General features: G+C 40.2%; 2 protein-coding genes and 1 long non-coding RNA gene across 4 annotated transcripts; 1 reads left to right on the top strand and 2 right to left on the bottom strand.

Moving 5' to 3' along the window:
* Positions 1 to 22167: 22167 nt before the first annotated feature.
* On the bottom strand, positions 22168 to 31986 carry POU2AF3 (POU class 2 homeobox associating factor 3). 2 transcript variants are annotated; one of them, XM_074335512.1, is made up of 5 exons: positions 31965 to 31986; positions 29923 to 30017; positions 25873 to 25927; positions 24239 to 24468; positions 22168 to 22834 (listed from the first exon to the last, which is right to left on the bottom strand). In XM_074335512.1, the coding sequence occupies exons 1-5, from the start codon at positions 31969 to 31971 to the stop codon at positions 22460 to 22462; spliced, it is 762 nt and encodes a 253-aa protein (XP_074191613.1). In that variant the 5' UTR covers positions 31972 to 31986; the 3' UTR covers positions 22168 to 22459. The 2 variants fall into 2 exon arrangements, with proteins under 2 accessions (XP_074191613.1, XP_019570861.2); XM_019715302.2 differs by lacking the exon at positions 31965 to 31986 and having other exon boundaries at positions 29923 to 30720.
* LOC141572187 (uncharacterized) lies at positions 24562 to 28211 on the top strand. Its single transcript, XR_012497398.1, has 3 exons — positions 24562 to 26029; positions 26826 to 27104; positions 28061 to 28211. It is a non-coding gene; the product is annotated as an uncharacterized LOC141572187 (long non-coding RNA).
* An 8857-nt stretch (positions 31987 to 40843) lies between the features above and the next one.
* Positions 40844 to 82168, bottom strand: POU2AF2 (POU class 2 homeobox associating factor 2). Its single transcript, XM_074337067.1, has 5 exons — positions 82096 to 82168; positions 67130 to 67239; positions 45757 to 45799; positions 42930 to 43225; positions 40844 to 41654 (listed from the first exon to the last, which is right to left on the bottom strand). Exons 1-5 carry the CDS (start codon positions 82166 to 82168, stop codon positions 41253 to 41255), a joined length of 924 nt encoding a protein of 307 aa, XP_074193168.1. The 3' UTR covers positions 40844 to 41252.
* Between the last annotated feature and the right edge of the window lie 62011 nt (positions 82169 to 144179).

The raw sequence follows: 144179 nt of genomic DNA on the forward strand, positions 1-144179 counted from the left end.
CGTTCTGAAACATTTGAAAACAGCCGACAGCTAGGCCTCAGGATATTGTACTCAGCGGAAGCCACGTGACATGTTCGACTTCCGAGTTGTGTTCGAAAACCGAAGCATTTACTTATGGGTTTACGGTGTTCATAAACCAAAATGTTCATCAACGGAGACGTTTGAAAACCGAGGTACCACTGTATATCTCTGCTAGCTCCATGGTATAAATCGCAGTTCCTCAGAGGTCTTTAGGAGCAATAGAAGTTGCCAACAATTATTGATCATAATTTAGGTTCTAGGCACAGGGGTAAGTGCTTTATCCATTGTCTCATTTAATTGATCATTACACCTTCTGAGCTAAGTATTATTATCAAGTTCATTTTATAGATAAGGCTAAGAGACACAGAGAGGTCAAGCAACTTACTTAAAGTCACACATCTCTAGAGTGGTCAAGCCAGGATGAAAGCCAAGATATATAGGGGTCCACCTTTACAACCACATGCTACCATTTCTCTAATGTAAATGATTGAATCAACTCCAGTTTAAATATACTATAATCGCACAAGTAACACATAAATACATTATTCTTGTGAAAAAGTTAAAACTGCTCAAATAAGGCTGGAATCCCCTTTGATCAATATACCCTATTTTCTGCACTTTTCCCCACTTAACGGGTAATTATTCTCAGTTTGGTTAATATCATTTCAGAGCTTTTCCTATAGATTTACATACACGTAAATATATGCATAGAAAACATCAGCATACAGTGCCGCAAACCCTTGCGAAGGGCGCTCAGCACCAGGGTGGCGGGCCAGGAGGCCATGGTAGTGATGTGTGGTCCCACGCCATTCCATCCTGTAGATGGGTATGGATATTTCCTGGTACAGGTGAAACAAAACACGAGTATCACTGTAAATGAGCACAAAGGGGCTGAGTGTTGGGAAACATGAAGACACAAACATAGAGCAGTCCATCAGCCACTGGCCTAGAATAACAAATGGAGTTATCGAAATAGACAAAAGAGAAGACAATGAGTAAAAGGAGGAGAAGGAGCTGAAGATGACACACGTGGCTTTGGCCTCAGGAGATCTGTGTTTGCTGCGAATATGTTGGACTAGCTGCTAGTGCCTCTGTAGGAAAAGGACCATGGAGCCACTAGCACAGACCATGAGGCCCAAACACGTAAGGTCAGTTGTGGAGAACATGAATGACTACAACTACAAACCCGGTAAATCTGTCTGGATCGAGTGTGGAATAGTATCCATACTTTATTTTCACACTAAAGTTTTCGTTAAGCATTGGACCAGTCATTTTGGTAGGAACAAAGATATTCACTAAGAGATGCATCATCTAGCAGAGGAAACAGAGAAACCAATGGACTTTGGGGACCTCATTCTGAGCTCCACCTACCTAGAGAGATGGGGGCAAGGCCCAATGGCTTGAGAGCCACTGAGGAGGGAGGTAGTGCTGAAGCGACACCCTCTGGCCACTCTCTGGAAATAAAAGAGAAGTTTATATCCAGTGTCATTCAGGATTTTTTTTTGATTCAAAGGCTGCCATTACATGAGGGATCCTTCTGGATAAAAGCACCAAGAAGCTGGCTAAGACCAGTTGGTTGAGAATTATGTCAGTGGGTCTTAATTTGTTTCTAATTAACAAAGTGAAATTATCAAGACAAAGCAGGAGGAGTGTCCAAGGATTCCCATTCCCATCAGAGTGGCTAGGATGAGCCCCATTCCCACTTGACAGAAACCATCGCATCAATCTCAATGGGAGAGTGACCTTGAGGGAGCCATATGAAGGGCAGTTAAACAAACTAAAAGAAATATGTTATCTTCACCATCATGCCTAATATCCTCCAGTGCTAAGCCTAACACATACTTTCTCCATTTAAATGGGCCTTAAGTAGGTGTGCTTATGGGTGCAGAAGCTGTTCGTGGAAACACTTTAAATGTCTCTGGGAAGTGGCTAAATGCATCATGGCCCATCTGTACAGCAGTTTTCCACACCTGTGAATTGAGTGAGGAGGACTCCTACCCTCTGATCTACAGAACTGGATACATTCTGAAGTGAAAAGCCAGGTATAAAACCATGTGTAGAGTACACTAAAGTGTTCCCAAGTACACAGTGGAATGAAAATAGAGAGACAGAACATACATAGGGTGGGGCAGAATTTAAAGCTAGACTTTTAAGGAAAAAAATCTTGTCATAGTGTTTTATTGTACAAATAGATATATTTCACATAATTAAAGAATATTAAGCAAAAAAGAAAACATCAGCGTCATTTGCTATTCATTAATACATGGTATCATGCTTATCAGCATCATTGTGGAGCTGCTTTAACTTCACAATTTGTGTTGCACTCTTTCCACATAACCATAAGGAGATTCATCGGTTCTTTCTACTGTTGCCTAGAATTTAAAATTATGGGTATACGAGATCTGACAATTAAGTTCATGAACTTGTTGCAACTCTGCTGCTAACCTTTTTTGATATCAGAGGGATTATTCATTATGAATTTGTACCAACTGGACAGTTAACCAGGTTTACTATTTGGAAGTGCTGAAAAGGTTGTGTGAAAAAGTTAGACGACCTGAACTTTTCGCCAACAATTCATGGCTCTTGCATCACGACAATGCACCAGCTCACATGGCACTGTCTGTGAGGGAGTTTTTAGCCAGTCAACAAATAACTGTATTGGAATACCCTCCCTACTCACCTGATCTGGCCCCCAATGATTTCTTTCTTTACCTGAAGATAAAGGAAATATTGAAAGGTAAACATTTTGATGACATTCAGGACATCAAGGGTAATATAATGACAGCTCTGATGGCCATTCCAGAAAAAGAGTTCCAAAATTGCTTTGAAGGGTGGACTAGGCACTGGCGTCAGTGCATAGCTTCCCAAGGGGAGTACTTCAAAGGTGACTGTAGTGATATTCAGCAGTGAGATATGTAGCACTTTTTCTAGAATGAGTTTGCCAATTTAATTATCAAACTATGTATACCATAGTTTACTATTTCCTATTTTTTTTGGTCACTTTCAAGTTGGTGAACATTTGATTACCAAATTTCCGTTACCACGATGTTTCAACCAAGACCCTTGAACATAGACCCTGTGCAATTTTGGGAGTATTTTTCTAGAGCAGAAGAAGTAGATTTTTTATGTGATAAACTATGCAAATTTTAAATGTTAATAGATACTGATAAATGATCCTCCCAAGTGGCTGCCCAATAAACAACCTTTCAACAATTGCTACACACATGTTGCAGAAAAGTACCATTTCTCCAGGGAGGACAGCACAAGAGACAATGGGCTTACATGGCAAAAGCACACTCATTCAGACAGCGGGCAGTGAGTGTTGTGAGCTGTGTCTTCATGGCCTTCCAGTTGGGCAGGGGACAACCTCTTTGACCCTCAGTGTTCACATCTGCAAAAATCTCACTAACTCAGAGGGCTGTTGAAAGGCTTAATTAAAATGATACATGAAAAGACCAAGTATATACAAAGCACTTGCTGACAGTTATTATTAGCTACATGGGAAGGAAATGAGGAGAGGGAATGTTCCGGGCTGTCTTTCCTGGAATATCCTTGAGGGATGGCAAGTCCACACCTGGGCTGGACCCACCTGCCATCCCTTGGTGGCAAAAGACTGGATAATATGGCATTGATGTCCAGCCAATTTAAAAGCAGAGCTATAAGCCACAAAAGCCATGACCTTGAGCTTGACAGGCCAGCCTAGGAGAGGTAGAAGACTATACAGCATAGACATTCATTACCTTTTTATGAAAATTACAAACTCACAAGAAATTCTCTTGATGTTTTTGCCTTTGAAATATCCTAACTTCTAAACCTTAATTCCTTTAACATTTTGTGTGGCTAATGTGCAGGGTTTTAGACAATCAAGGCAATGCCAGTAAAGTAGTAATGCTTCATTTCATTGGTTTCATTTCCTTATCAGCATGGCATAGTCCTCTTGGCTCTGACCTTCACTTAATGAGTAACCTTGAAAACTGGGGAACCGCTTTAAGTCCCAATCCTTTATAAAAATTAGATACTATTGTCTGTAAGAAAAACTAATGTTTATGGAACACTTAAAATATACCAGACATTGTGCTGATTAATCATTGTATGTGTGTTGTTATCTAATTTAGTGCTCACAATAAGTAGAAGTAGGTGGTGGTTCTGGGGGCAAATGTGGTTCAAATCCATTAGCAGTGTGATCTTGGGCAAGTGACTTAGTGTCTCCATGTCTCAAAAAGTTTTGTTGGGAGGGGTAACAGATTGATCTACAAGACTCCAGAAACACCCTCAGAGTGAGAGGGCCTGTCCTGACCCTGATGGGAGGAAGGAAGGGAACAGGTGCAGAACTCACCAGTGGAGGAAGCCCCCCACTGGGTACCATAGTAGTTATGGGACTGAGATGGGCCTGGAAGCCAGGGGAAGTGGCAAAGGCATTTGTGACAACCTGGGTAAATATAACCATGAGAGCAATAACTGACCTCCAAGTGCCAGGCTGGACCCAGCTCTCCTTAGAAGTGGCCTTCTCTTAGGCCTGGTAGGTAAGGACCAACGTTGGCAATCCTTGGCTCAGGAGAAAGCAAAGTGGGCATGCATATCAGACCTGCTTCTTGGAGGCCTTCATGGTGATCTGAAATTTGCATGGCAGATTGGTACTGAAACCAGAGCTCCTGAACCCTTATGAGCTTCTTAAAACTATCATCTCCCCCTTCCATCCTTCCTTATGCCCAACTCCATTGTACCAAAGGATTGCCCAGGCCTAGTCCCTCTTTCTCTAGCTTCTAAATGCTGCTGAAACCCAAGGTGAAAATTCCACAGGAGGAGAAGCACATTAGCATCTTGGCACCTTGGAGCTCATCAGAGCTGGTTTTCTGTCAGATGGAAATGCTGAGACAGGGCAGTGAGAGAACAGCACACCAGAGAGGTCAGCTTTGATGGTGGGGAGATTTAGACACCTGCCCTGGGAGAGCAGGCCTAAGTATGGAGAGAGAGAGAGAGAGAGAGAGAGAGAGAGAGAGAAGGGGGTGGGGGAGAGAGGAGGAGGAGTAGGGAAGAGAGGAGACAGGAGGGGAGTAGGGAAGAGAGGAGAGAGAAGGGGGCATGGGGAAAGAGGAGAGAGGAGAGAAGAAGGAGCTTTAAATAAACCCTTCTGCTTGGGACCATCCTTGTTTGGTGACTCAGTTGTGTCCCCCTTCACCTCCGGTACTTTAATGTTAGTTCTCACTTCTTCAGAAGTCACACTCCCTTCACAGTGTGACAACAGTCACACTGTGCACACTGAGAAGCCTGAAAACTCCTGTTTCCAGGGAGGGAAAGACATGGGTGAGCTGGAAACAGGAAGGTGGATCTGTCTGGGCATCAGGGGCTTTTTATTTGCAGGAAACTGCTCACCCCAGGGCCTGTCGAGTCATGCTCAGCAGCACTTGGCCTACCCATCACCATATTTAAGGGAAAACCATTTCTTGTGGGGTTTGCCTGTATCTGAACTGCCCTCTCCAAAACAAAGATAAATGGTATTCTAGCCCAGGGTGTGGCTGACGGAGAACAGGACTGGGAGCCCCGAGACCAGGACTAAGGAGTTGGGTAACCTTGGGCAATTCTCTTTGGCGCTGAGCTTTGGTTTTCTTGTCTGTGGAGTGAGAGGCTTGGGAGATTGTCAGCTCTCAGTGCATACAGTTGAACAGAGCCCAATAGTTTTGGCAGAGGAGGCTTGTCTCTTCCTTAGTGAAATTAGCAAATAGTCTCTTTACATTAACAGAGTTTCTAAGAAATCCTAAAGCAAAACTAGTGAGTCCGAGGGTCTCATGAGTATGAAGAGCTTCTGAGTTTCCAGATCTCTGCTTTTCCAGGAACATTGTTCCTGGGGTGACCAACCATTCCAGTTTGCCCAAGACTAAAGGAGTTTCAGGGATATGTGACTTTGAGTGGTAACACTGGAAGAGTCTTGGGTAAACTAGGACAAGTTGCTTTGTATCCCAAACTCTCTTCCCCAAGGCTTAGGGCAAGACCCTTCTGCCCTTGGTCTTGTGCTGAGTGTTAACCCAGATGCCCCTGGCTCTGACCCACTGGAGTTCAGCACGGGATCTGGGCACCTTACTTTTCTTACCCATGGGTTTGGTGTCATTGTCTTCTTTGTATCTCAGCAATTAGCAATCCCAATCCCCTCACCCAGCCTGAAAGTCAGACAGTCCTGGATTTCAACTCTTAGCTATGTTATTTCACCAATTGTTCTCATCAGTACAGCATAAAGTGACACACATTGTCATTTTATCAGGTGCCAGGCAATGTGCTAAGAACTGTACCTATCTTAATTCATTATTTCTCACAGGAAACCCATGAACCCATGAAGTGCTATCATTATCTGTATTATCAGGTATTATTATCTGTATCTCCAGAGAAATAGAACTAATAGGATGTGTGTAGATAGATAGATAGATAGCTCTAGAGAGAGAAAGAGAGATTTGTCTTAAGAAATTGGCTCATGTCATTAAGGAGGCTGGTAAATTCAAAATCTGCAGTGTGGGCTAGCAGGCTGGAGGCCAGGAAAGAACCAATGAGTATGCTCTTTGCTCAGTGACTGGCAAAGAGGATTAGCATCTATACATGCTAATTCCCTTTTCCCAGCTCTCTTCTGCTGTTAAAAATGAGGCACGTGGCCACAGACAGTCTGGTTACTATTTCTGTTAGACTCAGATCCCTCAGCACCCCTGAGGAATGGATTTTTAGCCAGGGAAGCATGTGCTGTGTGTTTGTGATATTGGATGGATGGTGGTGGTGGGGATGCTGGGTTGGCCGCCTGCATTCCTCTGTGTGTTTCGTGTTTCCAAGCCAGATTGGGGCCAAGGCCTCAACAAGCCTGGAGCCTGGAGAGAGATAACAGGGCCCAGGGCTGGCCTGTAAAGTGTAGGACTCTGAAGCCAGTAAGGAGATATGGGGCTGGCTGGCTTCAGGGGCCTTTCAGAAACTAACCTTTGTACTGGGCTGGGGCCTTGTACATCCCCAGCCACTGTCTCTGTTGCCAGACACCAAGCCCTGCCGCCAGGACATGGAAACAGTCAAATGGTGATCCCTGAGGCACCTCATCTGACCCTTTATCCCAGTTATCATTCCATCTGACCTGAGACCCAGGCTGAAGCAGTTGAGCTGCCTGGCTGTGGTATGTGCAGGCAATGCGCCGGCCCACGCCTGTGAGCTCCTTGTGCTGGTGCTGTTGGCTCTCAGGGGGAAAGTGACCAAGGGCAACAAGGTGAACTCTGGGGCCAGCAGGCCTGAGCTTGAATCCTGATTCCATTTCCTAACTTTGCCTTTCTAAGCCTTCGTTTTTTCCTCTATAAAACGGGGGTAATATTCCTGATCTCTGAGCTGTGGTTCGTTCAGTTAAAGGTGCTCACATATTTCCAAGGGCTTGGCATAGAACAGGAGCTCCTTTCTTCTTGTCTCTCTTTGGAATCACTCCTGGTCTGATTAACACGTTGGTCCTGAGGCCACCTTCTCTCATAATCTGCTCTGTCTTCCTTGAGTCCAGAAGCATCCACGAAGGCCCAGAGCAACTTGGGTTGGGCCCCATGCTTGGAGCCAGGGCTTAGAGTAACTGACAAAGCCAGGCCAGGCTCCCAGTCCAGCCGCCTGGAGAGGGGAGGCCAGACTCGGCTGAGACCCAGACAGCGGTGACAGTCTCCCTGCAGGGAAAGCACACAAAATCACTGGGGTGGGTTCTTGGACATTTCAGTTATATATCCTGGGAACGAGTCCTGGCTGGCTCTGATTGATTTTTTTGGCTTTCAAGTTATGAATTTCTAAATTTCAAAGCCCTCTAGCCAATATGCAAATGGTTTTAATTTGAGGTGTAACAGACAGGTGGAATCAACGCTCATAGGCCAGCACTTTGTTGGTAGATCCTGTCGCAAAGGTAATCGCTAAAAAGCAAGATTATTTTTTCCTGTAGAAATGGTTTGGGTTTCTTCCACCCTGGGGTCCTTTTAGGTTGTGGTGTTCAAGAGGAAAATATTTAAGGAGGAAATTCTAAAAAGAAGGATTTTTTTCCCATGCTTTTGGATATGAAACATTGTTTTCTGTGTATAAGTTTAGCAAGAGTGGGGTGGGGGCTGATTTTTGGACAATGACAGGGGGGTCAATCTTGCATCAGAGAGGAAGATACTAGCCAACTCTGGGCACCCCCTCTGCCAGGGATTGTTTTGATCTTTCCTTGTCTATTTTTGCTTTTTTCTTTAAGTACTGGTGAGCATTTTTTTTCTTCTTTTTGTGGGACACTGTGGTTCAACAGGAGAATAGCTCCTGACTCAGCAACTGGGATTAAGATAGTAGTTGAAAACACGAGCTTTAGAGTTGGACAGATGTGAATTCAAATCCTGATTTTTCCTTGTGACTATGGTTACTTCATTTAAGCATGCTGACTTGGTTACATGTAAACTGGAAATACAAACAACGGTTCATTTTGCCAAGATGAAATACATAATTATGTAAATCACACAGTATAGCACATGATGCTTAAAAACTCTCACAGAATGTTTCATTCTCTGTTTAATGTATTCTCAACATACTTAGGTGCTCCAACCCAGCAGCAACTGATGGGTCATACTGTAGTTCCAACTGTGCCCAGTACTCCATGGGGTGACAAGAGAAAGATGGGCCATATTCCTTAGCTCTAAGGAGCTTTGGGAGAGACAAGACTTACACGTTACTAGAAAAAGATGAGCTAAACAGACCTAAGCCTGTGTTTAATAAACTGGTAACTTGAATGAAGAAGGTGATAAGAGGAATTGAAATGCAAGGGTAGAGAGGCCACTATGAGAGGCGAGGGGGTACCTAGCATTTACTGAGCACTTATCATGTGCCAGGCTTCACAGGACTGGACACCTTAATTTTTACCATAACCCTGGGAGGTGGACATTTGTCATGCGGGAGACCCTGCTCACTGCGCCATGTGTTGTGCAGGGCGGCATGCAGGGACTCAGCTCCCGCTCCCCACATAAGAACACAGGCTATGGTGAGGCCAAAAAGGAACACCCACGGAGCCATAGGTAGGGGAGTCATACCACTATATTCTCTCTGGCGGCCAGGCTAGACACATGCAGTAATAGCCACACGATCTGCAGTCCGCCATTCACTTCCCTGCCTGCCAACCAACCAACCAATCAATGCAGCCCCGCAGTTACCTCAGTAACCAATCAGCCAATCAGTTACAGCTGACGGCCAACCAATCACAGTTGATGGTCATTCACTACCCTAGCCAGCACCTCCCCAGGCAAGGCCTCCAGCCTGGAAACTGCTCTCTGGGACTCTGTCTGCACAACATTTTTACTGTCATTTTATTCACAAAATGGCACTGAAGCTCAGAGACATGATATAAGCCACCCAAGGCCGTACAGCTGGAGTTGGCTAGAGCTGGCATTGGAGTCTGTATAATGGAGGGTGGCCTGAGTTGTCCCTGAAAGAAGGGTAGTGTTGGGGAATGCAGAGGTCTAAAAGAAGCTCTGTTCCTTGGTTTCCTGCCTCATGGGGCTTCCCACCAGGAAGACATTAGGTGAGCTGCCTAGGGCAAGAGGAGGCCCCCTTGAGGCACACTGCTTGTCATGCCTGGCGGGCTGTAGGCATCAATGCCAGCTAGTCCTAGCAGGTGGAGACCACATACAGCTTCTGCCTGGCCACAGCCCAGCAGTGAAACCTGACACATGTCCTGGCTGCACAAGGTGGCAGACATTTGCCTTCTTATCAGTAGGGCACATTCCACGGCCAACTGGCCACCTGGTTTGCTTTTGTCAGGGTAGATCCACTTTGGACTGGGTGCATATTTGCACTGCTACCTGTCCTGCACATTTTGCATTTTTGAGAGTCTGGCTTGGCTGCAGGGGGTTGGGTGTGCTGGGTGTACTGCCCTTGCTGCCACTGGCTCTTCAGCAGCAATGAGAGATATGCAGGGCATCCTGGGACAAGCCTGGTTCTGGTATAAGAATCTGGTATCGAATCCTGCCCACCTTTCTTGGTTGTATGACCTTGAGCAGGTCATCTCACCTCTCCACACCTCATCTTCCTTTACCGTAAAATGGGAATGGTGAAAAATACCTTCAGTTTCATTTTGAATATCAAATATTACAAAAGCCTGACCTACCTTGCTAGGTGCTCCTTAAAATGAATAATCATTATTTTTAGTGGTATTAGCTGCTTTTGAAACATTGAGAGCTCTGAGCTCTAGAATATGCTCAGAGGGGAGTGGACACGGATAGGTACAAGAATGTGTTGTGAGGCTGCCATGATATCTCGCTTGTTCTGACTTGGAGGAGCCCCAGCTGCAGAGAGTCAGCTGTGAGAGGGAGTTTACTCTGAGTTTGAACAGGTAGGAATGCTGGGCTTCACCAGGTTGCTGAGAAAGGGCTGTGTGATTGTGACAGAACTTTGCACCTAAAAAGTCTCTGCTGGCCTGAAATGGCTTGAGGGGTTTAGCTCAGCTATACTCCCCAGTTGGAAACTATAGCAGTCACAATGTGCAAATGCATGTTTCTTGTCCATCGTATCCAGGGCTTAGTGGAAAGAGAACACAGTATATGTCAGACACACCTGGGTTTAAACCACAGCTTGCCACTAATTGACCTCAGGCAAGTTCCTTCATTTCTCTCTGCCCCTTTCTCATGTCAGGAGGGCTGTATTCCTTGGCCCCAGTCTTCCCCTTGGCATTTACAAGAGCCCTGTGAGGTTGGCAGTATTACGATTATTATTATGGTGAGCAAACCAAGCTCTGATCACTTAAGCAACATGCCCAAGATCATTTGTCTAAGAAACCCAGAGTGAGAACAAGGTGTCACACCAGGATGTGGCCTCCGATGTTGACAACCTCTGCCAGGTCCCCCTGAAACCCTCTCAAAGACGTTCTGGACCAGTGGTCCAGTTTGAGACCCCGAGTCCTTGCTCTGGCTTCTTAGTCACTGTGATTTTCCAAGCTAAATTCTTGTTCTCTGGCGATATCAACTGGATATTTGCATAGTGTATCTCTGAGAACAATCTCAGGACAAAACTCTGATGTTTTATGAGAACTTGGCTAATTTTACGAAGTATCGTTGGTTTGCTGCCATGGAGCAGACAGGGCAGATTGACTGTTTCAGGGGCTTGTAAAAATTCTCTGCACAGCCTTTGCCAAAAAAGGCTCTACGATGGACTGCAAGGTGTTTCTGCAGAGACATTTTTTGGGAGGGTGGGTCTGGCCTTATGGAAAGTCATAAAAGAATTGTCTAGATTGGCCAGGGATCTTGATTTTGATCAACTTAGCCTGAAATTAACTTTATTCTCAAAAACCTGGTCAACCAGCCTACAACTCTGAAGCCCCAGTCAGGTGAATACAGTGCAGATTTGGGTGAGAGGGTGGAGGGCAGTTCTGGTTCACTCAGAGTTCTCCTCTGAGTTTCCAAAAAGTGGAATGACCCCTTAGAGGTGGCAGACTTGTGACTCAAACAAGACAATTTTATTCTCCTCCAACAAATGAAGGAAAAAGTCACAGTAGCTGGAGAAGCTGTGGTCTTTGTGGATACAACTTTACCACTGTTTTCTCCACTTGGCCTTACCCTTGCTAGCAATGGAAGCTCATTGCTGTGAGGTACCAGGGTGAAGAGGAGCTTCACTAGGCCAGGAGGAGCAGATTTCTGCAAATCACATTGCGGGTGAGTCTGAGACCTCCGCTTAATCTTGGCTCACCTAGCTCCCTGCTTGGAGAGTCAGGTATAATCCCCACTCCACTTGGGGAGATGAGATTGGAGAAAGAGAGGCAGGTAATGGTTGCATGAGTCAGGCCCAAATTGAAGACACGGCAGTTTGATAGACAGTTTTGGAGACATCTGACTGGAGCTCGGGAGCTGGCTGATGTCTTCTTAGTTTCAGCCCTCTATCCCCTCGGTGGGTGCCATTCCCCCAGCTTTACAAGCTATAAGTGAAAGGAATAGAGGACAAAGAGTGCTACTTCTCAGTCTTCCTTGAAGAAAAGGTAACCCAGTTCTGCTCTTCCCAGTATGACAGGCTGCCAAAACCCACCAGTTTTCTCTTTGAGTGTATATCTCTTCTTTTTGGCTCAGGGGGAGAATTTCCTTTTCCTGGAGAAGTCAGGAGCCATCCCCCAGTGAATATTCTAGAATCCTCACCTTTGTTCTCTTTCTTTGCAATCAACATTTGTGACATATTCTTGGAATAGAGTCCTTACTTTTTTCCTTCTTTCTTTCTTTTAACCTCCTCTGCTCCTTGGTTTTCCTCTTCTTTCCTATCTTTCCCAAACCTTTTAAAAAATACATTGATTTTGGTCTCAACCCTTGACAACTGTGACTCCTTCACAGAGCTGTGGGCTCCCTGAACTTGCAAGCCTCCTGGCATATGCAGGGACTTCCTAGAAACCTTTGTCAGCATGGTTCTCAGTGAGGCTTATCCTGGCGGGCCTGTGACTACACTGCAGAGACCAGAGCAGAATCACTATCTTCCCTCCCCAAGCCCTCCTGGGTCGCTGTCTTTGGCTGTGGTTCTGGCTGCTACTCGGGCAGCTTTGGTAGCTGATGGATGCTTGTTTCTGCCCTGGATGGCTCGTCCTGTTCTCAGCACAGTGTCACCCCCACAGCTGCTTGTTTTCATGCATAGACCCTTTTTCAGCAGAAGAAAGTTCTTGGATACCAACTAGGCAAGTGTAGAGTTCCCCCTTCTCTGCATTTCTTTATTCCTCTGCTGGCAACAAAAATTCTTAGTGGCTGGAAAAACTAAAAAATATCTGAGCCTTAAGTTTCTGACTCAGCCTGTCTGAAAAACGAACACAAAGAAAATAAAAAACGAATTTGCCTAATTCTACTCATAGGATTATCATTTCAGATGAACATATATCATTATCCAGACTTCAAAGGAGAAAACTTGGTTTTCCGTTGCAACATGCTGTGACCACAATGCCGAGATGCATGAGAGGAGGGGCCAAGAAGTCTCCATAGCAGGGCTTAGGGGAAACCTGAAGGTTACGTAGCTGAGGCTGATGGTGCCCTTGCTACAGGCCAGGCACCAGATTAGTTGTTTCATGTACATTCTCGAGTCCTTAAACAACCATGGGAGACAAACAAGTGCTGTCTTGATGCCCATTTTATACAGGAGAAAACTGAGGCTTAGGAAAGATTAAGTCAGTTAGCCACGCTAACATGCCTAGGAATTCAAACCTGGGATGACTCTGGTTGGTGCTCTTGTACTTAGCCCCTGTATCCTACAACCTCCAGAAGGAAAAGTAGAGTGTCAACGTTTAGCAAGTGTTTGGGAATCACGCGCTGGTGGGAGGCAATCCAATCTAGAATGAACTCTCAGATTAATAAACCATCACTAGTGGGTGATGACGTTTGCTTTTGCTTCATATGTTTGGGTCCATGAGACTAGCCCTCTCAAAGTATATTATTTACTTCTGGACACCATTACTATGATTTGTGTATGTGCCACAAGGTGAACAATCATCTTTGTCCCTTGCTCTGCAGAGTGTGGTCAAGAGACCAGTAGTGTCAGTATCAGCTGGGAGCCTGTTAGAAACGCAGGCCCTCAGGCCCCACCCCAAACCTGCCCAGTCACAATCTCCACTGTCACGAGAACCCCGGTGACACTCGAATAAGTGAGATGTGCTCACAGTCTTGGCCTGTGGCTGTGTGCCCGAGGCAGTTGGATTTTTCTCAAGAGCAGAAGGCAGAGGTAACTGATCATAATTCAGTTCATCCTTTTTTTTTTTATAGGAACGTAACTTTTTATTATTTAAAAAATATTTAACCACTCATGATGTACCTAATAACAAGACCAGCTCATAAGAACTAATTACTCAAAAACACTTCTGTTAAACAGTGAAGTTTACCGAAACCAAATTCTTGGTACACTTCACATACTTCGTCCACTGAACATCACCTGTTTTCTGAGTCACTCCACAGGCTGAGGTCTCTGAAAATAGCACAACAAAAGCATTTAGCCATCTGTGTGCACTTATGAGAGAGAAGAACAAAGATAGCAACGACTTATTAAGTACTTCTACTTAGAGTAAATAACATTTTATTTGTATTTCTATTATATTTTTGTTTAGTACTCAAATTTTTGCATTTCTTCTGATTATATATATATGAGAATTTCACATAAGATTGTGAGGTTTTGTCAACAGGGACTGTGTCTTAATCACCTTTCCACCTGCAGATTGTCTGGTGCCGCATTTTCTATACAATAGCTGCACAATAAATGTTTTTTGAATGGGGAAAAGCCTAGTGACTCCAGGCTCTTCCCAAGAATGCTTCTCAAAAGGGCCTTTCGATATATATATTTTTTAGGACATTTAAAATAATAGTTCTATCGCATCGTTTGAAACAGTTATACTGTAGCAATTTCCTCATAGAGGTCATGATAATATCTGATCAAAGTCTCTTAGTTCCTTTTCTGTTCTGCACCGTGTTTTACTGCATAGCTTTCCAATTCAGCATGTCATTGGCAGAGTCAGTGATGCTCTCATTCAGCGATGGACAATGCTGAGCATGGATGAAGAGTGGGTCAGGGGAGTGGAGTACCCACCTCAGGAGAATTCTGTTTTAGAAGCAGCTGGGTTCTTTCCCATGGGAAGAAGGACATCGATTAAGGGGTTAGACAGATTTAGATTTAAATTATGGTCCTCTAATTTATTGGTTTCATTCGGAACTGATTAATTTGAAATTCATTCATTTAAAATATGGTGTTGGAGGAGAGCTCTATGGATACCCTGGACCGCCAGAAAGATGAATAGGTGGGTCCTAGAGCAAATAAGCCTGAAACCTCACTGAAGGCAACAATGTCAAAACTGAAGCTGCCCTACTTCGGGCACATCATGAGAAGGCTGGGTTCTTTGGAAAATATAATAATTATGAGAAAAATAGAGGGCAGCAGGAAAAATGAAGGCCAAATATAAGATGATTGACTCCATACAAGAAGCTATCGCATGAATTTATAGGAGCTGAGCAGGGCTGTTGAGGACAGGACATGGTGGACATCACTCATTCATAGGGTCACCAGGAGTCATAACTGACTCAATGGCACATAACATACACGATTTATTGGCTTCGGTGTTTGACTCAATCTCTCTGCATTTCAATTTTCTCATCTATAAAATGGGATAACAACAGCTACCCCATTGGCTGGTTATAGGGGTCAAATGAGATAGAGGCAGGTAGATGGTCTAGCAGACACAAAATAACTGGGGAGCTCCATCTGCAAGGGGTAACCAGCTAAAGTTAACAAAACATGATTTTTTCCTAAAGTGTAGAGACAGCATAAAAACCAGAAAGGCAGGGAAGTCTTCCAAGGGAATGAAAATGACTCTTCTTAGACATTTGTGCCAATGATGATGCTATCACAATCCTCATTTTCTCCAAGACAAGATGGCTTCTTTTTTCAATGTCTTAGAAAATTTGTAAAGGTCTTGCATAGTCTGGCCATGTGATATGACCGGACTTCCTGGGATGACACCTGACATGATCTCTATTTATATATAGCATTCCACAAGTTGTTCCCAGGACAAAACCAATTTTGAAGACTTTTTCTGAATGAATAGGTTTTACTCCATTGATTTGTGCACTTGGGTCACTAAATTGTAGCCCAGAGAGGTTAAGGCATTTGTCCAACATCACAGAGCAAATAAATGTTAGAACCAGGAATCAAACCTAAGTCTGTCTGGCTCTAGAGCCCTTAAGTCTGGGCTGTACTGCTCTGTGTGGAAATGATGCCGATGTTTGGGAAGCTGGATTCCTCTCTTCCTGCTGCAGGAAGAAGTACAGAAGTGAATGCACCTTTCTCCTATAACACCAAGGCCCAGGCTCTGCATGACTGACCAGATCAGAAGGCTCAGTTACGTCCTGCACAGATGGCCTCCTCCAGTTAATCATTGAGTTCTTGCTCCCCAGCCAGGAAAAGGCAACGTGCCAGCACAGGGTGGGGGTGGCACAAATGGTTGCTCACCAAGCAAGGGGTCCTCCTCTATCCATTCCCACAGACGAGGAGACGAAGCCTTAGGAAAGGACAGCCAAGCCCATTGCAGTTTGATTCCTTCTTTACCTCCCATGAAATGTTGGGGACTGAGACAAAACCTCAGCCTTTGCATTTTCTTATTCATAAAGCTTGGCTGCGAGTGAATGCTTAAAAGTCTTGAAAGAGAAATTTAAAGAGGGTGCAGTGAGATTCTCCAGCAGTCTACATCTAGTTCTGCTTACTAAGCCCATGGCAGAGAGACAAGCTGCTCAGGAATAGTCTGGCTCCTCAAACCCAATTCAATTTGACTGCAGCTGGTGAACTGACGAGCAGGTCCCAGGAGAGCACTCAGAGACTCAGGGTCAAGAGCTCCAGGCTTCTAATCTGCTACAGCCGTCTTGGAGACCCTCAATTCACTGCAGCTTTCCTGGGCCCAGACTCCAGTTGAAGTTTACATGGAAGTCCTTGCTGTGTTTCTCTGTTTCAGGTAACGGGTGGTGTGCAAAAAGACAGGTGAGGCGCTGAGGCTGAGACGGGCTTAGTGTGGCGCCATCTTACTTACGCAGGGGCCATTTTCCATGCATTCTCCTGGGTGTACCGTGTTTCACAGAGAGAGCGGTTGGAGATTCACTGTGTAGAAGCAGGGTACTGTAGAAGGGAAAAAAAATGTTTCTGTGGCTTATTCGGGCCCAAAGCACATAAAATGAAGACACAAGCCCCACAGAAAGTAAGTGAGCTCACCCACCACCCTGGTTCAATGTTTCAAGTGGAGACGGGAGGAACATTCCCTGGGGAGAACACTCATATTAACGAGTCTGACCACATTTTCCCAGCCACTGAAAGTGAAGTAAGTAAAAGGAGCCACACAGAAAGCACAAGAACATGAGAATGTTTACATGATGCCAGACTTGTGGCCCATCTAGGCCCGAAATGTCTGATAATAATAATGAACACAGGAGGATGTCTATTATTGGCCAGGGCCCGTGCTTTCTGCAAATTTTAAAAAAATGTATTGCAGTGACCTATATTGGAATACAGTTTGGAAACCAAAGTCTTTTTGTGTTTGTCTCTTAAGACAACTTCAAAAATTAGGCATATAACTCTTCTACCTCTTGCTTCAACCCTTAGACAATCAGCTCGTTTTCAATAGCACATTGTTGCCCTGTAACAACTTTATGAACAATAAAAGACACTGGACTAAGACATCACTGCCTTCCCTACTGAAACATGGTGGTGTCCTGGGACAAGTCACTTTGCTACTCTGGACTCAATTTCCTCACCCGTGGAATGCAGGTTGGTGGGACTGAAACACCAGTTGTCATCTCTGGGATGAGAACATTAGGATCTTCAGGGGATTTAAAAAAAATACTCATGCTTATTTCATAGAACCCCCACACACCGATAACACATAAATGCACGCATGTAAAAAAATGGTGAAAACGGAATCAAATCTGTAGCCTAGTAGACAGCATTGTCCCAGTGTCAACTTCTGATTTTGATATTGTACTATAGTTATTTAAGATGTCAGTCACCACTGACGGAAGCTGGGTGAAGGGTACATAGGACTCTATGTATTACTTTTGCAACTTACTATAATTTCAAAATAAAGAGTTAAAAAAAATTCTAATGCCCAAATCACCCTAGAGATTGTGATTCATTGATTTGGGCTTGGACGTCGATGTTTTTTAAAACCTCCTCAGGTGATTGTAATGTGCAGCCAGGGTTTAGAACCACTGAACTAGATGATCTCTGGGTCCCTTTCCAGCCCTAAAATATTATCAGTCAAATTAATCTTAACCCTTCTTGAAACTATTTAAATGTTCTACTTGCAGGGGTAATATTTTTTTTAAGTTTATTACCCTCTGTAGAAAAACTTTCTTTTATTTGTCCTAAAGTTACCCCTTGTTTGAGTGACCTGGGCTCCAGCCTCTTTCACTTTCAAGCATTATCCTCTAGCTGTATCTTGGAGCTGCAGTTTCTCAATCAGTGCCCTTCCCCAGGATTCTCGCCTCCGCTCGGCCACCACTCACGGGCTGCAGATCACTTCCTGTTTGCCCGGGACTACAAGTCCTTGCAATAAATGCTACCAGCTCCACACATGTCTAAGCAGAGAGGGGTGAACTGGGCCAGACATGCTTCCCTTTAAAATCCCTTCATTTTAGTCTCTGTACTTCTACCCAGAGCTCTATGGGAAACCAGACTTCCTGCACAGTTACGGTTAACCAACAGAAGTTACAGTGTGGGAGGAGAAAAATTCAAACATAACACTGAATGGGACTGTGTTCGCATCCCAAAAGAAAAGCACCCCCAAATCAAACATCTCACAGGGAGCCCACTTGAGGATGTATCCCAATTCTTAGTCTAGATCTTATGTCCCCTGATGAGCCCTCCTTTCAGAGAATGTCAACTTCTTTGCACAACCATGATTCTCACCCTACCCCCCTTTACAGAAAGTGTCACCTACCCCTAAATTGATCTTACCCTAGGATTCACCCTATCCCCCCATCAGGGCTATCCTAGGATTGGAGTAACCCACAGCAGAGCTCTTCTCAAAATCTAGCTTATTCAACCAAGAAGTGTACAAAGGGGAAGGGAGATGATGGCTTCAGATCTTTGGCATGCCAGGTCCGATCTTGGCAGGCTAAAGGGCAGATGTCTCCTCTTTCCTCTGGATTATCCAGGTGGCAATGGATGGAACACACACACACACACACACACACACACACACACACTCTCTTCACATTGCCCAAGGACCAATCACATGTTCTCCATCCATATTAAGTAAGAGAAACTGTTTTCTAGACAGATTCCTGTCCTCAATTAGTTTGATGCTTTGTTATCGTGCAGAGCTGTGTCTTCTCAGATTTGTCCATCCTTCAGTCCCTACATTTTACTCAGAGGCCTATGGGAGCATAAGAAATGGGGCCAATTACGCTGCCCATTAAAGCACAGAGCCACCTGTCCCCGAATGTTCCACCCCCTCTCCCCGCCACACTATAATCCAGCCCCCAAGTCTTTGCGATGTCCCCTGACCAAACCTGATTTTTAGGGAAGACATTGTCATCCCTTTATCTGTAAGAGGAAGAGAGGCAGTGTGAGGGTTAATTATGTTCCTGGGCAACCCTGCTGGGAATTGTACTGGGGGTGACCTAGGTTTTGAGGATTGAGAAATGATGGTAAATCATGTTTATTTTAAATTACATTATTCACACTTTCATTGGCTTTGATTCTCTTTTTAGCCTTTGTCTTTCTAGGCTGAATAATGATTTTTAAAAACATTTTTTTATCAAAAGATAGCACTCCACCTCTATCTCCTTCCCATCTCCCTGCCCCCGCCCCAGCTCCATCATTTCAGCTACGCTTATCTATACCTTTCTTCTTGATGTCCACCTGCAGCCTTAGGTCAGCTGCCAAGATGGGCCATTGCTTGAGGTAATAGTTTCCAAATGTTTATTACCTTCGACTTTCTTTGATCTTATCTCTCTCAGCCTCCAAGGGTTGACCTCTAATTTAAATTTCCCAAGTGTTTGAAAATCAGTCCATGCCCATCCTAACTGAAATTCTCCAAGTTTTAATTTTTGAAATCACATCCTTTTTAAACTTTGACTGTATTTTGAAGGCATACAATTAATCTTGCATGTGGTAAGCACTTACACTATTTTGTTTTATTAATCTCTCTAATGGTTCTGAATATATATATATATTTGAACTTCCATGATAATCTTATTAAATGCCCCTGTGGTATAAGGACCTGGCTACAGATATCCATGTGACTTTTAAGGCAAAAGATCGAATTCCTGCAAGTATAACGCATAGAAAGTTTACTGAGGCTACTGGAAGTTCATTCACACTGTGGCATCAGACAGCCTGAATTGGAGAACTCTCACTCTGATTTGTAGGTTATATGATCTTGGGCAAGTTATTTTATCTCTCCAAACTTTAGTTTCATCATCAATTAAAATGAGGACAATAGTAGTATCTATTTTCTGTGGTTGTTTGAGCATTAACTGAGATAAGGCCCACAGCACTGGCCCATAGAAAGAGCTTAGTTCATGTAAGCTGTTATTATTGTGCTGCTAGGTCCTACAAGTGAACAATGTGGACATTGAATATGTCAGTGTTTTTCAAATGTAGACAGAGGACCATCTATATCAGAATCAACTTAGGTACATTTAAAAAATGCAGATGCCTGGGCGCTCCCCAGACTTACTGACGTAGGCTTTCTCACACTGAGGCACAGGCACCTATCTTTTCTATAGCTTCCCAGGTATATGTTGATGAGAGGCATTCTAGGTTGTCCCAGTGCTGCAGGCAGATGTTTTACCTGCTGCTGTAGGGGCCCTGCGCTGTTCTGTATGCGTCGTAGTGATTGAGAAACTGGGTGGGCAGCGTGCATGGACTTCAGTGTGTGCCAGGTGAGCTGTGGGTCCGAATTTAAGAAATATCGTAAAGACCAATTTCAGGTAAAGTTAATCTAGCTAACGCCCATTCCTTTGTACATCTTTCCCACACTAAGTTTAGGCAAAAACTCAGGGACATGTGAAGTAAGAACAGGAAACAAAGAGGTAGAAATGTTCTCTCTTAGAGCTACAAGATAACTGATTCAGAAGGCAGACAATACAAGTGGGGGATCAAAAAAAAAAAAGGCATCTAGGAAAGGGATATTTTGGTGCCAACCACTGGACATCTTTTTGTTGTCTGCTTTTTGCCCCTTGGGGGTGGGTGGCAGGTATGCAGGGGCTGTGTGAATGGGTATTTGTTGACAACAGGCCAGTTTCAATTTAGTTTGAAACTATTAAAAATTTAGTTTTGTTGGCATTTCCGAAAGGCAGTAATTGTTCTCTTTTCCTGGCATATCTATCCCATGAAGCAGGTTGCAACTTGTCCTGTTTGCCCAAGCCTTAGTGGAGTCCCCAAGAAGGGGACAATCAGGCAGTGTCATTTTGAAAGCATATCTGCCTCCAATAGAAAGAAGCCAACTGAAGTGGCAGTCGGTCACTGGCCTTGGTCCCCAAAGTGGGGGTCTCTGAAAGCTCTTATGCTTGGTATCTTTGTAGCCTCTGGACAGTGCAGCCCCTCTGGGGAGCTCTGACTAGTTGTGATGAGAACATAACTTTGTGTGTAAGAGGAAGTTGGGGTTTAATGGGGGATGATTTTACAGGTTCCTGAACAGTCTTTCACAAACAGTGGATCAAACTGTTCACCAGAGAGTGAGTAAAGAAGCACATCTGTGATGTACTTCAGATACAAGTTCGGGTGCTTATTGGCAAGGTGACCTTGGGCAGGTGGCTGAACTTGAGACTCCTCATTTTGCTACCAATGTTGTTGTGAAGATTAAATGAGATGACGTGTGAGAAAACCTTTAGACAATTCTTGCACAGGAAGGGCTCAGAAAATGGCAGCTCTGGCCAGTGCCAGTGGTACCAGTATTGCTATCATTGTGCTGAACCTTGGGACATGGACAATGCCTCCCAGACTTCACTGCAGGGATTAAGTCCTGTGCCTTACTCAGTGTCCTCAGCAAACAGGATTTAACAATATGGTCTAGCATAGGTAGCTTAAGTAACTCTCTTCACCTTGAAAAGTTGGGCTTGTTCAAATAGATTAATAGAGGAAGTAAATTCTGAAATTCAGTTGTAAATAACATGGCCAATCCTATAAATCAATCTGTAAATACAAGTAATGCATTTTTAAGGATCTAAAGCAGACATTCAGAAATATAAGGTAACAATGTATTCTAAAACTTCAACTGCAAAGCAGGCATCAGGAGAAAGAAGATTAAATATTTGCCCAGAAAGTATACAAAACAAGACTTTGGAAATAAAAAAGAATTATCTACAGGTTGATATTGCTGTAGGTAAGATGTGCTTTTTGGTCATATTAATATTTCATTGACTAATGTTAGATTCGAGAAACTAATGATTCATTAATGTCTTTCTGTGATGTTGCTCCAAGATATACATATGTCCTCATTTAAAGGTGAGGCTGACTTTCACTTTTCTGCCATCACAGGTGTGTGTACCCTCCATCCTCATGGGAGCCAAGGCACCTCGCCACATTAAAATAATTTTAAATTCATGAATGAGATTAAACTACTGAAAAGTAATTAGTGATTTCCAGAAGTAATTGATACTATTCAAACAAATTGGAAACCATTATTCAAAATTAAAAAAAAATAAGCCAACATTTAATAATACAAAACTATTTATTAGTAAAAAAATTAGAATTTGTTCGTTACACAGTGAAGTAAAACAATTGAATGTTCCCTATAAAAAATTTAACTGTAAGCATACAAAATAGGAATGGCACAAGGACGGGTCTGAGGACTTCATCTTAATGCCTAAGTTAGCGTCAGAAAATTGAAAACTGTGACATGTAAACTGCGCCTGGGATATTTTGTTCATAGGTTGCCTATTTTGAGTTGTCACTTGGCGCGGTAGAAACATACACGTATGCCATGTTCCACATTAATGAACTCCTATGAACTATAGCAGATGTCACAGTTTGTTTCTCTCATATAGAAATCACTGGTTGCTGCTGCTGAGGGAGCAAAGTTCACATAGTCTGTGCTGGGATAGGAAAAATACTCGGATTCTCTGATGGTGTCCAAGTGTTCTGCCTCACAGGACGCACAGTAGCAGCCAGAGGTGGTGGCTGAGGAGAAGCAGTCGTACTGGGCGTGAGAGGGCAAGTGAGGGTAGGAGAAGTCTTCTGAGGGATAGCCACAGTTTCTGATGTCCAGAGAAGGGGGAGAACTGTAATTCTCCGGAGCATACGAAGGTAGCTGAGCCGGCAAGTAACTGTAGTCTAAGGAACCAGAGAGAGTGGAGGAATCTGAAGGTGATCCTGGGGTCTAGAAAAATGAAAACCAAGGAACAAAGAGCTTAATAACTTAGATAGGATTAAGAGAACTGAATAGAGTGGATTTATTAACTCTGACTAAGAACATTAGGGGTAAAGAAAAAGAACACAACAAAACACCCAACCCAGCCCAAGTCTGCAGAAGTAATTTTATTTTATGATCGTCTGATTTCATGATACCACATTCTATATTTACGTATTTCTTTCCCAACAATTAATTGCCTTGCTTCACTGGCTTTCTTTGTTATAACCAAACTTTAGAGGATGCTTTGTCCTTAAACCACAAAATCCCATTGTGTTTCAAGTCACCTGCACACCAAATCCTGCTGTGTGCCACAATATAAGCTGCAGGTGGCACCTTGGATGTTTCTCCACACCCTTGGCTATGGAGAACAAGGTGAACATACTCAGATAGGACTAGGATCTTCAATGATCCAGTGTCTGGGAGACTCCAAGATGCGAACATACTCTTACAGTCACCAAAGTCTTGTCCCGAGGAGAAAGGTACTTTCTGTTTTCTCTTAAGTAGGTCTAAAATTGTTACTGAGAAAGCCTAACTTGCAAACTGGATTGGAATTGGATGACTGGGGGCTCTGTGTCCACATTTTGTGGTGTTAATTTCCTATTCCCTTAAAAGTAGTCTGAGACCTACAGACTTTTGACTAACCAAAAGAAAAAAGTATTTACATTAAAAACACTTATTTTAAGGTTTTAAAAAATGATATGAGTATCTAAAAGACATCTAAAACAACTAGTATCTACTAATGCAAACCTTACTCCATTTTAAATAATACATTTTCAAACATTTGAGGTCCATCAAGAACAGACCATCCAAATTCTTTCAAGAATTAGGGCTTCATTTTTACTGACCATCTCAGACTCAAATGAGTTCTTGTGTCTACTAAACCAGACCAAAACAACCAGTTAGTAGAGCCAATTGAATGTTAAAAAAAAAATAAAAAATAAAAAAGGAAAAAGAAAAAGAGCATTAAAAACCCAAAAAACAAAAGCAAAAAACCCCACTTATCAGAATGACCATTTGGTACTATGTAGATACAGCCTTAATTCCATTTTCAACAATCCCCAAATCCAAGGGCCATTGTTTAAATCAGTGATTTCCATTTAGTAGATGTCTTAACTTTACAATTTAAAAACATTAAGTATATATTGCCAGGAAACCTTTTTATTGCCCCACACCAACTTGGCATAGGACTTGGGAAATGTGTGGCTATTTTTACCTCCAGAGTTGTAAATGGTTCTCTGCTTCCTTCCTGGATGATTTCCTTGTTGATAGTGTTTGTATGATTTCTCACGAGATGATGCAGACTTTCTTACAAAGCATTATTACCCCATAGTAAGCAATAAATAGGTTTTGCTAAGAACAGAGATAAATTACCAGGCTCTGGTTAAAGCAGAGAGGGGCAGTCTGGAAGCTGTCTGGGAAACAGTGTGAAGTACTTTGCATGGAATTGAGCAAAGGGTCCAGGTGTGTCTCTGTCTGAAGGTAGGAATCCAAGATCTGGTCAAGGCAGCTTGGGTTTTCTTCACAAGAAACACAACTGGAAAACTCTCGGGGTTGAAAATAATTGGGCGTGGAAGAAATAGATTCAGGTTCAAAATACAGTCCTAGAAGAGAAAGGAAAAAGATTTTTTTGTTGTTTAAAAATTGCACTTAATTGATTTCAATGAATTTCTATTTTATAATTTGAGTATTTACTAGGGCTAAGGGAAAAGGAAGCTTAAGAAGTTCTACCAAAGTAAACAGGCAGGCAATCTGCCTGTTTTTCATTGCCTTAGCTAATTCAAGTTCCAGTGAAATGAATCTGGTTAATAATGTGGAAATTGGCTGTGAATGTGGCTAGGGCGAAAATGAAAGAATGGTGATCCAACCTGTGTCCAACAGTCACAGTCAAATAATGCTCAAGCCTCTACTTTCTTGGACCATAAAAAGCATCCACATCTAGCCCCTACGACAGTTTAAGTAAACCTCTCAGAAGTAGCTTACAGAATTGTTTGCGCCTTTAGAAAAACTTCTGATGTCATGTGAAGTAATCCTCTTAATTTAGGGTTATTACTAAACTTTTCACACTTACTTAGCAACTTAAATTTTGAGGAGTGATATAATATAAATGGCGATGCAAATTATAAAATAGAAACCAGGAATGTAGGGGACAAATTAGTACTGTTTGTTCTAAATTACAAAACGTAAAAGTGCTTTCTTAGGGAACATGTTAATATGATAATGACATTAAAATACGTTGTTAAATACCAAACAAAAACAATGCTGAAAATGTGACTCCTTTTCCTTTTTAGTATTAATAGGCCCAATTTGTGGTTATTATCCTTAAATGCTCAAAGGAGATAAGTTTAGAGTGTGTTTATCAGAGGAACGACAGAACACTGGAGTTTTGTAAATCTCAAGGTTCCTTTGAGGTTAAGTAAAAGTGGAACATTCAGTGGTGAGCTACCATAAAAGCATGTTTCCTTATATATAACCTCTTTAAACTCTTAGCTGTTGAGTGACATAGGTAGGAGTGTTTATGTAATAGAGTCATTCATATTGGGCTGAGAAAACTTACACTTGTTTGAACTGCTTTCTGGGAAGAGAGAAAAGAAGAGGAGGGAAGCCCCTGTCGGCTAGAAACTGACTGAAGAAAAGCAAAGGCATAATTCCAGGACCTCTATTCCATCTAATGGTGCACTAAAAAATGATAACAAGTTTCTAAAAACAATTCTGATCTTTGAGTCTAGTTTAGTTACTTGGAGATGAGGGACTGGAATAAATGAGAAGAACAAACTCAGGACAGACGAGACAGCAGAGAACAGACAGTTTAGAAAGAAGAAAACATTCGCACTTTGTTTCCTTGCGGGGCTTCCATCAGGAGTCACTGTGCCTATTTCACCTTCTGATTGGTTGGATTGCAATTAAATGGTGGTGCCTATCTTAACCCCTGAATCAAGCATTGAAAGACTTTCGAGATGGACTTTTGAAAGAGTTTTTGAGGGAATTATAATGCTGGCTGTACTGACCTGCAGAAGATGCTGTGACTGGATCTGGAAGGTGGATACTATTCTCTCCGGACAGCTGCCAAAACAAGAATACGACCATAAAACAAAGCGAAATCAAAGTTCTATATAGGGAAAGCTAAGACATTTTGATGTGAATTATGTTGCCTTCTGCTTTAAGGTAAGCCAGATTCTTTCTTCTAAAAACAGCTGCTGTCGTTAAATACAACCAATGTTGTATTTTATTTAGATTCAGTTTTTAGGTTTGCTTGGGGATTTTTTTTCCAGTATCAGATCCTCCCACTTCAATTTTAAAAGCTATTGATTTTGAGAAAATTTTAATTTAAACGATTTTTACATTAGAGAAATGTAACAATTAAAAAAAACCAATCCAGTAAAGAGCATATTAAACTATTTAATTTAAAATTAATAAGGACTTACATTGATTTAATCTTAACTTCTGTGACCAAGTCAATCATTTTCTTCAAAATTTTCATATAGTATCTGGCTGCTTAGTCTTAGGAATTTGTTTTCCCTGAAGGACACAATTCCTAACTTTGTTAATCGTGGATAGCTCAAAATATTCACATGTTCTTACTAGCTATGAAATATTAAAATAGAAAATATTTACTTAAAGCTCTAGTCATAGAGTTGAAGCCTATCTATATTCTAGTTAATGGTCAGGAAATATTTCAACTCTTTGTATGTTTGTTACTCATTTTTATAAAAGTTACTTTTTTTACTACTATATTTAAATACTTGAAGTTTATGAGATTGTTCCTTCTAACTATTTAAAGTAAAGCACTTGTATCTTCTAGTTAAATTGAGTTAAATTACTAACCAAGTAATTTAGATTTTTTATCATTATTATTTTCTTTAGGTTTCAGGTGGTGGCTTTAAAGTTTAAAGGGACCAGCATCAGTCTTTGATTCTGTGCTGGGAATCTGAGCTCACCACATTGCTCTCTCGGGTTACAGGGTATACTTACTCCCGTACATGGAGCCACTGGGAGATTGCACAGCCACTGCTGAAACAGGAGGTGGTGTTAATTTTGAAAATGATCCATGCTGTAATGTCATGAACCAGGAAGCTGGAATCCTTCACCAGCTCTTCATGCAAATATTTGGCTGCAGCTTGAGCTATAGGACTTGGAAGGAGTGGGTTTTAAAAACTCTGCTTCATTGTAGAGTTCTCATTAACCCCATTCCTCCCCCGGAATGGTCTGTTTGTCTGCTTCCCCACCTTATCTCCCTCAGGTATGTTTACAATATCCTACTTGATATTATCTTTCTAGTCATGGGTTCACTTTCTACTTTGCTCCACAAATACAAAGAAAGGCACCTCTCTTAGATTTCAAACAGCACAAAAATCCACAATCTACAGTTTAAAAAACACATCAAAGCTGTTAAAAAACTTAATGGTTATAAAAAGGGTCAATTATATCTTTTGATAAGTACTATCAAGTTTCCCTTTATCCTAAAGGTAAAAGAATTGTGTGTGTGTGTGTGTGTGTGTGTGTGTGTGTGTGTATGTAGGGTTGTTTGCAAATTGACCTGGCCTAAATAAGTTTTTTTGTTTTCTGTTTCTTTTTTTAAATCAAATTTAGAAATCCTGCATGTACACACGCACACATTTCTCCTGGCATTGTTTGAGACCCTGATATTTGTCTCCATCTATAACTTCCATTCACAATTGGCTTCTTAAAATTTCAAATTGTGGATACTACTTTGACTTTATAAATTAAGATAAATTTCTTCCTGCTTTGTATATTTGATAAAATTAACTCTCTCCTTGGCGTAAAGCTTCCTAGAGGTGTCTTTCAACCATTGATCAAGTTGGAGATCATCTCTGTCAAACTGGAAGAGTCTACACCAAGAAGCGGGCATACATTATCCCCTGGTGTTCCCATCCTTGCCTACTGAGCATACCTTCACAGTTTTCCTGAAATCCCAGATCCTTCTGATGGTTTCCAGGGAGGGATTTTTACATCTGGCTCTTGTAATTAAATCATCTGTGTGCTACTCCAGGCAGAGGCAGATATAATATTCAAGGAAGCGAAGTAGAGAGCAAGCTTTGCTCTGCAAGGCACTGGTTCAGCAGTACTGCTTTATTGTATTTCTCGGGGGGAATTCAGAAAAACTGAGATAAGTAAAATCTCCCCAGGGAACAGATACACAAGTGAAATATTTAACCCTTGCCTTTCTTCCTGCAGCTAGCTAACAGGAGAACAGTGGCCAAACCAACCTGTAAGAGGCCAACAGCAATAAAATCGCCATGCCCAGTGGGACTTCTACAGGTGCAGCTGAAGCAGAATTCTACCATGTACCAAAGCTCCATAATGAAAGATTACATTTTGTTATGAACATCTTGATGATTATTTTATTTTATTTTTGCTCCAGAAGCATTTCCCAGTTCCCTTGTTCCTGGTTTTATTAATTTTATAATTATCTCTGAATTGAAGGGGTTGATGGTTGAGGCTATCAGACTCCTGCTCAGCACAGCTGGATCTGCAGAAAGATGAATTTAGGGAGCCAATAGGTGGGAATTTTTTTGTATTAAGAATAAGACCTTGGTTCTACTTTTAACTCTACTGTCAATAACTGCAAGACTTTGAACTTCAGCTGTAATAGAGGCATACCATGACCTCACTTACTTCCCCTGGTTATTATAAGAACTAAATGAAATAATGAGTGTGCAAAAATGCTTTAAAAGAACCACTGTAAAATCCTCTACAAGTGGAAGTTTTATTGTTAGCTGAAATTCTGCATATAGAGGTACTAAGCTCTCCAGCAAATGTAAAATTTGTGCTGTTTGTACCATATCACAGCAAGCTCACACCTGAACTTTAAACTCTGGGCAAAGGGTGTGGATGAACATTATTGATAGCTGGCTTTCAAGCCTTGTTCGTAATTTTATTGTAGTTGCTTTTCAAAAATAATAATGATAACTAACATTAATTGAGCACTTACTACGTGGAAAGTGCTATTCTAAGTGCTTTATATGCAATAACTCATTTAACCCTCACAGAATCTTATTATCTGCAGTTTGAAGATGAGAAAACTGAGGCAAGAGACACGCAGTAACTTGCTCAGAGGATATACACCATGGAGGTGCTGAGCTTCGAATCCAGTCCACTCTAGAACCTATGATCACCACCCTTACATCATTTGCCTCTTCCCACAAAGGCCCGTTTTATGAGGTCGTGTATTGCACACAAACAGCACCAGCACAAAACCCTAAGCTGGAGATAGGACCAAAACTGACATTGGCAATGTGGGCCCCAGCTATCAGATCCTACATCCACGCCCAAACCAACCACAAGCAATTGTAGGATCAAGGGCTTTTGGTGATGAATTGCCCTCTCTTGGAGGATGACCTGACCTAGTTTATTTGATTCTGCTGTTACCCTGAGAGCTCTTAGTAGCACTATGGTTTAGGACACATATAAGTGGCAGGGAACACTTATGACAGCCCAGGTCAATCTTGTGTTAGTCTGGAACTACTTGAGGCTTCATTATAGCTTAAGGATGTGGTTTTATATTCCAAGCTGTCTCCTCTGCAGACATGGCCCCTTTCCATTGGGAACTTTTAGTAACTGGCGATTTATAGATAAATGACCTCAAAGGCATTTATTCCAGAAGAATGAGGAAGGAAGGGGTGCTGTTTCACAGAGATTCTATTTTTGAAGGGCTTCCTGAAATGAAGTGAGTTTCTGGGAGAGATTTTCTTTGCATATGTGAGGGCACAAACACTGTCTTCCTAACAGAATGACAACCTACTTACCTGCTGGCTGCTCCTCTCCCTGCACAGGATCAACAAGCCCTTCATACTCAACTAGGATCAGTGAAGGATGGGATTCCCCCAAATCCTGAGCCCCACAACATGCCGCAGCTGTTCTTTGTGGCTTCCTGTGGTGAACTGGGATGAAGCTGGGCACTGAAGTTATAGGAACACCCGAGGAAGGCCAGGTCTGGGGTTAGTGACTGGGGCCCAGGGTAGCCTCTACCCCTCCCCAGATGCAGGGTTGAATGAGGCCGTATAGGAGTTGGGAGTAAGTGAAGGGTTTATGCTTACGGTTCCCCCCGAGGCTGCCTGGTGAGCCCTTCTCTGCTGCAGCAGCTCCTTCACCGTGATCTTCACCCGGACACCTTGATACACCTTTGGTTTTTCTGGGGAAAGGCAACCGAGTGAGTCAGTGGTCAAATGTGAAGTTTGGGTGTCAGGCTGGGGTGTCAGGGGAGTCCTCTTTATAGACCATGGCATCTAAGGCCAGGTTTCTAGGTTTGGAGAACACAGAGAAAATGCTAAAAGACAAGTGGGAAAGAAATTCAAATTTATCAAACTTGAAGGCGTGAAGAGAAGCTGGGCATGTTGCAGCTACTCAGTGGGAATCAGAACATATGGAAACCTGTGTGAGCACCCACCCCAGGCTGGGTCCTATGCCTAGACCAATAGCACACGGGTTTTTCTGCTCAGGAATGTGGAGACCAGTCCAGGGGAGCTTGCCACCTTGGCTGACTAAGTTGGGGATATCTGGGCCCAGCCCGACGGCCTTGGACAGGGTATTATGGGCCTGGGGAGGGGCGGGGGTGGGGGCTTGGAGCAAGGGCACTCTCTGATCTGTAGCAGCCGACCTAGCCCACCCCACCGTGATGCTCCCACGCAAGGTCTGAGTCCCTTCCTTTTCCACCAGGCCAGGTGTAGCTTCTCGGGAGGCTCCGACCTTTACCTGCCCTTGGTCTGGAAGCCAGCCCTGGGGCAAGCTGTGGGGTTGGGCGAGCTGTATACTTGGGCCGGTGAGGGATCTGCCAGACTGACCCCAGTAAAAGGCCCAGACCCGAAGAACTCCCTCCTTCCTTCCCGTCGATCTTTTTCTTCAGACTTCCCTCCCTGGCCCCCTTCCTCCGCCTTTCCTGCTCTCTCTCTTTTCCTCCTCCCTCCGTAGGCCCCGCTCCCGTTCTCCCCTTCCTCCCGTCTCTCCCCACCCCCTCCCTTTCTGGTGCAGGCATTTCTCAGCGGCGCACAGAGGCTCCTAGGTCGGCGCGGCGCGAGTTCCGGGAAAGCCGTGTGGGTCTCCCGAGGATCGCGCACTCGGCTGGGAGGCCGCCCTCCGGAAGGGCCGCCCTCCGGGCCGGCAGGGCCGAGCCGGACAGTCCCGGCTGGCGAGGAGGGCAGCCGAGCGCTCGCCGGAGGGTCGGCGGGGAGGGAGCCTCAGCGTGCCGGGAGCGGGACAGACGCGGCCCAGTGGGCCCCGCTGAGCCGCAGTGAGTAGGTCGGGCTGTTAAGATCACACCGGGTCCCGCCCGGCGAGCTTTCGCGGTCGGGGGTGGCCGCAGGAGCCCAGTGCGACTCCAACTCTGACCTCGACCTTGGAGTGAGCGCCGGGTGAATCGCGCGGGGAGGGGCCGGGCGCCGCGCCTTGTGGCGGCCGTGCGACCAGCCTATGTGCCTGGCGACTGTGCCAGGCCGCCAGCGCCTCGCCTGGTCACTGCGGAGACCGCAGCTGGACAGCAGGGAGCCCCCAGGCCAGAACCCAGGAGCTAGGGGTCTCCCCAGGAAAGGAGGATGCTCTATTTGTCTCCCAGACGCAGGAAATCCCGTGCTCGGCCCGCAGGGCCTGGGCGCCGCGCCCTCTGCGCGGTCCATTCTCTCCCCCCGCTTTCCTCGCCGGGTTCGCGGCTCCGCGGGCTGCGGGGGCAGCTCGGGGTCGGCACCGGGACCGCCACAGCTTAGCTCTGTGCGCCCCGCGCGCCCTGCTCGCGTCCCGGGCTCACCGTGAGCCTCTAGCTCCCCCCGCCGCCGCTTCTGGGTGCGCAGAATCCGCGCTGCGAAGTCCCAGGGTCACAGCTGTGGCAAAGTGGGAGGGCGGGTGGTGGGCCGGGGTACGCGGACGTCCGCAGCGGCCAACTCCGCCACTGGACCTCTGCTCTCGGGAGCAGACGCCGAGTGGGAGCGGCCACAGTGTGGCCCGTGCCCTCTCACACGATCCCCGGCATATCCTTGCATGCTCTGACTTTGTGCCTCTCTGTTCTGTGCAGGAAAAGATGTGGAAATACACCCAGATCAAAACGCCCCTGGCCCGCGTGACCCTACCCCAGGAGAAGCAGCCGAGTTACCCGACATGGTGGTCAGCAGAAGCTGGGTCCGTGGCTGGATGCTGCAGCTGCAGGGACTCAGTGCCTAGGAGAGCTCCTGTGCAAGGAGAGAAGCAGAGATGCAACATTTTTAAAGTTTCACAAAGCATCCAGCTGCACCCAGGTTCCTGGAGCAGGAGACAAACAGAATTAATGTTTTATACCTTCGGGTATAGGTTTGAGTTTTTTCCCCCTCATGCCAAGTATTTAAAACCTCTAGAAACCCATGATTTGACAATCAATGATTGCGCGGTACTTTCAATTTGAATATTCAAAGGCTTAACAAAATGGACTATCTTCTGCAGAAATCCTGCACACAGGCACCCCACAGAGAGTCCAGAGAAACAGGGAGTGAGACCCCTTTGGGTCCTGACCCTTGCTTTTATTCTATTTTGAGCATTTTGCCCACCTTCCCACAGACAGAGCAGGAGTGCTCAAAGATGCTCTGTATTTCTGCCTCAAAAGCAGCTTCAGGAGCCCTGAGTAACTTAGGCTGCACTTCATGACCACCTGAGCCAGGCTGACTGGTCAGACTGATTCCCACATCCCCAATCTCTATTTTAAGGGGAAAATCTCAGGTTTTGGGGAGTGAACGTGGCAGCAAGTAGGTACAGCATAGCAAGGAGTTGCTCTGGGCCCAGATTGCAGGCCTGAGGCCCAGCAGAGGCCTTAGCTCTGCACCTCATCTCCTTCTGACCCTGCCTGACCAAGTGGAGGCTTTCCTCCCCTTTCGTCCACTCTCTGTCTGGTCCCCAGACACTGGGGTTTCAACACAGAATGCCTGCCTGTTAAGACCCTTTGCTCCTCCCCAAGGAGCTGGGGAGGCCCATGGGGTCTCACAGTCTGGAGATTTTCCGAGACTGGTGGTTTCTTCCCTGTGAAGTTCTCACTTCTCTCCTTTTTCACCCTCAAGAGCAATCCCTGCAGGTTTGCTGCAAGAGCTTGTGTTGAGAAATGATAATAAGCTTAGCTCCTGCTCATTTTAGCTGAAATGACATGATATGTTCAAGCCTTCACACTTTGGAGTGAGAGGTGGGAGGGATACGAGGTCAGGCTGCCCCCTTGGTCCAGGGCTGAGCCCCTCACAAATAATTAGGGACTGTGTTAGGTCATTTTCTCCAAGCACTTGTTTTGCCTCTGTGTGATTCCGAGGTTTGAGAAGACAGAAGTAGCCCAGAGAGGGAGAGAGAGCCAGGCCAAACCCTCTCCTAGCCCTCAAGGGGAGGGGGCAACACTGGAAGACAGGCAAATAAGCCAAGTCATTCCCATGAGGCCAGGTCAAGAGATGTTATAGGCCTCTGTTCTTGTTCCCAGAGTTCTCTGGAATGCAAAAATGGAGTTGAGCCCCATAGGCCACCAGAAAAATACCTGAATATCCTCAAATGTGTCTGATGCAAGGTGGAACATATGGCAGTGAGGAAACGGGACTCTCTGAGAAAGACAAGACACCAGAGTCTGATGGATAGCAATTGTTGGGCAGCTGAAGCCATATTTCTCGGGGAGGGGCTCAGGGCTGGGAAGACATGAGACGGCACCTGACAGTGGAGGGCATGATGGGGTATGCTTATCTCCAGCTCAGCTGGAATCTGTGTTTCTTGAAGCCTCTTTCTCCAAAGCCCCCTGAGTCTGTGTCCTGAGTTTCTTTGATGGAAGTCAGGCTGAGGACCAGACTCACGAGGAGGGGAAGTACATTGGAATTCAGAGGACCCCTGTTTCCTTTCTCCCTTCCCTGCCTGGGCACTTCTTCTGAAGGAACAGTACACAAAGCAGCGTGGAATTAAGGATGGTGTCTTGTCCTAATAGTTTTTTCCATTACTTCTTTTTTATCCTTTTTGTTTTATACTTATTTGTTCGTTTTCTTTAAAAAAATCTTCCTCTTTGTCCTTTGGCCTTTTTGTTTATTCCCCACCCCCATCCCCGAGTTTCCTTTTCTTTGCCTCTCTTCTTGTCACTGCTTTCCTCCATTTCTTGCCTGCATTGGGGGTTTTTCTCCCTGGCTCCTCGCATGTGTCTGTTTTCCCCTGTTCTGGGGTACTGTCTCATTTTCTAGGCTCAATCCTTTGCTAATCTTTCCTTTCCCATGGAGATGGACAGGGATGACAGGAGTTCTTAGTTCCAGTGGCAATGTCCCTGATGTAGATGCTACTGACTGGCTGCCCTGTGAAGAAGAAGGGGTGGGCTGGTGAGAGCTGAGCTCCTTGGAAATCTAGGGTCTGTAGGGATAGTGAAGAACTCTGTCCCTTGCCCAGAATCCTCTGCCTGAACTATGGCAGCAGTGCTGGGGCTTGCGTGTTGGCCCGAGATGCGGGGATGATGTTCCTGTGCTGTTGCTGGCCAGCAGCTTCAGAAAACGGTTTCCTCAGGGCTGAGCCCTATTTTGAGAAAGAAATCCCCTGTGTTTTAGTCCAACATTAAAACGTTTTGCTGTCTGCTATTTCTGTAATTGTAAGACTCTAACACAGGTATTCAAGAGCCAAACACCATGCTGTGGGGGTAAGGGAGACTCCTTTCTCAGTGCATCCTGTGGTTCCTCTTTACAGGTCTGCATGTCATGCGACCTGCAGCAACCAGGTCTGCCCCATAGAGTTGGATGTCCCTCACAGGACACTGTTTGAAATTGTCCTTTATTGAGCTTTTATTGGATAACAGGCACTGTATTGTGTAGCCTCCCTGATTCACAGATGAGGAAGCAAGCACATAGGGGTAAGCAACATGCCCACGATTATTGAGCACATAAATGGCAGGATTGTAAATCAAACTAAGTCTGATGCTAACGTCCTTACTCTTAACTATCATTGCCTTCCTGATTTTTTATAGCAGAGCCTTGCAAACTTATTCGACTTCAACCCACAGTAACAAATTCAGTTTACATGTTCGATACTGTATCTATAACAACATCTACATACTTATAACAGACTTCATGAGACAGCGTACACCTATGTATATGAAGCATTCTGAAAATTTCCATCTTTTCCATTTCATTCTATTGATGAAAAAAATCTATGTTGAGTCACTAAGATAACTTAATGGCCCACTAATGCATTGTGACTAACATTGGAAAAATACTGTCTACGAGACATACAAATATGCATCTGTGCTGTGCATGTGGGAGCATTTTGATGTGCTATCTGTTTTCCTATGAGGATGTGCAAGGAGACTAAGGCAGTGCAGCATACTGACTTGAGAATATTCTGTAAGCACTGGGGACACCAGAACCCCGAAGAAGAGGCTGGCTAGAAGGAAGTCTGAGCTGTTAATTATGCCAATTACAGTTTGTACTTCTCAGACTGGGAATTCTTCCCCTTGCTGGGGGCATTGTCACCTCTAACGTCCCGATAATCATTTGGGGGTCCTAATACAAGGCTGAAAAATGTGAGGTTTATCAGGCTTTATCAGGCTCACTTGCTTAAAAGTGTAAGATAGGATCCTGATGTTTGAATGCTGAAAGGGATCTTTGAGGTGCTGAGAGAGACTAAGTCTTTTTTCAACTTCTTGGCTGGTGGTCATCTAGCCTCAGGCTCCCTCCATTGCTTGGTTGGGCCTATAGTAGATGTGTATTGAGGAAATGGGAGCTCACTATTTGTCACACAGCCTGTTCTATTGGACTATTGGACTGCTTTAAATATAATGAACCAAATGCCAGTTAGGTATTAATTGAGTACCATCTGTGTACCAGGCATGGTATCAAATACCAGGAATACAAAGATAAGTAAGTCCTGCTTTCTGTTATCAACTGCTCTGTGAGGAACATGGAATACTGTTTCCCACTTCTACACTACTGCTTCTCCTCTATGTGTTCATTCATTCATTCATTTGTTCGTTCGTTCAACAAGCATATACTGATTATCTACTCTGACCAGGCCCAGTGCTAAATCTGAAAAAATTACCATGCCCACCCCTGCCCCAAGCCTTTTCTTTTTGAGGCTTCCCATCTGTAGTTTCTCTAGTTCTTCATACGTTACAGTTTTTCAGCTTTCAGAGACACTGAGCTTAGAAACCGTTTAGTTTGTCATTGACCCTCTTAACGTCGCTCAGCACCCAGAATAGTGGAAATAGAATACACTTCTTTTTAAAGTTTCAAATTGAATATTTTCACTGAATTTTTTGGCAGGCTTTCGTATGCAAAATGACACTGCAGAACATTATATTTTTTTCCCCAAAGTAGGAGACTTTATCGAACTTAGACACATGAATATGAAAAGACTTTTAGTATAAGGAAAAATGGGAGTTTATTCCCTCCAAATTTGACTACAACTCTAAACTCTCTTTATTAATGCAAAGTTCTTTTGTTGTTTCAACTTTAAGACACTGTTACCAAACTTTGTGGGAAATATCAAGTTCCCAAAATGTGGAGGAAACAAGTAGTTACTGAGCTCAGAGTGAATGTTTGGTCCATATGAAAATGACCAGGAAGACTGTTAGGTGGAGGTTATGTAATGATTTGTAGTAAGTCAGTCTCTTTCCATAAAACATATTCAAAGTTTTAACTTTTCCTTAAGAAGCTTCCATGGGGAGTGAACATTTAATAATTTATCATTTAAATAAAATACCATCAGACACTGCTCGCAAGGTTCATCTTTTACTTAAAACATTTTTATTATGTAATATATGTCATACAAAATCATATCCACATATGACCATGATACAAGCCTATGAATATCTTACCATGGTTAAGCAATAACACAGTTCATTGATCTTTCATTTACAACCAAATTAATTTATTAAGCATTAAACTTGGATTATTCCACTCAAGATATTTGGTTAGGGAGAAGGTTAGTAGGAACATCTATCAATTTTCCTAATACAAAAGAGTGAGTTCTTAGATATTATTTGTTTTGTCTACATTTTTTTTCCTTTTGGAACTTGTAAAATTTTTTACTGACAATGATACTACATGTTACAAACTCACATATCTTATTTATCAGAGGTTATGATTAGAGGACATTTTTATATCAAAGATGAAAAATAACATGGTGTCATCATTTGCCCACAATTATAGAAGATTTTCTCACTGTTTATTTAGCCTGATCATTGGGGATTCTAGTTCCTGATCTATTTTTCATATTTTTAAATCACATTGGAGATAATGCCAAACTTTGAATAACTTTTATTTATAAGATGTCTTGACATTATGGTATATGTAGATACTAAATGAATATATAAACATTTTTCTGTGCTACTTCAAAAGTTCAGTAATTTTCCTTCTTAGAGACATTTAAAAATACTAAATTGATCATTTAAATATATTACCACTAAAGCCCAATATCCACTATTGTCAGATTTGCAGAGTATGGCTAATGTTAAATACTAAACATGGTGAAGGTTTCCTTATATCTCAGTCTCAGAGAGTCATCACCCACAGAATCAGGGTCTAAATAGTTATTCATCTTTGTGGTCTAGTTTTAGTTCAGTTTAATAAAGATTTTACTGAGCACCTACAACATTCTGGGCACTAAGCCAGATGCTGGAGATGCATTGCTGAGCCATTCATGAGTCTTCCCCTTGACAAGTCTAGTTAGAGAGTCACTCACTAAATGTATGATTTTGCACTAAACTCTCTAGAGTCTAAATAGTTACTAAATATGGTATATAAGAGGAACAGTGGCATGTTGTTTTGAATAGAGAGGATACTTGAGACAGAACCCAATAGTTATGTTGTGTGATTGGTAGAATCATTGTAATGTAAAGTGACTTAAACCTTGGACATCAATTGTTATTTCAGTTCTTTTTTTAAATTTATTTTTTATTCAAATATAGTTGGCATACAATATTATATTAGTGTCAGGTGTACAACATAGTGATTCAACATTTATATACCTTATGATGTGATCACCACAATAAGTGTAGTAACCATCTGTCACAATACAAAGCTATTACAATATTATTATTTTCCCTAGGCTGTACATTACATCCCGTGGCTTATTTATTTTATAACTGGAAGTTTGTACTTACTCGCTTTCACCCTTTCCTTCCATCCCTCCACCCTCCTCCCCTCTGGAAACCATCAGTTTGTTCCCTGTATCTATGAGTCTCTTTTTTTTTTAATTTCAGTTTTTAAAATATTACTGATGCTTCACTTCTTATAAATGTATTATTTAGATTTACATATTGAATAGTAGATCAAAGAGATAGTAGTAATACTTTATATATGTATGTATGCATGTATGTATGTAAATATATATTTTGCTATTGGGGTTAGTAACTCTTTTCCCTTTGTGGAATTTCTTGTAGTGCTCTACTAGAGTACTACTTCCCCTGCCACAATAGTACAATTATACGCGTATTGTATTAGTAACTGAGCTGTAGAAAGTCATAATGCTCACTTAAGAGCATTTATTAAATAAATGAGATAAGATATGCCTTTCTTTTCTCATTTTAAGGGCTTGTATAACATGGTAAGAGACCCATAAACACTTTAAACTACTATTATAATGTCTGTTTCCAGTGATTTATGGAAGGATTGCTTTTGCATGACCAAATTTTGTTTTCAGCTTCTTTGTAATGTTACCATCTACTCAGCTTTAAGTAGCTTGAACTTGACATCACCATTTGTGCTTACTTTAAAGCTTAAAGGACCTGAAAGAGATGGCAGTTTGAACCCAAGCTCTCTAATTTTCTCTGGCTTTCCCCGGACAGCTGTGAGTCAGAGCACAGCAGCTTTAAGGAAGAAGAGGAAGAGAATGTGTCTTTTTTTTCTTATGCTGGCATTGTCCATTATTATGAAAAGATGTGCTTTGTCCGCGGCATGCAGCAGGAAATAGAGAGTACTCGAATGGGAAATGGGATAGGGAAATATCATTAATTTCCCTGTCATAATTTGTAGCTTGGTTTCACTATTTCACACAGTATTATAAATTCCCAGAACCAAACTGAAATATATGTAATATAGAAATACATTGTCAAGCCAAATAGAATCCTTAAAAATAATTTATCATGTGGAATTATTAGCACCACTCCCCACCCCCATCCCTTTTAGACTAGATAACTTAAATGGATTATAGATAGTGTTTGGGCCTGTGTGTGTGTCTCTTTTTTTATTTTGTCAGACGTTATGAAAGGGTTTGGATGCTTTAAGAAATAAAGAATGTAGACACCACTGGTTGCTGAGCTATATTTGTCTGAGAGCCAATGCATCCTCTGGTTGTGAAGAGATGAATATAATATATGAGAAGATAGCAAACTAGGAGAAATGAGCATACCTAACACGTGGCATTATAATCAAACACTAGTTAAAGTGATGTGGACACACACTTATGATTTACACAGCCATTATTATGTGTGTGCTGCTTAGTAACAAATGGTAAGCAGTAGATAACTGTAATTATTATAATTTTTAAACAATCAACCTAGAAAAATGACTTTGAGACATTTGCGAAGACCCCTAAATCTATAGAGAGGGCCAGACGTCATCTTTCTGACGCAAGGGTCTGCTGTCCAGGTATGAGTGAGACTGGATGACAGATGGCTCTGCCAAGGGTACCGGGAACCAGGACTGAGGTCTCAAGTCTCAGTGGATTTAAGAAAGAGCAGCTATCTCCCACAGTAGAAGTTTCCCCCAATCCATTGAAAGCAAATACAGAGCAAAGTAAAGATCAGGTGGTGAAAAGGAGAGGCAGGAGGGAAGAGGTGAGGCAGGGGACCGGCGAGAGTGCAGCCCGGCAGCTGAGGATCACCAGTGCTCCTAGGTCTGCTCCTGCAGAGATGCTCTCCCAGGAGGGAGCTGAGAAGTGTGAGGTAAAGAAGACACCCTCTCCAAGCATTCCATCATTAGGAGTGTGTTTGCTTAGCCAGGAAGTACCTTTCAAGGCCCGGAGAAGAATTATTCACTTCTATGTGTAAATTAGTGTCTTTGATTTTCTGGACTCCTATCTAGCGAGGTAGAGCATGAGACACTGTCACAGTGGATTTGATGAAGACTCTTGAAGGGCTTTGGGCAACCAGGTGGAAAAATGAAAGGACTGGGTCCTCAGGAGATAGAGGGAAAAGGCATTAGGTCACAAGGGACCAGAGGCATCAAGAAAATGTGTTACAGGAATAAAGGAAGGTGGTAGGAAGATAAGAGGAATAGTGTAAGTGTGACCTGTGGGCCTTGACTCATGCATTGCAAAGTCAAAGTGTATGCGAGGCATTTAGATGGCCTTGACTTGCAGACAGGCACGCTGCTTGGTGGGAATTACTCGTGGAACTTAATCGGCAAAGGAATCCACACCAATCAGACTTACATGAGACAGATGAATGCTTCAGATGTCAGCTTCTTCATTTATACATAGCAAGAGCTGTACAATTCTGACCAATGAGCCACCAACAAGGTCTTCCTTTAAATGGGGATGTTGTGTGTAAGGCTACTGGCCCACATCTGACAATATGTCCTTCAAAGTCCCTTTGCTTCTTGGTGTTCTGCGGTCCATTGTTTCTTGCTGATAGCCCAGTCCTGCACTCTGTATTTTCTTTACAATGCATTGGTCCTTATTTGATCACAGAATGCCCATTTTACTAATCCACTCTTATTACTGGAAGGTTTATTCCATTAGAGAGACAATGTCTAGCTTAATTGCAGCTACCATGGATCAAAGTAAGTTTTGGCCTTTCTTGTTTTTTGGATTAGCCTAACTTTTAAACATCTTGGGCTTTAGGGCAGAGTCAAAAGTATATATTTATGAAGCCATACCCTCCTGACCTTATCCTACTTTACTGACAATAAAGCATTTGTATATGGTGATATATTTCTTATTGGTCCTTTACAAGCCACTGTAAGGAGAGAAATATATATGATTCATGCTTTAAAGTCACATGATATAAATGTAGTTTGTTTTGTATGCTATAATCTGTATTACACCCTATGCATTCTCTTCACTAAAGAACACATAGTTCATAACTAAGACAAATTGAACAGAAAAATCAGTATGTTTTATGATCTGCAAAATCTTTTTAATGTAATTTAAGAAAAAAAATCAGTGCCAAAAATGATATTTCAAAGATAACAGGAAATTCAGAACGTAATGGGTTACTAAAGTTCCAAAGAGACTTCACTATCAGGTTGTCTCGTTAGAATATGGTCCCTGATAAATGCAATTAACTTTGTGTTGTTTTTCAGTGGGGTTATGGTGGGGAGGATTACAAATAAATGCCATTATCCATTAACAAAGGGTGGCATGATGGTTTATCTTGAAAATCTAGTTCTGAGTGAGCTGCCGCACCAAAAACAATCTGTGGAATACAGAACCCAAGTGAAAGAAAAGTAAATAAGTTCTTTGGTTGCCCCCCCCCCCCTTAGTAAGCTCTGCGGCATTCATATGACCCCCACGCCATGCTTCCATCTTCTTTGGTCCATGGAGAAGGGTCCTGAAGGGTAGAGGCATCTGCCCCCTCATCTGGGGAGAGGGGCACCACCTTGGGTTGTAGGTCATTGGACATTGTTGTGAAAGGGGTGAAAGTGTAGGGGGGCGGGGTGGGGTACCCTGGTGTATGGTACAGATCTTCCAGTGAATGCAGTGAGTAGGACTGAGCTCCAGCTAGGGGGGGCCCCCAGCTCGAGCTCCTGTGCTGGGTGGTGCTCCCTGATTCCAGCTGGGAGAGGCAACTTGTGCTGGGTGGCAAGGTCTGCAGGACATCGGTGGGCATAGGGTCCGGCTGGCTGAGACCATCCGTCACTGTTTGCTCCCATGAGTCCCTCTGAGGAGAATGGAAAGGTCACCAGGGTTAGTCATTAGATGATACTCTGTTGCGGACAGATTTCCTCTTCAACCTGGGGTGTTGCTGGACTTGGAGTCCTTCCTCTGCTGTGCAAAGCCTTCTTACCACACAGCCTTTCCCTCTGGTGATTGACACCAGAAGTGAAAGTTTTAGTTCCCTTCTTACTCTAGAATTAAATTCCCTGTGTGCATTAAGATTCCTTTCCCTAAAAAACAACATTAAATGAGTAAAATACGAGAATAATAAAATGAATATTTATACAGTATTTTGACATTTGCAATGCACTTATGTCAAGCATTCTTTTTGAGCGTCACAATACTTGGGGTCCTAGAATGCCCTTTCCACAGTGGGAAAGTCAAGCCAGCTGCTCCTGGAAGGAGTGGGCCTCTAAACTACGTGGTGGGCTTTTGAATGGGCTGGGAAGGCCACGGTGCACTTGGCTAAGAGGTGGGAACATCTTTGGAGCTGGAAGGATTTTGGGTTTAATCATGGCTGTGCCACTTACGGCCTTCCTGATTGAGCACCTCACTTAGTTTATCTGTAAAATGGGGCTTTAATAACTACATCGTGAGAAGTTGCAAATATTAAATGAACAAAGAAAGGCACATAAAAGTTCCCAGCTGGAGTAGGTACTCAATAATGTTAATCCCCACCCCACCCCCTTTTGTCTAACATCCCATCTTTAGAGATTCATTCCTTTGTGGTTGGAGGCTTTACAGTTTTCTGTAAGAAGGGTGTTAGTGTTCTTCAGATCTTTTAAGATCTCACCTCTTTGAAAGGATTGAGAGAGAACAAGGTTCTATAAGGTAGAAATGTTGGGGATGGGGAGGCAGGGGACTGGAAGGGCAAGAGCAGTCCAGATGTACCTGCCCTGGAAGATTAAAGCCCAGTCTTGTCTGAGGTCTAATTTCAGGGCTGTTTCCTTAGGTGCTGGGGGAATGATATGGGAACATCTGGCAAAACCAATTGAGTATGAACAAAATGGATAGAAATCCTGCCCTATCAGTTGTCCTCTCCCGATCCCTAGATAGATCCTCTTGCTGGAGTGGGTGGTACTGAGCGTTGTGGAAGGCTCCTTAGGAGTATATCCTGGCAGTACGTCCTGTTCTGGCATCTCCCGGGACTGCTGCAGAGCAGACTCACTGGTTTCCAGAGTGAGCCAGACCTGGCTTCAGCCTGGTTGCCAAGCGCGTGGGCTGCCTGCCCAGCCCTGCATGACCTTACTCCCTAACGGTGAAATATCTGCATACTCACCAGCACCAAGTGTGTGGGGTCACTGGGGAAGGGCGGCGGCAGGAGCGGCGGCAGGGGCGAGGCGCTAAACAGAGAGCCAGTGTTGGGGTTCAAGGCCGGGGTTCGGTGGTCCCCGTAGGGCTCTGGGAAGTAGGAATCCAGGAGGGTCGGGTGGCTCTGCCCTGCGGAAGCCTCGCAGGGAAAGGGCTTCCCTAGGCTGGAGGTGCAGGCGTCGTTTGCAAACTTGGTGTTGTGGAAATCGGGGTCAGATAGGAAAGATCTTCTGACACCATAGTAACCTGACATGACCGGTGAACCTGTTGGCAAATGAAAAACAAACAGGCAAAACTTTCCTCTTGGGCAAGAAAGAAGGCATCTCTGTTGGAACTCCTTTCTCCACCTGTGAGATGGTGTTACTTAAATATTCCTGACAACAAGGCCAGCATTTAAATAGATAAATGTCTTGAAAGTGTTCAATACTGCTGTATTACCTCTTTTAACTGGTCCAGCCCAAATAACTGATATGTTTAAAGTTCCTCTGCCTTTTGGGGATGAGTTCCCTTTAGATGGTCCAATAACTGTTCAATCATTCACTCCCTCAACACACATTTTCTGTGTCCTTTCTATGTGCCATGCACTGTGCTAGAGAGAGGTTGGGCTTAACAAGAGAAGAATCCCTTGGCATTTACATTTTATCGGATGAAGCATCTTTTCCACAGCTTCTGAGCTTTGTCCTCATAGACACAGGACCATTAACAAGAAGCTGCTTCTGGGCATGTTATCTGAGATTCAGTATCTCTAGATAAGGTGATACTATGGCCCCACCCCCAATCCGAGGCAGGTTGTACTCTACTTTTCTAATTCTTTGTAATCTGACTGACTTTTATCACCTGTGTCTTGCACCTACGTAGCAGACGTAGCTTGCTTGTTTTGGGATGATAATGGCTTCTGTTTAGCCAAGTTGGAGGACCACAAAAAGTGTTTCCTAGCTTTGAGGAGTCTCATGTTATTTGCTGCCCTCTTGTGGCCATACTGAGTCTCTCACACAGCTCACCTGGGCACTGTAAGTTTGGGGAGAGAATGCCTGGCACAGAGAGTTTCCCTTGGTGAAAACAGGGGAAGAAGCTGAAACTAAGAAGAGTCTTATTTAAGGAAAGGCCAGTGGACACTGAAGGGAAGAGATGTGTTTGCTAAAGACTTTCTGACTCTGTAGCTCAGTTGTAGAAAGAAACATAGTTATATTTACATGTTCAGGGGCATGGACTCAATCAAGGTCTATAAAACAGATTGTTTCCACCTGGCGGCTGAAGTGGTCTAATTAGTTAAGACCTACATCCTGAGGCCTGAGCTAGGAGGAAGGGCTGAGCTGGGAGGAAAGGCTGAGCTGGGAGGAAGATGCACATGCTTGACTTTCTGACCTTCCCCCAACAGCAGTGGACCACTTCTGAGCTTTGTCTCTGCCCACTCTGCCCTCTCTTCTGTAGGAAGTCAGATTCATCAGGATGCCTGTCCCTTGTTATCATGACTTAGTCATACATTACTCTACACAGACAGCACTCTGGCACTTGACACATGATGTGGCACTTCGTATTATGTTTCCTACTCTCTCACCTGAGTTACAACCCTCTTTCCAATCGACCTGCAGATTCCACGGGGACAGAGCTTATGTCTTAGACATTTTCTGTAAACCCAGTATTTAATACTGTGTTCAGCAATTACATGTAAATTTATTAATTCAGAAGAAGAAATCAAAAGCCCTCTTAGAAACTTACAGCACGGTTCTACTCACCCCGCTTTCATCTTAAGTTTTATAGCCCCAAACCTCTAATCTGTTCATGAATTTGAAAGCTGCAGTTAGGGTTTTATCATAAGCATTACTTTCCTCGAAAAAAAATTGGAGCAAATGAAAATTAATATCAATAAACAAGGTTCTGTTTCACACCATGAGTTTATCTCCATAGGAGTGGTTAAGGCTGAGAACAGAAGAAAGACTATGTAAATAAGGCTTTTGGGGTCTTAGTGTCTATATTTCCAACTTCTGAATAAAAACAACCGCAAAGAAAAAACCCACTGCTCTCTTAAGCATATATTTTTCTCCTTAAAAAGAGGAAGAATAATTGTAGATGGTAAGAGAAGCTGCAGAAATTTTCTTCAATAGAAGGGAGCCGATTCCAGTGACAGTAAATGTGATTGGGAAACAACGGAGAGACAGTCAAACATGTGGGATCTTCTACTACTCTTATTCTTTTCCCTTATCCATCTCTGAAAGTTATTAAAATTATTGAGAAAACCTAGGCCTCTCCTGGAAGGAATGTGTGTATCTATGTACATGTGTGAGTGTACACATGAGAGCGCCCAACACTGTTATGAAGAATGCACCCCTTTTTTATCCTCCCTGGAGTATTTAATGAAAAAGACATATTGAAATGAATACAAGATGCCTAACTCAGTGCCTGACAGAGAGCACCCAATAAATGGCAGTTCTTTTATCTGCCCACAGGTCTTTCTTTTTGCATTCTAAAGCAGGTCCTTAATCCATCGGATCATGGTACCAAAATTTTAGACATTTTAAAATTGTATCAAGGGCCTAAATGCTATTGCTTTTTCCCCATAAGCTTCTGCTAGGCAAGAGATCAAAAGGCTGCCTTCAAGACAGACTGAATTCTAAATTCAAGAATGACTGAATTAGGTCTGTCTTCATTGATTTCATATTTTAAAGACAACTATTTTAAAGAAGCCAAATTTTGAAAGTGCTGTGTACGACAGTTATAAAATAATGGAAGCTCAAACACCCCATTAAAACTCAAAGGGGGAATGAATGAATCGCTCGTTGAACTGAACTACTCACCTGGCATCTGGACAAATGCAGCTGGAGAGGAACTGACACTGCCCTGGAAGCAAAAAAGAGCAAGTGTTTCTTCTTTAATTGCAAGTTTGAATTAAAAAAAAAGATTAGAATTGTATTTTACAAGCTTTATTTTCCGATACTAAGAAATGTTATTTGAGGTGTTAAGGTGGGGGGAGTCAATTGAGAAAAAGAAAGCAAGTTCCAGAGAACCAAGTTTTACAAGGGACAGAGAGGAAAGCAAAATTTTAGATTCTGGTAAACATGCCAAAAACCACCAGCTAGATGAAATAGAATAATTTATCCTTTGTTTTTTACAGTTTGCACTAATATCCTTCATCAAATATATATTAAGTATCTATCTATCTATCTATCTATCTATCTATCTATCTATCTATCTATCTATCTACATATGCTTGACATTAGGCTTCAACATTGAATGACCACTTTTTTGCTATTTGCCTCCACATAGAACTGAAATTCCACCAAGAGTCAGGACCTTGACTGTGACTTGTCCTCAGTGCCCAGAACAGTGTGGTTCATAGTCAACATAATAAAAATATGTGGAATAAAGATACAGTCTTCAAAGAGCTACAGTCTATTGAGCATGGGAGGCTGGGAAATGTTGATTGAATTCTGTCCCTGCAAAAGATGTATTGAGGTCGTAACCCTCAGTACCTGTGAATGTGATCTTATTTGGAAACAGGATATTTGAAGATGTAACTAGTTAAATTAAGATGAGGTCATATAGGATTAGAGGGGCCCTAAGTCCAACATGACTGGTGTCCTTATAAGAAGAGAGAGACACACAGAGACATAGGCTCAGAGGAGAGAAGGCCATGTGAAGACAGAGGCAGGAATATCAGTGATGCAATCTCAAGCTAAGGAACACCAAGGATTGTCAGCAACCACCAGAAGCTAGGAAGAGGCAAGGAAGCATGGTCCCCTAGAGCCGTCAGAGAGAAGCGGGCCCCGCCAACACATTGATTTTGGATTTCTAGTCTCCAGAATTGTGAAACAATAAATATCTGTTGTTTTAAGCCACTCTTTTTGTGGTAATTTGTTACTTCAGCCTTAGGAAATTAATACAGGGAGTGATGGATGATGAAACAGACAGTTCACTACAGTGTGAGAAGTGGCATGGTTGGGGAAAGATGGAGGGGAGGAAGGCACCTAAACTGGTGTTAGGGATGGAGGAGATGATGCCTACGCTGACCTCTGAAGGAAGGGCACCCAGGTGGGTAGTCTTAAAACACACAAATGCAAATTCTGGCTTCAAGATGCTCAGGAACAAAGTTCAGTGGTAAATGTAGCTGGTATAAAAGTTAAGAGTCCTCAACATCTAGTTCTATGGATCTGAGCTCTTAGCCCTGACCCTCCCAGTCCTATAGACTCTCAAAGCATGGAAGAGATTTTACAGAGTCTCATCCAACCACCCACTCAATGATGAAATCCTCTCCACATTATTAACACTGGGTGCATTTAGCTTCTAGTGATGAAGAAATAAGCACCCCGTGAGAAAGCCCATTTCTTCTCTGGGATCCTCTGACTGTTACAAAGTAGGCTGAAAAGGGTCACTATGGAAGGAGCACTGACTCTGGGTGGTGAACACACAATGGGATCTATAGATGATGTAATACAGAATTGTACACCTGAAATCTATGTAATTTTACTAACAATTGTCACCCCAATAAATTAAAAAAAAAAACCAAACTGCAAGGGAAAAAAAATTACAATCTCTTTAGTCCATATGGAAGAAGTTTAACCTTTCTTCCATTACGGCCCTTCAAATATTTCAAGACAACCTATCATTTCCCAACTGTCTTAATCAGTTCGGGCTGCTATAACAAATGTCATAGACTGAGTGGCTTAACAACATTTTTCAACAACAACATTTCTGGAGGCTTGATATCAAGATGCCAGCATGGTCGGGTTCTTGGGGAGGTTTGCAGATGGCTGGTCTCCTCCTGTGTCTTCATGTGGCAGAGAGATCATTTTTCTCCTGTGTCCCTTATAAGCACACTGATCCCATTCATGAGGGCTCCACCCTCACGACCCAATCACCTCCCAAAGGCCCCACTTCCTAATACCCTTACATTTGGGGATTAGATTATTAACATATGAATTCTGGGGGAACACAACATTCAGTTCATAGAGCCGATGTGGAAGTCTGTCTTCTCCAGGCGACATAGCCTCCAACCACTCAGAAGCAGCATAATGTTTAAGAGTAAAGACTCTAGAACCAGAATGTCTGTGTTTGAATCCCAACTCTGCCTCTTATTAGCTGTGTGATCTTGGGCACATGCGATGAAATGAGATCATATATGCCGAGCACTGAGAACAGTGTCTGCATAGTGTAAGCAGGATATAAGTGTTAGCTATTATCTCCCAGATGCACTTTTATATCCTTCAAATCTATGATATATTCTTCTAAACATGTTCTGATTTATGTGTTTTCTCGTTTAATAAGTTAACACTTTTTAGTGGCACACGGGAACTGTTGGGCAGGTGGAGTCAGGCAGCTGTAGAGCAGGCACCTTGCATGGGAAGGAAACGAGGCAGTGATTAATTACAGAAGCACTTGTGTTTGGGCACATTTCCCCATGTTGCCAGTGCCCATGTTATCCAGTGTTTCCTTCCAATTCCCAGCTGTCTGGTTGGGTCTTTTGTTGACGGCCTATGCCAAGGCCTACACCCTCTGGTTTCTTCTGCCTCAGCATCCTTCTGTGTGTCAGTAGGGTGTGGCAGGGTGGTAGCTGTCCTGAGTGCTGTCTGGGGAGACGTCCCATTGCACATCTCCCACTTTCTCTCCCTGTCTGTTCCTCTTAAGCTGATCTGGACAAGGCTGGGGCCCGGAGGAGGCTCCTGTGAGATGCAGTACACATGCCCAATTTGATGGGCATAAGTTTCAGCACCCTATTCTCCCCTCAGCATCTGTCAGCCATTCTTTCATCAGCCTCCAGCCTCTACCCAAGGCATGGTAACATCTCAGTCTGTGCTCACACAGCCCCTTCAGCTTTTAACATCTCTGCTGTAAAAGCTTTCCTGTTTTTCTCTTCCACCACCAACAATCCCTAAGTTCTTCTTACACTCCTTCTTTTCCTTCTGCCCAGGTTTAATTATTACTGTGGAATTCCCAGCACTGTATCCTGCCCAACACAATTTGAATACCTGAAGGCTCTATAAAGGTTTCACATTTATGAGTGTAGTTGATTTTATTTATTATATGATGAAAAGAAGTCTCTTGTATTTGTTTCTTCTACAGCCTGCTACCTGCTGTGAAAATTAAACACTCTATTTCCATTCTTTATGGTTACCTAAAAAGTTTTACCTTTATATTTAACAAAGATTACAAACAATATCTTAAGCCTCCCACTGACAGACAAGATCCTTAGAACATTAATTCTTACTACTGTTCTCCTAAGTTATGTGTAGGTTATATGCTTTCATTTTAGCTTGTTTTTATTAAACTTACACAAATTAAACATCATAATTATCATCATTTTATTAAGTAAATCTGTATTAGATTTACTTACATATTCATAATTTTCTTTGCTTACTCTTCTTCCAGACTTTTTCACTTAGATTAATTTTTCCTTCTTCTAAAGTAATCCTTTAGAAAATTCCTTTTACGTACATGGTGTTGGTGGTAAATCATTTCAGCTTTATCTGAAAATATCATTTCTTTTGCCCTTGTATTTGAAAGATAATATTGCTGGATTCACAATTGTAACTTTATAGTTATTTTTCTCTCAGCACTTTCAAGTTATCACTCCATGATTGGCTGCCACGATTGTTGTTCAGAAGTTTGCTATCAACCTTATAGTTATTGTTTGTGACAATCTTTCTTCCCTTTCTGACTGATTTTAATATACTCCCTTTGTCTTTAAGGTTCCTCAAGTTCACCTCATTTTATCTAGAGGTAGATTTTAAAACATTTGTCCTGCTTGGTATAGAATGTGCTCCATGTGTCTGAGGATTTATGTTTTTCATAAATTCTGGAAAACTTGCATCTATTCTCTTTTTAAAGATTGCCTTCCCTATATTTTCCTTCTGGGACTCTGTTTAAATGTGTGTTCACCCTTTTACTTTTATCCTCTATATCCCTTAATCTCTCCTAACTTTTTATATATAAACAATCCTCTGTTCTGTATTTTGGTATAGATTGATACAGATTTCTTCAAATCTACATCCAGTTCACTTATTTTTTCTTCAACTGTAGTTAATTTGTTGTTTCACTCATACATTGAGTTTTTTTTTTAATTTATTGGGGTGACAATTGTTAGTAAAATTACATAGATTTCAGGTGTACAATTCTGTATTACATCATCTATAAATCCCATTGTGTGTTCACCACCCAGAGTCAGTTCTCCTTCCATCACCATATATTTGATCCCCCTTATCGTCATCTCCCACCCCCCACCCCCCTTACCCTCTGGTAACCACTAAACTATCATCTGTGTCTATGAGTTTATGTTTCTCATTTGTTTGTCTTGTTCTTTTTTTATTTTTGGTTTATATACCACATATCAGTGAAATCATATGGTTCTCTGCTCCATTCATCTATCGAAGGACATTTAGGTTGTTTCCATGTCTTGGCAACCGTAAACAAAGCTGCAATGAACATTGGAGCACACGTGTCTTTATGGATAAATGTTTTCAGATTTTTTTGGTAGATACCCAGGAGAGGGATTGCTGTGTCATATGGTAATTCTATTTGTAATTTTTTGAGGAACACATTGAGTTTTTAAAATTATTAATGATTATACATTTTTCATTTCTATAAATTCCATTTCATTTTCAAAAAATTAATAATGTTTGGTAATTTTTGGTAGTCTTGTTGAGTGTTCATTATTTATTAACTTATTGTATATTTTGTATCTGGTCATTCTAATATCTGAAAGTTCTGAGAATTTAAATTTATTGTTGATTGTTTATGATGACACTCATTCACAGTGGTTTGTTTCTTCATGCATTTGGTGATCTTTGATTGACACTCATATCTAGTTAACCTTAATCTGTGGAAATCTAAAGTCCTAAATTGAGGTTGCTTTTTTTCAGAAGATTTATGTGTGCATTTCATGGGAGCCAGCTCCCTCCGATGTTCCCAGCTTGATACTGGGGTCCTAGGTTCAGCAACTTTACCTTGGCAAGAACAGTTAAAAGACGAGTCTTCACACATGAAACTAATTTGGACGCCTGGCCTCAGGGACAGGTGTCCTTAGTCCTTCAGTGGATACTCTGTTTCCGGGGGGGGGGGGGGGTCAGCTTTATTGAGGTATAATTTATATATAATGAAATTCAGGTTTTAAGTGTAAAATTTGATGAAATTTTGAAAATGGTGACAAATTAGGCTTTCTTGGTGTGATCACCTTCTTATCATACAATATTTTAATTTTTGCTCAAACCTTTCCCCAATCGCCCATGTCTACCCTACACACCCCCACACTCAACTTTCCCTTACTTCCTGCCAGCTCAACAATTCAGCAAAACGTGTTTTATGCAGGATCCAGTCTTGTTGTAGTGAGATCTCCCCACCACTAGACTGTCTAGTCTGCCTGAAACAGAGTTGAATCCCTAAATATTAAAACTAGATGTAGATATCCTCCTGGTTTTTACGCAGTACAAAACCTTTTATTTTTCCATGATTTCCAACATTTCCCAGCAGAGATTTAAGTTATAATAGAAGTAATTCGTAAGCACATATTTGCAGTAATTTCATAAACATACTGTTTGGCACATGGCCAAATGTGTTATAGGCCTTATTTCATTTAATTATCACAAAAACTCCAGAAGGTAAGGTGATAGTCTGATTCTCATCTTAATGATGAGGAGACTGAAGCACAGAGAGAATAACCCAAGTTCCCCTGCAGGAGAGGTGGGTGGTGGTGATGGGTAGGATCAAATTAGGACCTTTTGCCTTCTAAGCATTTTAATAATTCAAAAGTAAAAATAAGAAATCATCATAGTTAAAAAAATTTTAGTACAAAGGAGGCTTTGTACTAATCCAGAGGGACCATATAATTATATAAAAGCTCACTAAGATGATTGAGTTAGATTTATACTTCTCTGTCTGGTATCTATCTATCTATCCATCCATCCATCTATTTATCTATCTATCATCTACCTATCTCCTTAGTCTTTCAGTGGATATTCAATTTTTCAAGTGGTCACGTTTATTGAGGTATAATTTAATATAATAAAATTCACAAATTTTAAGTGTACAGTTTGATGAATGAGAAATTTGACAAACTTCTGTAACCCACCATCAAAAGCATGATATAAAATAGTTCCATAAAATTAATTATTTTGTAGCTATAATTAGTGTTGCCCTCTCTATGATATCCTGGGAAACAGATCGATAAATATAAAAAACAATGATACTGCATCACTTCAGTTAACCTCACAGAGCATGGAAGAATTTTAGGGCCTCCATTGGGACTGGGAAGGATTTTACTGGACTGATTGAAGAGCTGGTACTTACTCCTCCATCCCATTTCCAGATTTTATAGGTTGAGAAAGAACAGTCTGAAACATGAGCCTTCATCATGAGCACTAGTTGTCATTTCTCATGTGAAGGGAAAACACATTCCTTTCTTCCTTGTGCAAAATATTATACTCACACAGTTGCCTCTCACCATATACTCTCTCCAGAAATAATATTGAAATTAATATTGAACAGCTCATAACTTTTGACCAAATGAGATGGTATATAATTATTATTTTGCATACTGCAAACAACAGGATCCTGCAATGCCAGGTAGCCAAATTTAGAGGTTTATATTTGAATGAAATTTGCCAGTCTGCAACTTCCTGTAGCTAACACAGCAGCCTCACAGCTGCCCCAAAAGCCCCTAAATGAAAATGAATTATTTTGAAGTATTAGGTCACCAAGGTGGTAAAGTGATAAAAGTTTCCTTTGAGTACATTTATAGTCATTTTTATGACCCTATAATATTTTTAGGTGCCAACCTAGTTGAAGGAATATATTGAAACATACTAAGGAAGAGATCTCTGACTAGTATAAGATTTTTCACTCGGCTGTGTAATATATTTAAAAAATTCTGACTATATAGTTTAGAAAGTGTCTCTTTAAACTTAAATATATTGCTATTACTGCTTAAATAATAATAGTAATAATCATAACCACTTGTGAATAGCTGGGGTCCCTTTTCAAAGAAGTTGCAGTATTTTATATATTTAATTTCTCACTGTCATTATATCTATGGTTGGGAGAGAAGTGGAAGTCATGATATTATACTGAACATTCTAAAACCATGTTTTAATAGCTGAATTTATACGCACTATAGGTCATATGATTTTCCTCTAGCTTTGAAATGAATGAAAAGTTAATGCTGGATGTAACACAGTTAGCCTTTATATGGGTACCCAATGTTAAGCTGAAATACCTTTTACCTCCAGAAGAAAATAGATAAAGAGAATTAGATGCCTTAGTTAATGTGACAAGTATGTAGTAGGACCAGTGGCATTCTGACTGGTGTGAAATCTTATACAGTGACTAAACTCTACCTAGCCTGTTCTAATATATCTTATTAGTTTTGCAAAGTTTGAAACAGGTTTTGATTTCTGGACCATTTATCTGAGTTACATAGTAATTTAGTCATAATTAGAAAGAATGCTCCATAATGAATAGGAACTACAGTTGGAAGCATCTACCATGTGCCAGGTGTTTTACATAATGTTATCTTATTATAAAGTAGTTATTATCATTTCAGGTTTACAAAAGAGGAGAGCACAGGGAAGTTAAGTAATAAGTCCCAAGTTACCCATCTAGTAAATTACAAAACTAGGATTTAAACCCAATTTCTCTGACTCCCAAATTTATGCTCCCTTAACCTACCACTGACATAACAAGCAGGTTCTCTGCAGTAGCCTTCTATCAGATCACAGATATTTACTGGGCACCTCTGATGTGCAAGACACAGTGCTGAAATTCACAGGTGCTCGAAAGAATGAAACCAAACATCTTAGATTAGGATCTACTCAGGGACACAAGCCATTTGTGGTTGATTAAATATGACCACAATTTTTTTTTTGCAGCTCCTGCCATTAGGAAGTAGAATCTATACCTTTACCCCTTGAATCTGGGATGGTTTTGTGACTTGCTTTGACTAATCGAATGTGGCAGAGGTGATGCTGGGTGAGTTTCAGAGTCTAGGATTCAAGAGGATTTGCAGCTTTTACCTTTGCTTGCTTTAAATGCTGCATTACAATTTCCTCTTAAGGAAGCCAGTCTAGCCTCCTGGAGGGTGAATGACTTGGGAGTGAATCCAGGCACCCATGCTGATGGCTAGCACCAACTTGCAGATGTGTGAAGGAGCTATCTTGGACTTTCCAGCATGGCTGATTCTCCAGCTACATGCAACTGTATGAGTGAGCCCTGGAGATACCAGCAGAGAAACGCCCAGTCAACACAGAGAACTGTGAGAAATCATAAACCATTATTATCAACTACTAAGGTGTGGGGGGTTCTTATGCAGCAATAGGTAACTGATACAGACATACCCAGGAAAAAGTAACTCATGGCAGAACAGCAGGTACCGAGTTTCCAGATGCGTGGTCCATGCTATACATACTCTAGAAGTCAGATAAGGGGAGATATCACTGTGCTGAGGATTTGGGTACTGAAGATGAGAGGATGCAAAGAAGAGAAAGGAAGCTCCTAGAGGTGAGGAATTTTGTGAACCAAGCACAGAGGTGGGAAAGCACATCCCCCTCTTATTCTTCAAGGAATAATAATCAAGTCGGTTTGTCAGGAGCAGCAGTTTCATTTAATGTATTAAATAAAAATGTATTGTGTGTCTATTATATATCAGGATTGTGGTAATTTCCAGAAATACAAAAAGGAGTAAGGCATGGATTTTGTTCTTAGGGAGCACACAGTTTCATAAGGAACATGATTGCATAAACGTATACATAATTGGTGCAATAATAAAGATAAAGTTGAAGAGGACTAGCATTTCATCAATACCTACTTCATGCCAGACTCAGTGTCAGGTACTTTACATATATTAGTGTGTTTTCCCATGTTCAGTAACAATTAACATTTGTGTATTTTGCACTGTGCTAAATGATTTACATGTATTATTTCATTAAATCTTCACTGTTAACCAATGACAAAGATTGTTGGAAGTTATTATCTCTAGGTTACAGATCAGAAAACTAATAGGCAGTATAAAGGACTTGTCCAAGGTCACAAAGCTAGTAAGTGACCTAGGCTGGATTCCAATTTAGATCCACTGTAACTTGTATTTAGTGTAGGTAGGCGGTGAGGGCTAAGGATGAGAGTAGGGAGTGGCTGTCTTGGGGGAAGGTGATTGGACACATCCTACTGTGGGTGATATCTGAGTCCAGTTTTGCAGCGTGAAAGGACATCAGTAAGCAGATAGGATCAGGGGTTGGGGAGCAAGGCAAGGCTTGAGTGTGTGGATAACATGTCACAGAATGTGGGAGGGAAGTGTGCAGACAGAAAAGCTGAAGAGAAGCTGGAGGAGAGTGTGGAAGCCAGGTTATGAGAAGCTTTTTTGAGCTATGTTGAGGAGCTTGGTTGTTTGTCCGGTAGCAGGCAAGGGTCCTTTAGAAGTTTCTTAGCAGTGTAGACATGGTGACAGTGGCATTCTAGGTAATTTAATCTGGTGGTGAAAATGACGGGTCAGGAATGGTTGCTGGGGTCAGTGTCTGCTATTGTAGTTGAACAGAGATTCACTGATCAGGGTCTGATGAGCTCTCATTGGGGCGGGGTTTCAGGAGGCTAGCAGGTGATGTTTACATCCACCTCTATCTGACTTTGTTTTGGAGACTGCTAAGGGCTGGTACTCGCCCTGTTGGTGCTGAGGGCTGCTGGCCACCTGTCCCAGTTGTACCAGTTCCCAGGGTTCTTTCTTTCTTTCTTTCCGTCTTTATCGCCAACCTCCCCAATAATACCTGTGTGTAAAGAGGGGACTAGCTGGTCTTTCTCATACTGCTCTATTTACAAAGAAAAAACTGACATTCTTAAATGATTTAATAGTACATTGTATAAGTCCAATCCCAAGGCCAATAAGAATTTATGAGGAAGGAATATTGAAGCATATATCCTTAAAAATGTTTCCCTTACCTCTACAGAGCCTTGATTATAGGGGATTTAGCTCACAAAGGAAGAGCTCATCTGGTTTTGCGCTTCTTGTTTGCACTATTAAGGCCTCAGCATCAGCAGGTACTATGTAATTGCTATAAAACAGGATTAAGTGATTTGTTTAAGGCCTTCAAACGTATAGAGGTAAAATGAAGACTAAAAGACATGTTTAAAGTCTCTCTGGGGGATTTACCACGAAAACATTAATTTATGCATTTTGTAATCATGAATGTAAATATCTAACATAGATTTCGTTAACTTGGTACAACAACTTAATTTCTTTCTAATTTAATATCATAGCAAAATTTTGGAAGATTGTACATGAAACTTAGTGTGGTGACTCCTGGGAAGTAGGAGGAGATGTCAGGGAGGTCAACAGACTTCTGCTTTTCACTTTATACTTTTTTATTCTGTTTGAAATTGTACCATGCATTGTTTTTGTAATTAAAACAACTAGCTAATAAAGGTTTAAAAAACAGAATTGTATATTTATTGTAAATCTCATTTAAAAAAAACAAAACACTATGATTCCAAGGGTCTTAAAAAAAAGTTTCTGTTATGTAAACTATTTTATGTCCTTTGGAAAGCTAGCATGGTTACAGAATTCCAACTTTCTGACAGTTTCTTGAAATTTTATTGTTAAAACTCTCCTGCTTGGCATAAAATTATGCCCAGGCTGTCTCTGTGAGGAAGTGATTTCTGTTTTCTGTTGCCTGTTACAAATTGAAACACATTTCTTTTTTTTTTTTTTTTTAAATTTTTACCCCTGGGTCTTGGTGTGCCTTTGGAATCCTTTTTATATTTATGTAGCTAAGTTAGAACAACAGGAGCCACTGAGATGCACATTGGTAAGTGGTCCTGCATACTTTGGCCGTCACAGAATCTGCAGAACTTCAGCCCTGCCAGATGGACTTGCCACGGCTGTTGTGCTGCAAACCTGATTATTTTTGCAAGCTGTGTGAAAAAATTCCCCACCAGGAAATATTTTAAATTTCATGACATTAAAAAAATACAAAGCGAAACGACAGGACCAATAGTACAGCTGAAAAAATAAGTTGCTTGCAAAAGGTTCACCTTTATTATTATTATTATTATTATTATTATCATTATTATTATTATTATTATTAATTTCTCCAATTGTGAAGGAGCAGGTGGTTGGGTGGGGAACATAGAAAGCCTTGGAAATGTGGTTCAGTTCTCTAAACAGGGCAGGACAGAGGGCTAATTAAAGTCAGACAATGGGACATTTTGAAAGACTTAGGTAGAACATTCATCCAAATGAATGCTAAGGATATAATGTGTACCTCTGTGTTCAAACATTGGCATTTTGAGTTTACAAGGCATTACCTGCTCAGAAAATGTTTTTTTCTTATTTAATTCTTTCTGGCCTCATGAAGAGGGTTAGTTGGCAATGCTAACAAGCAGTATGCAAAGCACTGTGCTATGAGAGTGAGCAAAAAAGTGTGTTAGGGTACACAGGTTCCCTTTATCAATAACCTGAAAATATTACCAATAAATACATCTTTCTGCTCGCAATTGCGAAAAAAGCAGGAAGGGCAAATGAGGTGTATTTATTAAAGAAAAATTATGGTTTTCCCAAGAAATTTAGTAATTGCATACAAAGATACCAGGTACTGCTAAAAAAAAAAATAAAAACAGTATAAGGGAAATAAAACAAAAGCAAAGCAGGTAGACACATACTGGGCCATCTGATGACCATTTGCTGTGCCCAAGCAAGTGTGAAAATCTTACTAAAGCTGGAACACATTGTAGGATGGGTTCAGTTTATGAGAGTAGAAGAGACAAAAAATTTTTATGGTAAATTATAAGAAATCAGAAGAGAGCTTGAACATTTCTTGTGATGGCAGTGATACAGACTTTTGCATTCATATGTCTTCAGAGCTTGGGATGTCTGTCCAAAGCCTACCCTTGCTCTAACCACATAACATATATGTGCTCTGTTCTTAGATTTGATAATACAGTGATGGCTGCGATAGCTGTGATTTTGTCCTTGAATTTATGTATGGCCAACTCAGTTAAGGCATGAATAATCAGTTTATAGCCTTATTTACGTCCTGCTTCTTTCTTCTTTTGGCCTTTTCATTGTTGTTTAGCACCATTAGAGAAGAGAAGTAGCACAATGTATAAATTGTTCAAGTTTTAGTAGGGTTTGGAGGGTATGTCTTGATTAAAATTAAATTTTGATATTAGTAAAGGCTCCCATATATGTCTTTTATATGGACTACTAAAACTTGGCTTAGTACTTAAGAATTGAGCCCATTGGTGGTCACCCTCACCCCATCTTTTCCCATACTTTAATAAGAAGATAAGAGCATAAGGAAATTACCCTCCCCTTTTCTTAGTCACTATTATATTTATTAAGAATATGCACGTGATTCTTTAAAGTATAAAATTATGAGTGAACGCTGGACACCAAGGAAGTTGGGAGAGCATCGAAGATGTGGATCACCAGAGACAGGAGATCAATGGAGCTGGTAAGGTCTATGTTTTCTTGGGCTCAGGGATCTCTTCTGGCACTCAAACGGGAGCTGATTATGGTTTCTGCCTTCTCAAGTGGGAGAAGTTGCATTCTACCTCCAGTCCCAAGAGTGAGTCATGGGATACCAGCCTCTCAGGTCAGCTTGGCAATATTCAGAAAAGAAGTCATACTTCATCAGAAGGTACAGCAGGAGAGTAAGCTTCAGGCAAGAAGAAAAGGTCAGTGAAAAATGGGTAGGGGAGGCAGGCCCTAGGGACCTTTAGGAGAACAGCAAAGAGGCTTCTGCAAGGTCAGAATGGTATGTTTTCCTCTTTTACAGAGGAGGCCAAGTACCACGAATTGCCTAAGAGACTAAGGGGTCCAGGAGTGGTGGGGAATGGCAGAGAGGAGCTATAACCTGAAAGCAGGTTCTGGTACAAAACTACAGATAGATTTTAGAAGGAAATTAAGAACTTGTATCTAGACGTCTGGGTATTGGAGGAAAGAAAGGTTTGGGTTCTGATTTGAGCTGGGTGTAGCATCATCTGAGCAGTCTACAGAATCACTGCGGAAAACAGACATGAGGTGGAGAGTGAACAAAAGTCATATCTGGGGCCCAACATCATGTATGGAGTGTGAAGGGTGAGATGAGCATTGAGCAGAAGACCTGAGCAAAGTGGTTATTCCAAAGCTAGTTCTTCCCTGGACCAGAAATATAAATTTAAGAAGTCAGTACATTGGGTAAAGTAAAGACCTTGGAGTTCAAAAAACCTGGGCATAAATCTTATCTTCACTGCTTTCTGAGTCTTAGTTTCTGCATCTGAAAAATAGATGAGTGCCACCCTCTTAAGGCTGTTGTGCTTCTTGTTGATAAATGAAATACATTTAAATGTGGATAAATGAAAATATTTGTGAAGTTCTTATTTAAGAGTTCAGAAGTAAATGGGAGCTATTATTTTCAAGAATTATTATTTATCTCAGAGAAAATTTGAGGTGATGAAAGGGGACCCAGTCCTAGAAGTCATCCCAATTGTCCCACCCATGCCAATCTTCGACCAGTTAGTGTCACAACATTGACATGTCACATAATTGTTCTGGTGTTTTATGTGATTTTTCTGTTCCCTATTTCCTTTGCAACCTCAATCTGCAAGAGTCTAGTTGAACTAGAGGAAAGGGGATTTACCATTCTCGGAAGAAAGAGGGTGTTTAGCTTGGCCTCGGAGGTTGGGGGTAGGTGTGCATGTGGATGGGACATGCTCTGAAGTCAGGTAAAGCTATGAAGTCAGGAAGAGAAAAAGCTGTACCCAGTGGGGAGAAGAGGACACATTAAAAACACTATGAGAACCAGTCTCCTCCCATCTGCACCACTCATGAGATTATATGATCCTTTGTAGTAGAGGTAATGTAGGCTTAAAAAAGTAACATGCTCATTAAGTCGGAAAATAGGTGGCAAATCCTGACTAAAATGTTAAGACTTTTCTTTCCTTCTCCTGCCTTTTGAGGCTGAAGCTTTCATATAATAGTAGCCCATGATGCATAAGTGTAATACGTGATTTGTTATCCAAGAGTGGTTAAGTCTTTGGATATTTATGACTGCAGAATGGGAGCAGTTGAATTTATCTTAATGAAACGCCCCAAGTTGGAACTTTACCTCTAGCCATGTTATCTTGCAGAATGGAGGAGGGTGACATTGCTGAGTCAGAATAAAAATAAGTTTCCTAACTGTGGCTTCTACTGTTTTATTGTTTCATTCCTCACAGTGAATCAATATTTCAAACCTACAAAAGTCACCCAGTGGCCTTTCTAATGGTTTGACTTACTTATATAATGTTAGAATCTATAGTAATAAAAACAGGAGTATCTAATGCCCAAGGCTGCTATTCAGAGTTGGCCACAGTCTTGTGGATACCTACATTTATGCAGCATACTTTTATTGTAACGCTTATTTGGCATTAAGTGCTACCATGTTCCAGGTACTATAAAAACTATAAAAGCTGCCTTTTGCCAAGCACTTACAACATACCATGTAACAGCGGTACCAGGGGCTTCATATACACTATCTAATTTCATTTTCATGCCAACTGTATGGTGGTGTCACTATCCCCATTTGCGTAGGAGGAAACTGAGGCCCAGAGCTATTAGGCCACTTTCACACAATAGAGTCAGATCCTCAGTCTGTCTGACTCATAAACGCAAGCTCTTAACCATTCTATCACCCTGCTATTTCTCCCGGACTGGAGACTCCAAAAGGAATAAACGGAAATTGAAAGACATTAATCTGTTGGGAGAGAGATTTAAGAAAACAAGCAGTTATAGGGCAACATAATAAATATTTGAGCAGATAAATATCCTGGAGGCTCTGGGAGTAAAGGAGAATATCTGAGAGATCTTAGCAGGCAAGACTAGAACTGAAGTTTGAAGGGTCATGTACCAGGCCAGAACTCTCACCCGTCTCTTTCACTTCACCCTGCAGACCAAATAGGTCCCCCCGCTGCACGTCACAACAGAGTGCCACCTCTCTGTCTAGACCACTCCATGTGTTTTGTTTGGACTCCATCCTCCTCACTGCTCACCTGAATTATCTTCTACTTTCAAATTTTAGCTCAAAACTCCTCCTCCTCCAAAAAGTCTTCTCCCACCCACCCTGTCCACGCTTTGCTCACCCTCTTCTGAACCCCCACAGTGCTCATTGAAGGCCATGATCACACGTTCAGATTGGAGCAAACCCATCTTTTTATTTTTAGTTACTTATTTCATGTGTAATTTGTTCTTCCACAGCTGGACTGTACATTTCTTCAGGTCGCATAATTTCTTACATCACTTTGAATTCAAATGTTCTTTGCATTCAGTCAGTATTTAATAGCAATAACATTGATTGAGCACATAACCGTGTGCCAAGTCCTTGACAAATATTAAATCTAACCCTTATGATAACCTTGCAAGGCGGTACTATTTTCTTCCTTTAACAACAAGATTAAGTTATTGTACAGTCGGCAAATGGTAGAGCTGGGATTCGAATTCGGGTCATCTGGATCCAGAGCCCAGACTCTTTACCGTGCTATGCTGCCAGTGTCTTAGATGATGAACTTCATGCAACCTAAGTGTAGCTACCAGATGGTAGAGTGAGCTGAAACATTAGTTCAAAGATGCTTCACCATGGGTATGAGTGAATTCTCAGAAAGTCAGATCTATTTTACAGCATAAGCAGTGAGATGGGAACATTTGAAACATGAATAACAATAATAAAGAAGATAAAGGAATGGGATAAACTTTTTAAAGTTTGGGTATTAAAATTGAATACTGACATGGGAGGGACTCAACTCTCTACTTCTACCGATAAGGAAACTGAAGCCCAGAAAGGAGAAAAAATTGCCCCAAACCACTGATAGCCAGAAGGAGGGGTTCAAACAGACTGAAGAAGGAGCAATTTCTCTTTTGGTATGGAAGAGATGTCTTGGATGCATCTTCCAAAGCTTCAGGGAAATCAAATACATTCTGAGATGTTACAATATACAGTTTCCAATTGTGGTTTTTTTTTTTTTTTTTTTTTTTTAAATTTCTCAAGAAATCCAAATGCAAATCACAGATATGGACATCACAATGTTTACACTGGGAAGTAACTGAAGAATGCCTGTGATTGGTGCCACAAAATAGCAGCTGGATATATAACTAAACAAACTTCTAACTAGCAGTCCTGATGGAAAGACAGACAGTTATTAGGGATGGAGCTAGGCAATGCACATCTGTTCTGCAGTTAGGGTTTACACCTGTCAACAAAGATCAAACATGTTCAATTACTCTGTGCCATAAACGCATGATATGGCACCTATTTACCGTCTGTTCCTCCAAATTTTCCCATTAGTATATACTATTGTCATCTTCTTTCTGTACTTACAATGGTTTCCTCCCAAAAATAATTAGGAAAGATTTTAACCAAGATGCCAAGCTGACAATATGGTCTTAACCTATGTATCCTTGAGATTTTAGCAGCTAATTTAAATGTAAGGATTCAGGAAAATATAGAAAGAGAAAATAATTGTAAGTAATTATGATTTGAGAAGCAAAGACTTGAGGTTGGCATAAAAGAATGATGCCAAGTGGAAAAAGTTAAATTTTGGTCTGTATATGTATAATAGGTATAATTCAAGTTTAATATAACCCAAATACATTTCCCACTTGGGCTATACCTCCTCAACATTTTCCTCAGTTCAGACTTTCCAAAATAACCACAAATCTTCACTTATTTTTCCTTATCTTCAGGTAGAATATTAAAATAATTTTCATAGCTATTTTCTATTGTTCCTCACTATAGCATTTTGATGAATGGGCAGAGCAGGCTAGTTATTAGCGTGTCCATAAACCAAAAAATTAGATTGAACATCAGACCCTGATTCCCAGGCCAATTTTTAATCTCCCCAAACTACTTAATTTTAATTACAAACTGATTTTTATCCTACTCAGCAAGTTAAAATTTTTCTCCCTCATGCCAGCTATTGTATATTCAGTGATTTTAAATCAGTCTTTGTAATAGCTTAAGAAAAACTTGATTAGAAAGCTCAATAGCCTGCAAATCTTTCATTGAATTTCAAAGCAAACTGAAAACTTGTGGTTGTTAGGTGTATATTGCAGCTTCTTCTTGTTATTCTCTTTTTTCTTTACTGTAGATAATTCAGAGTTCATTGAATTTTGTGATGTTATTAACATTTTTCAATGATTAGCTTTTTTTGAACTCAACTGAAATAATGTAATTGAAAAAATACAACATAAACCTACATCAAAAGTTTAATTATACATTTTTTGGTACTAGATGTTGGTGAATGGCTCGTATCTTAAATATTCTGGTAGAAGACCTAGTAGTATAGTAAAGAATAACAGAAACATGAGAAAGAAAGAGAAAAGCCATTACTTAAAAACAGATATCAATGATAATAGTGTGAAACCAAAGAGTTATGGTTACAATGTACAGAAGCGGTTTGGTTTTAAATCCAGTCTGGTGAAAGTCTTTTTTGATGCAAGGGATATCCCCCACGCCTCCTTTAATTCGTACTGAAAAGATGTGAGAAACATTTCATTGTATCAGAAACAGATGTCCTTGACAGAAATTGTGGAACAACACAGCCAGTATAAACTTATCAAAGTATTGCCACGAGGAACGGGGCAGCAATTTGGACATCGAATAGGAGCTTCCTAAAGGATACTCATTCAGGGGGTGTATTATGTGTATTAGCTTCCTAGGGCTGCTGTAACAAACTACCACAAAAAGGTGGCTTAAAAGGACCAAAATTTATTTTCCACGGACCTGGAAGCCAGAAATCCAAATCAAGGTGTTGGAAGGGCTGTGCTCCCTGTGGGACTCCGGGGGAGAACACATTCCTTTCCTCTTTCAGATTTTGGTGGCTGTCTACATTCCTTGACTTGGGGCTGCCTGACTCCAACCTCTGCCTCTGTCATCATATTGTCTCTTCCTCTTTTGTGTGTCTTCACCTCTGTATGTGTGTCTCTCAAACGATTACATTTGGGACCCACCCGGATAATCCAGGGTAAGTGTCTCCTTTCAAGATTCTTAACTTTATCACAAATTTTGCCGCATAAGGCAACATTCAGAGGGTCCAGGGATCTGACATAGGATGTTGGGAGGTTCATTTTTCTGGCCTAGCACAATATGTAAGGTGAAACTGCATGGTAGGGCTTCCAATCTCCTCACGTTAGCCTTTGACTGGTTATTGTCTATGTTGTCAGTAGCAAATTTTGAAAACATCTAAGGATAGCTTTTAAGAAATGATCTGAGATATCTGACTCATTGTCACCTAGTGCATTGGTATAAAGAATAAGAGGTAGTCTCAGTATTACCCTTGCAATTAGAGCCCCCCCAAAGTGCCTGCCAGTAATGTAAGTCTCCAGGATTCCTGCTCATTGGGTTGCATTTGCAACAGGCCCAGAAATAGGTCATTAAGAGTAGATGATTAATGAATATGCTATCCTTCTTGGAATATACAGGTATTCTAGAATAGTGGTTGAGTAGGTAAAACATAAGCAGGTAGGCAGTCAAGTCAATTCTTGGAGATACCTAAAAGTCCAAATAACCACACTTCGAGTTTATATGCATTTAATTACCCAAATTTAAAAGGTCATTGAAGTGAGGATGAGAGTAAGATACCAGCGTTTATACATTGGATAATGTATGTGAACATGAGGTTAAGGCTAAGTTCATACGGCCGACGCACCTGATGCCTGAGGATAAGTGCCATAGTCAGAGCTGGTTTGCACATTTCTAGCACTAGAAGTTCTTTCTACATAATATATTTTCTTATGTTTTGATTTTCTTTGTTTGCATGTGCTATGATCTGAATGTTTGTATCCCCCCCCCCCCCAATTCATATGTTGAAATGCTAATGCCCAACGAGATGGTATTAGGAGGTGGGGACTTTGGGAGGTGATTAGATCATGAAGGCAAAGCCCTCATGAATGGGAGTAATGCTTTTATAGAAGAGACACTAGAGAGCTCCCTAGGCCCTCCCACCATGTGAGGACGCAACAAGAAGTCTGCAGCCTGGAAGAGGGTCTTCACCAGAATATGACCATACTGCCACCCTGATCTAGACTTCCAGCCTCCAGAACTGTGAGAAGTGTAAGCTATCCAGTTCGTGGTAGTTTGTTATGGCAGCTCAAATGAAGACAGAAGCATGGATCTGAGATTTTTCCACTCTAGCCCACATTGATCTTTCCTTTTAAAAGGAATATGGAATTAGAAATCAGAAAACCTGTCACTTGCTAACTATGCAGCTCGAAAACAATCACTTCCTTTCTTTTGTTCTCAACTTTTTAATCTGTTAAATGGGAAACGCCATAAATATCAGTCTCACAGGATTAGTGTGTTTATCAAATGAGATAACACAGAAGGAAGTGCACTTTAAATTGTCCTTATGTAAATAGCATTACAGACTTCATATCATACAGACTTCATATCACACGGCCATGCTGGCTGGTCTTTTGTCTTTAGCATTCAGTCTAGTGCTTTCAGTGTCACGGGGCCAGTAGAAATACTCAATAAATTCATATCTGGGGAGCGATAAGAGCCTTGGCTGTGGTGTGTGAGGATTGGATGCTTTGCTCTTTGCTCCATGGCAAAGAATCACCTTAAAGGAGCTTGTTACCAATGGCCATTCCTTGGATCCAGCCCAAAAACTGTGTTAATAGACATGGGACAGGGACCAGGAAGCTGCATGTTAAAATTAAATCAAATAATGTGGCTTATTATTAATTATGCTTATGTTGTTGTAGCTCTTTAAAAGTAAAAACTTATCAAAAATGAAGAAAACACACTATGTGATAGTCACAGATCTTGAACAAGAAGTTATGTTAGGCAATGTTTTAAAGAAAACTATATTTATATCTACCATTTGGATATATACCTTCTTGTATTTTTATGTAACTCTGTCGGGTATAGGGCCTTATCATTTGCATACAGGCATTGATGACACTCCAAGGAGTGAGTTATATCCTCACGCACATCAGGCAGACACAGTATCTGCTCCTCGTTTATGGTGTTATCCTCATTGTGACTCGTGTCTTCCTAATTGACAGCATGCCTGGAGTTTTCACAATTTTAGTTATAGTGGCAGCCAAGCAATTCACATTACTTCCATGAAGCTGTGGTTCATTGAAAGAAGACTCTGAATTCTCTCTCTCCCTCTCTCTCTCTCTAGCTCGCGCGCTCTCTCTCTCAGCTAGATTGGTTTGGATATTTTTAACACACACTGATGATTCTGAGCAGACACTATGAGAAACACTGCACTAGGAGCAGACAAGGAGCCAATTACTTAGATTTCTCTTTATCAGCTAAGCTCCATTTGTTGCACTAGAAGAGAGGAGATGGTTTAAAAGAAAGGGAGGCAGCAAATGTACAGAAAAGGTGTTGTTGGATGGGAGGAATCGAATCTGGGGTTGTTCACTTGAAATAAATTCTACAAGTTTGATTTGAGAACAGCATTGACCGTGGTGCCAAATTTCTGAGCAGACACACTGGGAGACCCAGCACCCACTGAGCAGACACATTAGGAATTCGAGGTACTGTACATGGTTGTCTCAGATATTCCTGGCCTTCTGCTCTCAGGTCCTGCACCCAGCAGGACAGATGCCTGACATTCATGTTGTTATGTTTTACCTAATAGAATAATGATTGTTATATTTTACCTAATAGAAAACTGATTAGATACCCATCTTTGACAGACAATTGCTATTTCTATTCTAGAATCATTTTGTGCAGGTACATAAATGTTTTAGGCATAGAATGGTGCTATTGATGAAGACATGGATGGCAGATAGATGTTTTAGATTTAAGACATCTCCTACTAGGACTTTACTATCTGACTTTGCATTTTACAGAGAGGATTTTTCTAAGTTCTCTTATCAGGTTTAGAATAACGTGGATGAAGGCCAGCATTATTTCCACCAACTGAGCCTTTGTTAATTCCTGACTGGGGGAAATGAAAAAGGACACATTATTCTTTCATTGCTACTATTGCCAGCCAGTAAGTTCTTAGTAGAGATCTTGGAATGTTTGCTTGTGGCTTGACAGATGTGCCATAGTGTTAATAATAGTAATTCTATTGTTTGTGCCAGTTGAAGGAGGGCTTTGTGATCGAGAATACCAGACTCAAGAGGTGAGAAATTGGTGTGTAGATAAAGAGAGAGGGGAGAACTAACCTTAATAGAGGACTTAAAGCCCCAAAGACTACAGACTGTATTAAATTGAGACTTACATTAAATCTTGAGTTGCTTGTCTGCCTGGATCGCTTTTCTGCCAGTAGGTCTTTGACTGTGTGCTTCACTCGCACACCTTGATACACTCGTTTGCTGTAGTCTCCTGGGACTGAAGCAGATGGAATAGTAACAATCAAATGCAGATGGAGTGATTAGGGTAACCTCTGGAGGAAAGTATGCAGGGCTGACAATTATGATGCTATTTTCTCATTAGAATGATAGACTTGAATTTGAAGTGACTTCAGTAGAGGTCATTCAGTCCCATCCTGGGCCTTGGCAGAAACTCATCCAAGCTCTGCGTAAGTGAAACACTACTCCGTCTTCTACACAACAGCTCTTCAAAATGTCCTCTTTTTTTGGTACTCTGGTTTGTCAAGATTTACTTCAGGAATACTTAAAATTTATGCTTCTATCACAAGATCAGGGATTGGACACAATTGAAAATCATGCTTCTTACTACATGATGCAAAGTTAGATTTGCATGATTCAGGTTACAGAGAGACAGTATTCCTGCTGCATAGTATTTCTACCTGAAGTGGTGAGCAGGTCAATGGGACTGTTTTAAGAAGATTATGTTCCTAAGAAGAAAGTCATTTGTTTCTGTTTACTGTACTAATTTATGTATTTTTTATTTTAAAAAATACAGTGATTCAACATGAGGAGTTGCTGAGTTGAAACTAGGCAAGGATAAGGGAAGAGTCATTCATTTCTTTAACAAATATTTATTAAGCACTTACCACATATACTTATTGAACATATTATAGGGCTTGACAATTTACATGTATTATTTCATTTGATCCATTTTACAGATGAAGAAACTGATGTTGGGGGCTAAGTTATTTTGCCAAGCTCTCACAGCTACTTGTCAGGTGACTTAGTAGCTGAGATCCAGACGTAGGTCTAATTGTAGCTCTAATGACCACAAAAAATTGCCATTTTTACCCTGAGGAAATGACAGAGAGATAACAGACTATGTTTCCTCAAGGTTCTGAAATTGGCAACATTGCTTCTATGGAGAGTGAGTTCCTTGTCACTAAGGATGATCCAGCAAAGACAGGAGAACTTTTTGTTTGGATTATTATAGAAAGTATTTAAGCACTGAATTAGTAGTTGAACTAGAGAAATTATAAGATATTTTCTAACTCTGAAATTGTTGTTCTGTGGAAGGTTGGATGGTTTTAATTCATTGAAGTGTTGCTGGCGTACCAGACATTTCAGCTGGCACAGAATTCAGCATCAGTTTGTGTGGCGGAACATACTAACATATGCATATATATGCATTAAGTATATAACCAAAAATATTCTCTAGTTGAATTTGTAGATAGTCTGGGATATATTTGATTTAGGAGTCAAATCTCATTACAAAGAGAATGAAAAGAAGAAACCAAACCCAAACCACAGACAGAGTGATGCGTTGAATACAAAAGGCTGTTGGCCTGGGAGTCGGTACTACACAACCATGCATTAGTCACTGATTTTGGAAAATCACGATCCTCAGCCCCGTTTTCTTCATCTGTAAAGCAGGTATGATAATCACCTCATAGCTGACTTCAGAGTTTTATAAGATATGTACGGGAAAATGCTTTGAAAACTACCAAGTTCACACAAAATGCCTGTACAAAATGAAGGAAAAAAAATATCTAGGTTCCAAGACAATGTATTATTTAATTCAAATAAAGCCACACACAATCTGATTTCAGCAAAATAAAGTTATTTGAATGGTCCTTTGGGTCTAATTTTGACAGGATTTGGTCTATATATCTTTTAATTAAAGAGACTTGAAGTACTTCTTTCAAATCAGTCTCAGATTTGAAGCTTAATGACCTTATGTTTGTTCCAAAGGAATCAGTGTTCCTAGAATTGTGTGTGATGTCTTCTCTCTTAGGAAAGCCTAAGCTATTCACCAATTATTTACTGAGTATTTTCTGTATCAGGCATTGTGTGCTGTTGGGTGGGAGGAGAGAAATACTTACAAAATAATTATAATGCAAATGTGCTAAGTACAAGAGAAATATGACTAGGATATTCGGAAAAACACAGAAAGTGTCAATGCCTTGTGAGGGTGGGAGGGAGTTAAGGATGTCAAGGTGACACCTGAACTGAGGTAAGGGTGTGTGGTGGTGGCAAAATGGGCAAGAGCATTCAGGCATAGAGAGCAAAAGTAGAAAGAGGAGTGTGAAGGAGGTAGTGGTAGGAAGTGAGCCTGTGGAAACGAAGTGGATAGGGCTCAGTCATGAAGTTTCTTGTGTGCAAAGGCGTTTGGACTTCATGCTATCAGTACTGAGCCATTGAAGGCTTTTAAGCATGGGCATAGTGAAGTTAGACTTGCATTTTAGATAGACTTTTCCGGCTTCTGTGTGAAGGGGGTGGACTTAAGAATCACAAAACTGCAGGGATTCTAGAGTAATTCCAGCAAGAGTAGTGATAAATAGAGCGAGGAGCAGACAGATTTGGAAATTATTTAGATGTGGGAGGGAAAGGAGAGGGAAGATTCAAGGGTGATTCTCAAGTTTCCACCACGGGGTTAGTCTGGAACACATAAGGTCCAGAGCCAGGATGTTGATGGTAATGAAACCAAGAAAGAGAATGAACGAAATTTCTTGGGAACAGTTTGAAAGGTAGAGGCCCATGATGGCACACATAGAGACAATGTGTCTGGCACATTGGAATAAACAGGCCATGCTACTCCCAAGGGCTGTGAGAATCAATATCTTGAGAACTGCTACAACGCCAATTCCTGACACACTGGTTGAAAGCTCTGGACTCAATGGCTAAAGATGGAAGCCTGGGGAACATCCCCACTTGAAGAGTTGTCAGAGGAAGAGAGGACCTCTGAAGAAGAAGAAGGAAATGGTTGGAGAAGAACCAGGAAAAACCAGAGAAATAAGGCATCACAGAATTCAGGGGCAGAGATTTCAAGAAAGAAGGAAAAAGTATGAAATGCAGCAGAATGATCCAGGGAGATGAAGACAGCAAAGCATCCAATACTTTCAATTCAGTGTTGGTGTTAGACTTCAGCAGTGGCAATTTTGGACGTGTTGGGTAGCTAGCATCTTGTTCCATATGTCTGATCTCCTCTCCCAATACTCTCCCCTTACAGGTAATAATGTCAAGGGAAAAGGTGGAGACAGGGAAAGAAACTACTTCTTATTGACGTTTGAATGAGAAAGGGAAGCAGGAGGTTGGATGATAATTGGAGAGAACTCCATGGTCAAGGAGAGGTTTGCTTATGTTTTTATATCTACCTATGGGTAGATATTTGAGGGTATTTAAATTTGAGGATATTTAAATTTGAGGATATTAAAAGAGGACAGAGGAAGGGACTAAAGATTTAGCAAAGAGGGAGAAAATGGTGGAAGTATGTTTTAAAAAGGAAGCAAGAAACTGGGATCAAGGGACAAATTGGCTCTCAGCCACTGAAACTGGAATAAAGAAGACCAGGGGAGAGTGGCGACCGGGTGGAAAGCCGAGTGACTAAGACACTTCTAGTGCCCCTAGAAATAGCTTGGTGTAGGAGAGTGACTCAAGTACAAAATGTCAGAACACGGCAGGGGACAAAGCCAGATAGACAAGTCAAAGGGAGAATACACAACAGTGGTCCTTGAAATCTGATCTCTGGACCAGCAGCAGCAGCTAGAAACTTAGACATGCAGATTCTCAGGTCCTCCTCCAGATGTACTGAGTCAGAAGCTTAGGTGTGGGGGCCCAGCAATCTGTATTTTAATAAGCCCTCCAGGAGACTGATGTTCTCTGAAGTTTCAGAACAACAGGTATACAAAAGAGTAAGGACTGTATATGGTTTCTGTGGAGGTGGGGGCCAAGTCTAGCCTAGGCAACCCTGGCTGAGCAAAAAGGGGAACATCTGACTGGTTGATGCTGGCTGTGGACTTAGGAATGAGAAGGAGAAAAGGGTGGGAGTTGAAGAGGTTCATGCTGGATCTGTTGTGTGATGGCAGTCTTGGTTTCACTATTTTTCGGAAGGGCTTTTTAATTGATGATTTCAATTTGAATGCCTATTTATGCTTTATGTGTATGCCAAAAAGCCTAGAGGAAATACATCTTTTCTAAATAAGTTTAACAAATAACCACATGGTGATAAATAGAGGGATAAAGTTCATGAGATGGCAAATAACCAGATCAACACTTCTGAAGTTTTGTCATAAAACAATCAGTCTTACGTACTAGTTGGCACCAACTTAGTGCAAAGTTTGGGGCTATATATGCCACAGGGGATGCAAAATAAGTTTAGAACACATAACAGATGTACTCAAAGAGATCCTATTTTAGTGAGAGAAATAAGACATTCACATGTGAAAGAGTACAGGAGGGGAAGAGTACACTTTGAATTGTTGATGGACGTTTTGTGGGAAGGGATGGGACTTAGGTTGGACTTAGAAGGATGTGGCTGGGTTAAGAGGAGGGAGAAAGGTATTGCAGACATCAGGCATGGCATGAGCAAAAGCAGAGGCAGGAAGGAGCAAGGTACATGTAGAAAGGGTAAGGAACTAGTGTGATTGTGGTGGCTTAATTGTACATCTGCGAAATAGCTCTAAAACTATGGTAATCAAAGCTATGAAAAAATCAAGTTCTCCAAGGAAGACTTTGTATCAAAAGAAGAGTAGAAATCCAAGCACTGAGTCTCAGGAAAATGCTACAGTTCTGATGCTCAGAGGAAGGCAGGGGACAGGGAAGGTTGAGGGGGGCAAGGGGGAGGAGAGGTCAGAAATGTAGGCAGGTAACGTACCAGAGTGGTAGTATCAGGGAAATGAAAGAAAGAGGGAGTATAGAGAAAGAGGAATAACCCGTGGTGTCAAGTAGCTGACACCTAGTAGGTGTTTAATAAATACTTCTGAAGTAAATAAAATGCCTCAGAGAAGCTAAGGAAAATGAAGGCCCAGAAAACTATAAGGTTTGGAAAGGTACAAATCTTTTTTAAAAGTGGGAGAGCAATTTCACAAGAGGTGGGGATGAAACCTTTTCTCTGGTGGTGAGTAAACAGGGGCAGTGGGGATAAACCATGTTCTGAAGCTGTGGTACAAAAGAGAAAATACCAACAGTTTACATAGCACATAAGGTGAATTAAAATAAATTGTAACTAAACAATGGAACACAGTACAAATTCTTTAAATGGTCATCTATAATATTCTTCATGTTTTTGAGAATTCTGACAGTGCCTTAACCTACCCTGCCCTCCTTTTTTGGAGAGGAGTGATGTTTAGAGTTTTAAAATGTTACCAGTATTCCTTCTCCCAAACATTGTTTTCCCTGTGCATTGTGTCTATTTAAAGACTGCACACCTGCATAAACCAGGAGAGGGTGAAGAGTTTTTATTCAAATGCTCTAGATACAAACTTGCATTCAGATCAGTTGTTGAGAAAACAAAGACATGTGTTTCCGGAGAGAAAATACAAGCAAATTTATTAATAAGAATCAATTTAACCTTTAGAATTTGGAAAAAAAAAATTGTACTATAGTATTATGACTGTATATATATATATATATATATATATATATATTCAGCAAATTGTCTCAGTCACATCCTCTCCTTATTCTTCCTGTTTACTTTGCTGAATTTGGCCCCTAGTAAAGTAAATGGTGCTGTTGCTTTCATATTGTTTTTGAAAAGTAAACATTTTCTGCATCAAATCAAACTCTATGTTCTGAAATTGAATATTTAAAATACAGGTAATTCCTAAACTGCTCTTAGTTATTAAATATCAAATACATTTGTGGAATTTGAAGCACCTTCTTATTTTATTTTTTGATGACATTCTATTCTTTGGAATACGTTTTTTTTTTTTGCTTTTAAATTCTGTTTAGAGTCTCTAAACAGGTTTTTGTTACATGGAAATAAAGCGGTAGTTCAAAACAACAACAACAAAATACAGCAAAAAACCATGCTGTAAATTGAGAAAAGAACAATTCGTATTTTGAATTACATCATTAGACAATGGCAGAATTAAGATAATAGGTGATGTATCTCTGAATCGTAGACCCTCAAGGTACAGAATATAAGCACACTACTACTGAAGACAGAGCAGAATAAAAATCCCGAATGACGGCTTATTGGTGGATGGTGTCCATGCTGGTTCTATTTCTGCGGGTCAGGGAAGTGCTAAGAATGAGTTCTGAACAGCCCAGTGGCAATGCAGGGTGTTGGTGTGCCATGTGGCTCGGCTCTGTGGGTGCCCAGCTCCTCACGCCACTAACCCAGTTCAGCATGCCTTGCTGAGGATCAGAGTCCCCTCAACCAGAGGAGGCAGATACCCACTGAGGAATCTGATATAGGTCCCCCGCCTCTAGAGGCTCAGCATTTGTGGTTCCACTTCTGATTTGGGGAAATGATATCACATTAATTTTATTATGGGAAACTTCCATGAGAATACAAGGAAAGGCAAGTTCAGCTACCAATCTTGAAATGTTCAAAATATTAATTATTAAGCAGAAAACAATGTACACCACTTATGAAACCTCAACTGGAATAAAGACTGAAACTTTTAAAGGAGTGAGGCCAAATTAGTTAAGCTGTTAGGATTTTGTAGAAGTTTGGTTTGCCAATACAGCAGGCATCCACAGCGAACCTTTTCTTCCACCTTTTAAGCCTCATAGCAGGATCCCAAACCTTAGTATTTCTGTCAATAACCAATTCCATGCTGCAGAACGTAGATGCATTTATGGCTCTTGCTATCTTCTTGTTTTTTGAGATCAGACTTTGAAAAGCTGTGATGTTTTAAAAAATATTGTTTTTTCTTTTAAGGTATTTTACAACACATTTTGAAATATTTCTCCTGTCATTATTTATTCACATTTAAAATGCTAACTTTCTAATCTCAGATCTGTTCCTAAACAAATTCTATGTTGACACTAACATTTGTATCTTCAGAGTGAACAAACTGAGAAAGATCTATAGTTTGAATTCATGAAGCAGTGGCTCAAGCTCTTCCTTATCTTCTGTATGTGGAAAGTCCTTCATTTTTAGCCTAAGAGCCTAAAGCAAGATGCATGAATAAAAGCTGTTTCAGGTTCTACATAAATGTGAATTCTTCTTCTGCACTTTTCTTAAAATTGAAGGTTAACTAAAAGTTGTTACATTTAACGTAAAAGTTCACTATACTGAAAAAGAATGCTTTAATATCCAAGTCCTCACTTTATAAAAATAATGTTCAATAGAGTTGATATTTCAGAATAAGTAAATACCGAAACTCTATGCAGCAAAGTAAATCTAACAATTAGTAATTAAATGTGACTAGAATTATGAAAATGTTACCAAGAATTCTATTGTTGGTCCCTGGTCTGTGTTTTTATATTTTTATATGTCCTAGACAGAGTTAAGGATATTTCTCCTTGTCCTTTGCTTTATGTTATGATTTTGTGATATCAAAAATAAACATTAGGATTATTAAAGTTTTTTTTTTCTAATTTTAATAATTGACATTGACTCACCACTTTCCATACTGGATGGTTCTGTTGAATTTCCTTCTTAATGGCAATGTAGGGTTTCTGGTGAATGGCGTATTCTCCTTGATCTCCTGGAAAGGTCAGCCTGATACTGATGGGAAAGGCTTCTGTGCATGGCAGTGATGCTTCTGAAATGACTTGCTTTAGATTTGATTAAATGCAAATCCTTTGGTGTCTGTTTCTCTACAATTTGCATCCCCAATGTAGATTATATATGAAGGTACTTTTTTCCTGCAGAAGATTTTTATTCAGTAACAATGAGTTTCCATTAGGAACAAACTCTTTTAAAAGTTTATTATGGAAACAAAGAATTGATTCTTTTTCATGAATAACAGTGGTATTTCTATCCCTTTAATTTAGAATTAGGTTTTAAAAAATGGAATGTATGAAAAAGCCCGTATTTCCCAGTAGGAAATAAAGGTACAATGCCTGTAATATTTAGATTATGGAATGATTTTTAATAGCTAGCCAACTTTCAGATATAGATGGAATCCCAGGAAGACATTTTTATTTAGGAATAAAAATCAAAATGAATGTCATCTTAATGCAATTGGATAGCCTTTTTATTATGTAACAATACCTAAACATATGATCAGTAGCAGAGGTTCCTAAACATTGTGGAGTTGGTTAAAACTCCCTTTGTCCAGCCCCTATCCCCATTCTAATACAAAATCTTTTGAAGTAGGGCCCAGATAGCTGTATTTTAAAATAAACATTCTGAGTTTTTTTTAAAAGGACCTTTTTTGATGCACAGTCACGTGGTGAACTCCTCTAAAGCAAAATTTAAACAAACCAAATTTTAGGTACTTTCTGACATTTTCCTCATTCATCTTTATCCACAATTGCTTAATCTAACTTAACCTAATGTTGGTTCTGTCTCCTGATCCTACACAGTTACTTACTGACGTCTTCCGAGTCAGTGTGGATTTGTGTAACACTGGGTATTTCAGGGTTTCAAATGGGTGTCATCTAGTGTGTCCTCCAACCTGGCTCCCTGCATCACATGTCCTAATCACATGTCGGATCCGTGGAATTTAGAGAGCAGTTGTTCTCAGGGCGTGTTCTGGAGATCCCCAGGGGTCCTGGAGACTGGTTCAGATCCTACGAAGTCCAAACTAATTTCATAATAAAACTATAGGTTATTGCCTTTTTCTCTCTCATTCTCCCTTGAATGTACAGAGGAGCTTTCTAGAGGCTACATGACATGTGATATAGTAACAGACTGAATGGAGAAGTAGATAATGAGAATCCAGCTGTTTTCTATGAAACCAGGCATTTAGGACATTTGCAAAATTGTAAAAAATGCCACTCCTCTTGATAAAGTTTTTTGATAAGGAAAGCATACTTATTTTTTATTAAAGGCTATTTATAGCAACATGTAATAGCTTATTATTTGAAATTAATAATATTTTTAAATTCTTAGTTTTAATTTTTAATATAAATATATGTGGATATAAGTCATATTAAAAAAAAGCTCTTTGCGGTCCTCGATAATTTTTAAGAAAGGGGTCCTGAAGCCAAAGGTTTGAGACCCGCTCATCAGGAAGGATATCTGTAGTTTAAATGAGTTTCTAGGGTGCTCTAACTCACAGTCAAATTTGAGACATTTGTGTCTGTGCCTCTCTTACTGATACACTACACTTCTTAGGGTTGCTACGTTTCTAAAAGAAATCGGGTGACACATAATTTGTCTCAATTTCCCAGTTTCCAGCACCTGTTTCCTTTACTTCTTTAAGCAAAGGAGAAGAAAGAGGAAGAGCATAACTATACTGATCCTATAGCCTCCGAGATTTGTATCTTTTTTTCAAGCAGAGGTGCCCTAGCAGTCATCCCAATTCATTCCTGCTTACTCATCCAACCAATAGCTCTCTATTAAAATAAAATATTAAATCATTAGGTGAACTTACTATGTTTTTCTGTTTTTTAAATGAATTCCTTGACTTTATTTTATTTTATTTTTTCCCCTTCTTCCTCCTCCCCCTGCTCCCACTCTGGTTCAAGCCCTTGTTTCTCAGTCGAGTTGTGTAGGACACAGCTTCCTGGCCCAAGCTGGTATTATGAGCCTTGCGCTCTTCCCTGGCCGAGGCAGTCAGTCAGCTGTTTGCGGCAGCGCTCACAGGCTGCCGACCACTCATGCTGGCCACCGGCCGCTCCTGGCAGCCCACGGCAGCCCACAGCAGCCCACGGCAGCCCACGGCCTGCCACCAGTGCTAGGAGCTCGGTGCTCTAACCACCTGAGCCACTGGGCTGGCCCATGAACTTACTATTTCTCTAGTATATTCCTCCAACATGTAGATTGTTCTAGACACTGTACTTTTAAAAGAGGCTGGACTATTTTAAATATTTCAAGCAGGATAGAACCATTTTAAAACACAGATGTGACTCTCCATTGCTGGTAGAATAAAGTCCAACCTCCTCAGCATGGCATTCGAAGCTCTCTGTGATCTGGGCCCATCCCACCTTTCCTCTTGTCTACCATTTCTTCCCTCCACACAGCCTCTGTGCCAGTGCACAATGTGGTCCTGGACCACCTGCCTCAGAATCACCTGCAATGCTTAAAAAATGCCATTTATCCTAGATATACTGAATCAGAATACCTGGCGAGCATGCCAGGTAATCTACATTTTAAACAAGCTCCCTCTACCTCCCCTTCATATGATTCTTTTTTTTTTAAATTAAATTTATTGGGGTGACAAAGGTTAGTAAAATTGAATAGGTTTCAAGTGTACAATTCTATAACACATCGTCTGTATCTCACATTGTGTGTTTGCCACCCAGAGTCAGTTCTCCTTCCATCACTATATATATAGTATTCGATCCCCTTTACCCTCATCTACCACCCCCTTCCCCCTCTCTCTCTGGTAACCACTAAACTCTGGTCTGTGTCTATGAGTTTTCGTTTCTTCATTTGTTTGTCTTGTGATTCTTAATAAACATGGAAGCCCCAGTTCTAGCTCTTGCTGATAACTCAGTGGTCTTCAAGATTTAGTACAAATGCTATCTACTCCCCAGAGTTTGCTTGTATATTCACCAAGATGGAGTCACTGGCTCATTTAACAGTGCCTCTTGCTTGAATCTCTGTAATGACACTTATTTCATGTGGCTTTCCATTCTGGCCACTCGTTTGCATATCCACCCCCAACCCCCAGCCAGATTGTCCCTCTCCTTTTCTCTAAATTCCCACAGTACTTAACTGTGTTTATGGTGCTGTGCACATAGTAGGTCCCCAGTGAGTGCTGGCCATGCTGAACTCTGCAATAGAACCCATCAGAAACAATGGTTTCTGGGTATGAGCAGCAGTACATAAAAAATGAAGTATAGCATCATTTTTTATGATGAAGGAATGTTACAAATATAACCCCTTTCTCTTTCAAAAATCAGAACACAACACTGAAGAGTTTGTAACCATCACCCTGTAGGCTGGTCCTGTACCCAAAACTCAAAGTCATGATGATTTTCTAGAGGAAGTTTGATGTAGAAATGTCCCTGCAGAAGCATTGCAGATGTTAAATGTCATCGTAAGAGCTGAAATGTAGTCAAGCTGGGAAATTGATTTGCAATAGATACGTGCTCATGCTATAAAAACCCTCTCGTACACTTGCTGCATTTGCATGGAACTCCAGCATTGTTTACATAGAATTAAGTACATTTAAAAAAAATCCCAGAAAAGGTTGTATTCTTATACCAAGGAAAAGAGTCTTTGGCAGATTTGAGTGGCTAGTTGTTGCTGGAAGGATGTATGTTGGTGATGGGTATTATCTGTTTTGTTCAGTTGTTGTTGAGTTCAGAAACACTGCACATGTGAAGTCCGGTGCATTGCTGGGTCACAGTGAGGTACGATGACGGTCTGGGGCAGCCTGCGAAGGAGGGGAAAACAAGGGTAGGTTTGGATAGAGTAAACATAAATCTACAGAGCACAGACATGAATACTATTTGTGTTCTTTATCTCGTATCGGGAACACCCCTCAGATACTCCCAACCACAACGTTTCTATATCAGCTTCCTTATTCATTCCATGGCTGGGCACCTGCTGTGTGGCGTGGGTAGCTCCTGAGCTTAGACACAGTGGAGGTGAGGGTGTGGAGGGCAGGTGTGAGAGACGCAGGGCAGCCACCTCTGTTCCTCCCCACTGTATCTTTGTTCCAAGGCTTTCTAGTATTTCCAAGGCCTATGTGTGAGAAAGAGTTGAAGGAAACAGTTAAGGCTGCTTAGTGGTTTGGGGGAAATGTTCTACTCCTTTTACAGAGTGGAAAGGGACCCAGGGACACCCTTACTACAGGGTACAGGAGAAGAAGGGAACGGATTCTACTAGGACATGGAAGAGAAATGTGCTAGTAACATGTGAGATGCCTCTTAAATGGAGAAAAGAATGAGCCTCGTGACAAAAATAAGAAATATATATTTGGTTTCTACCCTTGGTTCTTGACAGAGCTCCTAATACCCTTGTATTTTCCTGAGCAATAGGGGTGCTAAGAGCGTTTTGTTTTTCTAATATTTGGTCTTTGACTCCAGTGCCTGACACAGAACTACTAAATTCCTTGGAATTTCCTGGATGACAAGCATGTCTTTGTTCTAATAAGGCAACACTTGCTGGCTCCTGGACAGCTTCAGGACGGGAGCTGGTCACCAGAAAGACAAACGCATGATTAGAGACTTGGAACTTTCTGCTCTACCACCCATCCTCCAGGGAGGGGAGAGGCGCTGGAGATTGACTTAATAATTACTCATACTAATATGAAGAAGCCTCAATAAAAATCCCTAAACTACAGGGCCCAAAAGTTTAAATGTTGGTGAACACACCTTGCTGGGAAAGTAATACCTTCATAGAGGACATGGCAGCTCTGTACCCCTTGCTTTGTGTATCTCTTCTTTTTGACTATACCTGAGTTGTATTTTTTATAATAAATTGGTTAATAGTAAGTGAACTCTTTCTCTGGGTTCGGTGAACAGTTTTAGCAAATTATTGAACCTCAGGAAGGAATCATGGGAACTCCCAATTTATAGCTGGTAACCAGAAGTACATGTGACAACCTGGGACTTGTGATTGGTGTCTGAAATGGGGAGGAAGTCTTATGGGACTGAACCCTTAACCTGTGGGGTCTGCTCTAACTCTGTGTAGTAAGTGTCAGAATTTAATTTAATTGGAGGACACTCAGTCAGCATCCACTGAGAGCTGGAGAATTGCTTCGTGTGCGAAAACCCACACATTTGGTGTCAGAAGTGTTTGAGTAGGGAACTTTCTCACTTTTTCTTTTTTCCCCCTTTCAGGCATGAACAAACACATGTCCAGTGGGCCTGGTGGAATTCTCACGTGCAGACAGATATTTCTTTCCTTCCTACACTTGGATAGGTGTGAAGATTGGTGGGGCTCAGGCACTTGAGGGGGTGGCTGCATCTGTCCCCATGGAAAGTTTCTGGGTCTGCTCCATCAGCTTCATGCTTCACTGTGCAGGAGAGGCATAGTCATCCTGAGAAGACTGAGCAGAGAGGAGGGGTTTCACCACCAGAGTTTGCCATGTAAGTGTAAAGATGGCTTGAGAATAGAGCCAATAGCTGGCCTGAGGTACAATGAAGGGCAGGGAAGATGCCAGATGTGTTACTCTAAGTCACCTGATTTGTCATTTGAAGGACCGAACCTGCCTGACATTTATAGTAGTAGGGTGACCTGGCCACTTGTCATCCCGTTCTTCTACAGGTGGCTAATTTCATGGTTGCAAGCTTTCCCTCGAATCCAAAAATAGATGTTTTGCAAATATTCTGGCATTTGGGCATGTGGGAGCTCAGTTGGAGAATAAAATATGGATAATAGACTGTTTCCACTGGAAGGGGCATTGGACCTCAGGCAGCCTATATGCCTCAGTTCGCATGGGAAAAAAATGCTATCCTAGACCTGCTGGATCAGAGCAGGTCACCACTCCTGGAAAAATGGTTAAATCCACCCTGGCATTTTGTTTGCAGGCACATTGGCCTTACAGACAAGAGGGGTCTGGAAGAGCCCCCTCCCCCGCCGGCGGGGGGCTGTTTTGGCAGCAGGGCATGCTTCAGGGGGAGACTGACCTCTCGCCCTGGGAAAGGATGAATGATATGGCCTAAAAAAGCCTTTGGGGAAGCAGTTATTTTATTTCTCAGGTTACGCTTAATATGGGACACCCATAGGCCCTTCCAGGAAGCAATGAGATTGCTCCAAGTGTCTTTCTGGGGGCAGGGGAGCTAGATGAGTTTTTTTGCTGAGCAGTGCATAGGGCCTGAGGAGGCTCTTGGACCCTGAACTTTACACTGAAGGACACCAGTCAATTCCTTGAGCTCATTCCCAGAATCCATTAGAGGGAATTTCAGGGATTTAGGAAAAATCTGAGAGAGCAGGTATAGTGGTATAGAAGGTGAATGCCTGCCCATTCCCACCCCCGACTCTCATACCTTTCTCTTTGGTGAAAGAGCCTGCCTCTGAGTCCCTTAACTATGGTGTAGGGAGGGGAATAAGCACTGACAGAAGGGATGAAAATAAACCCTCTTCCTAACCATGTTTAGCAAAAATGCCAGGATTTTACAATCATGAGGTTCCCATATATGTAGGTATCTTGAACGTGGCAATTGAAGTGGAGAGCTTGACTATATATGTCAAGAAGTGGACTCAGTAGGTTTTATTTGAATGAGGATTTTATTTCACATTTATTAAGTGCAAGAGGTAGGTAAGGCCACTCAGGGATTCTTGCTTTCTGGCAGGAGCTGGGCCTGAAGCGTGGCCTGAGCACATCTGCAGGGGGCGCTGAGGGGACTTGACAAACTGCCCCGACAAGCAGCTGGTCTGTCATGATGAGGAAGATTTTTGCATTTATCTGGACAAAGTATCATATCTCTTTGAATCTAAGGTGCTTTAATTATAAGACACAGCCTGACTTTGTGTTGTCACTGAGAAGGAAAGCAAAAGCTGCCATTTAAACTATCAGTGCCAATAGTTTTGATATATGAATTGATCACAGAGCCTCTCGTGGCTTTGAAATCTCTTACATCAAATTTGAAAGATGTGATGATTTTTCCTGCCTTTAGCTGCAATGTTTAGCATTTAAATATATTTATTAAAACATGCTTTTGCAATGTGTTTTCCATCCCAAAATGTAACACTCCTTTGTGGACTTGAGGTATCTACTTTACTTAGTTTTTGCTGTGTAAGAAAACATGGAATTGTGGTCATTTCTCCAAAAATGAGTATTTGTTTTAGTAATATAAAATGTATGTCCCATTGCTGTTTCTGTGTTTTTTGTGGACATGCAGTTTTTTAACTTTAATACTTATCACAGTGTACTCTATTAGAAGACATTTTGAATGACATTTAAATCTAACATACATGGTGCTGACAATTTGTGCCCTTAAGGTGACCCTCTGTCCATGTTTCCATGGGAATGTCCCCATTTACTCTTGTCATGGCATCCCTCCGGTTAGTGTGCTCTTTCACTTTCAGAAGAGTCTCAGTTTGGAAGATCAAATTCTGTGGTCATCTTACACATACCTCCATTGAAGTGGCAGCATGCACGGCTATCACCAAGTTGCAGTGACACAGGCAGCGATGACTGACTAGCCATAAGTACTGCTTGTATATCAGGGATCGCGTGGTGCCACGCGAATTTCAGAGATGCTGAAATGTGAAAACATATGCATCATAGAATCCATAAAATAAGAAAGAACTCATAAGATTTGTGTATCTGACTGTTCATTTTTCTAAGCTGCCAACTTTTCCTCTAGTAAGAAATACAAATTCCTTCAGTCCTTCAAGTGGATTGCTTACTGTGTGCAAGGAAACTGCAAAATCCATTCTCTTAAGGGGCTCATGGTTCAGTGGGGAAGACAGAAATAAATGAATGATAAACGTGCAGTGTGATAAGTACAGCTTGGAGATTACTGTCCCTGCCCTAAGTGTTTGCAGTGCAGTGGACTGATTCTCAACCACTTAAAAATTCATGCTTATTTTTGTTAAAACATTAAAAATCTCCTCCTAAAGATTCAGAAAGTGGCAACTTCCACCCCATTTTCTTTCCCCTTTCTCTTCCCTCCACCCCTTTTTCCCCCTCCTTCTCCTCCTCTTTCTTCTTCTCAGTGGAAAAAATAATTCTGCTCAAATTAAGGTGATTTAAAGAAGAGCATAGATTCTCTAGTATTGTCACGGATGTCTAATATTGACACAGCATGTCTCTGAATGGCCTAGCGAAGGTGTTCAGAAGGCAGAAAGGGCTCTTAGAGAAGGAGGCATTTGAACTGAGTTTTGAAAATGTGTGTCTATGTGTTGGTATATAATTACAAGTTTCTTATCAACCCAACTGTATAAATAATCATTGTTATGTGTTTCTTGTGTATTTTCCCAGGAGTTCTATATGAATTCACTGGTAAATACAAATATGAATTCTTATCTAGCTCCCAGCTTCTACAAAAACGTTAGCACACTGTACACACTCTTCTTCCACCTTCCAATTTTTGCTTCCCAACCTAATTGTCTTGGAGATTAGTCTTTTAAATTTCTGCATAGTATTCTTTTGTTTGAATGTGCCCACACTAATTCAATGTTTCCTACTAATAAACATTTGACTTGTTGTCCAATCTTCTGTTACAAACATTGCTACAATAAATCAGGGACATTCATCAATTTCATGTAGATGCAAGTATATCTGTGGAATAGATTCTCAAAGTTGAATGGCTGGAGTAAAGGTCATGTGCATTTATTCATTTATTTTAAAATTTTATTAACATTTTCCCCACTTTTATTGAGATAGAATTGACATCTAGCATTGTATAAGTTTAAGGTGTACAACATAAAGATTTGCTATATGTGTATACTGTGAAGGTTATATGCATTTCAAATCTTGAGCGCTATCACCAAATTACTCTATATAGTCCTTGCAACAATTTCCCTCCCACCAGTAATGATGGTGTGCCTGCTTCCTTCCATCTCACTGGTAGAGTGTGCAGTGGGGAGAATAATGCTTCCCCCCGCAGTATGTCCAAATCCTAGTATGTGACAATGTTAGGTAACATGGCAAAGAGGAATTAAGGTTGCTACTCAGCAGAGGTTTTTCTGGATTATCTAATTGGGCCCAGTGTAATCACAAGTGTCCTTAAAAGTAAAATAAAATAAAGAGGTTTTTCTGGATTATCTAATTGGGCCCAGTGTAATCACAAGTGTCCTTAAAAGTACAGGAAGGAGACAGGAGAAGAGTCTGTCAGAGGAAGATATGACTACAGAAGAAAGGCAATGAGAGATGTAATGTTTTTGGCTTCAAAGGTGGAGGAATGGGACCACCAGCAAAGGAATGTGGATGGCTCTAGAAGCTGGAATGAGCAAGGAACAGGTATTGCCTTAGAACCTTCAGAAAGGAATGTAGCCCTGCTGACACCTTGATTTTAGCCCAATAATTAATTTGTGTTGTTTAAGCCTTTGAATTTGTGGTAATTTGTCACAGTGGCAATAGAAAACTAATACATTATGTTATCAAATTGATAGATTATTGCCCATAAAGTGATAAATATTATCTCAGCATAGTTTTAACTTACATTTCCCTTATTATGTGTGAGATTGAGCATCTTTTTATAGATTTATTTCATTTTCTGTGATCTGTCTACTTTTACGTTGGCTTGATTGTTTTTCATTTTTATCAAAATCTAGGAGTATTTGATAAATTGAGATCAGTTTTTTCTGTGATATTAGTTGCAAATAATTTCCTCCAGTTTTTCATTTGTCTTTTGACTTTGCTATGGCTTTAATTTTTGTAGGTTTTTTTTTTTTTTTGTAGGTTTTATATTTATTCAGCAAGATTTATCAATCTTTTCTCCAAGGCTTCCAGTTTTTGAGTTAGAGTGAGAAAGTCCTTTCTCATGCCAGATTTGTAAAGGAGTTCTCCCATGTTTCCCTTTAGTATTTTATTCATTTTTAAATATTTAACTCCTGAATCCAATTGGAATTCAGATAGCAAAACAATTTTTTGAATAGTTTATCTTTCCTGCGCTGTTTTGAGGTGACTTTTTTTTTTATCATATTCTAAATTTCTGTATATATTTTAGTATATTTCTTGATGTTCTAGTCTGTTCTATTAGTCTATTTATGTACCAAAACACCATTTGAATTGTTGAGAGTTTATGTTTTAATATCTAACAGGGATAGTCAGTCCTCTTTGCTCTTCTTTTCACAGAGTTTTCTTGGTAATTCTAATTCGTTTTTTTTCCCCACATGAACTTTAGAATTAGATTGTCTAGTCACAAAAAGGAAAGAAAGAAGTGAAAGAGAAAAAAAGAAAAAAGACGAACGAAAGTTAAAAAACGAGAAAAAATACTTCGGGTATGTTTATTTATTGGGTTCATGTTACATTTACAAATTAATGCTTTTTTATTTGTTTGGTAAAATGTTTTTTTTTGTTATCTTTCTATTGTGTTTAAATTTTACTTATATATTTTCTTCATTTCTTATTACACTTGTTCATTTATTTTATCTATTTTGGAATGGAAAATGGAGTCTTTTCTTCCATTATACTCTAACTCATAATTGTATATATAAAAGCTGTTGATTTTTATATATTAATTTAGCACCTTTTTTATGTTACTGATTTCTGATTGTTTCTAGTAGTTTTACAGCCATTTATATTGTGTTTTTCAACTATACAATCATATCATCTGGTAATGGTTTAGGTAAATTACATACCCATAGAAAATTATTATTTTAACCTGGATTTTCAAATTTATTTATGTAGAGTTGAGCGAAGTAGACTATTATAATTCTTTTCATTTCTCTTTATGCGTGGTGGTTTCTCACATTTCTTTTTGTGTATATTGGTGCTTTATCTTTTTATTAACTAGGTTAGCTAGTAGTTTATTTTTGTAAAGATACACCTTTTGCATTTTTTATTAGTTCTATTTTCTAACCAATAATTTCTGCTTTATTAATTATTTACTCCAACTTGCTTTTGGTTTATTTTGTTGTTCCTTTCCTTACTTTCTATGTTCTTTTCCTAACTCACTGATTAATACATTTGTTTTTATCCTTTCCAGTTTACTCAAATACTCTCCTGAAAGTTATGATTTACACACTAAGTATCAAATTCAATGCCTTCTTCTCCAGCTGTGTCATCCTGGAGTTCTTTTTGTTTTTGACATAGTTGGTCTTCATTGAGAACTCTTTGTTTCCTCTTGCAGGACATGGCACACTTCTGATTTTTAGCTTTTCAGATAAGTTTTCCTTTTCCTGAAGATTCTTTCTTGGACTATCACTGTGTGTGGGTTTTCCTCTTGCTTTAAGTTCTTTAAGCCCTCTTCCTCGGCAATCTTGTGTTCTCTTATCCTTTTGGATCTCTTTCCCTACAGACTACTTTTAAATCGTCTCTTACGCTAGAAATAACTTTATCTTCTCAACTTCAGACTTAGATTTTGAGCTGCTTTTAGAAACCTCTCTATGAGTCAGCTAGGAATTGAAACTCAACATTTGAAACTGAACGCTTCACCCTTCCATCCTTGTCCTATCTCAGTGACACTCTGATTTCCATAGCTCAGCAGCATCACCATTCATTGAATAGCTAAACCTTGACCACTCTGAGTTACGTTTTCTCCTTTTCACTTCCAACATTCAACCAGTTGTCAAATCTTGTCAGTTCTCTCTCTAAAGGGTTTCCCTTTAGGCTCCTTTCTCTGTACCTATAAACTGATTCCAGCCAGTGTTGTCTCCTCTCTGACTGTTGTGGTGGTTTTCTATTAGTTTCCCCTTCTTCAGCCTCCCCCTGCAGTCCCCCTGTCTCAATCAACTTTAGAGCTCTGACCATTCACTCCTCAACTTGGAATCCCAAAAGATACTCCGTGGCCCACCAAATGAGGATTGGTTCCTTATCTGCCCCCTACAATGAGTCTCTCCCTTCCTCTTCCAGTCTTATTCTGCTAATACACTGCTTCCTAGATTTTCTACATTGTATTATATTCAAGCTTTGGCTCATACTGTATTTTCCATTGGTAACATTTTATTCTCTTTTTTATCTACTGAAATTTTACTTATCCTTCAAATTCCATCTCACTACAATTTCCTTTGTGCAGGTTTTCCTGTTGCCCCTGAATCGAAGGTGAGTCCTCCCTCCTTTCATCCCTACAGACCCTCTATTGTTCTTGTTTTTCTTCTCTGAACATACTTATTCACTTGCTTTGTCTTCCCATTAGATGGGGAGTTCCGAGAAGGCTGAGACTGTATCTACTGAGGAACATAATCCATCACCTTTTACATAATAAGTGCTCAAATATTTACTAAACATAGGAGAATTCTCTAAAACATGGTGAAGAGGTAAAATAGATGAGACCTTGAATGACTGTACCCAACAAACAGTTTGTTACTTTTCTGAACTATAACATGAGAGAGAGAGAAACTTTATTTTTAAGCCACTCTAATTCAAGGTCTCTTTGTTACAGCAGTTTTGCCTTTCAAATAAATACAATGGGGACCACACATAAGCAGGGGATGCCATTAACATCTTCAGAAGAAGGCTCATTCATTCATTGATACCAGGGGATGCCAATCAGCTCTGTGTGACAAACAGATGAAGATCTAGGGGTGACCCTTCCATCCTGAATGGGTTTAGGGTAAGCTCTTCAGTGGCCTGAGTCTTTGCAATAAGGAGAGATAGCGCTCTGGCAGCTGTGGCAGGAATCTGGCATACAATGGAGAGGTTCCCGACCAGGGAGACCACATGATCTCTGGTGAGACTAAGCCCTGAGCTCAGCTTAGAACAATAGGTGAAGAAGCTACACTTCACCCAAGGATATAACCAACCTTGAAAAATGAAAATAAAGGTGACCCCAAATGAGAAGACAGTATCAAGGGAGCCTGGAGCTTTAGGAACTTGGACATAGAGACTAATAAGAAGGTGGAGGAGTAGAGTGCAATGCCGGCCAGGTGTACCTGAGGGCAAGAATTCTTGAGGCTAAAATACCATCCTCTGCCTTGGTCTGAATACTGGGGGCTTGCAGGGGCCAGGGTGCCTGCAAAGTAGATGTAATAAAGCCTAAGGACAGAGAGGAACATCTGCAGGCTCATTCTTAGAAAATGTACCGATCATGGGTCCTTCAGGGTCAAGGGTTTTTCACACTTAGCATGAAGCTACCTTGAACTGATTTGGGACCATGTCTGTGTAGAATGACCAACACTCAACCTGGCATTGGTTGACACTACATTTGACTGCTTCTCAAATCTACTTTTTTTGTTTAGATGCCTCCTGTCTGATCCTTTGAACGCTTGAAATGTCTTCATCTCCCCAGGTAGGGTGGGAGGAGCCAGTCAGCGGCCTGGTTTCCTGAGGTGGATCCCTGCCACAAACCCTTCTTGCCAACCACCCTGAACTGACTTCACCAGTTCATGGTCTCATCTGCACCTGACACCAGAGCATGACCATTACTCAGAGTTCTGGAAGCTGTGCTCACATCCTGTTTCATCAGACTGCATCTCCTAACTGTCCCCCTTTCCTAAACTCTTCATTGTCACATGCCCGCTCTAGACCAGCGTTCAGTTGGGGGTGTTGACCTGACCTGCAAACGTCTCTGCTGTAGAAAAGTGTGTGACACTTTCGTCTCAGGTGCGCTGCCTTGTTCTTGCTTGGTCAGATCCCCTCGGGCTGCTCCTTAATGTGTAAGGGCCAAGGGATAAACATCCACTAACGACCCCTGAAATCAAAGGAATAAGGGGTACACCCTGTAATAGTGCATTCTGCAGCCCTTCCCTCTGTTACTGTGAGGTTTTGCATAAGCACAGCGAAATGGTTCTTTGAGAAGCAAGAACTTTCTCTTTCCCATTTTCCCTTTGTCTTCCTGTTCCTTCATTGTCAGCAACCTTTCCCGGTGAATTTTCCCCAGATGTTGAGTAAGGTGCACAGATATCCAGGATGGTTTTCAGTTCTGGAGAGAGATATAGGAGACACAATTTTTCAGTCTGTTGGAGACTAAAGGACTGGAACCTGGGATTTAGATCACAATTCTACTAGCTCTTGCTTTGTTCCTGATACGCTGGGTAAACCTTTGAATAGGCTGGCATAAAAAAAAAAAAAAGACATCTTTAAAAGATGTGTGGCTATAGGCTACGGGGAAATACAGAAAGTCTTTGAGCATGGGTAGTTTAAGCTCTGTGCTTTCTTTTCCTGTCGTGGACTGATCACTGTTTCCCTCTGCCTCTGATTTTCCAGGGACTTCCTTTGGGACTATTTTCAGTTTACGCCACTAGGTGGTGCCTCAACCCTATCAGTCGCTCACCAAAGGGCTCGCTCTGACAGCTGGGTTAAGAGCAAGAATTTTTTTTTTTTTTGGTGGGGTCGTGGGGAACTGCAGTAATATAGAAGGAATGTATTCTTTTTTTCCTGAAAATTCTGGAAGCCAATCAACCTAAATGTTCTTTCCATGGCTGCCTGCGGAGAAGGAGGTCATTTCCCCAACTTCTCTGACTATTCCTCTGACTCTTCCCTCTGCCTTTTGCTGCTAATTGAAGTAGGTAATAGCACATAGAAAAGGAGCCTCTTTCTTTGGGGGATCCTGCTGTAGAAACTCCAGTCTCTTCATGGGAGGCAGCCAAGCCAAGTGGTTAAAAGCACAGGCCCTGGATCTATGTATTGAGTCAGGTTTGAACCTGGTTTGAATGCACTTATAAACTATGTAAACATGGGCAAGTCATATGACTTCTCCATGCCTCAGTTTCCTCATCTATAAAATGGGGATAAGGAACGTGACCTGCCTCAAGATTGTTACATTGTGGTAGCCTCGCTATTATTTATTAGGCCCGTCCAGGTTAGGTACTAGATCAAACCAAGCAAAATTTAGTCCCTGGTAGGATCAATTTGTCATCTCACTGGCCCTGGTGAGAGAACATCAGTCCAAGTCTTTTCTATTCTTTTCTCCAAAAGAGTATGCCTCCTGTTCCCAGGACTGGGAAAGCTCTACCTCTGACCACAAAGCTGGTAGAAGACTGTTAGCCTGCTCTTCTGGTCTTGAATTTCTTCCAGTTGACCATATCCTTGTAAGCAGAGCCTTCAGACCATACAGCAGTGTTCCAATGCAAGGCTGGCTGCCTCCCCCTGACCCCTTTGCCCCTCCCCCAACAACAAGCCTGCTCTTGACACTTCATCCCTTTGTAACCATCGTGTATCTAACTTGGCATTCTTTTCTTTCCATTTCTGGGTCCTCTAGTAGATACAAGACCTTTGAAATCAGTTTGGTTTAAAACATTTATTCAGTTGCTCTTATGGCCAGATACTGTGTTAGCATCTGCTGGGGTATTGTTAATGGAGTGTGTATCTTCACTTTCAGCAGCCTAGGGGTAGGAACTAGGTATATTTTCATTATGAACAGTAGGGTCTGCAGAGTCATCAATTCGTTGACTATGGGGGATACAGAGCTGTGAAGGGAGAGAACACAGTCCCCTGGACACAGTAGCCCTCTATTCTCTAAATCAAGTTGTAAAATAAAATTCCCATCTCATCAGGGGTCTACTCTGAAAATCACAGAGGGAATAGCATATATTCTATTGATAACAACTCTCTTTACTTCTTAAACTTCTCTGAATTGTCTATGCTTTGTGTACTCAGATTGGTTCTTCAATTAGTGGCTATTGACTGACTTTTCGTGTTAAATGGAGACTAGACAATGAAGGGAAATTGACTCTTACATGGGCTCAGATATCAGAGGAGACACCAGAGAGTCCCGAGGCCTTCAGGGTCTGTCCCCTGTGACCAAACAGCTGTTTGGTTTCCTCAGCTAGAGAAATAGTCATTCTTTCTTGACTGGCTCACAAAAGGGATGAACTTTCCGTATAGGAGAAGCTTTTCATGTCTACACAAAAAGACACACAGCCTCACTCATCCCTAACAGAAAGATTTGTGCCGTGGATTCTGGGGTGAAAATATTGTCTTCTTCTCCTTCTCCTTCTCCTTCTTCTTCGCTTGTTCATTTTTCTGTTGAAGCCTGCTAAAGGAAGTTGAGTGATCTTTCTCCTGATATCTCACAGCTGAAAACAAGCAGAAACTAACTGCCATTGTGTAGAGAGCCACCAACTTATGGAGGCCCTGGGTCGTCACCTCCTCCAGGCTTATTAGGAAGTAATAATAAATAGTTCCACCAGCTGCTTGCTAACTGCACCCTAGCCCCCCAAGTCTATACAAGAAAACTAAAGAGGGAGTGAACAAGGAGGAGGGGGTGTGTTTGTGGGGAAAGCCACGGATGTACAGAATTTGTGTTGAGAAATGATTCGTTCTCTATCTCCTGGGAGACAAGTGAGTTATATTATGCCCAAAAGCCAAGAAGGGGAGGCTTCCAGAAAATTGCTTGTAGAAATTGGAGAAGGGGAGATGGGCATCTTGGTCTCCATGTGGATAACTTGCTGATCTACCCAGGGCAGATCCCATCTGGTCTCTTCTGAACAGAGGAAAGAGGACTAGGAGATGGTGGGGTAGAGAGAGGTGTGGCCATGTGCAGATATATGGCTCCTATGGGACCAAAGGATACAGTGGAAGGCAGCTGGGCTTTCATCACTTAAGAGAGCTTCCCACCAAGCGGGCTCCTGGGCATTAGCTGCCATGATGTGACATCGTCCTCTGAAGGTGGAATTGTGAGGAGCGGGGGTGGAAACAGTAGAACCAGAGGTAGATTTCCTGAGTCAGGGAAGAGTGCTGGGCCAAGGCCCAGTAGCGCCAACAAGAGCTCCCACACAGGCTCTTTGAAGGTCAGATATTTGAACACCAACCATAGGGGTGTCTGTAGGTAGTAAATGTTACGTTGAAGCAGAGCAGTGGATGGGGAGAGGAACCACAGGGGCCAGTTAAATAAGAAACACCTCTCTCTGCCTCCCTCCTGCCAACGTGCTGGGGAGACTAGGCCTTGAAGGGAGAGTAAGGGAAGGCAGCTCCGAGCTTCCCGTGCCCTCTTCCTGTCTCAACACCAAGAGTTTCAGGTCAAAACCATTCTAATGTGAGAAGATGTGATACATAAACCAAGTTCGAGGTTGAAGTTTCAATTGGACTCAGCTTAATCATTGAAAATAACAAAAAATATTCTGAAATCTGCCTAAGATGTCACTAAGAAATGCAAAAGACAGATTTGACTGAGTTTGATTGAAGGCAATAATCAGAGAAAAATAAAACCACATCATGTTCATATACCCCTGAGCTGAGACAGAGAAATATACTTGTTACTAGCCTTTTAAAAATAATTTGTCCCCAAAGGGACACAGACATCTTTAAATCTTTAAAATAAATGTTTATAATATAGATTGGAGATTCCTTTATTAATGGGAAGTTATAAAAGTTACTGGTATAAAACAAATTTTGCCTAACACCAATATTTTAATCAAAAGCAAATTATAAAAGCCACTTGGTGTGAGGTCTTAATAGATTTCCATGTATTTTGGGGTGAAAGAGGGGGACTAAGATTAAGGATTATTGGCCTAAGCTTTCCTTGCTAGCTTCCTTAGAGTAGATTCAAAGTTCATCAAGAATTTTAAAAATTATGTCTATTAAAAATTTCTCAGAGCAGGCTTACATATGGGAACATCTTTGGAGCTATTCTAGAAGCCACATCTGCCTTGACTGATTGAGTTCAAATACTCAGCCTCCAGGAATGCCAATTAATTCTCTTAGGACTAAGGGTTACTTCAGAGTTTAGTAACCCTTCCCCCACCTACACCTACCCCTAAGTGAGGAAAAATGCAGCTATCTTGCATGGACACCACTTTTGCCTGGACACTAGACATGGCTGCTCTCAGCCTGTGATTGCTTTCCTTGTCTTGGCCATCAATTGTGATCTTAATTCTGTCTAAGATTTCCTTCTCATTGTCCCTGACCGTGACCTCAACTTAGTCTAATTTATTAAATTCTCTTATTGGGCCATGACCTTTGCTCTGCCGATTAAACTCTGCTGTCTATCTTGGTTAAACATTTTTAAACTGTGTTGTCACTTTTTGTTTTCAAACCATTTTACTTTTAAAGAACACAACATGGGAGGTGAATAAGGATAGCAGTTTTTGCAAAGAGGAAAGGGTACTGGTTGGAAAGCATTTATGGCAGGGCTATGGCTCATAGTATTAAATCTATGAGTTTTCTGACAGATGGTCAGTATAACTTGCCCTCTCTGCTCTCTCACTGGTGCCCTGAGGGCTGTTTTCCCCTCTGTAGCCCACACAGAAGCAAAGACTTAAAGGAGCCCTTGGCCTAACTCAGGAAGAGAAGACCCTGATGCAGGCTTATGTTTAGCTAGAGTTTTCCATGCCCAAAGGTGAGGTAAGCCTGTGGGTAGGAAAAAGGGAAGAGGAAATGGAGGGATAAAGCAGACTGGAGTGTTTGAATTGGTTTTGAAGAAACCCAGGTTTCGTGAAGATTAGAGATGGACCTTGGCATCCACCAATCCACCCACTGCTTGTTCATAACCTGTTGTCTTACAGTCTTGGATCCTTGCAAGTCCCTGAACAGAGGATGAGGGATTTGGAACATCTTATATGAGGAAGGGGTTAAAAAAGCAGAGAACCATGTAGTTTCACTGATATGTGGTATATAAACCAAAAACAACAAAAGAACAAGACAAACAAATGAGAAACAGAAACTCATAGACACAGACAATGGTTTGGTGGTTGCCAGAGGGTAAGGGGGGCGGAGGTTAGGGGTGGGAGATGAGGGTAAGGGGGATCGAATATATGGTGATGGAAGGAGAACTGACTCTGGGTGATGAACACACAATGGGATTTATAGATGATGTAATACAGAATTGTACACCTGAAATCTATGTAATTTTACTGACAATTGTCACCCCAATAAATTTAATAAAAAAAAAAAGAGAAAAACTTCAAAACTTTATCCCCGCTCAAGGAGGAACTGTTCAGAAGCAGTGGGATTTTCCTTGACCCAAAGGAAACCCAAGGCATGTTCCCATTGTCATATACTTCAGTATGAACTGAGCTGGCTTGCTAGCTTGTTAGTAAAAATGACACATTTCACCTGAATTTTAAGTTCTGTGTCTCAAAATTCAGGTGAAATGTGTCATTTTAGTCTAGAGCGGCTAAACTCCCAACTAAAAATGTTGATAATTTTACAGATTCAAATGAATTATAAGGTACAAAATAATATTTTACCTGAGTGAAGTATTATGATAGTAATTTGGATGTTCGGTTTGCTCTGGATGCAACCCGGTCATTCCATTCATCTTTAGAGTTGACTGTCTAATCCGGGTCTTTCTTTGGCTGATGATAATTGAATTAACCAATGCCAGCTTTGCAAGTGGCCAACCAATGATTTAGCTGGAAACTCAGCAGTCCAAGTTCTAGCTCCAAATTATGTGTTCTGACAGCAGATCCATGCTTGCTTGCTTTTGTAGAATTAAGTATACACAGATAAATCATCAACAAGTTAGCTACCAGTATTTATTGAGTCAATTTTGGGATAGAATTTATGTTTCTGTGTGCGTGTGTGTGTTTGTGTACATTACAAAGAAGTTCAAGATACGGTTACAGCACTTGAGAAACTTATAGAGAAATAACATAAAATTAGTACGTTTATATTTAGAGTTGTGCCTTGTGGCTAAATATTTCTCAGATGCTGAATATGTGCTTATATACATTTAAAACAGGGCATTAAAATTGAAGTTCCAAGTGAGCCGTTAAGATATAAAAGTGATGTTTACCAAAATGATATGAAAGAAAAAATATCACTGGAATCATACAGTATGTAGCCTTTTCAGACTAGCTTCTTTCACTTAGCAATATTCATTTAAGATTCACCCACGTCTCTTTGTGTCTTGATAGCTCCATTTGTTTTATTATTGAATAATATTATATTGTATGAATGTTCCAAAGTTTTTTATCCATTCGCCTATTGAAGGATATCTTGGCTGCTTCCAGTTTTGGGCAATTATAAATAAAGCTGCTATTAACATTTGTGTGCAGATTTTTGTGTAGATATACAAGTTTTCACATCAGTTTGATAAATACCTAAGAGTGTATCATGAAACTGTACGTAGCTTTCTAAGAAACTGTCACAGTGTTTTCCAATGTGGATGTATGATTTTGCATTCCCATCAACAGCGAATGAGAGTTCTTACTGTTTTGCATCCTTGTTAGCATTGGTATTGTCACATTTTTGGATTTTAGCCATTCTAATAGCTGTATGGTGGGATCTGATTATTATTATTATTTTTTAATTTATTGGGGTGACAATTGTTAGTGAAATTACATAGATTTCAGGTGTACAATTCTGTATTACATCATCTATAAATACCATTGTGTGTTCACCACCCAGAGTCAGTTCTCCTTCCATCACCATATATTTGATCCCCCTTACCCTCATCTCCCACCCCCCACCTCCCACCCCCCTTACCCTCTGGTAACCACTGAACTATTGTCTGTGTCTATGAGTTTTTGTTTCTCATTTGTTTGTCTTGTTCTTTTGTTGTTTTTGGTTTATATACCACATATCAGTGAAATCATATGGTTCTCTGCTTTTTCTGTCTGACTTATTTCGCTTAGCATCATACTCTCAAGATCCATCCATGTTGTCACAAATGTTCCTATTTCATCTTTTCTTACCGCCGAATAGTATTCCATTGTGTATGTATACCACAACTTCTTTATTCATTCATTTATCGTAGGACATTTTGGTTGTTTCCATGTCTTGGCCACCATAAACAAAGCTGCAATGAACATTGGAGCACACGTGTCTTTATAGATAAATGTTTTCAGATTTTTTGGGTAGATACCCAGAAGAGGGATTGCTGGGTCATACGGCAATTCTATTCGTAATTTTTTGAGGAACCTCCACACTGCCTTCCATAGCGGCTGCACCAGTCTGCATTTCCATCAACAGTGTATGAGGGTTCCTTTTTCTCCACAGCCTCTCCAACACTTGTTACTATTTGTCTTGTTGATGATAGCCATTCTGACTGGGGTGAGGTGATATCTCATTGTGGTTTTGATTTGCATTTCTCTGATGATTAGTGATGTTGAGCATTTTTTCATATGTCTATTGGCCATTTGTATGTCCTCTTTGGAGAAATGTCTCTGCAGGTCCTCTGCCCATTTTTCAATTGGGTTGTTTGTTTTTTTGTTATTGAGTTTTATGAGTTCCTTGTATATTTTGGATATTAGCCCCATTCTCGGAGGCACTGTTTGCAAAAATCTTCTCCCATTCAGTTGGTTGCCTCTTTATTTTGTCGATGGTTTCTTTTGCTGTGCAGAAGCTTTTAAGTTTCATATAGTCCCATTCGATTATTTTAGCTTATGGTTCCATTGCCTTTGTAGTCAAATTCATAAAATGCTCTTTGAACCCAAGGTCCATAAGTTTAGTACCTGTGTTTTCTTCTATGCAGTTTATTGTGTCAGGACTTATGCTTAAGTCTTTGATCCATTTTGAATTAATTTTGGTACATGGTGACATAGCAGTCCAGTTTCATTCTTTTGCACGTGGCTATCCAATTCTCCCAGCACCATTTATTGAAGAGGCTGTCTTTCCTCCATTGTATGTTTTTTGCTTCTTTGTCAAAAATTATCTGTCCATATTTATGTGGTTTTATTTCTGGGTTCTCAATTCTATTCCATTGCTCTATGTGTCTGTTTTTCTGCCAATACCATGCTGTTTTAATTATTGTAGCCCTGTAGTACAAGCTAAAGTCGGGAAGTGTGATACCTCCAGTATTGTTCTTTTTTCTTAAGATTGCTTTGGCTATTCGGGGTCTTTTGTGGTTCCAAACAAATCTGATGATTTTTTGTTCTATTTCTTTAAAAAATGCCATTGGGATTTTGATGGAGATTGCATTAAATCTGTATATTGCTTTGGGTAATATGGCCATTTTAACTATGTTGATTCTTCCAATCCATGAGCACAGAATGTCTTTCCATTTCTTTGTGTCTTCTTCAATTTTTTTCAATAATGTCTTATAGTTTTCAGCATATAGGACCTTCACATTTTTGGTTAAGTTTATTCCTAGGTATTTTATTCTTTTTGCTGCAATTCCAAAAGGAATTGTTTTTTGTATTTCTTTTTCTGTGATTTCATTGGGGATCTGATTATTTTAATTTGTGGTTTTCTGATGACAAATGACGTTGAGTATCTTTTCATACACTTATTTGTTATCCATAGATCTTCTTTGGTGAGATATTTCTTCAGACATTTTGCCTATAATTTTATTTGGGTTGTTTGTTTTCTTGTTGTTGAGTTTTATGAGGGTTTTCCTCCTGTTCCAGGTGTACAAAGCAACATAATAGTTAGACATTTACACCCCTCACAAAGTGAGAACCCCCCTTCCCCAAGCTACTACCCCTCTGACATCTTATATAACTGTTACAATACCATTGACTATCTTCCTTATGTTCTACTCAAGCTTCTGTGACTATATATATATATATAAAATTATAGTTGACATACAATATTCTTTTACTTCAGTTGTACAGTGCATTGGTCATGCATCTATACAGTCTATGAAGTGATACCCTTGTTAGATAAGTATTTTGCAAAGATTTTTGCCCAGTTTGTGGATTGTGTTTTTCATTCTCTTCACAGTGTCTTTCATGAAACAGAATTTTTTAATTTTAGTAAATTTCCACTTACCATCAATTTTTCCTACATGGATTTTGCTTTGGTTGTTATATTTAAAAGTTCATTGCCAAATGAAATGTCACCTAGATTTTCAATTATATTTTCTTCTGGAAATTTTATGTTTTGCATTTTATATTTAGGTCTACTCTTGAGTTAATTTTTGTAAAAGGTTTGTGTCTAGGTTGATTTTTTTTCTTCTTCATATAGACATCTAATTGTTCCAGTGCCATATGTTAAAGAGACTGTTCTTTTTTCCATTGAATTGCTGCTCTATTTTCAAAGATCAGCTGACTATATTTGTTTGGGTCTATTCCTGGGCTCTCTATTCTGTTCCAGTCCTTTCCAATGTATGTTTCTATTATTTCATCAGTATCATGCCATTTGAGTATTGTAGCTTTTCAGGTTGTTTTTTAGGGAAAATACACAGAATAGTACCTGTCCTTAGGAAGTACCTGCCATGTGTAACATTGATTGGAGACTGAAGTGTGGATTAAAGTCCTGAACTGGACTCTTAATTTTTGAAATGAGACTGTATTTTATTACTTGACTGTGGCAGTGTCTGTTACCTTAAAACAAATAGAAAACTCATGAGAACTGCTGAGTTTTTATCTAGTGCAGGGGCAAATCTTCTTTCACCAAATAGTTTTTAAAGGGCATTGGGAAGACAAAACTAAAGTTGAGTTTTAATGAAATCCTACTCAATGAGCTTATTCAGCATGTGACTAACATATATTTATGTTAGAACTCATATAACATTTAAATAGTTATTTCATGGATTTGGGCTAACATAAGGCAATTCATGTGCCTTCAAACATTATAAATATATCCAGCAAGCAAATGCTCAATATGTATCACAAAATATAAGTTAAATTATAAGTTTCATAAGTATCTATTTTCTGGTATCATTTTGGAAGGAATTATATTGTATTTTCTTAATGTTATATTACTATAACCCAGATAAAATGTAAGTAGGTCCAAATAATGTTTACGTTTTGTTTTCTTAAAAAGTATAAATTTTAGGTTGCCTTAATACCATTATAATCTATTAATTACCAGCCATTTCTCAGTGTTTTTAATTTTTCCAAACTGTGGGTCTAATACATCAATTGTGCCTTACATTGTATAGCACAATTATTATTTAAGGAACTTTCTATTTCTTATCTAATTTTATGTCTGAGACAGAATTATAATGTGCACTCTCCTTTGCACTTTTGCTGCATTACTGGTACCTTATGAGGTGCTTATGTAAACTCTACTGTTGCCTATAACTGCCTTTGTCCTGTGGGAACAATGTCAACCATGAAGAACTGACCAATTATATTAAAGTCACTCTGAAACTATTAAGCATTTGTGCAGTTATCTGTCTGATTATTTTACATTTTTTCATGTTTGCATTTCAAAAAAGAAAGATATTGTTGGAATTTACTCTTTGTGGAAATAAACGTTTTCAGGTGAGAGTGACTAGTTAATTTAAATCATAACTTTTTTGATAAATATTTTAGGCTTTCTGGGCCATACATTCTATGTCTCAACCACTCAAATCTGCCATTGTAGCATGAAAGCAATCATAGATTATATGTAAACTAATGAGCTGAGTTCTAATAAAACTTTATTTATAAAAACTGCCTGCATTTGGCCTGCAGGCTGTAGTTTCAGCAAACTGGCCTAGAGAGTAGAATGTCCACTTCAAACTTTTTCTTTGTTTGAAAGTAAGTGGAATTAAATAAACGCTAGTAGGCAACTTATAAAATCTAGCATGGAATAGTAATGACAGGGATGCTTTTGCTATCTGTTTGTCAGGAGTCCTTTAAGAAAACTTCCCAAGTACCAGAATTTTACCTGAACTTTTTCAAGAGCAGCAAAGAACTAATATCAAATGTCATCCTGTCTGTTCAGAGGAGGAATCAAAAGCAGGGCAAATTCTATAACAGTGCAAATGAGTCACTGGGATCCATTCACCTCTGACTTACAGACGGTGGCTCCATGCTCACCATTTCAGAGGGAGCCTCTAGTGATTCGGTTATCTGGGGCAAGAAATAGACATACATGCAGAGCTTGAAAAATGGTTCATGTACCCAAGCTTACACACGTCCTTCACAGGAAAGACTCTAGCTTATTACTAACCCCATGTTTATTCTTTAGAATAAATCACCTGATTTTCTAGCCCCGGATGGATCATACTCAGCAAATTAGTAAGGGTGGGGTAGGAAAGCTGCTGCTGGGGGCTGACAGCCTGAGAGTAAAGGAGGACATAGGTCTAAAACAGACACAGCAATTCAAAATCCCTGTCCTTGTAGTCATTTACTGCTGTGATAAACCGTCCTTATGCACAGATTACTGCTATTGATTTTGGTGAAGACAATTATGAAACATGGACCAGATCAATCAGAAGCATTGTGGAAATAAGGGGTATTGGCATATATGTGTTTATGAAGAGATGTTACTCAAGCTTAGTGAAATTGATTGAAGCAGTTGTTTAAATGGATATGAAAAGGCAATTTTCTGGAGAAACAGTCACAAATTGCTTAGCAGCCCAAAGTATACAGGGAACTACTACTACTATATATATTTCTAGAAGACAAAGGTGAACAAGGGTCTTTTGGAATTGTAAGACAAATTGAAATTAGGAACCGAACTGGTCTTGACCCCAGGTCATTATGAAAACTTTAATCATATTCTGTCTACAGTATTAAGAAAGGGGAGAAAAACATCCAACTAGCTTTCCAAAAATGATTCCAATCCAAGTGGTTAAAATTATTAGTAAAAATGTCTTGGCACTTAAAGGCATAAAATTATTTGAAACACTTCATTTCACAATGATGTTGAATAAATAAAGCATCACTCTCCTTAAGTAAGGCCAGGTGTAGAAACAAATTACTTTTTTGTTGTTGAACCTTTTGGAGATTTGAACTTGCATAAGATTGTTTCCATATAGTACAAAGTGAAGTGTGGATTTGACTGTTATTTGGTAATTATGATCAATTTTAAATGCCCAAGAATAATTCATTCCTCACATGAATTAATTTCATGCAAATTTTAAGCTTAGATGTCTAATACTGACGTAATTAACTGAGTAGTTGCCAAACATCTTTCTTTTTTCCTATGTAAACAACATGTATATTGCTAGGAGATTATTTGAAATTCTCAGATTATCTAGGATTTCCAATCTTGTAGCCGAGAAGAATTGACTGAACATATTTTTTTCTTTTTAAATTTACCTGTTACTGAGGTTTAACTCTTTTGCCTTGTTTCATGTTTTTCTCTCTCCTTTTTAATGTAATAAATAAAATATAATAGATGCCGATGAAGACCCATTTGTACCCATCCCCAGACTCATGACCCTCTTTCTTACTCCAGAATAACCTTTATCCAAATTCATGTTTTTATTTTTGTGTATATGTATTTTAATTGCTATGTACTACTCCAGTGTATGAATAAGCTACAATTAATTGTTCATTCATTTGTTAATGGACATTTGAGTAATTATACTGGTATAAAAATAATGAAATCAACTTTGCAATGTTTATTTCTGTGTACATGTATCTAAAAGTAGTGTTTCTGGGTATGTTTGTCTCTAACCTGGCTTTTATTGCAAAATCACTCTCTACTGTGGCTATAACCAATACACAGTCCCGTGAGTGTGTGAGAATTCTCCATAGCCACATCTCCAACAAACTCAATTTATCAGGCTTATAATTTAAATTTTTTTGCCACTCTGATAACATTGAAAATAATGAGTTTTGTTTTCATTTGCATTTGCTTAATTGCTAATCACAGTCACCATCTTCCCATATAGTTTTTCTTCCTTCAGATGTTTATTAAAGACCACATGAGACAACAGATAATGGTAATGAGTTGGGGTGCCAAGTTTTCCCTGAGTAGGAGTCAAATTCTTCAAAAAACTGAGGGAAGTGATTACAAGTTGAGGAGATAGCAGCTATGAGGAGAGGTAGAAGGTGTCAAGAACTTCTCAGGACCAAGAACATGTGAACAATTATTTGGAAGCAGCACTGGGGACCCAGAAGACCCCTACCAGAGGAATGTAAGGCTGCTTCCAGAGGGCTGAGAGGGAAGGGGGCCAGAGAGCATCCACAGGAGAAAGCCGGGGGCTAACTTAAGGCACAAGAAGTAGAAGATACAAGAGAGTTTGCTAATTATAGATTGGGAAGGCCAAGGACCCAGCTGATGAACTTGTGAAGGAAGCAATAGGTCAGAATTAGGCATAGAGGTAGCAGTGTGGAGATGAGAGTTTGGGGATAATGGGATAGGGCATAATGGGATTGGCCCTGACATTCTTTCAAAGGAGGGTAGAAACCTGTAGTGTGATGGTCCTCCCTTAATGGTATGGCAGCTCCTAGGGAGAGTGGCTGGGCCTGTTGCGCTTACTCATTTGTGGGTCCCAAGCACCTAATGTGGTGCCTTCATCTGAGTGAGCAGTTTTCTATGCTTCCTGTCCCAGCTATCTACAACCAGAATCTAGGGTCAGAGGCACTTGATAATCTCTGTTTCTAGAGTAAGGTTCACAAAAAGAATTCATAAATTAGAACTAGAGCTACCCTAAAAAGTATTTTAAAAATATTTCTGTCTTAGTTGTATAAATGTGAGTTTTTATTTTTTTTGGTTTAGCCTTTATCAAAAACTCCACAGGAAAATATTTTTACTATTTAAACATGGCTTCCCACTGGGATTACATTCTCTACAAACATTGATTCTCGGTGAGTCATAGATTGTGTGGTTTCATATACTGCAAAGAGTGTGTTTACTTTATGCACATTTATTTACAATTAAAGGGATATATTTTGGGAACATTTGTTACTAGGAGTACACTTGATGCTTATAAAAATGGAATTCCATACATTTTCACTAAAATTTGGTGCTAGTGAAAACACAAGTTTTCTTTTGTGTTGCATCAGATTTGTAACAGCAAAGCATTTGCAGCACTAAAAAATACCAAAATTATAAGTCATCTGAATCAATATACTACTCATAATTTCTTGGAAATCAGTGAAAACTTTTCATATTTACCAAGTGTCAACAATAAATTTAGATGAAGGAATTAAGGCTGGAACCTATGGGGCCCAAGGCTTCATGTTCCATCAGATGATGGGAAGGCACGAACTGCTCCTAGATTTTGCCTGTCACCATGGGGTCTCTTGTCTTGAGTGTCTGCTGTCTTTGTCCAGATTGAGATAACACATTTCTTGTAACTGTATCTATTTAAATGCTTAAATGTTTATTTAAATATTAAAATTAGTAAAAACTATTGTAAGGAATTAGAGACTCATCATTCAAGAACAGTAGGTCTTACTCCAGTTTAGCTTTCATTCTGCCCTTTAATTTTCCTATATTTAAGCCATGCAACTGGTTTTTCAGCTCACAACATTTCAGAGAAATGAAATTTTCCACTGATGGAAGTATGCATCTAGCTCATACCTTTAAGTCAAGTCAGTTAGTCAGTCCTGAGCGCCTGGACAGTTAGCTGGAAACCAGGTAGCATGCTTCTAGAAGGCTTTAACTTGCTAATGCTCATTCATTCAACAAACATTCACAGAGTGTCTACTATGTGCTGTAGAAATGCTGGGGCTACAAACAGGAAATAAAACGCTCATGAATGCCTCTCTTCAAGCTTAAATTCTGCACTGAAAAGTATCTGAGCAGAAATCTGTGGTTTTCTCACAGTGTCCTAGTGTTTCCTGTTGTCTTTGCTAGTACCAAGCCTAACACTAAAGAGCAAGAAATACTTTCACCTGAGAGCCCTTGTCTTTGAAGGGATTCCTAGAGACAAACAAAGCCTGGTCAAGAGTTGCCGATGTCATGGGGGAATATGGCTGATGTAGAACACAGACTTAATTGTCAGGGACAATTTTTTCCTCCTTTAAACATGTTCCACTTTTGACAGCTTCCCCAGAAATTTCCCTGTGTCAGATGCCTCAGTGCCTGCCTCAGTTTTCCAGTTGCTTCATCATGTCTCATCCAGGTACCTCACTCGAACTCTACTTCAGTGTATATCTGGTACATGTGTGAGCTTTAGAAAGTATCCAACATGATTCTTGCCTTCTAAGAACTTAGTTTTAGTGAAGATTTAAGACATTTGAGATGTGACCATAAAGAAATGTGTCTGAATTAAAGTGTTTTCAGCAATGATAACATTATAAGAGTACACACATATATACAAATATTGTGTATATAATTTTTTTTCTTCAAACTACCTTTGGTTAGATCCATAAATTCTAATATGCTTTAAAAAAAATCAGTTACCATTGTAAATGCAATGGGTTGTAAAACTGAAGCAAGTCACTAAATTGATATATATTAATACACAAAACAAAGGATGGTATGAAGCAAGACATAACCAGGTGGGAAACAGAATGCCATGGCTCACGGTGACCCGAGTGTGGGTTCTAGTAATGGGGAAAGACTCCACAGACTCCTAAATTTGGCCTTGAAAGAAAGATAGGATCTGGATTGGGAGGAGGGTAAGAAAGAGTGGCAGCAATGTGTTATAACCTGGGTGGTGTGTCCACTGACGGCCTGGTTGGCTCTGTCCTGTCCCATTTTGGTGAAGGGCAGAGTGAGCCCTTCACACTGTATCCTAACCAAGACACCCGGGGACTGGGCTTACTTTTCGGTGTGGGAAGATTGGCACTTACAGATTACTGTCTAGAACTGGGGGGCTCCAGGTTTTCTACAGATGGGGTCAGTGGGAGGAATGCTGTCCATGAGAAGAGCCACCGGACTGTCAATGGTTGGCTGGTGGTGACAAGGAATGGGAATCATTGGTTGGTGTGAGTTAGCTTCCTATCAGCTCTTAATTAATGATGAGCAACATTGTTTTACATGTAGAAAAGATGTAATGGATGTAAAAGAATGAACTAAGAAGGAAGTTAATTGGTACAGAGAGGTGACAAGGAAGACTGTCAGTCATGGGTGGAAAAAAGTTTGTAAGAAGTGTTAATGACAAGCTTATGCGTTATGCTGGCTTGCGGTTTGCATTTATGTTATCTGCTAAAAAATTAACACAAAAAATAAAAAAAAATAATAAAAAAGAACATCTGTGAACAACTTTGTTCCAATAGATTTAAAATATGAAATAAAAAATTATCTGGAAAAATAAAATTGAATGACACTGACTTAAGAAAAAAGAGAAAACCTGAATAGATCTAAAATTACTAAAGCAATTCAGTCAGTAGTTAAAAATATAACATCCAACTCCTCCAAAAGAGAAACAACAAACAAAAATGCATGAGACCCAGAGGATTTCATAGATGACGGCTAGCAAATGTAGAACATATAATACCATTGTTATATGAACTTTTTCTGTGATTCTGAGTTTCAATTTTGGAAATCTCTTTGCTTTGTGGATGAGGTTGAGCCATGGCCATATGAACTTAGACATGGCCTATTATAAATTCCTAATTCTTCAAAAATAATATGACAGGATCTTAGAGAGACATAAATGAAATTTTGACTCTTTACAAATTTTTATAAACAAGTAATTGAGCCACAGTTTTAATGAAAATCAGTACAGGCTAAAAGGCACACATTTCTTGGTTTGAAAACAACAAATGTTTCAGATAAACGTATCTTTTGTTAGTTAACTTTACTGTCAATTCATACCACTGGCTTCAGAAGAAAAATATTTACAAACTGTATAGGAATTACTGGGAATCAGCCCTATGTGTCAGAGTAATCCCTTCCTTGGCAGTTATAATATTTTGAGAGACACAATTCAGCCCAAGTTATATCTAAATCCACATTCTAATGAGCCCTGCTATGGTAGGATTCTACTGTGTTTTCTTCTGAATTTAGATTTTGCCTATTTTATTCCATTCTTTGGTGTTTCTTCACTAGCTAACTCCACAGCTCACATAATATTGCCCTGATTAATTAGTGATTGTGGATTGTTAATGTGGTTTATTGGTCACTGCTTTCACAAAGATATTTTTTAATCTCTTGTCTGAGCTAGCATGCAGAGATTTTTGTATGAGTTTCCTTCTCTGGTTAAGACAGTCTTGGTACAATAACTCAGTCATTCAGGTGTCTGTATATTTGTTCATTTATCAACCATTTATTTTCATCGTCTGTGTGTCAGGCACTCTTAGGTGCTGGGGACACAAAGACAAATAAAGTTGAGGCTGTGGCCTTGAATACCTCACAGTTCAGAGGGAAATGTGAACACGCCCATAGGTTTATTACAATGGAGAAGAATAAATGCTGTCATCAGGTAGGAACAGAGGGCCAGGGCTGGGCAGAGGAGGGAGGAACTAATTCTGCCTCACTGGGAAGGTGAGTTTCGAGCTATGTTTTGAAGGACCATAAAGAAGGAGAATTAAATAAAAGAAATAACAAATGCAAGGGAATAAATTCCTGAAGATGTCTAAGAATTGCTTAGAAGTTCAGTACGATAGGAGTATAAAGCATAAGAAAGAGTTCTGTAAGATAAAATTAGAGAGATATTTTGGGGACCATATTAATTATCTATTGATGTATAAAAAATTACCTCAAAACTTAGTAGCATAAAAACAAGAAATTATTTCACAGTTTCTGCAGGTCAACTGGGGAGCAGCTTAGCTTTGTGGTTCTGGCTGGGGGTCTCTTATGAGGCTGCAGTGAAGATATCCACATGGTCTGTGGTCATCTGCAGGTGAGAATGGGAGAATCTGCTTCAAAGGTGGCTATTCACATGCCTGAAAATTAGTGTTGGCTTTTGGCGGAAGACTTCAGTTTTTCATGTCATGGGCCATGCCAGAGGGCTGCTTAAGTGTCCTCATGACATGTCAGCTGGCTTCCCTCAGATGTGAGAGAGTATAAGGCAGAAGCCATGTCTTCTGTAACCTGGCCTTCGAGGTTATACTCATCGTTTCTGCAATATCCTAATGGTTACACAGGTCAGCCCCACTGTGTTTCCCCGAAAATAAGACCTAACCGGAAAATAAGCCCTAGCATGATTTTTCAGGATGACATCCCCTGAACATAAGCCCTAATGTGTCTTTTGGAGCAAAAATTAATATAAGACCCAGTCTTATTTTCGGGGAAACACAGTATTCAGTAAGAGAGGGGCCTACACAAGGGCATAAAAGCTGGAAGGCAAGAATGATGAGGGTCATCTTGGAAGCTGGCTACCACGGGGCCAGTCTGTGAAGTGTCTTGTATGTATAGCCCAGGAGTTGGATTTTAAAACATAATCATGAGGGAGTTAGTGGAGTTTGCAATTTTAAATAACATTCATGAAAGTAATATGTACAGTTGTAGAAAAGTACAAAGTATATAAAAGTACAAAGAAAAAGTACTTATCATCTTACTACCAGAGAAAGTCACCGTTAACATTTTAGTTGATTTCTTTCCAGTTTTCTCCTGTTTATAAGGCTTTTGTACATTTACCCCCCTCACTTTTTTTATTGTAATGCCAGCAGCTTTTCATATAACTAAAACAATCAACAGAGGTTTTAAAATGGAGTAGTTAATTCAACTGGAAGCTAAACTGGGGCCTTGAGAAACTTGTGAGCGAGATCAATAAGGATTCTATGAGAGAGAATGAAATATTAGACAAAGCAATGGTCATAGAGTTAAAGATAAAAGAGATGGGAGAAATTTCTGAGCTGGACTCCACAAAATTAGGCGACCACTTAGATGTTTGGCACGTGGAAGGGAGATATTAAGAACAACACTAACGTTTCTGGAGCACCACAAAGACTTGTGGTTGATGGTATGTGTACATGTGGGGTAGTTAAGGGTTTGTGTTCGGAATGTATTGATGGAGGTGCCTGCCAGACACGTGGGCGCTCTTCAAGTGTCCAATAGTTAGAGAAGAAATAAGTGGTGAGAAAGAAATTGAAGATACAGAAGAAAGAGATGATAAGTGGTAGAGCGCGACCTTAGGGAAGGCATGAGGGGAGGGGATTGAGGCACTTGGTAAAGGGTTGGTCTTGGAGAAGCTAAACTCCCAACATTATTGAGTATTCACCATATGCTAGGCACTGAGTGTATGTTATCTCATTTAATTCTTACAGCAACACAGTGGAAGGTGTCACTAGCCACCTGTACCTCCCATAACAGGTGAGGAGGTTAGGCTCAGCATGGTTAAATGACTTCTTAGGGCCACCCAGCTCTAAGTTATAGATTTAGGATTCAAATTCAGTTCTTCTTGGAGAGTGTGATAAAGAGTCTGACTTCATTTTTAATGTTTGGCTGCTGGCAGTTTTTAAGCTCCACTACTCCCCATTCACTTTCTGCCCCCATCTGGGCAAGCTGATAAGAAAGTCTGGGTTCCCCCTTTTTCAGTGCTGGTGGGAAGTCCAAACCACACAAGCCCCAGCTCCTGCAGGAGAGCCCTCTTATCAGCTCCACCCTCTAATCACAATAACAGCCAAGCCAGTCTCCTCTCTCTGCTCTCTCAGGCCATTTTTGGACCTTCTTGGAAGCTTGCCCTACTCTGCCCAGGAAGTCTCATTATGTGAGTAATAAACCTTTCATACCTTTTTGGTGCATGTGTGGCAGCTTCAGACATGACATTTGGACCAACGTTTGGGTAGAATGATCCATCTCCTCTGTGGAGTAACCACAACAATTGGCACTTGGAACAGGATGTCTGGGAGATGACCCCCCCCCTCAGGGGTCTTTCTCTTCCTACAGCAGAGAGCAGAGGTGTAATGTTTCTTCCTCTGAGACAGAAGTTAACAAGGGAAGGTTGGATACATTAATACACAAGTTTAAGGAGGTGGTGAAGCAGCAAACTAGGTTTTTGGAGGGAAAAATTAGAGTGGTGATTTGCTGGGCTTCAGCAAGGTGGTGAAACTTGTATGTTTGTTGGAGGTGGTGGTTGAAGGCATAAAGGATTTCCTCAGAAGAAATAAGAGGACATCTGGTCAGCACTTCGGGCCATCCACACATTGTGGTGGCTCTAATTTGCATGGATGTATAATTTTTATCTAGCAGTGAACTGCAGCTTGGACAAACAATCTGTAATAAAATTTTTATTAGTTTCAGGTGTAAAAAACTATGTAATAATTATACATTTATACCCCTCACAAAGTGATAACCTCCTCCCCCAATCTACTACCCCTCTGACATCATGTATAGCTGTCAGTCAACTCCATTGACTCTATTCCTTATGCTGCACTCCACATCCCATGACTATATATATTTATAGTTGACTTTCATTATTATTCAGCTTCAGCTTCAGGTGTACACTGCAATCTGCATATAATTTTAAGATATTCACAGACACCCTGAAATCCATCTAGGGGGTCAAGGACTCCAAGTGAAGAGCCCCTCTGACTGAGAGGACTCCATGAAGAACAGGCTTATTTGGAAGATGACAGGGGAAAATAGGTGATTATAATTAAAGAATAAGGTTATACGTTTTGTGGACAGACCTGCCATGTCCAGGTGTAGCCATGGGAGCAGCTGCCTAACTGGAGGATGGGAAGGTCATCTGAAGGGAGGAGCTGAGATGCCCAGGACCCCAGGGCCAAGATGGTTGACCCAACTACACAAACGTTGAAGATACTCAAGGGAATGGTGAGCATTGGGATTAAAAAAAAAAGGAGGGGGACCCTATCCTCTATGATAGGTGATAATGGAGCAAGGGCATGCACCACCTAATGTCACAGGCCTCAAAAGAAGAAGATGAGTTGTCAATAAGCGCAAATGAATGGACCCAGGCAGTCTGGTACTATGAGAATGTCAATCCTTGACCATCCTTCTCTTGGGAGTTTTTCAGAGAAAATCAGTTAAAAGAAGGTGTATCAGTTTCTTAAGGCTGCCATAACAATGTACTGCAATTCAGTGGCTGAAAACAACAGAAATGTATTCTGTCCAAGTCCTGGAGGCAAAGTCTGAAATCATGGTTTGGGCAAGGACATGCTCCCTCTGATAGTTCTGAGGGAGAATCTTCCCTGCCTCTCTCAGCTTCTCGTGGTTGTTGGCAATCCTCAGTGTTCCTTGGTTTGTGATAACATAACTCCAATCTCTGTTTCCATCTTCATATGGCTTTCTTTTCAGTATCTCCTCTGTGTCTTCAAATCTCTTTCCTTATAAGGACTCCAGCCATTGGATATAGGGCCACCCTAATCCAATATGACCTCATCTTATTTTAATTACATTTACAAAGATGCTATTTCCAAATAAGGTTACATTCACATACATGGAGATTAGGATTTCATCATATCTTTTGGAGGACACAGTTCAACTCGCAAAGGAAGGGACTAGAAGAGACATTGCGAAATGAGACTGAGGGAAGACGAGTTTGTTTATAATAGAGTGAGGGCTTCATAAATAAGCAGAAAGGATTAGACACGGGGTCAGTAAGAGATTACTGGTCCGAGGGAAGGGAGTGTTGTAGTATTGATGCCCATAGAAAAGTAATCTCAAACTTAGATGGCACTGGGAAACATCAGCTACTGTCAAAGACAGGTTGGGGAGTATCGTGAATGGACTGGACAGCATGTGCTCAATTTGAAGGAGCAGTCACCGCTCAGCTCCAGCTGGCTGTTGTCACAAGAGAATGAGACCTAGTGTTGCCAAATGTTCCAATTTTCTAAAAGAAGTAGTACACCAAGGTTAGGTGGCATCTCCTGAATTTTAAATGATGGCAGCTAACTTGCAAATGTTAATGCATTGTACAGACTACAAACCCCTACGCAGGCTGGGTTTATATCACAGATGGTCGAGGATTAGGTGACTAAGAGATGCAGGGTATAGGGGACAGGCAGGCAGGACAGAAATATAATGTGCAGCTCAGGGCACCAGTTGGCATGCTGCCTCTCCCCCCGATGACGTGGTAAACTGTTAAGCTGCAGACGCTGAGCTGGGCACTGAGAATTACGTGACAGCTTCTGCTGGGCAGGCTGCTGCTGGAAATAGGCTGTCTTCTTTTGGCTGGAGACAATTGTGGCCACACCTTCAAAAAGTTTACTGTTCATTTGAGTGGACAATACTACTGTACCCAAAATGGAAGGTTTATTGTGTAAAGCTGTGTGACCAGAGCCTTAAAGGTTGAGAGGACTTAGATATACAAAAGAGGTGACATCAGGGTATTCCAGGAAGGGGAAAGAGCATGGAGACAAGAAGAGGGATGGTATGTGGTGGAAGAGCGAGGAGGAGCCCGCTGTGACTGCAGGATGCCAGGCGACAATGGGAAGATCAGCCTGTGCTCCAAATTCGATCACCCCCTTGCTCTGTGTCCCAGGAGGCTGACCTCCATGCACAGAGTCAGCTGAACTCACTTGCCCTTTGGCTTCTGGTTACATTCAGCCAACGGGAGCACTTGGTGAGTTGTAAGAGGAAAGAAAGCGAAGTTGTAGGAAACGGAGGACAGGGCATTTATTCCCTTAGGAGCACTCCTTGCCAGGCTGTAGGTTGGCAGTAGCTCAACCTGAGGTCACAGGTCCTGCTGGGCCTGGGTAGCCTTTTCTTCAGCCATTGGTCCCATTGGATTTCTGTAAATGCTTGTTGTCCTTGCTCTGTCAGGCCTAGGGGTGAGGACAGCTCCCTGCTGTTGCTACTCCAGGGTGGTTCACCGTCCCTGGTTTACTTTCACCATGACATCTTCTTTGTGAAAACTCCCTTATGGGGACAGAGTCCCAGAGAGTAGTTTCCAGGTTCTCCACCTCACGTGGAAAGGTGCTGGCTCGGGTAGTAGATGGCCATCAGCTGTGACTAGTTGGCCACCAACTGTAACCAGTTAGCCATTGGCCACTGATATAACTGCCATGGCTACTCTAGGGGGTTTGTTGGCAGAGAAGCAGATGGCGGATTGCAGCTAGCTAGTTGGGTTGTTTGGTTGGTTGGCAGAGAAGCAGATGGCAGGTTGCGGATCGTGTGGCTCCTGCTTCCTGTGTCTCCAACCCAGCCGCCAGCTAGACTATAGTGGTATGACTCCCCTATCTATGGCTCCGTGGGTCTTCCATTTTGGCCTCACCATATCCTGTGTTCTTGTGCAGGGAGCGGGAGCTGAGACCCCGCATGACATCCCGCCACAGACTGTCCTCAATTATCCTGTTTGAATGTGCCATCTGTTTCCTGCTGGGGCCCTGTTAAATAAATAAACACACATGTTCTATATATCATATATATATACACACACACACACACATATACATATTATACACATGTAAATATATTACATATACATACTATATATACATATTATACATGCTGTTCTTTGACCTTGAAATGTCTTTCAGTAGGGTTACTGTTTAGTATTGTAAGAACAGCAAAACCTCTGAGGAGTTTCCAAATGGAAAGTTCCCCAACTGATTCTTTCTGCCATCATGCAAAGCAACAGGGGAGGTGCTCTTAGAATTCTACTCCCTTGATCTGGGGCTTCACTTTTCACCCCCCTGACAGTGTGCTGCCCACAGGGGGTCTTCTTACTATATAGCTCACTCACACCCAGTCGCTAAAATGCAAAAACTAACTCTAAGAAGATCCCAGGATAAAAGAATATAAAGGTACAAAGTGTAATCATGGCCAAATCAGTGCGAGTGAATGAATACAACAATCAGATCTCTAACAGTTTCTGCAGTTTGACACCTGATTCCCGTTTATTACATTCACCAGATGAAAAACAGAGTATTCAACTTTATTACATTCACCCTGCTTTAGCCCCCAAGAAATCAAAGCTTTGCTCCCTCCTTCACTGCGGTTCCGAATCAAAGCTGTGGTCTCTGCAGCCCTCTGGGCCATCAGATGGCTGCTTGCATGAACTCCTTTCTGGTCAGAGTTCTTCTTGAATTTGTAGCTCTCACCTTGTGCCAATCCACCTCAGAGAGCAGTCTTGGTTCTCCCTGTCTGCCTCTCCTCAGTGTGTGTCTCTCTCTCTCCCCACACCCCTTGCATATTTTTGCTTTCTGATTGCTATTTCTTTAGATAGTTTCTCTACAAATCACACTTTCTTTTCTTGGAGCTTCTAAAACTGGTCTTCCTTTCATTTTCAACCAAGTCCCTGTCAGGACAAACCCACAAGCTAGAGTGACCATAACCAGCATGCCCAGGAGTTATGTCAGAATTTCTAAGTCTCGTTGCTTTCGTAGTTTAAACAGTGGCATATAAATGAACAGATCTGTAAGCCAAGTTGCATTTCCATTTCTTTGACCTCAGTTGGGTTGTTTCCTCTTGAATTATACAAGGAAACTGAGTGTTGTGAAAGGGAATTGTGCTGGCTTGTAACTAAATATGATGTGATTTCCATAAAGTCAATGATCTTATCTGGGTCTCAGTTTTTTCATCTGTAAAATGGAGGGAAAGAGAGAAGTGTTTTCAGCAGTGTACACTCCTGTGAAACAAATGTTATATTTTTCAGTTCACATTTATAACATTTACACATCATAAAGTCATTAATTGAGAAGGACAGATTCTATTTTAATAAATAGACCAATTTAAATTGGGAGATGTGGGGTGGTGGAGAGTGGGCTATGGACACAGGCTCAGATGAGCCTCATTTCTAGCGAATGTAAATCTAGGATTGCAGGTCCCACCCCACACTCCCCACAGAATCCCAGAGTTCTGAGAACACAGTTTGATAGCCACTGGGCTAGGAGATGTCTGAGATGTTGCTACCCCAGTGTGATCTCAGATGCCAACATTTGCTTCTCCTGGAAGCTTGATAGCGTCTCAGGCCCCACGTCATACCTGCTCAGTCAGACTCTGCCCTTCAACAATACCCTCCAGTAATTTGCCCATTGAGGTTTGAGAATCATAGATTTGGAATGTTCTTTTTCAACCTTGGCTACACGTTGCAATCACACAGTGTCGTTAGACCTTAAGGACCGCGTTGTTCTAAAGCACTTTCCATCTCTGAACTGCCACGATTTTAATATCTGATGAATTGGGGGTAGAATAAGATATTTTTGATAAATACATAGTTTCATCATTTAGTCCTGACTTTTTCTTTTAAATCTAGAGGTTGACAAGTGAACTAGGTAGTAAGGAAGTCAGTGTTGTAGATATGAATGCACCTCCTTTATCTTTATTATATATTTAGATAATTTCTAGGATATTATAAAATGACATCTTGGTACGTTTTTAAGAACATGTCAAAGATAAATATCCTCACTATAAAAGTGTTTTCCGTGGTGGAAGGAATAACCCTTGAGTGACCACATCTTAAACTTTTTACTTTTATTTTTACTCTTATTAGCTATCTGAAAGTAGCTACTTTATGTCAACATACTTTATGTCAACAGATCTACTTCCCCTGAAAGTAATGACTCTTTGCTTTTGGTCTAGACCACAATGTGGTGATAAGCTGGGGTTTCTATATTTTACTGTGCCTGTGAGATTTGGTCTCATGGAATGAGGGCTATCTTGTCAATCTCAGGAAGCATCTGTAATTATCAGTTTCTTTGATATGGGAAAAGTTCTTACTTTTCTTTATTTATAATTTCTACTTTAAACTGTTTTTCAATACAGATGTAGCCTATGAATTTGATACCATTTAAAGTCTTACTCCCCCACATTCTTTTCTTTTGTAAAAATTGTATGTACATAAAAGCTGAACAGGAAGTGTGATGACTGATTAAAATAGCTATTTTTACCTAAGCCAGAAAGCTATTCCCAGTAGAATTACTGTTGGCAAGAAAAATGAACTTTCTCTAGGGATGTCACTAACAGGGTTAATACGTTCTGTTGAATGTCTTCTGAGGCAGCACATAAGTTTCCACTTGAATAAAAGGAACCAAGGTCTATCTGTCAGGTTCAAGTCCAGTTGACAGTAGATTTTTCAATCTTAACTATCAAATGGACGAATAAAATATAAAGCTCTAACTGCAAAATGGAAGCTACCACATTTGATAAAATGGGAAATGCAGCAATTGGCCTTTGATTTGAAGGAAACGGTCTTGATGATTATAATATCAGATCAATCTTTATTATGATGTTCCAAACACACTGTCTGACACCAAGAAGGGAATAAATTACATCTGGTTGGTAAAGATTATGAACTGTGTATGATCTTGAATAATGAAGGCCAGAAAGTTAGGAAAAGTTAATCTATACCTTAAAACAAAACAAAACAAAAAAACACCATATATGAAAGCAAATGAAATTGGCAATAATGTTTTGGTGATATCATGGGAAGTTTGTCGGTATGAATTTGGTAAGAGTCCCAGCTCTACCAATGAACTTTTTCCTGTTCATCCAACAACATTTGTATATCCATCGACTGGTATTTAAATTTTCTGTTTCTTTTTTCTTTTTTAAATTGTACTCAGTAGCAAACACTGGGAGTTTCATTTTTTGGGGTGAATGAGGTCTATAGAGCTGTAGTCTAAGAATATGTATTTATATTTTCTAAAAAGAATCAGCCTATGATCAGAGGGAAAACATGGGTCCTCTCTAATCCTCAGGGGCTGAATGCAGACCCCTTGTCTCTGTAGGACGAGTGGGATATAAAGCCTGCCCAGGAAGGCTTGGGGCACTTCAAGGGCTGAAACAGCTGGGGGTGTTTGTCCATCAAAGGAAAGTGTAACCAAAACATAAGGGAAGAGGTATTTTTCAGGATGGGGATGACTCTGGCTGCCAATGGCCACTCATCTTCAGTTTAAACTTCTATGGATTCCTGTTGAGGGGCAGACTTTTGAATAATAAAATAACTGATCTAAACCATCTGTCTTAAAAAACTCTCTGCTTGTCTGAAGAGACCACCTTATGCTGTATTAGGAAGGTTGAATCTACAACTCTGGGGTCTCCATGAAGCAAGGATAGGGTTATAAAACCTTAAAAGTGAGGGCAGCCCTGAGGCGGTAACCTCCTGGGGGCTAATGGATCCTTACAGCAGTGATTAACACCAGAAAAATCTTATGTTAGATTCTGGGGTTACTAAATCAAGTTTTCACCAATAAGAACAGTTTCAACCTGAAATTGAGGGGTGGACCTGGGATTCAGGTAATGAAGAAACTTTCTGATAATGAAAGGGTATGATTAATAATAGCAGTAATTTTGAATATTTAGTTGGTGATTAAACATGTTTCTGAGAGTTTTATATGTACTCATTGAATCCTTATAAAATTGTGAAATACGTATTATTATAGGCCCTTCTTGCAGATGAGAAAATTGGGGCATAGAAAAGTTAAAACAAACAATTGCCTGAAGTCACAGCCCTATGAGGGGGTGCTAGGATTAGAACCCAGCACTCTGCCCCTGAGCCTGCCATCTTAAGCATCTTGTGCAGGGATGCAGGCAGGAATGAAGTCAGGAGGAAGAGTTTGGACCAGAGAAAGAACCTATGAAGCAGAGAATTTGTGACTGCTCACTTGTAACTTGCTGCAAGCATGTACACACAATATGCACACACTCACACATGTATAGTCCCCTCACACACAGTATACATGTAGCCCCACACACATAGCGATGGTACAGAGGACACCTGGGTTTTGCTTTTTGAAGACATCTTTATGTTATTTCTTGTAACAGCATCTGAATGTTATCCCAGCAAGTGAAAGTAGGAATGGTGTGTCATCACAGTGGCTTTTATATTTTGTCTCATTTATGAATAAATTTTTTAGGTTAATGCTAAATGTAGGTTAAGAATGAGAACTCAAATGCGGTAATTTTTGTCATACCTATTTATAATGCGCTTTTAAACAGATAATTAAAAGGTAACTTTAAAAGACAAAACTAATGGGAGATTTTGGTAGATAATTTGGTCTGATGATGCGAGGGTCACATCAAAGAAAGTACAGAGGCTGGCTTTTTAGCCTGAATTAGAGAGCATTATTCTTTTTATCTACTGCCCTCTGAGGCAACCTGGAACTAAATACCTTGTGCTGTTTCAATAGCAACAGCTGTTTGTGGCTACCCCTTGTCTAAGCAGTTGTTTGTGGCCACACCTTGTTTGAGGTGTTGTTTGTGGCTACTCTTTGTGTAAGGATGACATCGGAGAGGCGCTACTAACCTATTGAAACTCCTGTGGGGAGCAGTTGTCTTAGTTGGACTTGTTTGGTACTGTTATGGACTGGATGTTTGTGTCTCCCCCAAATTCATATTCTAATCCCCAAACTAATGCTGTTAGGTGGTGGGGCCTTAGGTTATGAGGGGGGTGGAGGCCTCATTAATGGGATTAGTGCCCTAATAAAAGGACCGCAGAGAGCTCTCTGGCCCCCTTTCTGCCATGTGAGGACTTAGTGAGAAGACAGCCGTTTATGAACCAGGAATTGGGCCCTCACCAGATACTGAATCTGCTAGCACCTTGATCTTGGACTTCCCAGCCTCCAGATTGTGAGAAATAAATGTTTAAACCACCCAGTCTATGAAATTTTTGTTATAGCAGCCTGAACAGACTGCTATAACAGGTGACAAGGATCAGAATGCCATTCAGGCAAGCTTAAGTACATGAGGGGACATCATTGGAAGGATACAGGAATACCTCACTGAACCAAGGCTAAGAAGTGCAGCTGGCTTCCTCTTCCCTCTCCTTCTTACAGGCTGTGTGTTCTCACATCTCTGCTCCCCTGCCTACATCACTGTTCTCTATTTGTGCAAAATGGCTCTGTCTTCTTCACACATACTTGACTAGACTCTAGCTTTATATCACTTCAGGTACATGTCATAGTCTGACCTGACTCTGAATCTCAATTCAGAATCGTGTAAGAGATCTGATGCTGTGCTAGGTGTTCACTCTTGGTTCAATGGGCTGTGGCTAAGTAGATGGGTGTGATCACCTGGCTGCCCACCCAGTAGAAATGTTGGTTCAGACTCTCTGAGAAATGGGACATGGGCAGAGAAGTGGATAGGAGGAATTAATTAACAGAGAAAATGATGTGGGCCCCTATAATACAGCAGTGATTCTTTTTTCTTACATATGTTACTTGAATGCCCCAAGTCTTGAGAGCAGGTTTGTGTAAATGGGGCCATACTAACATTAGCACTTGAATATTGAGGCATGGAAAGGTGGAAACAATGGCCTAAGTCACAGCTTTACGTGGTAGAGGCAAGATTATAACCCAGTACTGTGCCCCTGAAACTGTTTTTTTAAACATCTTGGGCTAGGGTTCCAGGCAAGAATGAAACCAAGAGGAAGAGTTTGGACCAGAGAAAGAAACTTCAAGCTGGGAGGACTTGTGACTACTCACTTGTAACTTGGTACACACACATATAACGACACACAGATGTGCACACTCATCCACATGCACACACATTCTGAGCCCTCACTGACCTTAAAACCCTTCTCTCAAGTATTTCTAAGCATCATCATGAGGTGAACTACCTGTGCCCAGGGTCCAGGTTACCCTTATTTTGAACTCTGCCACACCAGTTAGTGCCACTGTGGCTCCAGCTAGTTTTGTTCACTCTGCATGGGCCTTTGTTCCATGATCTCTGCTGGTTTATCCTGGCCACTAATACCATCAACCCTCCATGACATGGGGCAGGAAAATGCTTCCCCTTTTTGTGTTCCCTATAATTAGTTACAGAAAATAAAATAGATATCCATAGTTCATTCAAAATCAATTTTGAACAAATTTTTACTTGCTTCATACCTGTTTACTTAAGTGTAAATATAAATAATATTTTATTTTTTTATTAGTTTCAGTTATACAAAGCAACGTAATACTTAGACATTTAAACCCCTCATAAAGTGATAATCCACCCCCAAGCTACTACTCCTCTGACATCTTACGTAGCTGTTACAATACCATCGACTATCTTCTCTATGTTGTCCACCACATCCCATAACTATATATATATCTATATATTTAGTTATAGTTGACATTCAATATTATTCTACTTCAGCTCTTCAGGTGTATAGCACATTGGTCAGGCATCTACACAGTCTATGACGTGATCCCCCTGATAAGTCCAGTGTCCATCTTGTACCTTACATGATCTTTACAACATTGTTGATTATGTTCCCCATACTGTATTAACTATCAATTTGCATTTCTTAATGCCTTCACCTTTTTCACCCTGATCCCAACCCCACTCCCATCTATCACCCTGAGAGCTCTAGTACCTAACTGGCACCATACCTAGTTATTACAATATTATTGACTATATTCCTTATGCTATACCCTACATCCACATGATTACTGTGTAACAACCAACTCGTACTTCTAAATCCCTTTCCCTTTCACCCATCCTTAACCCCCCTCCCATCTTAAAAAAGTCCCTCTAAGATTCCTTGTAGTTCTGAATTGGTGGTAATGAACTCCTTCAGCTTTTTCTTGTCTGGGAAGCTCCTTACCTGTCCTTTAATTCTAAATGACAGCCTTGGTGGGTAGAGCAATCTTGGTTGTATGTTGTTGCTTTTCATCACTTGGAATATTTCCTGCCACTCCCTTCTTGCCTGCAAAGTTTCTGTTGAGAAATCAGCTGACAGCATTATGGGGGCTCCCTTGTAGGTAACTAACTGCTTTTGTCTTGCTGCTTTTAAGATTCTATCTTTGTATTTACCCTTTGGCATTTTAATTATGATGTGTCTTTTTTTTTAATTAAAGTTTATCGGGGTGACAATTGTTAGTAAAGTTACATAGATTTCAGGTGTACAATTCTGCATTGCATCATTTATAAATCCCATTGTGTGTTCACCACCCAGAGTCAGTTCTCCTTCCATCACCATATATTTGATCCCCTTTATCCTCATCTGCCACCCCCTCCTCGCTCTGGTAACCACTAAACTATTGTCTGTGTCTATGAGTTTTTGTTTCTCATTTGTTTGTCTTGTTCTTTTGTTGTTTTTGGTTTATATACCACATATCAGTGAAATCACATGGTTCTCTGCTTTTTCTGTCTGACTTATTTCGTTTAGCATTATAATCTCAAGATCTATCCATGTCACAAATGGTCCTATTTCATCTTTTCTTACCGCCAAATAGTATTCCATTGTGTATATATACTACAACTTCTTCATCCATTCATCTATCGAAGGACATTTCAGTTGTTTCCATGTCTTGGCCATCGTAAATAAAGCTGCAATGAACAATGGAGCACACGTGTCGTTACGGATAAATGTTTTCAGATTTTTTGGGTAGATACCCAGGAGAGGGATTGCTGGGTCATATGGTCATTCTATTCGTAATTTTTTGAGGAACATCCACATTGCCTTCCATAATGGCTGCACCAGTCTGCATTCCCATCAACAGTGTATGGGAGTTCCTTTTTCTCCACAACCTCTCCAACACTTGTTACTATTTGTCTTGTTGATGATAGCCATTCTGACTGGGGTGAGGTGATGTCTCATTGTGGTTCTTATTTTCATTTCTCTGATGGTTAGTGATGTTGAGCGTTTTTTCATATGTCTGTTGGCCATTTGTATGTCCTCTTTGGAGAAATGTCTCTTCAGGTCCTCTGCCCATTTTTCAATTGGGTTGTTTTTTTTTTATTGTTGAGTTGCATGAGTTCTTGTATATTTTGGATATTAGCCCCTTCTCGGAGACACTGTTTGCAAAAATCTTTTCCCGTTCAGTTGGTTTCCTCTTTATTTTGTTGATGGTTTCTTTTGCTGTGCAGAGCTTTTAATTTTGACGTAGTCCCATTCATTTATTTTAGCTTTTACTTCCCTTGCCTTTGGAGTCAAATTCATGAAATGCTCTTTGAACCCAAGGTCCATAAGTTTAGTACCTATGTTTTCTTCTATGCAGTTTATTGTGTCAGGTCTTATGTTTAAGTCTTTGATCCATTTTGAATTAATTTTGGTACATGGTGACAGACAGCAGTCCAGTTTCATTCTTTTGCACGTGGCTTTCCAATACTCCCAGCACCATTTATTGAAAAGGCTGTCTTTTCTCCATTGTATAATTTTTGCTTCTTTGTCAAAAATTATCTGTCCATATCTATGTGGTTTTATTTCTGGGTTCTCAATTCTATTCCATTGCTCTATGTGTCTGTTTTTCTGCCAATAGCATGCTGTTTTGATTATTGTTGCCCTGTAATACAAGCTAAAGTCAGGGAGTGTGACACCTCCAGCATTGTTCATTTTTCTTAAGATTGCTTTGGCTATTTGGGGTCTTTTGTGGTTCCAAACAAATCTGATGATTTTTTGTTCTATTTCTTTAAAAAATGTCATTGGGATTTTGATGGGGATTGCATTAAATCTATGTATTGCTTTGGGTAATATGGCCGTTTTAACTATGTTGACTCTTCCAATGCATCAGCATGGAATGTCTTTCCATTTCTTTGTGTCTTCTTCAATTTCTTTTAAAAATGTCTCACAGTTTTCAGCATATAGGTCTTTCACATCCTTGGTTAAGTTTATTCCTAGGTATTTTTATTCTTTTTGCTGCAATTGCAAAAGGAATTGTTTTTTTAAATTTCTTTTTCTTAGATTTCATTGTTAGTATATAGGAATGCAGTGGACTTTTGTATGTTGATTTCATAGCTGGCAACTTGACTGTATTCGTTGATTGTTTCTAATAGCTGTTTGGTGGAGTCTTTCTATATATAGCATCATGTCATCTGCAAAGAGTGACAATTTAATTTCTTCTTTCCCAATTTGGATGCCTTTTATTTCTTTCTCTTGCCTGATTGCTCTGGCAAGGACTTCCAACACTATGTTGAAAAGCAGAGGTGATGGGGACAGCCCTGTCATGTTCCTGAACGTAGAGCAAAGATTTTCAGTTTTTCACCATTAATTATGAGATGCTGAGGGTTTGTCATATGTGGCCTTTATTATGTTAAGGTATTTTCCTTCTACACCTATTTTATTAAGTGTTTTAATCATAAATGGATGCTGTATCTTGTCAAATGCTTTTTCTGCATCAATTAATATAATCATATGATTTTTGTCCTTTATTTTGTTTATGTGATGTATCACATTGATGGATGTGTATGTTGAACCATCCTTTTGCCACTGGGATGAACCCCACTTGGTCGTGATGAATAATCTTTTTAATGCATTGTTGCATTCGGTTTGCTAGAATTTTGTTTAGGATTTTTGCATCTGTATTCATCAGACATATTAGTCTGTAGTTCTCCTTTTTTGTGTTGTCCTTACCAGGTTTTGGTATCAGGGTAATGTTGGCCTCATAAAATGAGTTAGGGAGTACTGTCTCTTCAATTTTTTGAAAAATTTTGAGCAGGATAGGTATTCGATCCTCTTTGGAGGTTTGGTAGAATTCACTAGTTAAGCCATCTGGTCCGGACTTTTGCTTTTGGGAAGGTTTTGGATGACTGATTCAATTTCATTACTGGTGATCAGTCTGTTTAGATTTTTCCAGTTCTTCATGGTTCAGCCTAGGAAGCCAATATGTTTCTAAGAATTTGTCCATTTATTCTAGGTTATTGAATTTGGTGGCATATAGTCCTTCATAGTATTCTTGGATGATCCTTTGTTTTTCTGTTGCATCCGTGATAACTTCCCATTTTTCATTTTTGATTTTGTTTATTAGTGTTTTCCTTTTTATCTTAGTGAGCCTAGCCAAGGGTTTGTTAATTTTGTTAATCTTTTCAAAGAACCAGCTCTTTGTCATATTAATTTTTTCTATTGTCTTTTTGTTCTCTGTTTCATTTAGTTCTGCTCTGATTTTTATTATTTCCTTTTTCTGCTGACCTTGGGTTTCATTTGTTCTTCTTTTTCTAGTTCTTTAAGGTTTAATGTGAGGTTATTTATGGAATTTTTCTTGTTTCTGAGATAGGCTTATAATGATATAAATTTCCCTGTTAAAACTGCTTTCGCTGCATCCCAGAAATTTTGGTAGGATTTATTCTCATTCTCATTTGTTTCTATGTATCTTTTGATCTCGCCTCTAATTTCTTCTTTGACTTGGTTCGTTCTTTAAAAGTATGTTGCTTAATCTCCATGTATTTTTGGTGTTTCCTGCTTTCTTTTTGCAGTTGATATCCAATTTCAAAGCCTTGTGATCAGAGAATATGCTTGGTATGATTTCAATCTTCTTAAATTTGCTGAGGCTAGTTTTATGTCCCAATATATGGTCTATCCTTGAGAATGTTCCATGTACACTAGAAAAAAATGTATAGTCTGATGTTTTAGGATGAAGTGCTCTATAAATGTCAATTATGTCCATTTCATCTAATGTGTCATTTAGGGCTGCTATTTCATTATTTATTTTCTGTTTGGATGATCTATCCATAGCTGTCAATGATGTATTTAAGTCCCCTAGTATAATTGTGTTTTGGTCAATTTCTCCCTTTAGTTCTGTTAGTAGTTGCTTGGTATATTTCGGTGCTCCCTGATTGGGGGCATAAATATTGATGACTGTTATGTCTTCTTGTTGTATATTCCCCTTTACCATTATGAAATGTCCATCTTTGTCTCTTGTTACCTTTTTCACCCTGAAGTCTGTTTCATCTGATATCATTATGGCTACACCTGATTTTCTCTGGATACCATTTGCTTGGAGTGTCAATTTCTACCCTTTCACTTTGAGTCTATGCTTGTCCTTGTAGCTGAGATGTGTCTCTTGGAGACAGCATATGGTTGGTTTAGTTATTTGATCCAATCTGTTACTCTGTGCCTTTTATTGGTGAGTTCAGTCCATTTACATTTAGGGTGATTACTGATATGTGAAGATTTCCTGTCATTCTATCTTTAGTTTTCTGGTAAGGCTGTGTTTCCATTGTTTCTTTGCCTTTTTGTTGTCTATTATTTCTGTGTGGTAGTATTCTATGATGTTTCCTTCTGTTTCTTCTTTTATTACAGTATATATTTCAGTTCTGGATTTTTTTTGAGTGGATACCATTAAGTTTATGTAAAAGAAATTCTCATATGTAGAGTATTCCATTTTCTCAGCATACTTTGTTTCTCCATTCACGTATTCCAGTTAAGGCCTTTACTCTTCCCCCTTTTATATTTTGGTTGCCAGAAATTATCCCTTTTTATGCTTGTTGAATAGCCTCCTTCAGTTTTTTGTATAGTGCAGGTCGTGTGTTAGAAAATTCCCTCAGCTGCTGAATGTTTGGAAAGGTCTTTATTCGTCCTTCATATCTAAAGGATACCTTTGCTGGATATACTATTCTTGGCTCATTATTTCTGTCTCAGTAGTTTGAATATTTGATTGCACTCCCTCCTGGCTTGTAGAGTTTGTGCTGAAAAATCTGATGATAATCTAATGGGCTTTTCTTTGTAGGTTACCATCTTCTTTTCCCTGGCTGCTTTGAGCATTCTTTTTTTGCATTGATTTTTGACAGCTTCAATACAATGTGCCTTGGAGAAGGCTTGATGGCGTTGAGGTAGTTAAGTGTTCTATTAGCTCTTGGATTCGAGGATCCAGTTCTGTCCACAAGTTTGGGAAGTTCTCATCAACAGTTTGTTTGAATATATTCTCTGTTCCCTTCTCTGTTTCTTCTCCTTCTGGTATGCCCATTATTCTTAGATTGCTCTTTCTGATGGAGTCAGAAAGTTCTTGTAGAGTTCTTTCATTTCTTTTAAGTCTCAAGTCTCTTTCTTCTTCCATCCATGTCATTTCCAGGTTTCTATCTTTGATGTCACTGATTCTTTCCTCCATCTGGTCAACTCTACTACCTAAGCTTGCTATTTCATTCTTCATTTCTTCTATTGAGTTCTTAATCTCCAGAAATTCTATTTGGTATTTTTTAAAAATTTCAATCTCTTTTGTAAAATGCTCATAGTGTTCTTTGATTGTGTTTCTCAGTTCATTAAATTGCCTTTCTGTGTTTTCTTGCATTTTGTTGAGTTTTTTCAGAACTGCAATCTTGAATTCTCTGTCATTTAAGTCACATATTTCCATATCTTTAAGTTCCTTTTCTGGAGACTTTTCACTTTCTTTCTGAGCTGTCCTGTTGCCTTGGTTATTCATGGCAATTACTGATTCATTATTTGTCTTCCTAGACATCTACAGGTGTGGCTTCTGCAACAGGTTGATAGGAGGAGGGTTTGTTTTGTTTTCCGGTACGTATTTGTAGAATGTTTTATTTTCTCTCTGACTGCAGACTTTTTTTCTCTCTCACACTGTAGTGTTATGTTTTCTCTGCACTAGTCCAGTTTCTCATACAATGGGGGGAGTCCCTGGAAGGCGGGCTTCTTCTCTGTTAACAGTTCGCCTGGGTCATAGGGCACCGCGTCCCTTTAGGTGAATTCAGTAGTGAGACTCCTTGTCTTGCCTGTCTGCTGGGCAGGGAGTTCTTTGTGGAGTTATAATTTTTCAATTTGTTGTAAATTCCAGGGGAGATTTCCAGAGGCTCAGCTCACACCGCCATTTTGATGACATCTCAATTATGATGTGTCCTGATGTTGGCCTCTTTGGGTTTATCTTCTCTGTGTTTCCTGGGTTTATATGTTCATTTCCTTCACCAGATTAGGGAAGTTTTCTGTCATTATTTCTTCAAATAGGTTTTCAATTCCTTGTTGTCGCTCTTCTCCTTCTGGTAACCCTATAATGAGAATGTTGGTATGCTTGATATTGTCCCAGAGGACTCTTAAACTCTTCTCTAATTTTTTTGGACTGTTTTTTCTTTTTGCTGCTCTGGTTGGGTGTTTTCTGCTACCTTATCTTCTACATCACTGCTTGGATTCTCTGCTTCATCTAATCTACTGTTGATCCCCTCTAATATATTCTTTGTTTCCATTATTGTATCCTTTATTTCTGACTGGTTCTTTTTTATGGTTTCCATCTCCATGCTTCCTATCTCTGTTGAAGTTCTCCCTGAGGTCATTGAGCATTCTTATTACCAGTGTTTGGAACTCTGCGTCTGATAGATTGCTTATTTCCATTTTGCTTAGTTCTTTTTCTGGAGCTTTGTTCTGTTCTTTTATTTGGAACATGTTTCTTTGTCTGCCCATTTTGGCTGCCTCACTGTGTTTGTTTCTATGTATTGGGCAGGGCTGCTATGTCTCTGGTCTTAGTAGAGTGACCTTATGCTGTGGGGTTCAGTGGCACAGTCTTACTGGTCACCTGAGCCACTCACTCCACGTGTGTCCCTTGTGTGGGTTGTGTGTGCTCTCCTCTTGTAATTGAGTGTTGGTTGATAATTGCACATCAGTGTGAGGGACTGACCCTTTGGCTCACTGGTTGTGAGGACTGGCTTTGACTACAGTGGAAGAGTTGTTGTGCAGAGGCTGATCCTACAGAGCAGGATCTGTCTCAGCAGGACTCTGGTGCCTGCCCAGTCTGCCCCTTGTGTGTGTCATACTTGGAGGCAGCTGGGTGAAGCTCCAGCTCGTTTTGAAGCTGGCCACTGGGGGTGCCATCCCCAGGACCACCTTTGAGGGGATCCGCTGTAGGTCTACTTCAGCCACAGCCCGTGCCCCACCCGGGGCCACCCAGTGGGAGCCAGAAAGAAATCCGCAGATAGCTGCTGCCTGTGCTGTGTTTAGAAGTTCCTTGAGAGGCTAAACCATGAACAAAGGCCAGCAACCGCTAGTGCCAGCTTAGGGTTGCTCAGCCAAAGGTACAGGACACACTTAAGCCAGATGCTGCTTGTCGGGGTTCTGCAAACCTTTGAGAGAATCTAGGAAAGTCTGCAGCTTGATCCAAAGCAGGTGGTCTGCATTAAACAGCCACTGAAAGTAGCCTGCGTGTGCCAAAGTTTGGGCGGGGCCAGGTCTCAAATTGCCAGGGCAGCGAACTAACAGCGAAGACTCAGAAATGGTGTCAGCCTGTGTTTGCGCACCAGGAAGGGGGAGGGCTCAATGAAGAAACAACGGCCTCTGCCAGCTCCCCTATCCAGGAGAAAGCCACCTCTCCAGCCCCTGTTCCAAGTCAGACAACTCAGTTCCCTACTATATGTCCCTGCTGCCTTTCCAGCTGGTGCCCCAGCCCTGGAGCTCAGAGCGAGTGATTCTGTTCATGGGTAAATCTGCGCACAGTCCCTTTAAGATGAGCGCCTGTGAGTGCAGCCACACTCAGTCATTATCTTCACTGGTTTTCACAACAGAAAATTATGGGGTCTTCTCCTGGCCCTGGAACCCTGGGCTGGGCTGGGGCTGAGATCTCTCGCTTTTTTAGGGGATGAGGGGGACCCCCACAGCTGCAATAGCCCTCCCAATCTTTAATGGTCACGCGTGGGTGTGGGACCAGCCTGTTCTGCGTCTCTGACCTTCCTACCAGTCTTCTGCACATCTTCTTCTGCACGTCCTTAGTTGTAGGGCTTCAGATCAGCTTGATTTTAGGTGATTCTCAATAATGATTATTTTGTAGATTAGTTGTAATTTTGATGTGATTGTGAGAGAAGGTAAACACCACATTTACCTACTGTGCCATCTTGGTTGTCCCACCTATATATAAAAATTTTGAGAATATTTTATGTTGTTGCTTTAGAATTAGCAGTTGGAGTGCATATTAAACTATTCATAGCTTTATGTAGGTTGGATTTAAAAATGAATTACAAATTAATGAGTTTATCCTTAGAGTTTAAAAAGAAAGGGCAAAACTTATTTCAAATTAATATAGTCAATTTTCTCTGCTTTTTAATGAAATTCCTCTCTGAGGCTGATCTGTTGTGAAACCATTTGCACTCACTCCTCACTAGGCCCAGGGTGATGGGCTCTGTGGTAGTGTTAGTATGCTTGCTTCTCTAAGAAGATAGAGAGACTTGCTTGACAAAACAAGCCAACAGTAGTGAAGCCTGGAGCTAAGCAGATAGTCTCTGTCCCAAGTATGTCCTGTGGACACGTGATCTAGGATGGGAGGGAAATGTTCTCTTGATCACAGCTCGACTACCTAAAAGAGAGCAGCTGTTCTTAGTTTCTACAGCTCAGAGATTATGCTTCCCAAACTTCCCTGATGGAAATAATCAAAATTGCTTGGAAGCTAGATGGCTCACCAGGCCACTGTCCTGGAGGTTATGATTCTACAGGGTATGGGTTAGGGCTGCGGAATTTGTATTGTTAATGAGAAACTCAAGTACTTCTTTTCATCAAGTAGTTTGGGAAAACACTTTATTTTGGAACACCTCCTCTTTCTTCCTTTTTGATCCTCTTATATTCCTCTAAAATCACAACATTACCACATAATTATTGAAATTAATGATGCTCTTACTTTCTGAAGGGTTTCCTGAGTTGCTGACCCCATTCCCATCATTCATTTTACACACCATCACCAGCTTATCCTTCTGAAAATTCAGCTCTGATCATCATTTTCCTGTTCAAAGAATACCAAAGCTGCTCTGTTGCCTATAAACTTATGTGTCCAGATTCCTCAGCCTGGGACTTATGGAGCTTTATAAATTGGTCCCAACCTATCTTTTCAAGTTCTTTCTGACCAAGTTCCATTGTACATCCTATGTTTGAGCCAGGTGTGGCCATTTCATTTTCTCTATACATATTCTTCAATGTCCTGACTGTTCACCTTGGCTTATACTGTTGTCTCTGCCTGGAGTATTCTTCTTCTTATCTATGCATGTCCATATCTTATCTATCTTTCAGGGGCCAGCTGAAAAGTTACCTGTCTCTGAAGTGTGACCTCATTTTATCAGCCAGAGGATAAGAGTTTATTGACTGCTAACTATACACATATGTCAGGCATTGTGCTGAACTCTATATGTTGTCTCATTTGATTCTCAAAATAATCTCATTAGAGACCTTTCCCTCCTCTGGACCTCATCCCTATAGTACAGTAGCTCCTGATTTTTGCAGATTCCATATTTGTGAATGCATTTACTTGCAAAAATTTATTTGTAATCCCATAACCAATACTTCCGACACTTCAGAGGTCATTTTTGGACATGTATGGAGTGGTGAAAAATTCAAATTGCTCAACATACATGGTCTCAGCTTAGGTGAAACAAGGAACAAGGTGATGTTCTAACTTCTTGTTTCAGCTCTCGTACTATCAACAAGTGTCTTTTTCTCAGTCTATTTAATGCCACATATTTTGCATTTTTGTGGGTTTTTTGGGTGGCAATTTTGTTGTTTAAAATAGTCCAAAATGTAGTGCTGAAGTATTGTCTAGTGTTCCTAAGTGGAAGGATGCTCTGATGTGCCTTCCAGAGAAAACACATGTGTTAGATAAGCTCATTCAGGCATGAGTTATAGGCATGGCCATGGATTCAATGTTAATGAATCAACAATACAGTCCATCCAAAAAAGGAAGGGGAATTTCACTGATCTGTACATGAGGGTACCCTGGAAAGTGCTAAAGTAACATTTCTAGTGCTTGATGAAGTTATGGAAAAGACAGAAAAGCAGCTACACTTGTGGATTCATGTGATGATGACCCATAAGCAAAGCAGAGTGGAAGGCACTCTTGTGAGGCTGAAAGCCAGAGAGATTTATGGTTGCATTACCCATGGTCAGGAAAATGTTAAACCCCTCCTGGCTAGTGTTGTCTTGGCTGATTCACACATTCCAAAAGCAATATGGCATGTAAGATGTTAAACTTGTAGGAAATGCAGGTTCTGCAGATCAGGAGGCTGCAAAAGAATTGAGAAAAATGCATGCTAAGTATTATTCAGGAAGAAGGTACCTTGGAGGAGCAGGCTTTCGATGCTGATGAGATAGGCTTGTTTTACAAGGAAGTTACCAAACATATCTATATAATGCAAAGGGCATTTCAGTTGATGAAAATGCTGTGACCTGAGGCACCCAGAAACCTAATCCTGAATTTCCCCTAAAAGCAATAGTTTCATCTTTGCTAATTCAGCATTCATAGCAACTTTATAGAACTTAACTGCTACGTTGTTTTTAACTTCCTTTATAAAATGTATTACTTTCTACCTTGTATTATAGATATTTTTCTATATGCCACCCCTCCCCCATAGTACTATTTTATAAACTCCTTGAGGGGAGGAACCAGTCAATATTCATTCAGCAACAGTTTTGAGTGTCCTTTATGAGACTCCTAGGGGCAATGAGTAAGATTGTGTCCCTGCCCTCAGGTAGCTTGTAGTCTAGTGGAAGACACAAACAAGTAAATAGCTGGGTGTAATGACGATTCAGAAAGGCACAGAAGGTCAGATGTGATTCATTAAGGGATTACATATAATTCACAGTCTAGGCACTGAATGAATGGATCCGTCATTTAAATATCTTTTAAATGTATGCTTTGGCATTATTTGATTAAGTCTTTGCCTCTTAGTAACTCTGATTCTCTGTCTGTATCTCTATCAGTATGTGTATCTCTATCTATCTCTTTATCTTCCTGAAGACCTATGATAATTAATGTGTGGTTTTCGTAAATATCAAGACTGTGGTTTACATTTTTATTACCACCAACATGCATTGTTAAGCTTCAAGAGGAACACAGCTCATCTTAGGTCTTGTAAGAGGAAAATTGTACAGGCTCTACTTTGCCAAGTTGCCAGCTTATGATAGGAGAAGGCAGCACTGACATGGGCAGAGCCTATAAGACTGTGGCTGCACTGCCAAAAAATTGGTTGTCCAGTGTATCACAGATAGCAATGCTTGGATGTTAAATCCACATGCAGGCTCTGTGCCATGTAAGGCAAGGTGACGCACCAGCGTGACTCGCTGAGCAGCAACAGGGCTTCTCATTCCAGTGGGCCATGGCTTTACCACACCAACCCTAACTAGTAACTGTGGTTTGGATGGAGATTTTATGGTCAGATAACAAAGGAATCACTTTCTCTCCCCTTCATATTTTGGCAAGAACTGAAAATAATTAGCGATCTATTAAGCAATTCCAAATACTTCTGCTAGTCTATTTGGATGAAGACTTCAATATATTTGTTAGAAGAACTCTGGCTGGTGTCCAAGGAAGGCTGAATTTTTAATCCATTTCTTTTATCTTTTAAAGGAGGAAATTGGACAGAAACATCAATTTTAGGGGAGAAACAAGAATGAAAATGAAATGGAACCTGGGTTACCCTTCAGGATATTTCTTCTCAGCTTTCTCTCCTATGGAATTCAGACTTACCCACCCATGCTTCTGACCTGACTCTTAGACCCAGCCAGACTCTTCTCCTCTGTGGCCCTTCCATTCTCCTTCTGCTGCCCAGTTTGCTTGGCAGTGCCCCTGTGGCTGTCCCCATCCCTGTGGTCAGTGAAAAGACCACAGTAGATTAGGCTCTACTGTTAGGCCACACAAAGTTCAGTGTGGCCTGGCCCCTGACCTGGAGGGATTTATTGTCTAGCAGGGAAACGACACATAAACAAAATGATTATAATGCTCTGTTATGAGTAGAGGAATGTACAAAATATTATAAAGAACAGCAGAGTGGGTGAATGAAGGACAACAGACAGGAATGCTTCATCTGACTTGGAGGAACATTGTAGGCTACCCAGAAATACCTCCCTCCCCTTGGCTTTGGTTGTCTCTCAATAATCTCTTTCTCTCTCTTCCTGGTTCTCTCAAGCTTTGGCTCTTGGAAGGGCTCCTTCCCTTCTGTTTCCTTTTTCTCTGTCCCAAGTGGCCTCTCTGAAGTACATTCCAGAGCCGTATGTGGAAGCTGATTCTTTCCTTTCGCAAAGCTGGCGTTTTTCTCCATTGCTCCAAGCTAGGAGGCCTCCGCCTCCATAGGGCCTCATTTGTTACAAATCTGGTTGTTTCCCATGTATAATATTACCCCTCAAAGGGATTATCAGCTCCTGAGGGCGGGACTATGCCATTTATTTCCTTAATATATCTCTCATAAAAACCAACATAATTTTGAGAACATAGAAGTTACTCCACAATAATTTTTGAAATTTAGTTTTGTCAATATGGTCTCAACATGCCTAATCATACATACTGAATCTGATGAAAGCCAATAATACAGAGAGGGGTGGTCTACAGATGTTTTTCAACCAGAAATTATTTTGTGTATTTCAAGGGTGATTGTTTTTCATTTGACCCTGTGAAAATACCTGTTGAGTTTTAGAAAATAAACCATCTGATCTCACATGCCCAGTTGTTTACACACTGTCCATTTTCAGCAGACCTTCAAAAAGAATGTAGTGTTTCATCGTCTACTAACACAGAAGAAATGGAATGAAAAATTTCCCTGACTTTTAATATTCTAAGTCAGAACTCTTGAAAGATGGAGGATGGTTCAGAGTTCAAAATGCTGATCCATTTGTCTGACTTTGGTCTCTGGGAAAAGGAGGGAGGATTCACATAATCTTTAAAAAATATTTCCTTATGTTTGGTGTCTTCTATGCTCAAGGCTTGTCTTTATTCCCTTTAAGGGTTTCTGTTACCTGTCAATTATCTAAAGACATTTTTCTCCACCCTGTAGAGATTATTCATTTCTCTTATGATTCTTCCGTGTGTGTGTGTGTGTGTGTGTGTGTGTGTGTGTGTCCGTGCATGTGTGTACATCTAGATTCTAGAAAAGTGTTTTGAGTTTTCATGTATTCATCAGTACCCCATAAGGGTACGGACAGGTCAGATTAAAATTAGAGGTATTTGACAGTTTTTTTCATAGTTGTAATGAAAGGTTTGGTGAAGAAAGGAATTACAATTACTGCTTTCCATGTGGTGTTACCTGCTGGTAATTTGAAAAGCATATGAATTGTACATTTTATTCTCCTAGTAAGAGAAAAAAAAGTTTCTTTTGTATATAATCCTTAATTAATTTTCTTTCTTTGAATCAGTTCCCTTAATAGAATATAAGATGGTTCATTGCCCATGTTTTATGCATTTCTCTGTTGTTGGGTTCCTTCCGCAACTCAACCATGATTTCCTTTTCCTGTTTCTCTCCTTTAGCTAATTCACTTATGTGAAAACTGCCTAGGATCTCCTAAAACATGATATTTTCATGTATACTGCTTCGTCCCCCTACTGGGGTCACCCAAAGAGCAAAGACTAATCTTCTTAGAACCAAACCCAAAGCTTCACTGTTGTTCTATGGGCTGCATCCTCCACTTTCTCAAGGAGTTGTTTTGAAAACAAAATCAACTTTGTTACAGAGTAAGGAAGCATTTTCTAAAGTGTATGGGGTATTATAGTTTGGCAAGATGCTTCATAAAAAAGGTTCTATGGTAGTGTACGTTTGGGCACCTGTCGTGCATAATCTAATCCCCCTCTTGGAGATTTCCAGTACACATATTGGAATATATTAAATATATTAAAACGTCTGTGAAATTCTGCCTTTGACAAACCTGTTTACTCTTGTTTCCTGTCATTTCCCCAATGATCACCAAACCCTTTTTATTCTTGTAGCACATTTTATCATTTGGCACAACATATTTTGGGAGATACTGGGTAAAGACTTAGGGAACACAGGTCGATAAGCCTGGATAAATTACAGGTATGCAATGGCTAACTCTTATTTCTGGCTTTTCAGGTTATTTGTTTCATCAGTGAAAAATTGTAAGCTCCATGGGGGCAAGAACTTTTATCAGTTTATATCAGTTCACTGCGGAATCTCTGGTGCTACAACAGGGCCTGGCATGTATTTGTACCCAATAACTATTTGCTGACTGGGAGGAGTCATGCGTCTGTGGAACACACGCCATGACTTTCTTAGTCCCAGGGGTAGCCCTCATTTCAGAATAAGACTGTACTTATACCAGTTGCCTCAATTCTTTAACCAGTTGTTTCTTTTCTCAGTTTTAACAATCAAAACTTCCTGAATTCTTCCTCTTTAGTAGCTATGCGGCACATATTTATCCTATTCATAGCTTTCCATCATATTTTGATAAGTCCTTCTGTGTGTTTGGGGAAATTTCTTTGTGATGAGTCTTGCTTCCCAATGTAGAAGTCAACCCTCAAATTCCCAGGCTCTTTTGCAGGAAGATGCATGACAGACAGAAGAGCAGAAGGTTGTGAGGAAATAGGCTTAGTTGTGGAGAAAGTGGTCCAGCTGAGGTCAGCGTCTGATGCAGAAATAGAAGCAATGATGGGGTCTTCAAGTCAAGTGTCCCGATTGCTCTGTACAGGTCAGCAATTGCCTCAGCAGGCCAGTTCGGCCTTGGGCCTGGGTGCTAAGCCAAGAGTATGGTTTTGCAGACCCCAGCCTAATTAATTCTAACATGTTTAAATGTTGCTGCTAAAGGTATCTTCTACCATAGAAACATGACATCTATCTTATAATCCCACAGGTCTCAAATTCCTATTCCCGAAGTATTTTTTCTCTAATTGCCAAATATTTCTATACTTTATAGCTGCCCGAATCATTTTTCCCCACCTCCACTGATTAATTAAATACACATACACATACATTCCTCCTTGGCCTCTTTCTCCTGACTGTTTTTCTGGATTTTAATCTCTCTCTGTATAGGACTTTGCCCTTCTGAAGGCCAGAGTCCATCATTTGATTTTTATAATGAGTCTTTTTCTTTCTTTTGATAATTGGAGGATTCCTAATCCCTCCTAAATTATTGCTTACTATGTCTCTCTTTGCATTCCCAGGATTCTTCTTCATTAAAGTGATCATGCTCAGAACTGAAGGGTTCTATTTTCCTATAGCTGGAATAATCTAAGTTAAATTTTAATAATTTAGTTTAATATCCTAGGCATCATATCTATCAAACACCATTGCAAAGAGAATAGGGAGAAACTATTAGGTTTGGCTGCTGGTAAGAAAAACCCAAAGTAACAGTGACTTAAACAAGACAGAGATGTACTTTTCTTTTGAAATATATGTCTATATGTGGGTTATTGAGGCTGGTATGGTGACTCCATGGTTATCAAGAAGCCAGTGTCCTTCTATCTTTCTGCTCCTCTACCCTTAGTAAATGGCTTCCACCTTCAGGGTAACCTCATGCTCTCAAGATGGTTGCAATAGCCATGGCTTTCTCATCCTCCCTCCCATCTAAGTCAATCCTCTTTTCAAGAAATCACACTCAATGACTTTCACTCTGATCTCTTTGGCCATTCCTATCTATAAGAGACACTTAGAAATGTAGTTTTATATTTGGGTCAATTGCCACACCCAATAATGCAAGCCTCTGGACTCATGCAAAGGAAAAAGGAGGAAATGTATATTGGGAAAACAATAGTTTCTGCTTTGAAGAGTTTTTATTTTAATTATGCTATTTTTCAGAAGATACTATTAACTTTCAATCCAATGTATAAGTGTTGTGAAGTTTTCTCATAAAACATATTTTTCATAGGAAACAATCATGGCTTAATTCCTTGTATTTGAAGGACTTTCAAGGAATGTGTGTGGTCTCATGGGCCAGAAGGTGGGCACTAATTACTTGTGTTTATAGCCACTGTGAGCAATTTTACTTCTGGGATCAAAGCCACACTTAGGTATTGTTATAACTTCTGATATGCATTTTTTTGATCAGGCCTTGTTTTTATTTTTCTTTGGACAAGTGAATTTTATTTCAAACTGTATTAAAACACAGTTCATTTATAAATTCAGCTCTTTACAAAAAGTAAAGCATGGTCATTTTAGAAAATTTATAAGTTAAACATTTAATTTTAAGAGGTATTCTTTCTTGCAATTGTTAAAATTTTATACTTATGAAATTTCACCTTTTGTTTTTGGCAAGCAACCATAGAATCTGATATGCTTTTCAAAGAAAGAATGAGATGCAAAGTACGTTCCAAATGAAGCATTTTATTAATGCTCCAACACAACTAATTCTTGAGAACAAGATTCACAATTCAAAGAATTTTGAACTTTTGAAAAAGATATTTATCTTTTAAACACAGAGTCAGCTTTCCCTGGGATCATTATAAAAATCAAATCATAGTCACCATCACAGAAAATAGTTTTGTTATTTCTTCGTGTTCCTTGGTAAATAATGGGAGGTTAGGTCAGGGTGATCTAATTTAGAGGAGTATCTGCTCAAAATAAAGACAGATTATGGAGAGAAGAAATAGTCTAATTGATGTTGTCTTAGATAAGGTAGTTGGCATAAGTTTTTTTCTTTGCTATTTTTAAGTGCCAGATTCAAAGCTTAAAACCATGAGCAGTCTGGGGTTTGAAGCATAAGGAATATTATTTTTTTTCTTTTTTTTTTTTTTTTTTTAAATTATTTCTTATTTCTAATGATGTAATGAGGAAGCACTGGATTTCAATCTGGTGATTCTTTTGAACACTTCTGTGATGTAGTTACCCATTTTCTTGTTCTGTTTATTTGTAACCCATCAAAAGTCAGCTTAAAAACATTCATAGCAGATATCTAAGATTCGAATTTTGAGCTGTTTTTCCCAGGGTTATTTATTTGTACTAATAACAAAGAATTCAGACTTAACAAAATGCTGTACACTCTTGCCTTTTCTCCTTCTTCCTCCCACATAGTTTGTCCTTGTAACAAACAACTGGTTCTGCTCAGCCATTGTGATATATCCATACACTCCTCCCTTCCCTTCCTTTTGTGGTTGGCTGCTGTATAAAAGGAGTGATGATTGCTTTATAAACAACTGAGAACACTGGCCATCTCCATTTACTACAAGGGAGAAAGAATGGCATCAGTCAGGGGGATGTCTCTGTGCCCCATTTTAGAGACCTGGAAACCTGGAAACACAGTGGTATTACACTGTGGGAGACTGGTCATTGTGGGATGGGTTAGTGCTGGGTGGACCAAGTTGTACGTGGAGTTGAGTTAGCAGGGAGGAGGTTGAGTACAGCAGCAACTGGCCATCTTCCTGTAACAATCACACTACCAGGTTGTGAACACTTTTTCTTGTTTCACTCAGGCAGATGTTTCATTAGCCTAGCCTTTCTTGCTATTCTGGGAGGTATGGGAAGAGCATCCTGGGTGCTGGAAAAGCAAATCATTCTTTCAGCACCATTCAAACTCAGCTACAGCTTAGCTGAAGTGGAAACTATCCACTTAGCCAAGCTGTCAGATTTAGGGCTGTCAGTGAAGCTGCTCCTCTGTGTGGTTCAAATGCATCCTCGTTCCGGTGGAGTTGTAATAGCGGTGGGGATGAGATGGTAGCAAAGAGAGAGGGTTAGGTGCTGCAGGCAGTGTGGCCACATGTATATACTGGGTGGCAGGTGGATTCATGCATCCCTGTGCTCCTGGCTAAAAGGAAGAGGAGAGAGTAGAAGATGCAGCTTCAGCTCTGTGTCAACATGAGGCAGGCTTGCGACAACTGACACCATCGCTCACAGGTCTGAAAAATCAGGCTTTTCTGCTCTATGGATCTGACTCGGTCAATCCTATTTCAGTTATTTTATTCCTTTACCATTTTTATAATTCACAAAGAAAAAGATGCAGTCAAAACATAAACAATAGGTGCTATATAGCACTTAAAAAGGAAAGAAACCATTCCCCAGACATTTTAATGAGGTATATAAAAGAGCAACACAATTTTTATAGTATACATTTTATTGAATAACTTTACTTGAAGTCATCTAATGAATTTGTCAAGCTCACGCAGTGATTATTTTGTTTTGGGTTAAAATTAATTTGTCTGTTTATTCAAACTCTAAATTATTCAGGAAGAAAAATGTGAAGCTTAAATCATCTTCCAATTTTGGAGTGAATTTCTTACTGTTTATTCATGAAGCACTTTCAGCAAGGCACCCAGTTTTTTAAACGATTGAAATAAATTAAAGCCAAAGATGAAGCAGGGTGGAAACTCTGAGTATGAATTCTGGTTCTGGCCTCTGGGTTTTGTCTTCTTGAACTTGAATGCTGACTTAGTACAACAAGCAGTCTAGTGATGGAGAAAATTGGCAATAGTAGTGTGATAAAACATTTAGAGAATCAACATCCTAAAACTAGAAAGTATTTCAGAATGTGTAAGATCAGGAAGAAATTTAAAGTGTGAGATGATGGATTACAATGACTTGAAAGCTCTGATGAAATGATGATAGACGTTGAGAACTGTATTTTCCCCCTTTAGAGCACAGATTATGACGTGGTTAGGCACAACGATGGTGATGTCTTCTGAAATACTTCAGGGTAGCATATTTTTGAGTAAGTCACTTTTATTCTTAAAAATTTTAATTTTTATCTTGGTTTGATTGGCACCTTTCTTGATAACATTGATGTGATCTATTTTTCTGTGTGCGTGTGCGCGTATAGAAACAGAAGGACTGGAAAGAGTTTTTAAGCCTATTTCAAGAATCTGGTACACAGAAGGGTTGCCTGAGTTCCTGGAGGCCCATGTGAACAGGGAGATGTGGCCTCTTTACTTGTACCAGGAGGGAGGATTTGAGTCTAAGAAACCCTCCCAGTCACAGTTGTCTCCTCGAGGAAACAACCAAAGACAGCTCTTGCCACATAGGCTCTTTTGCTTTTTGTCATGGCAAAAGGTGGCCCTGATTCCTTGGCCACGATAGACTGAACAAGACACTGGATACACAAATCTAATAAGGACAATCATAAAAGAGATCCCATGACCTCTGAGGTAGCCAGGCTCCTCCTATGATCTTCCTCTCTTGGGGAGATTCAACACAACACAACACAACACAACATAGCACACACACACACACACACGGCAGTGAAACAGAGAGAGTAGGTAGGACATAGAGGAGTAAGTAGACTTAGCAATTAGTAAATCAAAGAACTTCAGAGCCCCTGAAGTAGGGAAAGGGGTAACCTCTTTCCGGAGCTGCCATAATATTCTGAGCAGTGATGAGCCAATGTTTCTATTCTGGATTTGAATTTTTTCCTTAAGGGCCATGTTTAGGTATAATTCACGTGCAATACACTAGACGCATTTAATGTGTAAAACTGGTAGGTTTGACACATGTATGCACCTGTGAAATCATCAGAGTCAAGATAATGAACATGTCCATTTCTCCCAGAACTTTCCTCTTGTCCCTTTGTAATCCCTCCTTTTCACCCTCCCTGTCCTCTCTCACTTTCCCTAGGCAATCACTCATCTGTTTTGTGCCACTACAAAGTAATTTGCACTTTCAGAATTTTATGTTAGTAATATAGTATGTACTCTTTGTTGTTGGTCATCTTTCATGCAGCGTAATTACTTAAAAATTCATTCATGTTGTTGCATGTATCAATAGTTATCCCTTTTTATTGTTGAGTATTATTCCATTGTATGGCTATACCACAGTTCTTTTTTTATTTTATTTTTTTTAAATCCATATGCTCCTTGATACAGATTTAGGTTGTTTTGTATTCTTTGCTATTACAAAAACAAACAAACAAAAAAAAACACACACACAAAAAACTGTTATGAACATTTGAATACAATTCTTTGTATGGACATAGGCAAATTTTCATATGCTTATTTGCCTCCATATATCTTAATGTCTCATGGGTCAAAGAAGAAATAAAAAGAAAAATTAGGGAGTATTTTGAACTGAATAAAAATAAAACTGCAAATATTACAGTTTCTGGGATGCTGCTAAACCATTATTAGTGGGACATTTATAGCACTAAAATAAGGTTCTTAAATTAATGACCTCAGTTTACACATTAAGAAACTAAGGGGAAAAATGACAAATGATATCCAAGGTATGGAGAAGAAAGGAAATAATAAAGATCAGAGCAGAAATCAATGAAACTGAAAACAGGAAACCAATAGAGAAAATCAATGAACCCAAAAGTCAGTTTTTTTAAAAGATCAATATAATAGATTAAGCTCAAACCTGACTGATTATGAATTAAAGAGAGAAGGCACAAATTACCAATATCAGAAACAAGAGGGGTGACATCTATTAAGATTCTACACATATTTAGAAGATAATGAAGGACTATTATAAACAGCTTTATAAGAAGTTTGACAACTTAGATGAAAAGGACCAATTTCATGAAAGATACATACTATGTATCAAAGTATATTCATGAGGAAATAGATAACCTAAATATTCTGTATCTATTAAAGTAATGAAATTTGAGGGTAAATCCTTCCCCCCACCCCACACATGTACAAAATCCAGGTTCAAATTGCTTCACTGGTGAATTATACCAAATATTTAAGGAAGAAATTATACCATTCTATGTAAAATCTTCAAGAAAATCAAGAAAAAGGGAATACTTTCCAATTCATTCTGTGAGGCTAGGCCTTACTCTGGTGTCAAAACAAAGCATAACTATTACAAGAAAAGAAAACTACATAGTTGAAAAATTTCTTAACACAATTTTATATAATCGAATCCTACAATATACATAAAAAAATAATACATTATGGCCAAGTGAGGCTTGTCACTGGAATGCATGGTTGATGAAATCTTTGAAAATCAATCAACATAATTCACTATGACAGACTGAAACAAAAAGCAAAGAAAAGAAAAACTGATACCTCAATAGATACAGAAAAAGTATTTGACAAAATTTAAAATTTAATTCTCATAAAGTCTCTCAGCCAACTAGGGCTAGAGGACAATTTCCCCAGTTTGCTCAAGGGCATCTGGAGTTAACATCATATCTAATGGGAAAATCCTCTAGAATAAGGAACAAGGTAGGAATCTATTCAACATTGTGCTAGAGGTTCTAGAATGTAATATGGTAAAGAAAAGATATAAAAGACATAAAAGATCACAAAAGGAGAAATAAAACTGCCTTTATTCACAGTTACATGATCAAAATCTTAGGGAATCTACAAAACAGCCACTAGAATCAGTAAGTGAATGCACGACGTAAGATCAATATACAAAATCAATTGTATTTCTTTATACTAACAATAAGCAATCTGAAATTTAAAAAACCTCTACCATTTACAATTATATAAAAATAAGGAACTATTTAGAGATAAATCTAACAGATAATGTGCAAGACCTACACACTGAAAACTACACAAATATTCTGAATGAAATGAGAAACCTAAATAAATGGAGAGATATAACACGTTCATGTACTGGAAGACTCAATGTTGTTAAGATATCAATTCTTTTGACTTATAGATTCAAAGGTATCCTAATCAAAATTTCAGCCGGTTTTATATAGAAATTAATTTTAAAATTCCTGTGGAAATGCAAAAAAACTGGAATAGCTAAATAACTTTGAAAAGAGAAAAGCAAATTTGGAACCCTTACAGTACTTGACTTCAAGATTTATTATAAAGCTACAGTATCCAAGATGTTGTGGTAATAGTGTAAAGACAAACAAATAGATCAGTGAAATAGAAAAAAGAGTACAGATATACACTCACACATATGTGGTCAATTGATTTTGACGAAATGCAAATGTAATTCAGTGGAGAAAGAATAATGTTTTCAACAAATATTCTTGAAACAATTAGATGTCCATAAGCCAAAAAGGAAAAAAACAAAACAAAAAAAACTTAATCCATTTCTCACAGTATGTACAAAATTAACTCAAAATGGATTATAATCCTAAAATTCAAACCTAAAACTATAAAGCTTCTAGAAGAACATAGGAAAATAAATCTCTAACTTTTGATTAGGCAAAGATTTTAAAATATGTATACCAATTATATCTCAATAATGTTAAAATTATTAATCCCTATTTAAAACAAAATAATAACAATTTATTGTGGAATTTAGAAGTAAAATGCATAGCAATAGCATAAAGAATGGGAGGGTGCAAATGGAAATATACTGTTATAACATTCTTGCTATATATATAGGAAGTGACATAATATTATTTGAACATTTTCTGTGATAAGTTAGAGTTGTAAAGCCCAGAATAACTTCTAGACATTGAAACAAATTTTAAAAAGATTGAAATCCATAGAAGAAATAAAATGGAGTACTAAGCATATTTTAGTTAACCTAAAATAGGAAAAGAAGTAAAAACAAACAGAGAGCACATATAGAAAATAAATAGCAAGATGGTAGATTTAAACCCAATCATACCAATAATTACATTATATACAAATACAACAAATACTCAAATTTAAAAAGTAAGATGGTCAGATTGGAAAAATACTGACCCAATTATATGCTGTTCACAAGAGATTCACTTTATATATAAAGACACTGGCAGATTGAAATCAAAAATACAGAAAAAAGTCATGCAAACAGTAATCACAAGGAAGCAGGTTTGGCTCTATTAACATCAGATAAAGTAGATATCAAGATGGAGAGCATTATTAGAATAAAGAGGTGCATATCATAATAATAAATAGGTCAATTAATCAAGAAGATGTAATAGTCTTAAATATGCATGCACCTAGTAACAGAGCTAAAAACACATGAAAATAAAACTGACAATTTAGTTGAGAAATAGACCCATCCACAACTGTATTTGGAGATTTCAACAATCTTCTGTCAAAAATTGATATAAAAAAGTAGACAAAAACTCAGAAAGGCTATGAAGCATTTATAACTTTAATACTTATATTAGAAAAAAAGATTTAGAATCAATGATGAAGTTTCTACTTTAAGAAGCCAAGAAAATAAGAGCAAATTAAATGAAAAATGAAGGAAATAATAAAGACATGAGATGTAATCAATAACAATTGTCACCCCAATAAATTTAATAAAATAAAAAAAAAATTACAGGAAATATTAGCAGAAAAAAAAAAAAAAAAAAGAAAATTTACAGATAACAAAAAAAGCCAATGAAGCTAAAAGTTGGTTGTTTGAAAAGTTCAGGAAAATGGATAAACACCAGGTAGACATATCAAGAAAAAAAAAAAAAAAAGAGAGAATGCAAATTACCAATATAAAGATTTGGTGAAGCAACATTAGTACAGAGCCTATAGACATTTAAAGAGTAAAAAAGGAATATTAGGTATAAATCTTTCTAGTAAATTCAACAACTTAAATAAAATGAACAAATCTCTTAAAAGATATACATTAATAAAACTGACACAAAAAGAAATAGAAAATCTGAATAGACTTATATTTATGAAAAATATTGAAATTATAATTCAAAATTATTTCTTTAAGAAAAGTGCACCTGTTTACATGGTTGACTTCTACCAAACATTTTTTTAAAAATGCCAATCCTAAGCAATTTCTTTTTGAAAAATAGAAGAGGAGATAATACTTCCCAATTCATTTTATGAGGCCAGAATTATACTCCTTTGATGCCCAAACTAATGACCTTACATGAAAACTACAAACTGGGAGCATCTGAGATCTTGCTCCTCCACATATGTCATCAGTTTGGCTCAAATAAACCTTTAAAAATTCTCTACAGGTTTGGACATTTCTTACATTGACATTTACTTGCTGTAGTTGGTAGGATTCCAAAAAAAAGGCCACCCAAGACCACCCTGCAGACCTAGATCCCCTTTTAGGTACAAGCAAGGACTCATTGGGCTACACCAGCTCACCACTTTGCATGGAGAGGACTTGGGTGAATTTCCCTCAGAATTCCTTGCTTTAAGTAGCAGCCATGACTTTATTTAAGCTGTTCTTAGAAAATCCTGGAGGTGGTTAAGGGTTGAGGTAAACTGGGGCGAGGGGAAATATGTTGCTACTTTCAATTTTGGCTTTTTAATTGGGTTGCTTACTGAGAGTCTGAACAAAATCTTTGCTGGGTAAATAAAGGGCTGAACTCTCTTTAGCTCTGAAAGAGAGAGGACACTTGCTTTAGTATTTGAATAGTCAATGAGGTGATGATAGTTGTGCAGGTTCCCAAATCCAGAGTGGTGGATATGGACGCTGGGTGTTGTCCAGTGCTGTAATGCGGCTGATCCCAGAGAAGCTGGCAGGAGCTCTGAGGGAGCCCTGGAACGGGCTCAGCCAGAGAGAGAGGAGCCTTAGAGAGGGGCCAGTGCCTTGGAAAGCGTTGTGGTTCCAGTGGCGTCTGGGAAGCTCTTGCTGGCCCTTGCTGGAGCATATTTTGGTGACTAAGAATCTTTGTGGGGTTGTCTGAGGAAAATCTCCTCTAGGGTATAAAGCAGTCTGTCATGCAGGGTGTCATGAAGGTCTCTGGTCCCGCTCCCCACATAAGAACGCAGGATATGGCTAGGCCAAAAATGAACACCCACGGAGCCATAGGTAGGGGAGTCATATCACTATATTCTCGCTGGCGGCTGGGTTGGAGACACAGGAAACAGGAGCCACACGATCCGCAACCTGCTGTCTACTTCTCTGCAATCTGCAACCCGCACTCCGCCGTGCTAACTGCAATCCGCGCTTGCCAGCCACCATCTTCTTGCTAGCCCCCATTTTTTTGCTAGCGTAGCCACAGCAGTTATATTAGTGGCCAATGGCTCACTTTTTACAGCTGACGGCCAACTTGCCACAGCTGATGGCCATCCAATCACAGTTGATAGTCATTTACTACCTGAGCCAGCACCTTTCTATGTGAGGCCGACAGCCTGGAAACTGTTCTTTGGGGCTCTGTCCCCACGCAGTCCTATGGGGATACCCATGGCATTTGGCTTGTCCAGAGATGTGCATGTAAGGCTGGTTTTCCCTAGAAGTTTGTTCAGACTCTACAGACCTCAAAATTAACACGGGAAATTGTGCCTCTGAGGCTGACAAACCCCCACGAGGTGTCCGCTTCTATTAATACTAAGATGGCCAAAATGAGAATTCCGTAGGATACTTCTAAATTTTTGTGTACACAATTAAGAAAAGACAGCTATAAAATTAGTCAGAATGAATGGAAAACACATTTAATTGGTCTCTTGAAGCTTCAAAAAAAAAAAAGAATTAATAGATTAACCTGTGGTGTCTTTAGGAGTCAACCCAATTCTTTGAGATATTAAAAATGGCTATCCTTACTTTAAAAGAGGAAGGTCATTTGGAACTTGACTTGTCAAGGCAGATATACCATGTTTCCCCGAAAATAAGACCTAGCTGGACAATCAGTAAGACCAGCATTATATTATATTATAGACCCAGTCTTATAGTAAAATAAGACCTGGTATTATATTATATTATATTATATTATATTATATTATATTATATTATGTTATTATATTATATTATACCCAGTCTTATATTATAGTAAAATAAGACTGGGTCTTATATTAATTTTTGCTCCAAAGATGCATTAGAGCTGATTGTCTGGCTAAGTCTTATTTTTGGGGAAACATGGTAAATTGTAAATGCCCCAGGGCAAATTTTGGATCCAATTGTTCTTTTATAAAGTAATGAGTTTTTCTTATGGCTAAAAGGCTTTTGTCTGTCTGTGTGTCTGTCTCTATATATATATGTATGTTGTAAACGTCAAGTAATTTTCTACCTCTCGATGGTATCGTTAAAATTAATTTAAAGGCAAGAGCTTGTAAGAATTGGGTATTCTAAAATTCTCAGAAATATAGAAACTAACTCAAATGTTTTTCAAGTTTCCATGATCTAAGACTAATCCTTAGTAAATAAAAGCTACCTTCAGTTTGTTGGTTTAAGTAAAACAGACATGTCTTTATTTTGCCTTATTTACAAAAATAAGTCCATGTTGATAATTGACTTTTATGTATATGAAAAATGTTTCTAGAAGTTATAAAGTGTTCAAGCTATAGAATGCTAATTGATTATCTCTTAGTTTTCATTAGAC

The sequence above is a fragment of the Rhinolophus sinicus genome, linkage group LG06, assembly GCF_036562045.2.
Source record: "Rhinolophus sinicus isolate RSC01 linkage group LG06, ASM3656204v1, whole genome shotgun sequence".
In the NCBI taxonomy this organism is placed as follows: Eukaryota; Metazoa; Chordata; class Mammalia; order Chiroptera; family Rhinolophidae; genus Rhinolophus; species Rhinolophus sinicus.

Bases quoted from the DNA above. Each gene is read 5' to 3' on its own strand.
- POU2AF2 (XM_074337067.1), bottom strand. From the start codon at position 82,168: ATGGCTAGTCAGTCATCGCTGCCTGTGTCACTGCAACTTGGTGATAGC. The intron at 43,226-45,756 runs GTGAGTAGTTCA...ATTTGCCAACAG, and splicing joins TGCATTTGTCCAGATGCCAG to GTTCACCGGTCATGTCAGGT. The intron at 41,655-42,929 runs GTGAGTATGCAG...CATTCTCCTCAG, and splicing joins ACCCCACACACTTGGTGCTG to AGGGACTCATGGGAGCAAAC.
- POU2AF3 (XM_019715302.2), bottom strand. From the start codon at position 30,111: ATGCCATGGTCTATAAAGAGGACTCCCCTGACACCCCAGCCTGACACC. The intron at 25,928-29,922 runs GTAAGCATAAAC...TTGTTTTGGCAG, and splicing joins AGGCAGCCTCGGGGGGAACC to CTGTCCGGAGAGAATAGTAT. The intron at 24,469-25,872 runs GTCAGTACAGCC...TTTCTCTTCTAG, and splicing joins AGTCACAGCATCTTCTGCAG to GACTGTATTTTGAACCTGAA.